This window comes from Xenopus laevis, chromosome 4S, assembly GCF_017654675.1.
Source record: "Xenopus laevis strain J_2021 chromosome 4S, Xenopus_laevis_v10.1, whole genome shotgun sequence".
In the NCBI taxonomy this organism is placed as follows: Eukaryota; Metazoa; Chordata; class Amphibia; order Anura; family Pipidae; genus Xenopus; species Xenopus laevis.
The window spans coordinates 21771438-21904338 of NC_054378.1; the positions used below are offsets into that span (position 1 = coordinate 21771438).

The following is a 132901-nucleotide window of genomic DNA, read 5'->3' on the forward strand; positions in this document are numbered from 1 at the left end:
TCTAGTCTCCATCTACTCAATTTTGCTCCAGTCCCTCCTGCTTCTCTGGAGATTGTCGTGTGACTCCTGATTTAAGTAGGGGTCCTTCAGGCTGATCCTGAAGAGGTTCTTCAAGGCCAAAACATAAGAGAGAAAGGTAGAGACTTAAATCATCCTCTGGCAGTTGAATGCACTTCCATATGTTGTTGTGATGCTGATTCTTTTAATGACTTTAAGAGGGACTTGGATGATTTCTTTGACAAGCAAAATATCCAAGGCTATTGTGATACTAAAATCTATAGTTTATATAGATATTATAGAGTATAGAGTATTTATAGTTTCGATGAGTGTTAGTAGGTATATGCCCTGGGTTCATTCGGAGGGGTTGAACTTTATGAACTTTGGTCTTTTTTCAACCCAACTTAACTATGTAACTATGTAAATAAGCATAAAAAACCACTAAAACAAAACAAGGCCAGTTCCAGAGTTGCACTGAGTGGCTCCATCTATGATAGAGTAGACTGGAAGCCAGTCATTTATCCCCTTTAATCATTCATGGAATACTATATCCTTTGAAACCTCCTGGTACATGTAGGTTCCATCCTACAGATTTTATTTTTGGGTTTGCTTCCCCTTTAACTAAGCACTGGCGCAGCACTAAGATCTAGTTCTGACTGTGCAGCTGGAAATGATGGCAGGTTTACAAATAAGGAGCAATTAAACAAATGACTATTTACCAAGGCGCCAAGGACACACATTGTATCACGGTTCAGGATCTGATGAATGTGACACGTCAGAAAGACTTGTTCTGGAGCCGGTGCAGCAAGCGCAAGCTCAGGGGCCCATTCATTTCCCTCCCCGGTGTCAATGAGCCGCGCTGTTAAGTACAACTCCCATTTACTGATTGCCACACTCGCAGATTTCCATCACAGTCATAAATGGTGATGTTCAATGTCCGGCTCAGTGCACCAGCGGCCCCTCCATCAATCGGCTTAATGTTATAATCAGTATGTGTGTAGAAGCTCAGAAGCAGGAAAAACAACACTGGATCTTCGGCAGCGACAGAGCCACTGATATATGTGTTTACATGGAGTCTCTGTCATTGGCTGTACAGAGAGATCCCATAAAATTATGGCAGCATAGTTCTTCTCCTATACTAAGCACAATTCAGCAGGAACAGCCCCTAACTTTGCTCATAGCCTGTACAGAGAGATCCCATAAAACTATAGCAGCATAGGCAGGGCCGCCATTAGAAATCAAGGGGTCCTGTACAACAAAATTTTTGGGCCCCGCCTGACCCAGCCCCCAAGCCCCGCCCCAGATCCCGCCCAATCTACATCACAGCTAAAAGACCACACAGACATCAGCGCTAAAAAAGGTAACCCCCCCACACAAGTTATAAAAAGCTATTGGTGGCCAGGGCCCCCCTATAAGTTAAAAAAAAAACATTGGCGCCAGGGCCCCTCTCACAAGTTAAAAAAAATTGGGGCCCCAAAGAATATTTTTAAAAAAAACATTGGTGGCAGGAGCCTATAGAGTATTAAAATAATACATTGGTGGCCAGGGGATTAAAAAAAAAAACACACACACATTGGTGTTCAGATGAATTGAACTCGTGGCTTCAGGACTTCAATTTCGGCTGTTTTCATGACTTTGGGTCTTTTTACCCATTCGTGGCTTCGGTTATTTTCGTGGCTTTGTGTCTTTTCACTACTTCAGGACTTCGGCTTTTCGGCAGTTCTGCATTTGAGATTTCGGCTTTTCGGCGCATTCAGAATGATTTCGGAAGGATGCGGCATGGCTTCGGGATTCGATGCTGTCAAGGGGGCCCAGCTCTTTCAAAAGTTCAGCACTGCCAGCTTCAGGCCCGGGCCCGGTACACTAGTACCCCCTGTACCCCCCTGATGGCGGCCCTAAACATAGGTATTCCCATGTACTAAGCACAATTCAGCAGGAACAGCCCTAAGTTTGCTTATAGCCTGTGCAGAAAGATCCCATAACACTATGGCAGCGTATGTATTCTCCTGTACTAAGCAGCAGGAACAGCCCCCTATTGGGAAATTGGGAAGTTGTATCAGGAGTCAGAGGCAGCAGTGCAAAAAAGAGAAAGGGACAGACACAATGGCATTTACACAGAACTAAAAACTCAGTGAGAATGAGGAATAAATGGATATTGGGGAAGTTGCTTATAATAAGGTTTCCTTTTATTTGGCAAAATCTTATTGTTGGGTTTAAATCGCCTTTAAAAACCTCACCCTGTCTTCTGGTACTGTGAAGGTTAAAGAAGTTCTGCTGAATAAAATCCACTCCTTGATATTTGTTTTGAGGGTTTCCCCTTTATTCATTTCCCTACAGAAATAGGGATTGGTAGCACTAGATAGGTACCTAATATACTGTATATGGTCAGTTTAGGAGGGACACGGGGCTAGAGAAGGTATAGGGGCCCTGTTAGGGATAATTAAACCAATTTAGTTTGAAGTATAAGCTTCAGATATTTAAATGAATTGAAATGCAATTAAAATCCAATATCTCTTTCCTTTCAGCCAGAATCTGCTGGAAATCATGGAATGGGTAAGTTTCTCTATTATAAAGAAGACAAAAGGAACTAATTTTATAATCTCCCTCGCCCCCAAAATAATTCTGTAGAACTTTAAGACCCCGGAATAATTCACAAGAGTCATTTTCTACACTAAAGAATTTTGAGTTTTCCTTCTCATTAATAATAATTGTTGAACAATTGCTGTTTGAACAAGAGCTTTGTTCCATCCTTCTCTTCCCAACTGCCCTGTTACCCCCCCCACGCACACTTGGCCGTTGGTAATTATCGAAACAGAGACTAATGACTTTGATGAAAAAGAAATTAAGCAGAAATTGTTTTGGGGCATAAATGAAATAATGAGACATTCACAATTCTCTATCTCTGAGACTTGCTCTGTCTGCTCTGCACAACTCTCTATCTTTGTCTTCACTCTATGGTCTTCTAATTACTGGAATTGGTTATTTAATCCACATCCACCACTGATTTCATTGGCCAGATCTCAATTCATTCATGTTCAGCTCTAAGAGCACCAAGCAAGATCTCCAGCCTCCCATAATCTAGAATCAAGTTTCAGTTGTCTGAAACCTGTCTAAATCTATACTTCTAGACCAAGAATCAACTCAGTTCTCAACTCTCTCTTATCAAGTTATTGCCTATTATGTATCATTCCCCTCATTCAAATTCAGGTCTCAGCTCCACCATTCTCTCCCAACACAAGAGAATGGTTGTTCTCAAGCTCAGCTCACATTTCAATCAGTGGCCAGATCTCATCTTATTCATGTTCACCAACCAAGATCTCCCATTATCCAGAGTAAGCTCCCATTATCCAGAGTAAATTTTTGGTTTTCTAGACCATTTCTAAATCTACTTTTCTAGAATCAACTTTCTCTTTTTCACCTTAGCCCTTAATTCATTTTGGAGCAGGCACTCAATAAAGGCAAACTTCCACCAGGCAAATAGTTCAAAGTGAAGAAGGTTTATTGTGTCCACAGCCTTACGCGTTTCGTGTCATAAACACTTAATCATAGGCCTATGACCCATAGGCGGTGCACCTGGGCCTCTTCCCTTTTGTGGTGAGTAATCACTTTACAATTGGAGACCCTAATATTTAAAACTTATCCTTAATTCATATTCACAAGATTGGAAGTTCCCACCCCTCATACAAACATGGGTCTTAGCTCCACCATTCTCAAGTTCAATTTTCTTCCATCAAGTTGCTGTTCTCAAGCTCAGCTCAAAATTCAGTGACCAGATCTCTAATCATTCATATTTACCAACCAAGATCTCTAGCCTCAGTTCTCCTTATCCAAAATCAACTTTTGATTCACAGGAAAATCTCTGAATCTACTTCTCTAGACCAAGAATGAACTCTGTTTTATCAACTAAGCCCCTAATTCCTATTCACAAAGTCAGATGTCCCCACCCCTCATCCAAATTCAGGTCTCAGCCCCACTATTCTCAAGTTCAACTCTCTGCTTTCAGGTTGCGATTTTCAAGCTCAGTTCACAATTCAGTGGGCAGATCTCAATGCATTCATGTTCACCAACCAAGATCTCCAGCCTCAGCTCTCATTATCCACAATCAGCATGTGGATGGTTTTCTAGAACACCTCTGAATTTACTTTTCTAGACCAAGTATCAACTCAGTTCCCAACTCTCCCTTATCAACTAAGCCCCTTATTTCCTATTCACAAGATCAGATGTCCCCACCCTTCATACCATCACAGGTCTCAGCTACACCATTCTCAAGTTCCACTCTCTGCCATCAGGTTGATGTTCTCAAGCTCAGCTCAAAATTCAGTGGCCAGATCTCAACTCATTTGTGTTCATCAACCAAGATCTCCCAGCCTCAGCTCTCATTATCCAGAATCAACTTTTGGTTTTCGAGATCTACGTACGAAATCTACTTTTCGAGACCAAGAATCACTCAAAACCTAGTTATAATTATAGCTTATCAACTAAGTAGCAATTTCCTTTTCACAAGGTGAGATGTCCATGCTCCACACACAAATACAGTTCTTCACTCCTCAGCCAACCTCAAGTTCAACTCTCGGCTCTTGGGTTGACGTTCTCCAACTCAGCTTTCCATTTAGCAGTCAGATCAAAATCAAGCATCAAATCAAATCTCAAGCTCAGTTCTACATAACAAACTGCTCCCATTGTGCAATGATGGAAATTCACATTTCTCCAGTTTTCTGATCAAATTATTCATCCTGTGAAAAGAAACAAAATTTAGAGTAAGATAAAATAAAAAGTAAAGAAACTTAAAGGGGTGGTTCACTTTTAAGATAACTTTTAGTTAGAATGGCCAATTCTAAACAGCTTTTTAATGATTTTTTATAGTTTTGTAATTAATTGCCTTTTTCTTCTGACTCTTTGAAGCATTCAAATGGGCATCGCTGACCCTTTCTAAAAGCAAATGCTGTAAGGTTAGAAATGTATTGTTATTGCGATTTTTTATTACTCATCTTTATATTCAGGCCCACTCCTATTCATATCCCAGTCTCTTATGCAAATCAATGCATGGTTGCTAGGGTAATTTGGACCCTAGCTACCATATTGCGTAACATACATATTAAAGCGCTGCTGAATAAAAATCTAAATAACTCAAAAACCTTAATTAATAAAAAATGAAATCCAATTGCAAATTGATTCAGAATACAACTCTCTATATCATACTAAAAGTTATCTCAAAGGCCAACAACCCCTTTAAGTAATGTATCAAATTTGTTTTATTCGGAGTACCGAGATGTCTCTATAATTAGAATTAATTAATTAAAAGGAATGTTCCAAATCTCCATGAATACAGAGAGGAGGCAGGTAAATTCTCTTGGAGAGCAGCACCGTTATTGTCAGAACTACAGTAAATAGTCCACTTTGCGTTTATGGAAGTGTTGGCATTGAAAATTTCTGAATAACTCTTTGTACTATACTATAAAAAAGTAACTATTGTAAACAGCCTTGAGTCGAGAGGCTGTGCGGTGGGGGGGAAGGAAATTAAAAAAAAATACATTGGAACAATTAAAAAGTGAACCTTGATAATGAAACAGCCTTGGATTACACTTCATTTATCATGGCTAATGGATGTCATCGTGACCTCAATCAAGCATTTTTGTTTTTTCCGCTTTTCAGAACAAAAGTCGGGGGGGGCGGAATTTAAAAAATTCCCTTCAATAAAGAAAAAGTTATTTAAATTGTAACTTTGCAAAATGATCATAATTACATTAGAAGAGAAGGTCAAAATTGTCCAACACAAAGAGCGTGCTGCACAGGCAGACGTATTAGGACGAAGGGAAAATCAGTTTTTTACTGCCCCCAGGAACGGTCCACCAAAGCCACAGAAGGTCACCAACTTTTTTATTTGTCTCAAACAAAACTCTGCGTCTGTACCGGGTGGGTCCGTAGAGGCGTCGCTGACCCCATCAACTCCATTAAAAGTTTTTCATCCCTTTACTTTCCACTGCTGCTTTGTCGTGTTCCTTTAGATTCTGACACCTGACTCCCAACTAAGTGACCAATGAGGGTTGTGGCTGTACTGGCAGATGCAGTTGACAGTTTCAAGAAAGGGACGGATAAATTCTTTAGCAGTTGAGAAAATAGGGATATTAATATTTTTAGGGCCACCGTCAGCAATCACATACCCCATACTGTTAAGTTCAAAGAGCCCTCCCCCCAGGGGCCCCAATTATTAGTCCATTGGTCACCTGGGTCCCTGAATAGAGAGACCTGTATCGCCTGGGGCCCTAATGGAAAAAAGTAATTTTATGTCACCCACAATCTGTTCTCAACCTGATACTCCCAAATCCTCCCAAACCCTGGCCGTTCTCCACTAGTCCTGCCCCCTTAAATTACACTTTCCATTCTTTATCGGTTCCCTCTGCCACAGGACCCCTGACTGCAACACCCCTCTATGCCCCTTTATACTCCTTGTACCATTGGCCTTTTGCATGCCATGGCATGACACACAGTGGCCCCTATGCATTTCATGACACACATTTGGCCCCTATGCATTTCATGACACACAGTGGCCCCTATGCATTTCATGACACACAGTGGCCCCTATGCATTTCATGACACACAGTGGCCCCTATGCATTTCATGACACACAGTGGCCCCTATGCATTTCATGACACACAGTGGCCCCTATGCATTTCATGACACACAGTGGCCCTATGCATTTCATGACACACTGTGGCTCTTATGCAATTCATGACACACTGTGACCCCTATGCATTTCATGACATACTGTGGCTCCTCAGCATTTCACGAAACACTGCGGCCCTAAAAATTTCATGACATACTGTGGCCCCTAAGGATTTCATGATACATGGTAGCGCTTAAGGTTGCCATCTGTTCTCGAATAAAATACCTACACTTTTATCTTTTTTTCCTATTAATAACATTGAGATCAACCATTATTTTTACCGGCAAGCCCGGTAAAATACTGGCCAGGTAACAACACTATTTATGAGAAACACAGTGATAGCCCCAAGCCCCTCACAGACATTATCATCAATGATCCCCTGGCCTCCTTAGTTAGAATGAGACAAGTCCCCCCAAGAGGGGGCAACTGGGGCTGGGATTATGTCACTGTGCATGGGCTCCCAGGGGCCTAGGCCTGGCTGGGCAATAGGATTAATCAGACTAAGACTGACCCTGCCCAATCAGACCCTCTGTATATATATATATATATATATATATATATATATATATATATATATATATATATATAAGTTCAGAAAGTACCTGCACTTTAACCCTCTCAGTTCGTAGTGGGTGCCCGGTCAAACGGTATTAAACACAGAAAGGATATGTAATTACAGAAAGGATATGTAATTACATTCACGAACTTGCACTAATTTGATTGGTAATGATGTCATGTACACGCCCACATTTTAAGTATTTAAATGTTTTCACTATCACTCTCACACATCCTTGATAAAGGCCCAGATGTGGGCCGAAACGTTGGACACGAGAGTGACTATTCAAATAAATATTCACGTTTGATTGAACAAACTGGAGTGCTGGTCCATCTTGAAAAGTTATATATATATATATATATATATATATATATATATTTATATACTGAAAGTACAGGTCAATTTCTGCTACATCTTCAGGGCCCGGCACTTTTTTTCAGCTATAGTGGCCCAGGTGCATCTTGCTGAACTGGCGCAGAAAAGCAATGTTTGAAACAAGACAAATGTGATCTTCCGCCACTTCCTATAAATGAACATTTTATAACTTCCGTCAAAACCTGATTATACCCCAAAATTATTGTTCTGTTCCAAAAAGAAATAAAAGGAAGCGGCAAATTACGTGGCAGTGTTTGATAAATTGCACCCCATCTCCCTCCATCCCCCCATTCCCAAAGCCTTTTCTGACATTTGCGGTTTTTCATTTGGCTGCTCAGAAATAGTTATAAATTATGTATTTCCCCTTTTTCTTTTACTATTTCAAAATTAATCGACTCTACCTGCCCCCCCCCTAGTTAAACTGCACCAGCCCAGAGCTCCAAACAATATAAGAACTTATATCTATGAAAAGCAGAAAAGGGCTCAGAGTGGGGGATTCAAAATGTTGTTCCCATGAAATCACTACTAATTATGTACATACACCTTCTTGTACATGGAATACCTATGCTGCCATAGTTGTATGGGATCTCTCTGTACAGGCTATGAGCAAACTTAGAGGCTGTTCCTGCTGAATTGTGCTTAGTACAGGGGAATACCTATGCTGCCATAGGTTTATGTAGGGTTGCCACATTTTCTGAAACATTTTACTGGCCGGTGGGGGGGGGCGGGCACAAAAGGGGGTGTCCGCGACTCGAAAGGGAGTGGAGCCACACACTGTGATGTAAAAGGGGGCAGAGCAACATGTGCAATGGCCAGAAGGCTAAAAGAAAGGTAAGTTCTGAGTGAATTGGGGACCGGCCAAGGGCTCTTTTTAGGGGGTATTACAAATTACCGGCAACTAAATTTGTAATACCGGCCCCGGCCTTGGCGGGTGTTTTACCGGCTAGGCCGGTAACATACCGGCCAGGTGGCAACCCTAGTTTTATGTGATCTCTCTGTACAGACTATGACCAAACTTAGGGGCTGTTCCTGCTGAATTGTGCTTAGTACAGAGGAATATCACTGCAAGGACACTGCTACACTGCAAAACAGACAAAGAATTTAAAATGGAAGGTGAAACAATGGAACTTTAAGCAAAACTGAAACTGCAGATTGACACAGTAAAGCCTTTATAGAAATAAGGGGGCAGCAATAAATGCAGTATATACAGTCTACATAGGGGATATATATAGTTATATTTCTATGAAGGATATAGCTGCCTATAACCAAATTCTACAAAGTGACATTAAATAAACTCAAACAAAGCATCGTCCCACTCAAATAGACACCCTCCCCCACAATTCTCTCTCATTCTGTGTCCCTTTCCCTGAGCCAGAAACCATGTGAATTCTGGCAGCCATTGAGATTTAATTATCGGGTGAGCAAAAAGGGGAAGGGACCGGCACTTCATGCGCCGAGGTAAAAAAAAATCCTCTCCAGAAATGATGGGAAACAATAAATCTGTTAATTAGCTAATTAATATTCAATTGGGGTCAGTGGGTTGAAGAGAAGTCGCTCGGGAAGCCCAAGAAATGTTCTTCCCTTACAATGTTCTGTCCGGGCAGCTTCATTATCTTCTGAGAACACTCGGCTCTTATCGGAGCGGCAGATGCGAGGGGAAACAATGAGGGGGCGATTATCGCGCTCCTGCAGCAAGTCTGAATGCGACGTTGCGCGCGGTGAAGGAAGAAATTCTGGAGCGTTTAGTGTAATTGATATGCAGTTTTCTGCTACATTGTTTCAAGCTGTTTGTTTGCTCTGCCGGCGTTTAAAGCACCGAAGCATCGGAAGATTCATTTCCATTGGCTGATCCTGCACCCCCCCCCCCTGTATATATTTTCTGACAACTTGTTAATGCGACGATTTTCCCTGCGCAATATACGTACATTTTTATAAATGTTAGAAGCAAAATAATGAGAATATCTTTCTTATTTATCAACGTTAGTCTTCCCTGTACTAAGCACAGTTTAGTAGGAACCACATCTCCACTTAACTGGCCTTCAGGCTGGGCCCCCTTAGCTCATAACAAGGTTACAGATATATAGAAACATTGTGGTAACAGTCATCCTGCTATAGTTCCAGGGGTACCCAGGGCACAAATAAGAACTCACCCCAAATCTCCCCCTAACTGGCCTTCAGGCTGGGCCCCTTACCTTGCATTCTCCCTAAATTTCCCACAAATTAAACTCCTTCTGGTCACCCCAACCACTGCTTCAGGTGCCCCAGTTTTCCAACTGCTCTAATGAAACATTTAATGTGTGTGGTACCTTTAAATACAGTGCATTGCTTTAAACGACTGAAAGTAAACTACAAAAGCTTTATTTAATCTTACATATCCCAAATGGAAGACAAACATTTTTTGGGGGATCATTTTTCCCCCTGTCGGTGGGACGTGACTCCATACACAGATACAAAGTGAAAAAGTCCTTGCAATCTACTGACAGACTTTAAAAGGAAATTGTATCATTTTGCTTTGTTACATAAAAGGAGACTTAATACTTTCTTTTTTCTTTCTATTGAAAACACAAACGCAGCTCCTGCAATTTGGAGATACTCAGAATGAACCACTAATTGCGGGGGTGGGGGATGTTTGGCATGATATTTACGCTGACACTCAGTGAATAATTTGCATACAGAATGCTTTATTTTGGCAATCTATTAAAGAGTGAAACGGTATTTTTGGCTTATCGCAGCAGTGCAGGATGTGGGCGACTGCCCCGTCTCGTTACATTCCGTTGATGCAGAACAATTTTAAACATGGCACGGGCTGGTATGACATTTAAAGGTGCCTCTGCTTAATTATGTTGCAGGGAATATTGGATCTCTTTATTCTAAGGGGACGCGCCCGCACTGTCAGAGTCTGAAATGGAAATGATTGGCTTCTGTCCTGATCCACAAACAGAGCCACAAACTGGGAGGAGGGTTCCAATCCAATGGGCACTGAACTATAATTCTCATCCACCCTTTTTGCAGCTGTTACTATACTACAACTATACACTCCTCTGAAAACTGTTGGAGGCTGCCGGGAGTTTTAGTTTAACATCAGTTAGAACCTGCAAACTATATAATATCAATGCATTTGTTACATGCATAGAGCATTAATGGAAATCCATAATGTTTCTCTCTGATCTCCCTTTCCTCTATTTTTTTTTTAAATAAGGACACGGTGAGCTCTGTATAAATAAACCCATCCTTTCCCTTAGCTGCAGTCTTTCTTTGCCTTGGAGATAAGGAACATTTAATTACACAGAGGTCTTATCCGTAAACTGGTAATGCTTTACTATTTACTTCACCTCATACAGCAAAACCTGAAGGAGAATTCACAGCCCAAAAGATGGACAAACAGTAAGTGATATCCCTGAGATATTTCTGGGAAACGACATGCCAGTGAGTACTGCTCCATTATCATTGTTTAAAAAGCTCCATATGAGACTTTGGTTGAGACTAGAATACTCTGATGGAAGATTACAGGGGAGCAGCAGGGAGTCTGCAACTCAAGCAGTGGGTGGCAGTAGAACACTCTGATGGAATCTTACAGGAGAGCAGCAGGAAGTCTGTAACTCAAGCAGTGAGTAGGACTAGAAAACTCTGATGAAAGCTTACAGGGGAGCACTCTGATGGAAGCTTATAGGCGCAATAACTTCAAGTACTTCAACTTTGAAGTAAGTGGGCATTGAACCCAAGGGAGAATTAACAGCCCAAAAGATGTACAAACAGTAAATTATATCACCAAGTTCTCTCTGGGAAATAGCATGCCAGTGAGTACTGCTCCATAAACATTGTTTCAAAAGCTCCAAATTGGAATTTGGGTGAGACAAGAACAGTCTGATGGCAGCTTACCAGGGAGGGCCAGGGAGCCTGTATAAGCAGTAACTTCAAGTACTTCAAATTTAAAGTAAATGGGGGTTGAACCAACCAGAGGGAGAATTAACAGCCCCAAAGATACAAAAACAGTTAATGATATCACCAAGATCTCTCTGGGAAATAGCATGTCAGTGAGTACTGCTCCATAAACATTGTTTCAAAAGCTCCAAATTGGAATTTGGGTGAGACTAGAATAGTCTGATGGCAGCTCACCAGGGAAGGCCAGGGAGTCTGTATAAGCAGTAACTTCAAGTACTTCAACTTTAAAGTAAATGGGGGTTTAACCAACCAGAGGGAGAATTAACAGCCCCAAAGATGCACAAACAGTTAATGATATCACCAAGATCTCTCTGGGAAATAGCATGCCAGTGAGTACTGCTCCATAAATATTGTTTCAAATGCTCCAAATTGGAATTTGGGTGAAACTAGAATAGTCTGAAGGCAGTTTACCAGGGAGGGCCAGGGAGCCTGTAATTTAAGAAGTGGATGGGACTAGAACAGGGCAGTCCAACTGGCGGCCCACGGCCCCCCTTCTGTGGCCCCCCACCTACCTGCTGTGTTTGTTTACCATATGTAAATTTTAAAAGGTATCACTAACTGGCACCTGCATTGTTTAAACCTCAAATTCAGACTAATCCCCTGTATTGGTCACACCTGTGCTCTCCGTGCATTGTTCACACTTGTGACACCTCTATTGTTCACACCCCTAAAGCCTGTACTGTTCACACATGAGACCCAGACTGAAACTGCCCACATTGTTCACCTTATTCAAAATGCTAATGTGGCACCAGCACTGTGTCACTGTATGTAGTATATATTACAATGATAGCTTTCCCTGTCTCCTGCTGTTTTCTGCCTTCCCTCCCTGTGTGTGCCTATCTCTGCTTGCCCAGTGCTGCCTGTGTGTGTCATTCTCTGCTTGCCAAGTGCTGTCTGTGTGTGCCATTCTCTGCTTGCCCAGTGCTGCCAGTGTGTGCCATTCTCTGCTTGCCCAGTGCTGCCTGTATGTGCCATTCTCTGCTTGCCCAGTGCTGCTTGTGTGTGCCATTCTCTACTTGCCCAGTGCTGCTTGCAGGCACAGACTGGCAATCTGTGGGTTCTGGCAAATGCCAGAGGGGCTGCTATAAGGTGCAATAGAAAGTCAGTATTTAGTGGGTTGGTGGGGGCTGTTTGGATTTCTGTGTATCTGAAATGGAAGGGCCTATTTTAATTCTCAGTCCGGACCTGGCTGCTTGGGTGTGCCATTCTCTGCATGCCCAGTGCTGCTTGTGTGTGCCATTCTCTGCTTGCCCAGTGCTGCTTGTGTGTGCCATTCTCTGCTTGCCCTACGCTACCTGTGGGATCTAAGCCTGTTAGGGGTTTCTTCTTGGGGTTTGTTAGCATTTGGAGATGGTTGTTAGGGGCCCCTAAGGTGTTTAATCAAAGTTGGACAGCACTGGACTAGAACACTCTTATGGAAGGTTACAGTGACGTAACTAGAGGGGGCGGGCCCTGGCGCGGGACGCGCCCCCCACCGTACACCCGGAACCGTCTGCCGTAAACCCAGAACCGCCGGGAATCGTGGAGCATGAGCTGCCGAGGGGGGGCCCTGAGGGGGTGCGGGCCCTGGCCCAATCACACCCCCTGCTCTCCCGGTAGTTACGCCACTGGAACGTTACAGGGGAGGGACAGGAAGTCTGTAACTGAAGCAGTGGGTGGGACTAGATGTCTCTGATGGAAGTTTACAGATATGGTTCTTATGCTACAGAAGAGGGCACTTCTAACTGAAGGGTGGGTCAGACTAGAGCAACAGAATTGCACCTTTCAGCACAGAAAATGGGCAAGGAATTGTTAAATCAAGAATTGCAATTCTGACATGGTAAACTGTTTCCTTTCACTTGGGCTATTGTGAGTCAAAACCCCAAAAAAAGGCTCAAGCTCTTTTACAAAGTCAGTCATTATCTGTAGACATTTCTCAGTAGAGAACCCTGAACTCAGTTTCCAGTTTGTTATTCAAACACCAGTTGCTAAGTGACTCAATACAGGGAAGATTGTACAGTAAAATCCATTTTGTACCTGGAATGTCCCACAAAGCGGCGGCTCTCAGCGCATAACAGTAACTTGGTTTTATTTTAGGGGCACAGGAAAGCCATTGTGCAACTGAACTCTGTAAGTGGCTCTTGACATGCGGAACAGCTCCTCCACTTTATCATTTATGAGAGATGCATTGTTCTGGCAACAAAGGGTGAAACGGCTTCCAATTAAATATAAAAAACACAAATGAGACAAAAAGCTGTATTTCTGATACTATTTACATCTTCAAGGGGTGGGATGGGGGCTGCAGCTGATGTACTGCCTGGCTATTAGCTCTGTGACAGGGTCGTATTGTGTGACAAGTTTCACAATGTGCAATCCAACAAATCAGAGCTTATATTGTTATCCTCTGAGCAGCGCAGGATCCACCGTCTCTTTGTGTTTGATAAAAGAAGCAATTTCTCCTTCACAAGTGCACTGGTTGTGGGGCAAGAGTCGAAATACTGTAATAAATCATTTAAAGGAACAAAGAACTGTAAAATATGCCTGCTAAATTACATGGCAATCCAATGGTAAGTCTGGGGACAGACTGAGAGCAAACTTAGGGGCTGTTCCTGCTGAATTGTGCTTAGTACAGGGGGAATTTTTCTTGCATCCTAATAAGGATAAGAAGAAAAATTAAACATATTCATAGCCAACAAGGGTCGGGAGGGTTGAGAGCAGAGGGAAAAGAGGACACGGATCCTTCCAGGTCACCACTAGTTAACCCTATTGTCTCCATAAAATCCTACTATTGTTATCATGACTACAATTGCTAACCCAGGCTCTTGTTACCTTTACCTGTTGCTCTGTGGACCCTCCTCTATGTTTGGGGCCCAATGCAGTCACCCCCATTTGAACTATTTAAAGAGGGTCATTATTGCTCCTTATTGTAACAATCAGATCACAAACCTGCCTGCGGCAGGAGACAAATGGTAGGGCTGTATCATACCCGTAATGAAGCTAATGGCAATGTAAAGGGAAATAATATCCAGAATGACTGAGACATGGAGATGATTGAAGGGTAATGCACCATTGCCATGGAAACACATGGGGATGTGGGGTGGAAAAAACTAAAGACAGACTGTTCTATGGAAATGTTTCTCAAGTTTCCCTGCATGTTTCCATATCAAAGTCTGCCCTAGCAAAGTTCTACATGCAGCTTCTGCCTTGCACTAAACTGCCATTGTCTCCTGCCACATAACAGAGATACTGAGTGTGTGGCAACGTTCTTGCAAATAAACCAACAGTGCCATGTTCTTATGACTGGATCTGATGTCACTGGGATCTTGGTCATAGCAGACCATGGCACTGAAAGGGTTAAACAATTTTGTGAGTTTAACAATAATAAATGTAGCACATTCCAAATGGAACCAGTACGGCCCATACACTATTGTTCAAAGATAAACCCAATAGGCACTTTGTGTGCATTGGCTTAATTAACCCCCCACCCCGGCTATAAATTCTAAGACTAAATATTCTATTATGGCCTGAAACTTGTAACTGGTCTACTGTGTGGCCCTTTATCTCCTAATCTCACTTATTGTTGGCCTTCATCACTTCCCTTCTTGTGCTGATTCATTTCCTACTCTCACCTTTCAGTTCTTTATGGGCCCAGAAATCACCTGCAAGGAATGACCTTCTCACAGACGAAAAGCGACAATGCAATTTCCCTTATCATTTAAAACCCCTCAGTGACTTCTAATATCCTTATCATTTACAGTAGGGGGTAATACTCAGAGTGATACTCAGAGTTCCCTGTATAACTCAGCCTGCAGCCTTGTGCCTTTATATGGTCACAGAACCCCTCAGTCACTTCTTATATCCTTATCATTTACAGTAGGGGTACATTATCCCTTATAATACATGAGTGATACTCAGAGTTCCCTGTATAACTCAGCCTGCAGCCTTGTGCCTTTTTATGGTCACATAACCCCCCAGTGATTTCTAATATCCTTATCATTTACAGTAGGGGTACATTATCCCTTAAAATACATGAGTGATACTCAGAGTTCAGGGGTCAGTTTATACCTCCGACAGACATCCAGGACAGTGGGGAGGTGCAGGGAGTTCTGCGGGAGTGAGCTGTTAATTCACACTTTCTTTCTCACTTTAATGGTCCCTGTCTGCATATAAATATCTGTATGTCTTCATTTTTCCCATTTACTCTCACTTCTGTCTCTCTTGTCATTTTAATTCAGTATGAGTCCTGTCTCTGCCGCTCAGGGATTTTATTTCTTCTCTTTTTTGCATGTGATTCAATGTGCAGGATGGGAAATAATGAGGACTGGCAAATGCAGTTGGGGAGAACAGACAAGAAGGAGTAAAAGAAATACACTCATTTGCTCTCATTTCCCTACAGAAATAGGGATTGGTAACACTAAATAGGTCCCTAATATATAGGGACAGAGACAAGAGGAAAGTGTTTGAGGGGTTACTTATTGCTCCAATTTTTCTGTTAAGGTTTTATGAGTAGAAAATCCCCAGTTGCTAGTGAAGGTTTGTGGTGCACCTGTACGGCACCTCAGGGAAACACAAAGACCCATAGATATCTGGAAATAGCTGTGTATAAGTACAGCCAACCCTGCTGAATAATGAGAGTTGTATCTGCGGAATGGAGTCCAATAATGGGATGATTGAAAGCTCAGCAGAATCATGGAGCAAAACTTTCAGTGTAAGAATGAAATATAGGGAGAAATGTCAGAGTAAAGGGCATTTGCAGCTGCTCTGGCACCACCTACAGGCCTTTATAAGAATGGTAATTTCGGATTTGGAGGTAGACTTTCCTACCTGTGCTAAAAGGCCCATTTCGTTTGCTCATAGTTTGTACAGAGAGATAACATAAAAATATGGCAGCATACTGTAGGTATTCCCTTGTACTAAGCACAATTCAGCAGGGACAGCCTCCCAACGCTGTCTCTTTTGGATGATACATGTTATATGTGGGTTACAGTGAAACAGAGTTGCAATTAAAAGATAAATCTCCATTATTTGCTGAACGATAAGGAACCCTCTCCTTAAATAAAGAGAAAGTATAATCCAGGGTGCCATATAGGAGGTGCCCATAGGCCTGGCACTGAGATGTGTATGTGCTGGGTGCTTTCTCCTGCTGAAAGAATAACAGTGATTATCATAAAGCCAATTGTCATTCCGCCGCTTCAGAGTCATTCCCATTAAAGATAAAGGCCATTTTAATTAGATGAAGTATCCAATTACTGTAATTACATTTCTTCTACATTCCCATCATGCCGATGACCCTTTTAAGAAGGGGTTGCAGGAATAATTAGTTCCTCCGTATTAAGCGGAAGGTATGGGATAATATTTATCCCCGGGAGGCAGAGTACGGAGCATCTATATCACCCCTGGGAGAGCCGGCAACGGGCCTGGTAGTGCCATGAATATTTATAGGGGTTCCTGTGTTGAGTGAGTGGCCAGGGGTTGAAGCCAGGGGTAACAGGAACGGTACATGCAGAGCAGAGATTATGGACATGCAGCGCTTCTCTGATTCTGTCCCTTTCTCTAAGTTGTTATATTTTCTATGGCTTTTAATTAGTAAAGCTTTGCACTTGAATTCCATATGGCAGCACAGTGTTTTAGTATTAATGCATTGTGCATTGCATCACCAGAGTTTGGGTATGATTTAAACCTTGGAGGGGATGATAACTTACCAGCAAGTCAGGTATATTCATAGAATGAAGTTTTCCATAAAGCAAGCAATATAACCCTTGCACCCAGCATGGCCTAATTCTATGTGCCAGGGTTCCAGTTCTACCTCCGTATAACGCACAAACTAGAAGTGGCAGGTTTCATGATTTAGAATATAGAGAGAGAGAGAGAGATAAATATATATATATAATATTATGTACAATACTATTTTATTATATAGAAGTTGATATTATGCATTTTCCTAGCTACAGGCCTGTATCTTTACAACTTCCCCTTGATGAGATCAGTGCCATCTACTGGCTGGCTTTAGTATTACAGGCATGTAATATCTCATTGCCCAGCAAGGGTCCCTGGGTAGGGAGAGCCCCAACATGTAGGCTATCTAGCTGAGAATGAACTAAAACTAAGACTGTTGATGGGGTGCAGGGAGTTGCAGACACTTTGGGGCAAATTCGCCAGCGATGGCTTCTCGCACATCGCAACACTTCGCCAGCCGTAGATTCGCCTGGACAACGCTATTTCACGAAGATCCGAAGTTGCGCACAGGTTACTGAATGTCAGCGAAATTACACTCAGCAGTTCGAAGTTACGCTAGTGTTGGCTAATTAGCATACGGCGTGCAATTAAAGTACAATGGCCGTTTATGCTGTAGCAAATACATTACACTACACAAGGCCAGGGAACCTTAATAAAATTATATAAAAGTTGTTATAATGCCCTACACATGTGCCCACAGTATAGTTTAGGTGCCATATGTTAGCAAATGTTGGGGGGAAGGAGGATACCCGAAAAAAAATTTACGATCTTTTTCAGTCTATCACCCTTTAAATAGGAAAAAACGCCAGTGTTTTTTGGGACTTAGAAAAATGTTCAACTTTTTTTTGAGGAACTCCTATCTACTCTATTGCACTTCGCCTGGTCTGAGGTGGCAAAGGCAAGTCTGGCGATAGAGGTATGGGTCAGTAAAGTCACGTCGCCCTTTAGTGAATCTGCCCCTTCATCTCCAGTGCCCGTAGACTTGCACTTTATTAGTGATTACCAGCTTCCTAGTAATGATCCCTGCCTTGGTTTTCTCTATTAATCAGGGCGATGTAACAGAGCCTCTCAGGGAGTTGTGATTGTGGCACATTAGATAATAGGACCTATTAACCTGCTTACATTGCTCTTGGTATTGTTTCCCCTATAATAAAGTGAGATTATGGCATTCATAGCCTGTGACAGAGACTCAAGAGTCAGAACTAGTAGCTAAGCATTTATTCAGAATTGATGTAAAATAGACGGATGCATGGCTCATTTACGGACACAAGTTGTCATGATTTTTACCACCTAAAATTATAGTTTAATAGTAGGAGCCCCCCAACAGAGCCTGGCAGGAGATACTGGGAGTTGTAAGGAAATTTGTATTAAAGGGGATGTCTGGTTACACCAAATGATATGGATGTGAACTGGTGACATCTGCTGGATGGAAGGGGGAATTGCAAGAGAGATGTGTGATAAAGGGGAAGTAATAATACTGTATAATAGGTAATTATTTGGGGACAGGGGCAACCTGTCCCCAAATAAATGTTGTGGCAAAAGCATTACTATCAGCAGCCTTGTCTGTTCTCAGTTGCTAAAAGGGCATCCAACTCATCTGTCAGTACAGCTGCTTCAATGTGAGAATTCCACTATTTTGCATGTGGGTCGTTAGCCAAGTGACATATCCTTAACCCAGAGACGAAAAATTCACCAGACACTCAACAGTAAGTGAAGCGGGGCGGACCCCTGCGTGTTTATTCAAGTCTTCTGATGACTGATGAAGGGGCCCGCCCCCGAAACGTTACATCACAAGACTTGAATAAACACGCATGGGTCCGCCCCGCTTCACTTGCTGTTGAAAGTCTGGTGAATTTTTCGTCTCTATGTATATTGGAGAGGTGCCGACCTCTTTTCCGGACACCACGCTATTTGACTGGAGAGGCTGGGGAATCAGGAATCCTTTTTGTGATATCCTTAACCCAACCATAGTTCCTGCATAGCCAAAACCAGGTGTTACTCCAACCAGAACCGAACAAGGACAGTTACCCAGCAGCGTAGAAACCCTGAAATTCCAGATTCTGAAAAATCTTCAAAGGGGCTGGTGCCAACTGCAACTTACCTGGCCCAGCTCACCCAACCCTCTCGAGCGCGCGCGCGCCTGCGCAGGGACCAGCTCTTCCCGCCAATCAAGCGCATATGCAGGCTGCGGGTTTTCCCGGGACCCCCCGCAACTGCGGGGTCTGCTTCTTCTATAGTTACACCACTGCAGTTACCCCTTAGTAGAAACCAAGCTCAGGGATCCCAAGTGACTGCAGTAGAGATTTAGGGGTACATGTTACTCTGAGTCAGGTCTGGACTGGGAGTCACAATAGGCCCTGGCATTCCAAGTACAGAGAGGCCCACTCAGCTCCCCACCAGCCCACTAAATAGTGACTTTCTATGACATCTTATGGCAGCCCCTCTGGCATCTGCCCTGCCAGAACCCACAGATTGCCAGTCCAGGCCTGCTCTGAGTGGTGCCAGTGTGAGTCTGACCCTCTTTCCATTCCCTTTCATTTCTTTTCATTCATATGTAGCTGTCCAACTGCTGAAGTCTTGGGTTATATATACTGACACTGGGACAGTATAGGAAGGGTTACTGCCTGCTCTGCTCTCATTTCCCTACAGAAATAGGGATGGACAACAATTTGCACTTAAGATACAGTATACTGTATATTTTTCAATTATAACTCTGCCTCACTGAGTTACTGAGTTACATCACTGGTAGCCGAGCAGATATAAATGCCCTTATTACACCAGTTTCCCCCACTCCCCCCCCCCCCACCGCTGAAAGGGACAGAAAGGCAATGCAGGAGCAGGTGGCAGTGATGAGTCCTGTTATTTTTCCCTTGTCCAGTGATTAACCAATGAGAATCCGTGTTACATGACCCCCCTTTCTCTGACTCTGTGTCAGCAGATGTCATTGGCCCCGGCTCTAGAGATGCAGCAGCCGGAGCTGCCAGTGATGCTCTTCTCTCCTGTCTCACATCTTCCTCCGTAGCTGCAGACAAAATGGCCATGTCCACTGTCCAGAAGGTGGTTCTGTTCTCCTGCCTGGTTCTGTGTGTGTCTCTGCTGCTGCCCAGAGCCTACATAGCCAGAGGGAAGCAAGCTGCGCAGGAGGGTAAGCGCTCCCCCCCACCCCCACCCCCCCATGTGCAACAACAACACCGGCATTTGGGGCTTCTCCATCACCAGCTGCCTCTTCCCCCCTCTCACCGCCGGCCTTGTGTGGCACTTAGCTGATAATGGACAGCAGGACAAGGTCTCTCTTCTGCACCGATAGTGATACAGATTGTTACAATGTATCAGTGAGATTTGCTGAGAGTGGCTGTTATACAATACATAGCACTGGGGCTGTACAATATATAGCATAGGGGTTAATTTGGCAGGTCAATGGGAAGCCTTGTTTAAAGTGTGCCCCTCCAGGTGATATAATCTCCCAGCATCCTCCCCCAGCCAAAGCATGCTGGAAGTTGTAGTTCAACCTCAACTAAAGGGCACATCCCTGTGAAGTATAAACTGTATTTTTTTTCCATGAGGTTTTTTCCATTGAAGAAAACCTGAGCGACAGTTTAAACACTCGTGTAAACGGAGCCAAATTGTCCCTTTCAGGATAAAGTTACGGCTCACTAATTATTCATATTCTGGTGGCGCTGCCTGGGTCTCCTTTTCCTTATCTTCTTGTTCATCATCTACTTCTTTCTTTCTGTCATTTTCTCTGAATAGAATCGACAGGCTTTAATGTATTTTTAAAGACCGAATGTCGGAATGGGTCTCCAAGGGCGCACCCTCCTATACATTGTATAGCATGGTATAAGGGATAATGGACCCCCTACTGTAAGTGATAAGGATATTAGAACTCACTGAGGGGTTCTGTGACCATATAAAGGCACAAGGCTGCAGGCCGAGTTATACAGGGAACTCTGAGTATATAACTTATGTATTATAAGGGATAATGTACCCCCTACTGTAAATGATAAGGATATTAGAAGTCACTGAGGGGTTCTGTGACCATATAAAGGCACAAGGCTGCAGACTGAGTTATACAGGGAACTCTAAGTATATAACTCATGTATTATAAGGGATAATGTACCCCCTACTGTAAATGATAAGGATATTAGAAGTCACTGAGGGGTTCTGTGACCATATAAAGGCACAAGGCTGCAGACTGAGTTATACAGGGAACTCTAAGTATATAACTCATGTATTATAAGGGATAATGTACCCCCTACTGTAAATAATAAGGATATTAGAAGTCACTGAGGGGTTCTGTGACCATATAAAGGCACAAGGCTGCAGACTGAGTTATACAGGGAACTCTAAGTATATAAGTCATGTATTATAAGGGATAATGTACCCCCTACTGTAAATGATAAGGATATTAGAAGTCACTGAGGGGTTCTGTGACCATATAAAGGCACAAGGCTGCAGACTGAGTTATACAGGGAACTCTAAGTATATAACTCATGTATTATAAGGGATAATGTACCCCCTACTGTAAATGATAAGGATATTAGAAATCACTGAGGGGTTATTTGACCATATAAAGGCACAAGGCTGCAGGCTGAGTTATACAGGGAACTCTGAGTATCACTCATGTATTACATGGGATAATGTACCCCCTAATGTAAATGATAAGGATATTAGCAGTCACTTAGGGGTTCTGTGACTATATAAAGGCACAAGGCTGCAAGATTTGGAGGTAGACAGGGGTTCTGTAAACCCAGAGGCAGGCCTGGCCGGCCGGATGCCCTAGGCGGTTCAGCAGGCTAACTCGCCCCCATCTCATTCTCGCACGCATGCACTGCTGCAGCGCTCTCTCATACACATTTGCGGCTACGGTTCACTCATGAACTAAAGCGTATGCGCAGCTGCATCACTCTCACGCGTATGTGTTGCAGCAGTGTTCATGGGCGCAAGAGTTCGTTCCGGTCTAGGGGTAGGCAGAAGAGGTAGCTGCCCAGCACCCCCAATTGTTGCACCCTAGGCATCTGCCTCTTCTGCCTACCCCTAGTTCCGGCCCTGCTGTGACCATATAAAAGTACAGAGTTGCAGACTGAGCTACACTGGTCAGGGAACTTGTTTCTAAAAGAAAATAATTTGGAATATTTGTTGCAGGGAACACTGGGCTCTTCCAGTCTCCAGGGCAAAACTCGAAACCCACAGATGGCCGACCCGGTGGCGCTCACTTCCCCAGATCTCATATGGCAGAAGCCATGTCGAAGGCAAAGGGAGGCACAGGTGGAGGAGGAGGGGGCACCAGACCAAGCCTCGTGGGGCAGATTATTCCAATCTATGGATTTGGGATTCTTCTTTATATCCTTTATATCCTATTTAAGGTGAGGATCTCAGCACCTCCAGTGGGGGGCATGTGGCACAGCTAATGAGAGTTATGCCAAAACAAGGATAATGTTTTTCTCAGCAAAATAATTATTTTTATGGCCCCCAGGTCACGGAGAATTATATTTAGAATTTCTTTCACTTTCTTTCAAGCGTTTATTTAGTTTAATGAATAGTTTGGGCCCAGCTGGACCCTGTAAACTGCAAGGCTGAAACTGTTCTTGTGCTTGTGCTGAGCATTCTAGGCTGATGTAGTTGTACATTAGTTATGGAGAAACAGACGCCGGGACAGACGCAATGAAGTTATAACCTGCAAGCAGTGCATTGTGGTTACAATGGCAGAAATCTGCATTATGTACATGTCTATGGTGCTAAAGGGCAAATAAGTCTCACGTTAGGTTAAGTGAGCACTGTGTCCCTTGCATTGAGGCAGAAGATTGCTCTGCTATTGCTCATGTGCTGCAGCCTTTCTCCTTCCCATATATTTATTTTTCCTATTCTGCAGCTTTCATCAAAAGGGAAAAATACTAAATTGGAAATCAGTACTCAGCCTGTTGCCAATGGAAACCTGAAGAGGAAAATCAGTGAGTATTGGCCGTGTCAAACTGGTACAGAGGGGGTCTCCCATTGGGCTCAGGTGTCTAGTGCTCCTCACATTTCCCCTTCAGCCTTTCCCCATAACTGATCCCTTCCATTCCGTTTATCAGCTTAGTCGCTCTTCTCTGTACTTTCTCTATACTTTCTCTATTTCATTACTGTCCCCCTTATATATTTATATATAGTGGCCATATCCCCCTTAACTGTCTCTTCTCCAGTGTAACCAATCCCAGCTTACCTTTTCCCATAACTGATTCCTTCCTTTCCCTTTATCAGCTTAGTCGCTCTTCTCTGTACTTTCTCTATTTCATTACTGCCCCATATATATTTATATATAGTAATCATATCCCCTTTAACTGATTCTTCTCCACTGTGAACGAAACCCGCCCTTACCCTGTTATATTAAAATTTAGAGTGTGGGTGTTCCCTTATCAATGAGCTGCTCGGAGCACAAGATACAGTTTTTGCACATTCATTTCAAATTACTGTTGCTCATGAAATCCTGCAAATGAATTTCCATCATGACTTTATGATAAACACATAAAAGAGACGTCTCCAATGAGATAACATGTGGTTTTGTTGCATTTAATAAAGATGCCACTGCCTGTAATTACTTTTACGGAGATTGCAGTTTAGAAGAAATAGTTGTCTGTTCTAAATTGCAGGCTGCATCATAAGAAGTAAATTATATTTTGCTGTATTTATATTGCAACAGAAAATGTAAGAAAATAAGTCAAATGTTCTATAAATAGATTATTAATAGACCATATGTATATATAGCACAGTAGAGCAGAGCAGACAGGGAAATCAGAGCAGACAGTAACCCTTCCAACACATTCCTCTTGTCTCTGTCTTGTCTCTGTCCCTATATATTAGGTACCTATCTAGTGCTACCAATCCCTATTTCTGTAGGGAAATGAGAGCAGAGCAGGCACTAACCCTTCCAACACTTTCCTATTGTCTCTGTCTTATATATCTAGTAAGAACATCTTATCTTTGCACTATTTAGTCCTAATAAGCCTTTGGTAGTTTACTGGCCCATCTTTAGCTCAAAGGTTCTGGGGGGTGGGGTTATAATAATTAACCTGCTGTTGTATTTTACAAAAATAATATCCAGCATTTATTTATTTGAAGATGACTACGAGCTCATCCAACTGCAAGATAAACTAAAGGAAACGGAGGAAGCAATGGAAAAGATTATCTCCCGCTTGGGGCCCAACTGTGAAAGGTGTAGTAATATTTTATTAAAGCAATTATCCATAAATCTCTTTCTGCATTATGTAAATAGGAGAAAAAACTGTATTGTATTTTTGTTTCAAACTGTGAGGATCTGCAATGCCCAGAATTCTAAGGTAATATCAAATATGAAGAATATTCCTCAGTCCATCTCTACCTACTATACCTGACTATTATCCCACTGTTACTATAGGCACCATCTCTGCCTACTATACCTGCTATCCCACAGCCACACTCCCTTCCCAGAGACTATTATCCCACTGTTACTATAGGCACCATCTCTCCCTACTATACCTGCTATCCCACAGTCACACTCCCTTCCCAGAGACTATTCTCCCACTGTTACTATAGGCACCATCTCTCCCTACTTTACCTGCTATCCAACAGCCATACTCCCTTCCCAGAGACTATTATCCCACTGTTACTATAGGCACCATCTCTCCCTTCTATACCTGCTATCCCACAGTCACACTCCCTTCCCAGAGACTATTCTCCCACTGTTACTATAGGCACCATCTCTCCCTACTTTACCTGCTATCCAACAGCCATACTCCCTTCCCAGAGACTATTATCCCACTGTTACTATAGGCACCATCTCTCCCTACTATACCTGCTATCCCACAGTCACACTTCCTTCCCAGAGACTATTATCCCACTGTTACTATAGGCACCATCTCTCCCTACTACCGGTATACCTGCTTATATATATATATTTGTATGGAAGTTATTATCCAGTTTTTTCCTGTTTCAGCGCTGACAACATGAGCTCTGATGAAGAAATTCATCTGCTTCAACGCCTAAAGGAGATCACCAGGGTGATGAAGGAGGGTAAAACCTTGGATGGAATTTCTCCTGAAAAGGAAGCAGAAGAAGCTCCGTACATGGAAGACTGGGAGGGTAGGGGAAGAATGAACATCCCACTCTTTATATTGATTAGTGATAGATACTTCTATATGAAAAGGGGCCAGGAAATTATATTTATATGGAGGAATAAGTAATTTTAAATCATTAGATCTTAAGGAAAATGCCTCCAAGTCACAATAGGGCAGATGTTTTTGGTTCTCCCTTGCAATGTAAAACGTATTCATCTCCTTCTTAACATTGTAACACTCACTTTGTTATAGTTCTGCAGACTATTCTACTGCTTATTGGCTATGCTTATGTTGTAACAGGTTACCCAGAAGAGACCTATCCTGTTTATGACCCTTCTGACTACAAACGGACCCAACAGACTATACTCGTTGATTGCTCTCTGCTGAACCAACCATCAGCCGAACAGATTGCAGAGCAGATGGGATTTAATGAAGATGATGATCAAGGAGATTCTGCTGAGAATGTGGGCAAGGAACCTTGTGTAGAGTGTGATGAACAAGCTCATGTGACCGTCTCAGCCGAAAACAAAGTTGATGGAATTGGGGAGAACCTTGAAGAGGATGAAGATGAGGAGGAGGATGATCCAGAAGTCATAGCAGAAAATGCTGGGTTTGTATCAGACAGCTGCAACGAAGAAGAGGATTCCAAAGAAACATTTATGAACTCAAGAGATGAAAATGAATCATTGGGAGACACACTTGGGTCCAATCAAGACAGAATGGGAACTTTAAGGAAAAGGAACACAAAGGGCATTGAGTATTGATTGCTATGTAGTCCCTTCATGGGCTAAGGTTTGAGATGCCTGCTGAACTGTATCAAGACATGCCCAGGTTGGTGATAATATGGAAATATCCACAATCTGCCTGGTTATCATGGTCCAACTACCCATGTTCTTGGGCTCTTAGGAAGCATGCCTGGCCAACTTTGAAAAAGTGACAGAGAAATAATGATTCAATGACTGGACCCATGCCTATGTGAATGGGCTGGGCTCTTTAAGCCCAGTGTCATCATTACAGCTGTCTTGTTGTGCAGTCTAAAGAGGAGCGGTCTACTCAAGCCATGCATTGATCAAGGAATGTTCCAGATGAATTGGGGAAGGGACACCATGTCACTATTTAATGCTATCATGTATTTGATTTTATTAGGGTCACTAATGGGTACATTCACATGGGGAGCAGTTTCACTAAACTGTAGTTATGTCATGAAAAAAGGAACTACTCCTTGTTCTGTCTGTCTCCATAAAACAACTCAGAGCTTCATGATTCTTCTTCTTCTTTTTAAAGTAGCAAAATGTTTAGCAGGAGTCGTACTTCCCTTTATACGCAAAACAGGAACTCCATTCTTTTTTCTGGACATGGCTTCTCCTCTGTGTTCTTTAGGCTAGATGTGCCCCAAATCAAATATACTATGCTTATAATTTGAGCTTTAGATATAGATTCAGAGTTTTTGAACCATGTGTAAATAGTTAATTCTAACCAACTTTGATGTCACCTTTGATGTTTTTGCCCAAGAAAAAAATAGTTGGTAGAGTGGTAGGATAGGTGGATGATTGGGTGGGGAATGGTTGCTTGGTGGTGTTTTATTTTGCAATGCCCATAAATTGAGGGTTCTTATTAGTCTATTCTGTAATGTAAACTTGCAGTTTAACCCTAATCCTGGTCCTAACGCTAACTCTTATAACCCTAAACATAGTTCGAGCACAAACCATAATAACCCTAACCATAGTCCTAACCCTACCTAATAACTCTAACCCTAGTCCTAACCCTAATTACCCTAACCCTAATCACCCTAACCCTAGTCCTAACCCTAATAACCCTAACCCTAGTCTTAACCCTAACCATAATAACCCTAACCCTAGTTCTAACCCTAACACTAATAACCCTAGCACTAACCCTCAGAGATATCTGTGATATCAAAGTAGCAGAGTTGGCTGAAGGGCCTTAGAGGGGTCCATTTTTCCCCACCCAAATTTCCCTTTAGGGATTTATTTACAATGAGGCAAATCATTAGAAAATAATTTAATTTCTGTTTCTTATATTTTTTCACTCCCCCAACCTATATCTCTTTTTTCATTTTGTTCTGATGGGCTTTGTTCTTGCAGGCGTTTCAGCTTTTTATTTTGCTTCTTTCTGATGGAAAAAAAGTCCAGTATCACAGACAATAACAAATAAAGATTAAAGGGGGCGTTAAAGCCATTTCCATATGAGCCATTTGTGTGATGTGATGCCGTAAATACTATTTTGCTACCAATTTGTTGTATCATGCCCAACACTCATTCATGAACCTCTACTCGGTGCAGCAGATCATACAAAGCTGTTGGAAATAACTCGACAGGTTTATCTATCAACTTCACTACATATATAATATGATCCAGTTCATGGGGTTGATCTTTAGAGATCTCCTTGTGAATGACCAATGAATGACTGGGCTTGTGTATGAAGGCTTGGTGCAGCAATAGGCTGGTTGAGCCTCTTCATCCAAAATAGGGTCTTATCTTCTGTACAAACATCCAATCATATTCAAAAATCAAATGTACCATTTAGTTCAAGTTCCCTCTATAGTGAGACCACAAGACTCCTTTAGGTCGACAACATTGCTACAGGGCTCTGTAGGATTCTTCCTTATGATTCTTCCTTGAGGGTCCTTGAGATCCCAACCATCCCTACTGGCTTACAATGCCCTTCGGGGTCAAGGGCTCCCCTTAGATCATGATATTATTATTATTCAACCATCATGCCAACGAGGAGAGCAGATAATGGTCCAGACTTCATCCTAAGTGACCCTCAAGCTGGACTTCCAGCAAATACAGATTCTACTTAAACATCACCCTAATTTGCCCTCAGGCTAGGCCTCCAAGATCCTGCTTTGAAGATCAATCCCACTACCCATTCAGCATACGGACAGTCTTGTGGTCAAGTATTTCCAGGATAGCCATGGTGGGTATCTCATTGGTTAAAAAGTCTTGAGTGTGGGGAGGTCAAAATGGTTCTTTATTCTGTGAGAAGTCTCCTAATCCCAAATTGTGTCCTCAGGGAAGGTCTACTCATACACATACATGCATACAGAGCCAGGAAATACGGACATTGGAATCCAGACAAATTTAATATACAATATGGTTCTAAGATATCCATCCCCCTTATACAGATGTGAAAGACAATTTATAATTTAACAAAATAAAGAGAGAAAGAAGCCTCACAATGGCGGCCCCTCCCCCATTCCGAAGGGTTAACCATGGGTTTAGCCTACATCTAAAAATTAGGAAACAGTACGTTGACCACAATATCTGCAATGACTTGGGTTAATAACTACAATTTTACATTTAAAAAAAAAAAATAGGGGTGACGGATTCATTGAAAAGGGCAGATTCTTCCTTTCCGACCACAAAAAAGTGCCATAAATGGATCCCCGGAGCCGACAACGCTATAAAAACATGGAGACGCCTTGTGCTTCGCTCAACGCTTTAGTTAGTCGACTCACAATCTGTTAGCGCTAAAGGACCATTGGTTCATATTCGCTTGGTAATGGGGTGAGAAGGCAAATATTTCATGCACTTAGGTACAAAAGAAGCACTAGGGTTAGATCAGTAACTGTGCCCTCTAGAGGCCCAACACACACAGTTCATTTTAGTGTCTTGAAACGACTCTTCGGCATTCACAGGTGTGTCTCACCTCAAACCCCGCAACCCGACCCCCTTTACCTCCCCCATAAAAATAATTACAAAAATAAAATTGCAATTTCCACCTTTGCAGAAAGAAGCAAAATACCCCAGTGCAGCCTCCGCCCGCAGGGAGGTCCTGGTTCATTTAAACCAACAAAAAAAAGGGGGAGGGGGGAAATAACGTTTTTCTGGAAATAAAAATAAATCAGCTTTCTGTAAACTAAAAACCAACTTCCATTCTTGACCAATGGCAAAGAATATAGAAAGTACGGGGGCTGTGTTTGTCCAAAATCAATAAGCGACCCCCAAAAAGAGTTCTTGGTGACTGGTTATTTGGCTGGATCCTCGCCCCTCACTCGCAGGCCAGTTTGCTATCGAAGCTGGACAGGGCTATGGCGAACGCTTGTAACGCACACATGGGGTAGTTATAGTCCATTGTAAACACGTCTTCTGCCACGCGCCCGAACTGCATCACAATATAATCCGCTGTGGGACGGGGGAGAAAAACAAACAAAAGTCATTCATTTGTGCTTAAGGAAAGTAGTTTGCACTGCTGGTTCTGACTCCTGAAACAACATAGCAGGAGAAAGCTGATTAGCTGATCTGTGTTCTGCTACATTGTTTTAAGAGTCAGAATCAGAAAAAAAGACAGAGAGACACAGCTGCATTAGCAATTACATATCATACTGATAAGGAGCAGGGAGTTTTTAAAAGGACATACGGTCATTGTCGTGTATGATTTGGAAATTCTTCACGGATGCCTGCGTGACCCGGCCGTGGAAATTCAACACGTATGACTGCGTGTCGTCGTTCCAGACGGGTGTTTTGTTGTGCAATTCTATAACGCTCTCCGTGTTCTTGTTCTGCCACCGAGAGAGCAAAGTCTCATGTTCCTGCAAAGCGAAATGGGAGGAAAGAAACAGATATAATGTAACAATTTGTATCAGAGGGTTTCCTATAGGATAGTGGGGAGGAAAGGAGATAGCATAGAAAAGGTGTTCTTTACTGTAAGGACAAACATGTTATGGAACTCCCTACCAAGAAAGGGGGAATGAGTGATTCATTGGTGGGGTGGAAATGAGATTTCACCATCAGCATAGAAAGGGGTTCTTTACTGTAAGGACAATCAGGTTATGGGATTCCCTACCAAGACAAGGGGAATGAGTGATTCATTGGTAAAATTTGGAAGCATATGCAGAGAAGCTGCCACTGATTTCTCCCCAGTTTCTGATCTGTTGTACCAGTTTATTTAATATGAGATTCTTGGATGATTCAGTAATTCAGTGACTCCTGTGATATGCAGTTCTGCTCCTTCCACCACTGCATATGTCATCTGTCTCCCGAATTAATGACTGTAATTAGTGACTCCTCCCACTCACTCTTACAGGAATAATAAGCCGAGTCTATAAGAAAATTATGTTCCATTTCATTTGCTTTTATAGTGAACTTAAATAAAACTCAAAATTGCTGAATTGCGCTTAGTACAGGGAATCTGTCTGCTGACATAGTTTTATGGTATCTCTCTGTACAGGCTATGAGCAAACTTAGGGGCTGTTCCTGCTGAATTGTGCATAGTACATAGGAATCCCTATGCTGCCATAGTTTTATGGGATCTCTCTGCATAATGAACATCACCATTTATGACTGCTATGGAAATCTGCGACTGTGACAGTGTGACAATCAACAAATGGGAGTTGTACTTAACAGTGGAATACTTATGCTGCCATAGTTTTATGGGATCTTTCTGTACAGTCTATGAGCAAACTTAGGGGGCTTTTCCTGCTGAATTGTGGTTATTGGATGGCTCCAAATAATGCTGGCTAAATTGGTGGACAAGCAGATGACACAGAAATCTTGCATTTATTTTTAGTGATTTGGGAGACAAAAGCACCTTGTGTCAGAGTAGAACTTACATTCCGTGGCCTGATAGACACTCGCTCATGATCCATATTCATCCCAGGAATGATCACACTCATCTTTCGGGGCCCTTTGAATCCTAAGACGTTTGTCTCCTAAAAGTCATTTAGAAGAATGAAAAAAATCAGCCAAATAAGTAAAAGGCTTTTATCCGTAAAATCTGTATTTGGTTTGACCACTGGGCGTCGCTGTTGCTCAACTGCACTGCCCAGTCTGTATTCCTCTCAGTGTCTGGTCTGTGCCGGGATACAGAACTGCATTCACTGATTATGGGGTTACCCCCTACTTTATAATAGATGTTTCCCTTGTTTATTCATGCAGTAACGTCTTGAATCTCTTATATTAGCTTTATCAGTGGGGTAAAGCCTATACCCCAAGCTGGGCAAGCTCCTTTAGCCTATCCATGTCCACAAGCCTAATCAAGATATAACTCTACATTGTTCTGGAGGTCAGTCCCTGCTCCATGCTGTCCATTATCACAATCGGTGAGTTCAGCCTATCGCAGGAATATCAATCACTGCCTGAAAGTGAGCCTGCTCTGCTGAATAGATAGGCTTTAGAGTAATGCTCAAAAACATCAGTAATAATTGGATCAGATCACCAGAGCGGTGACCCGTTATGAAAAGCAGAGCAGTTATTGATAGGGTTGCCACCTGTGCGCTATTTTACCTGGCAGGTAAAAATTAAGCTTGATCAATGTTATTAATAGGAGAAATGCATAATATTAAATATTTTTTTCAAGAAAAGGTGGCAACCCTAGTTATTGGATATCTTACATAGCAGATGGCAGCGAGCTCCTGACGCAGATTGCTGGCCTCTAAACTTGAGGTGGTTTTGCCCGGATTCATCCCATTATCATAAACAGTAAACTTTGTGCCCATCAAGTTTGATCTGCAAAGTAAAGAAATTAGAAATTAGAATGACATAAGGGCCTGGGAGTTGGCGGCTGCTGCAGCTGCCCGATGTAAAGGGATTGTATCACAATGGTGCAGTTAAGCAGGAATAGTCTGGGCAGGGCTGCAATGGGAATGTTGTGGCCCAGAATAATAATTATTTTTTCAGCAACGAGGGCCCCTAAGTATCAGTGACCCCTTGTGATTGTTCCACCAATCAGCTACAAGACAATGATTTCCTATAGAAAAAACAGTCTGTAACAGTACAGGACCCTGCACTATGATTGGATGGGAGCGCCCAGTGTGTGGTCCGGAGGAAAACTCCATCTTTGCGCACAGGGACAATGGTTCTGGCAGGGAAATTAGGTCATGTGACTGGGGAGATTAGAGGCCAACAAAAGCCTGGGCCCCTTGGGAGACATCCTGGTCCCCTGCTGAGCCAATCAGGTGCTGCTTTTCACTGACGTTTTGTTCCAGGTACCAGACAGTTAATTGGTTCCTGGCAGTTGCTGGGCACTGTCCTCATTTAATTAAATCCTTATTTATTGATGGAGGAAATTAATTATTCATGGGCAGAATATCTGTGTCTGTCAGGCACTTCTCTAGTCTTCCTGCTCTGTCTGACACACCCAGGGCCCCAAGCTCCAGGCACCAGTCTCCCCTCCTCAACTGAAATGGGGGTCTCAAGTGGAGGCAACATTTGTGCATAAATCAGATTTCTGACTGCAGTTTATCCTTCAGAGGTGGTGCTGTTCCATTGCTGTGTATGGAAGTGATTGGCTTGGACAACAGGTGAAAAGGGGTACTCTAAGTGACTCAGGTATCATTGATCATCTCCCAGAAACTGGAGACCCCACATTTTACACATGCCTTGTGCCCCCCCCATGCTAGACCCACCTGAGTTTGCCAATAAAGCTCTCCCCTCCGCGGGAAAGGTCCGTCGGGTCTATGGAAATGAGGTAATTGGATGTTTTGCTTTTCTTTCTCTTCCTCCCGGCCAATAGGAAAACCTGAAACACATTTGCCATCAGAAGGTGTTATCTCCCAGCATGCACAGCAACTCCTTCCACTGTGAAATAAATGGGGGAACAAACATGTTTCCACCTTTTTACCATCCTCCCTTTCCAGATGGAGGTAATAGGTGGGGTACATCCCTCGGTCCATCCCTTTCTTGTCCCTAGTGATCCTGCATTTGATGGTCACTCCCTGAGGAGCCGGCCGCATGGAGAACTCCTCTAGGTCTTCCACATCGATGGAGGGTTCATTGGTGGGAGGGCTCGGAGCAGACACTGTTTCCTGTGGGGAAGGCAGAAAAATTAGGAAATTATGTCTATCAGGGAAGCCCCCCATGAACCTTCTGGGGAACCTCTGACAAGCTCCTTTATAGAGACTCCCAGAGAATATCTAACCTTCCCCTATACTAAGCCCAGTTCAGCAGGAACAGCCCCCTAAGTTTGCTCATAGAAAACTAGATATTAGTGGGTGCTACAGCAAACTATTTTTCAGGCCCCCAAAATGTTTAGTGGATGACTTGTTTTAACAATATTTATTGAAACTGTATATGAATTAAGGCCTCATAGGGCCCCTATACCTTCTGGGCCCCCTGCAGCTGCAGGGTCTGCTTCCTCTGTAGTTACACCCCTGCTCATTAGGGATGTAGCGAACTGCCGTTTATGTGTTCGCGAATGCCGTTCGCGAACACCGGCAAAAAATGCGAACAGTTCGCGAACAGTTCGCGAACTTCGAACACCCGCAAAATCGTTCGATTGGAACGGTCGAAGGATTTTAATCGTTCGATCGAACGATTTTCATTCGAATCGAACGATCGAAGCCATTCTATCGAATGATTTCATTCAATCGAATGGCTTCGATCGTTCGATTCGAACGAAAATCCTTCGATTTTAGCGGTCGAAGGAATCGAATGGTCGAATGGTCGAACGATTTTTGTTCGAATCGAACGCGAACTCATATTGGCGAACGTCGCGCGACGTTCGCGAACATTCGGCAGACGCGAACAGTCGAAGTTCGCGCGAACTAGTTCGCCGGCGACCAGTTCGCTACATCCCTACTGCTCATAACATGTACAGAGAGATCCCATAAAATGATGGCAGCATAGGTATTCCCCTGTACTAAGCACAATTCATCAGTACAACCCCATACGTTTTCTCATAGTCTGTACAGAGAGATCCCATAATGCAATGGCAACATAGGTATTCCCCTGTACAAAGCTCTATTCAGCAGGAACAGTCCCCTAAGTTTGCTCATAGCCTGTACAGAGAGATCCCATAAAACTATGGCAGCATAGGTATTCCCCTGTACTAAGCACAATTCAGCAGGAACAGCCCCTTATTTTGTTCATAGTCTGTACAGAGAGATCCCATAAAATTATGGCAGCATAGGTATTCCCTGTACTAAGCACAATTCAGCAAGAACAGTAATGTTGCTTGCTCATAGCCTGTATAGTTTCCAGTTTGTGTTTTATAGTGAAGTAAAGTGATCAGATGGAGATAAATGGAATGTATTCAGGTGGTACATAAGAGAAGGTCTGAGTTCTTTCCAGGCAGGAGACATAACAATAGCAGAGAGGGAGAGAGGGATTTGGCAGCCGTGTTTTGGGGCCATAAAAAAGGGCTATTGGGAAGGAGCCGCAGATGGATGTAACGGATCGGCCAATGGTCAGAATAAGCACTTTTCACAGAGTATTTGGTCTCCTGCCCAGAAAGTATATAAACGTCGCTACTAGAACAGCAGTGTGTGTCAGCCAGGGGAGAGGAAAGCAATTTACTTCTCATTACATTTGGCCATTCTATTGAGCTCGGGAGCAAATTAAATCTCACGGCACATCCAGTTCGCAGAGTCAGTCAGAACTGAGCTCTGGGTGGAGGCGACACGAGAGAAGGGTTCAGCTTTGGGGCAGAAATGTACAAACCTGTATCAACAATGTCCGACCCAATGAAATGTCCCCCTGTGTGATTGAACTGAAGCCCACGGCAACTATGTGCATTGAGCCACCAGGTGGCGCTGCAGAAACTAAGCTTGAAACTAGCGCATCCAGTCAAGAAACTTAACCCAAGTCACAGGTGGGGGTTAAATTAGAATGAGGGCCCCTCCCCATAGGTGATACACACCCACATGCCTCGCTCCTCCAAAAGAGGATAAAAACTCTCTGTTAAAATCCTTGTATAATGGCACTGCTGCAAACCTAAGAATATTTTACATTGCCTCCATAGACTTGTTAAGGTCTGAATGTGACCTGAAGCAGTCATGATGAAAGCAGAACAGAGAGACCTTAGTGCTGTGCTTATTTTATTATTAACATATATTTACAGAGCACCAACATATTGTGCAGCGCTGTGTTCCACTCATACTATGGATTTATTACATTGATCATCATGAAAATGGGTATTGGCTGCTATTATCAGCTGGATACGAAAAAGCACACCGGCACACAGGATTTGAAGCTGCAGGGCAAGCCCTTGCAATTTTTTAATGCAGTGCAGGTGCAACGTTTCGGGGTCACGCCCCTTTGTCAAGCTTGACAAAGGGGCGTGACCCCGAAACGTTGCACCTGCACTGCATTAAAAAATTGCAAGGGCTTGCCCTGCAGCTTCAAATCCTGTGTGCCGGTGTGCTTTTTCGTATCCATTTGAGAGGTTTGCCGATTCCTTTATCACCGGGCACCAGGTACCACTATATTGGACGTCTGTCGTGGGTGTGCGATTTCCTCTACAGCTACCTGCTATTATCAGCTGCCAGGGCCACCGTCAGTAATCATGGGGCCCCATTCTACCAAATCAGCAGTACCCCACTGTGGGGGTACCCAATTACCTTATGGGATTTCTTGCTTGTTGCAGACCCGGGCCGAGTACTGCTGTTGAGCTGTGAAGAACTTGAGCTATCTTCATCTTCTTCATCCTCCTCCTCATCAAAGTTCATGCTGCTTGAGATCCCTGGTAGAAAGGGCAGGAGGCACAAGGGTTACCCACCAGTCTCTTGTAAACTGTAGTTAAACGGCCTAATTGCTGCCAGTCGCCTCCCTCTCTCATCTAAATCTTTACCTATGTCAGGCTGTCTCCTAGCTAAATCAGTGACAGGCATCTCCAGACAGCAGTGATGTAATCCAAACCTTTCAGATGAATTTTAATTGGCCCTGCCAGACTATTCCTCTGACCAGGAGTGTTCATTTAGAATCCTTGCCATAAAGCAAGACAGAACCGCTGTACCCAGGAAGGGAGTAGATTCAGTCACATGAGTATTTACAATCTCTTGAATAGGCGCAGGCACCACTCCGGAACACCAAAATCAATCAGTCAGTAGAATCCAGGAGCCCAAATTTTGAATAGTACAAAAAGTCTTTATTTTACAGAAAAACTACAAAAAATTCTAAAAAAAAAAAAATTGCCAAAACTATGACTCAATAGGGGTTTTCCTTATGCCAAATGAATGGACTCAATGGCCTTTTATTCACAAAAAAAAATTTGTGTCGGTGAAGCAAAATGTAATGCAAAATTTTAGTGAAGATTTGTGAAAGTTTTGGCCACTTGGAAATGCACCAAGTTCTCTTCCCTACTGTAGATGTCACAGACCAACAGAAAGGGAGTCTGAGTAGCTTGATAGATATACTTTATTGACCTTAGCTGCCCCACCCCTGGAGATGTCATGGACTGACAGAAAGGGAGTCTGGCCAGCTTGATCGACTTACCCTTTTTCTGCATGGTGATCCTCAGGTCATGTTTGCCCTGCTGCCCACCAGCCATGCTCTCGGCAGCCTCCTCTTCGTGGCTCGTCTGTCCCACTGTAAGAATCTGCACTTGGCTCCCAGGACTCGATGCTTCATCTTGAAAAGCCGATGGCCCATCGATGCCTATGGGGGGGGGTGATACTCAGGAAAGTTAAAACAGCCGAATATCTCAAAATCAGGAAAGTGTCCAATCAGGAGAGGAGGAAGGGGCTTGGTGTGCTTAAAGCTAAATTGATTTTCTTTCTGATCAAAGCATAGATTGTAAGCTCTTGAGGTCAGGGGTGTCATTCTCTCTTTAGTAATGTGGTTTATTTTATTTTTTTATACACTTTATTGCTCTGTATACTGAGAGTTATTACTGAAAGACATTTCAGGGGCGGGGCCAGGCCTGTACTGGGAGTCAAAATAGGCCCTGTCATTCCAAGTACTCAGAGGCCCAAACAGCCTCCTACCAGCCCACTATATGGTAACTTTCTATGGAGCCAGAACCCGAAGATTGCCAGTCCAGTCCTGGGCGGGGCTGAATATCCACAATGTTACAAAGTATCAAATAGATTCTCATAACAATGTGACAGTATAAAGGAATTAATTTCCCATGATGAAGACAAGCCCAGTGTAAAAGTTTGAATGAAGCTTTTTTTTTCTGCGTATAACAAGACTATGGGGTTGTTAAGAGGTCCCTGACCCTAGTAACCAAATTGCCAGAATAAAAATAATACAAATGTAGCTTTGTTATCAGTCTGCGGAGACCCCATTCACAGGACAGTTTACACATTCTATTTCAGTCTAGGGGAAAGCTGCTTTGTTCCCGGAGGGGCAGAAGGGTTTAAAGATAAGAGTCATCCAAAAACAAACAATAAGATGGATATAGGACAGGAGCAGGAGAGGAGGTGAGGTGCAAAAATGTTTTTTTTTTCTCTGAAAAAAAGGTGCTTGCGAGGGGACATGATTATACTTTACAAGTACATTAGAGGACATTATAGACAAATAGCAGGGGACATTTTTACCCATAAAGTGGATCACCGTACCAGAGGCCACCCCTTCAGACTAGAAGAAAAGAACTTTCATTTGAAGCAACGTAGGGGGTTCTTCACAGTCAGGACAGTGAGGTTGTGGAATGCACTGCCGGGTGATGTTGTGATGCTGATTCTGTTAATGCCTTTAAGAATGGCTTGGATGATTTCTTGGATATACATAATATCATAGGCTATTGTGATACTAAATTCTATAGTTAGTATAGGTATGGGTATATAGAATTTATGTGAAAGAAGGAGGGGTGTGTTTATGGATGCTGGGTTTTCATTTGGAGGGGTTGGGCTTGATGGACTTTGTCTTTTTTCAACCTGATTTAACTATGTAACTATGTAATATTGTAGATATTTCTGTCTATACACATATATAGAGAGAGACAGAGGGTTATTAGAGACAGAGAGATGAGTGTAGGGGGTAACTCAGCAGAATGAGAAGGGAAAGGGTAAAAGAGGAGAGTGAGGCCATGGATAGGTGGGGGATACAATGGAGCAGCAGGGCAAGGAACTGTAGGGGTTAATGTGCTTTGTAGCAAATGCACTGGGAGAATGATTGTAGGCAAAGCCCACAGCCAAACTGTACCCATAAGATTCAATAATGAATGTAGTTACACAGCTATACATTCATTCATAGTCTTTATAACTCACACATACAGTCTGTCAGACCTCCTTAACACAGTTGCTATTACACACATTAACATTAACAGTTAATTTTAGACACACATACACACACACACATATAAAATGGCATTGCCACACAAATATACACTGGCTTTCATACTCTAAGCTTAACACAACAGATACAGTCATCTGCCCTGAGAAAGAAGCTGCTTCATCATGAGGAGATTCTCTACTCTGATTCTCTCATTCCACACACAGTTGAGAAACAGGAAGCATCTCAGAGAGGGAAGGGAATATGGAACGCATTTTAGGACATCATCAGGAGAACACACGCTCCTGCATGCGCTCTCGTAAAGAAGTAGCATGTAGACCCTCTCTACTCACTTATCTGAAGAAACTCCAGTCACACCTCCATGCTGCCCACATTTGCTGTTACTATCTCCCCCCTAATGGCTCATTCTTCAACCCTCCCAAGCATCCTTGATAAAGGCCCCAATGTGGGCCGAAACGTTTGATGCACAGTGATGTTAAAAGAAAACACTATTGATTGATGAAATTGGTGTGCTGGTCAATCCTGAACAACTATACATAATTTATTGACCAAGAACCCACAAAGCAGTTGATGTGGACAGAGTGCAGGTACCTTCAGAAATATATATATATATATATATATATATATATATATATATATATATATATATATATAGTAACAAATACTTAATAAAGTCACATCTTTGCTGGACAGGATACATATCAGTTACTGTTGCGAATTATGATTCTTTAAAGGTAAGCATTTTATGATGTACAATAAATACAGCATTTGAAACTTTCAAATATCCAGAAAAAGGAAGCGCTATAGGATACCGGTTAATAGAAGAGCAGACAGGCGATGGGAAGAGACTGTGCCGTAATGTAGTGTAATGGCGTCTCCGTATCCTTCATACATTTAGTATCTCAGTGGAGCTGTGCAGAGGCGCATCGATTGACACCGGGAACGTTGTGGTGCCGAACCTTCAGTGCTTACGGAACATCGCTTTTCTGGCAAGGATGTAGTGAAGTACGTGGCTTCAGGCTGCAGATGGCGCTCAGGCTAGCGTCACCAGAACGGAGGCATTGTTAAGGAGCCCACACATAGCAACCATTAACCCTGTAATAAAGCAACAAAGTAGCAGTAGTCTCAACATTCTTAAGTGCTCTTCAAAGGGGGACAATCAGTGTGTCACTGCAATGTATAGAATGATCTGTATAGTGTTGATCCTTTACTAGATGGAGAAATGGATTGACTGCCATGAAGAGGAAGGTGGAGATGTAGCAGTAGACAAGAGACCAGATTAGGGGAAGGACAGACACAGCAGAGAGGGAGAAAGGGGGCACAAACTAGGTCCCATAGGTCTGCCCCTTGGTCATGCCCCTAAATAGAGGCCATTGGTGGATGCCTGTGGTGGAACACCTAGTGGTATTATTGTATGACCACAAAATAAAAATTCTTATTATTATGACGTGTGTAGAGAGTCGGGTCACTCTCCGATACTCATAAGGAGTCTAAGTCATCTGGCCACTGGCCAGTGCAAGTTATCTGGACCGGAGCCCAATACAGTTTTGCAACTGGTGCACACTGGAGAAGTAGGCAAGGTCAGCCACCTAGGGAGACAAATAATTGTAGGAGTTTGTGACACTTCGCCCTTCCAATGGTGCGTGTATCACTTTCTGGTGGTGTTGCCAGTATGAACAGGTAAACCGTTTGCCAAGGCATTGTGAATGGGGTAGGTGTCACACTGGTCCGTAGCAGGGTATTAGTTACATGTTAATATTTCAGGTTCATAATCGGGATTACCCTTGCTGTGAACCGCCACTGAGGTTGTCGGGGCTAGTAGGGACCCTTGTAGTGCCTGGAACAGAAAGGTGTAGTGGGGAAAGAAAAGCTGGACAGAGGTAGTCAACCATCTCCAGGATCTATTACAGTTCAGCAGTGTATTCTGCCCAGAAGGCCGGGTACAAATAAAAGTGAGTCAAAAGGCCATTTCTTTTAGAAAAATGGAGCATAGGAGATTAGTTCATTGAGCCCACAAGTGCTGAGGGTGTCCAGACAGTGAATCCATTTCAGTTCGGATTGCAGCAGCAGGCGTTCTTGGTCACCCCCCGAGGGGGAGTGCGAACACAGTCAATGACCATGCTTCTTAAGGATGCCAGTGTGTGATTGTATTCCACGTGTTGTGCAACTGGGGTGTCACCACTTCCTTTTCCAAGTGCAGCTGATGGTGGATCTGTGGTTTGCCATCCTATCTCTGAAGTGAGTGATGGTTTTCCCCACATATATCAGTCCACAGGGACATTTAATAATGTAAAGATGAATTTTGAGGTGCAGGTCAGCCTGTGTTTGATGACTATCTGATTCCCAGAGTGTGGATGGGAAAATGTGGGCCCTGTCAGTAGTTGTCTGCAGGTGGTGCAGTCCGTGCATCGGTAACAGCCGAGCTTGGAGTTAGGTAGCCACGAAGAAGTTGTGGGGAGTTGATAACAGTGCGTGGGATCCGTGTTCACTAACTGGTCCCTCGGGTTTCTGCCCCTTCTGTAGGCAACCGTGGTGGTAGTTTGAAAGGAGGTGGAAGGGTTCTGTCTTTCTGTACAATAGACCAATGGTTGTGAATTGCTTTAGTGAAGGATTTAGTGGAAGGAGAATACTTGGTGAGGAAAGTGAGTCTGTCTTCTTTTTCTTTTTCTACTGTGTGGGTACTGTGGGTCGAGCTCAGTAGTTCAGCCTGCGTGAAGCATGTGGCTTCTGGCGGCTGTCGAGAAGCTCATGTAGGGGGTAACCCCGTTGGAGAAAGCGATCTGTGAGTTCATCCAATTGAGTGTCGAGTAGTGTTGAATTCGTGTTGTTTCGTACTGTGCAGATCATTTGGGAATACGGTATGCTCTTGAGGAGATGTAGTGGGTGGCAAGACGTATGATTGAGCAAGATATTCCTGTCAGTGATATTGCGATAAATGGTGGTTGTGAGCTGGGTGTCTTGTTTCAATAGTAGGATGTCAAAAAATGGGATTTCATCGATGTGTGCTGTGAATTTGATTGGAGTTGGAAGTGCATTCAGACCGTCGACCATCATGGTGAACTGGTCTTTGGAGCCAGTCCAAATGACAAGTTGGTCAACAATGAAGCGTCAGATTTTATAAATATGCGTTCCATACTGGGGTACAAACCAGTGGAGTCTGTCAGTGGAGGGTAATCCCGATTATGAACCCGAAATATCAACATGTGACTAATTCCCTGCTATGGACCAGTGTGACACCTAATCCATCCACAATGCCTTGGCAAATGGTGTACCCATCCATACTGGCAGCGCCCCCAGAAAGTGGTACTCACACCATTGGAAGGGCGAAGTGTCGCAAACCCTACAATTATTTGTCTCCCTAGGTGGCTGACCTTGCCTACTTCTCCAGTGTGCACCAGTTGCGAAACTTTATTGGGCGGCTCCGGTCCAGATAACTTGCACTGGTCAGGTGACAGACTCCTAATGATTATAGGAGAGTTTTTGTGGTCATACAGTAATATCACTAGGTGTTCCACCACAGGCATCCACCAAAAGACTCTATTTAGGGGCATAACCAAGGGGCAGACCTATGGGACCTAGTTTGTGCCCCCTTTCTCCCTCTCTGCTGTGTCTGTCCTTCCCCTAATCTGGTCTCTTGTCTACTGCTACACCTCCACCTTCCTCTTCACGACAGTCAATCCATTTCTCCATCTAGTAAAGGATCAACACTATACAGATCATTCTATACATTGCAGTGACACTCTGATTGTCCCCCTTTGAAGAGCACTTACGAATGTTGAGACTACTGCTACTTTGTTGCTTTATTACACGGTTAATGGTTACTATGTGTGGGCTCCTTAACAACGCCTCCGTCTGGGTGACGCTAGCCTGAGCTCCATCTGCAGCCTGAAGCCACGGACTTCACTACATTCTGGCCAGAAAAGCGCTGTTCCGTCAGCACTGAAGGTTCGGCACCACAGCGTTCCCGGTGTCAATCGATGCGCCTCTGCACAGCTCCACTGAGATACTATACGTATGAAGGATACGGAGACGCCATTACAATACATTACGGCACAGTCTCTTTGCTGCTCTAATATTAACCGGTATCCTATTGCAAGTGATGGAAAAGCATTGGCCGAACTATAACACAGACACATTTTATATTCCTTTCTTAGAGGTGGGGCAAAAGAGCTTTTAAATGAAGTCCCAGAATATCTTCACACCCCTCATGAACCCCCCTGCTGTGTATGAGGGGGCCCCCTGGTAGCGGCAGGTCTGTGTTTAACATGAGAGGGGCATTTACTGTATCCTCAGTTCTGTTGATACAAAGTTACACAGTCCAGCACCCACTCCTACACCTCAGCAAAGCTCACATCTGCACCTGCTCCCATGTCCCATCCACACAATGTTCCACGGACTCTTACACGTCTGTCTGACAGCTCAGTGGAAACCTCTTTCTCCCTGTCGTAAATCTCACCCCAGTTCCACGAATCCCCCCACTCTGTTCCAAGGAAAGTGAAGTCCCTGCCTAAACCCCTTTGTTACTTATGAATGAGAGAGGCAGGTATTTTCCTATAACCTTTCTGCTCCCCTGAGAAGAATTCAGCAGCTGCCGCCCCCACATCACCTCACCTGAGATGCAAACATGCAGCCACCTGGGCTATTAACCCCCTGATGACCAGAGCTCATGCTTGTCCCTCCTGTATGTCACTAATACATAAGGCAATGCCACAAACACATTTCACAATCCCATCAACTTTATCAACTTACCTTTAAATTAACTGTTAGTAATATGTAGAAACTAATATTCTGAAACAATTTGCCATTGGTCTTCATTTTTTTATTATATGTGTTTTTTTTTAATTATTTCACATTTTTGCTCAGCCGCTCTCCAGTTTATAAGTTCACCAGCTATCTGGTTTCTAGGATCCAAACCTAGCAACCTGAAACTGGTTTGAATTAGAGACTAGAATACTAATATGAGAAGGTTTAAATAAAAAGATAAGTAAAGAAAAAAACAAACAATATTAAAACAGTAGCAGCACAGAGCCATAGTTAATGGAATTCCAGGGTCAGTGAACCCCCCCCCCCCTCCCATCTGAAAGCAAAGGAGTCGGAAAAAGAAGACAAATAATTCAAAAACTATTTAAAATAAAAAAATGAAGACCAATTGAAAAGTTGATTGGCCATTCTATAACATACTAAGTGTTGAAGGCGAACCACCCTTTTAATGCACTTATATCACATATAAGAAAACCCTTTACTTTTACGTTGGAGAAAGTAAATATATTTAAAGAAATTGACCAGTAGAGGGTGAGTATGCAAATGAGGGTTCAGTTTTCTTATTCAGTCAAATGCAGAAGTGTCGGATTCACTACATTGTATTTGGATCCTCCACAGAGAAATCCCCACGCTCAGATGTGAGGCTTCTCTGGACAAATCAGACTGAGGGAAGAATTGACTTGGGAGAGAAGTTTCATTAAATGCAACCGAGATTCCCTCCAGCAGATCAGACTCCCATGGTCGCAGAACCCCTCAGTGACTTCTAATATGCATGAGTGATACATGATATGTATGAGTGATACTCAGAGTTCCCTGTATAACTCAGCCTGCAGCCTTGTGCCTTTATATGGTCACAGAACCCCTTAGTGACTTCTTATATCCTTATCATGTACAGTAGGGGGTACATTATTCCTTATACATGAGCAATACTCAGAGTTCCCTGTATAACTCAGCCTGCAGCTTTGTGCCTTTATATGGTCACATAACCCTCAGTGACTTATAATATCCTTATCATTTACAGTGGGGGGTACATCCCTTATAATACATGAGTGATACTCAGAGTTCCCTGTATAACTCAGCCTGCAGCTTTGTGCCTTTATAAGGTCACAGAACTCTTTAGTGACTTCTAATATCCTTATCATTTCCAGTAGGGGGTAGTCAGAAAAGCACTTGCTGTACTTTTTGCACTTTCTGCAACCAGTTTATGAAAAACAGTCTTGAACTAGTTATGTATGTGGTTATAGAACGCGCTTTGCTCATATCTTCCTTCCCCCAGAATTCCTTTAATGACACATTGTTGCTATTATGGGATGGGGGTGAAACAAGGAGACACTAATCATGCTGCAATCACGAAATACTTGACATGCAAGGACACGTTTGCTTCCCATGCAGTACAAAACTCTTGCAGCTTCGCATGTTTCCATAGGTGTCCAATAAAGGAAGAATATTTGCTTCCAAAATCTTTTTGGGTGGGGATGAAACTTAAAATATATATTGATAATTTATCCTCTGGTCAAAAAGCTGATCAGACCCTTCAGATCACTGATATTTAAAGATAGATAAAAAAAAAAACAAATGCAAAAAGTATTGTAGAAATGATACCTATATTGGCTAACAATAAAAATACATTGCAAGCTTTCGGAGCACCAAGGCCCCTTCGTCAGGCAAAATGCAAGCTAGAAAGGCACAGCATATTTTATGTTAGATCAGCTTTCATTGGTATTTTGCCTGACGAAGGGGCCTTGGTGCTCCAAAAGCTTGCAATGTATTTTTACTGTTAGCCAATATAGGCATCACTTCTACAATACTTTTTGTATTTGTTTGTTTTTTTTATTTGTTATTTTTGCTACTGGCTAACACGGTACCACAGTTTATGTTTTGTGATATTTAAAGGGGATTGTGCCCATTTATGGGTTGGTCACATGCTGGGGGAGGAGCTACCATTCATCTATTGAGTGCGGAAGGATGAACATGCAAAGCTGCTTAAAAATGATATTTGGAGGGTGGGGCGTGCAGCTAACCTTTCTGCTTTGCCTTTTTCTCCTTCCTGGCACTGCCATTTGGGCAGCCTGCACTCCCTGCAGACTTGGCGTTTTTATTTGGCCTCGGAGCTTGCGTTTCTGTTACTACCTGTGCGTCCACTTGCTCCGCCTCCTGCACTGCTCGTTTAAGAAGCGTAGGGACGTGGCATAGAGAGAGAGAGAGAGATAGAACACACAGTAAAGTTACAAAACAAGCAGAATTGTGATACTTTACATTTTTATTATTTAAAGGCACAGTGCTTCAGGTGCCTTAGCCTTAAAGGGACACTGACATCACAGTTACACCCCTTTTGGGGGGGAGGGTAAAATCTTCACTTTTCATTACTTATATGGGGAGGGAATTTCCTGGTACTTCTTTAACTCTTTATACTTCCTTCCTGGCGAAAACAGAACAGTTCCCCTTAATTGCCATCACCTTAACCTTTTTACTGGGGCGAGTCTCAGATGTGTACAGCTTCAGCCAATCACAAGCCTGTATGAATGTTTAGCAGGATGACACAGGCCCAGTCTGTGATGTGTTACAGTCAAGCAGAGACAGCCTGCAGCAGCATTGCTCCCAATGGCATGTGTAACTCCCACTCATCCCAACTACGGGGGACAAAGGAAGAAATTCCCAGGCAGGGGCTGAAAGGATAAAAGTAAGGGGAATGGGGCTAAGATAATGAATGTGAGGTGGCCAAGAATTTTAAAATTTGGGTGGACATGAGTATGGGTTACCCCCTTGGACATATAAGGGAAGAAGACCATCAACGGGGCCTCTTGGAGGGGAAAAAGGGGGGTACACGTGAATATCATATTTTAAACTAAACTGCATAAAATAAAAATTATGAAGTTCAAGTCCCTGAAAAAACACAGTTTATTTCAATCTTTTTTTCCTTTTCAGATTTGCACCCCTCCCCCTTCCGCCCCCCAGAGAGAGTTTTCACCTAATTACTGTGGCTAAAAATAAAAGGCATAGTTGGAACATTTTGTATTTATTAACAATTGCTGAATCTCATTTCCCAGCAACAACATTCATCTCAGTGAACAAAAGGTGTTACAGCACCAATGTGCCCCCCCTCCCTGTCATACTCTGGTTTCTACTACAGCGAAACTCATAATTCATATAATAATTCTATATATATATATATATATATATATATATATATATATATATATATATATATATATATATATATATATATAGTGAATAAAGTACCCCCTTTTGTAAAATATAGGGATATTATAAGTTACCGAGGAGTTTCATGACCATATAAAAACACGAGGCCGAAGGCCGAGTGTTTTTATACAGGTCATGAAACTCCGAGGTAACTTCTAATATCCTCATATTTTACAACTGGGGGTACTTTATTTATTATAATACACAAATTTCAATGAGTCATGTGACAGAAATGACATCAGAACTCTCTGTTTATAACTGATGACATCAGAACTCACCGTTTATAAGGATATAATTTACAGGATATTCATGGCTTTTGTGTATTATATATATATATAGTGCAACTGTAACATATACCCCCCTCCCCCAAACAGGATGCAAAGGAAAGCACTTAAGGTAAGAAACGTAACAATCAATTCGCAGTGGGGAAGCGAAAAACTCAACAAAAGCTCCGTAAATTGGAAAAAATAGGGATTGTCTTTTGATTTAAAAATAGAGGTTGCTAGGAAACCAAAAATTCCAAAAAATCAAGAGGGCAAAAACTGAAAAAACAATAAGTTTAATAGTGTTCTTATGTGACAAAATCATGGTGTTCTACCAAGTACCTACAGTATTCTTTACCGGAACATTCCTTTTCTCTATATTTGTATTTATAGATAGTGGGAAAATGCATTTACAGACACAAGAGCTGACAGCAAACTTAATGCAGTAGTTACTGCATTGCCTTAATATTTATGGTTTTATATTAAAGATTGCTTGTCCTTTAAACTCGCCAGTTCCCGCTGTACAGAAGTGCAATGACTGCTGCCACAGGGGCTGCCCAAGATCCTTATATTGCCAAAAAGCTGTGGAATTGCTGTTTTCAGCACATACAGGCTGCTCCCGGCTGTCATTCTTCAATAAAATGCAGTGTCTCAGAATGGGCTCTTTGTTCCAGAGCTGAGCTCCATAATTCAACATTTATATAAAGTTTTCCTTTTGAGAAATGGTTCATTTTATTCTGCCATCAAACAGGCTGCTCCGCTCAGTGTCACTGGTCAGTAACCTCAGCCTCGACAAACACAGCGAGTGGGTGGCACGACTTCAGTCTTCTAAGGGAAACTTGCACAATTATTAATGAAGACTTCAGCGTAAAGAACTCCCTGTAATCAGAAGCTGACATTCTAGCTATCTATATAACAGAGCATTTTATCCCAGTGGCTCCACAGATCCTATCTAATCCCTATTGTCAGCAGTAGTCCTGGCCTGCTTTATGGCAGCTGAGATTCTAGCTATCTGTATAACAGAGCATTCTGTCCCAGTGGCTGCACAGATCGTATCTGATCCCCATTGTAAGCAGCAGTCCTGTCCTGCTTTATGGCTGAGATTCTAGCTCTTTGTATAACAGATCCTACAAGATATGAGGGGTACTGGGGGCAGCAGTTGCACAAAATTGATTTAAATACCATGAAATTTGACATTCCTATTCACCCCTCTTTAGAAACTAAAACATAATCAGTAAAGTTTATTTGGTCATTAAAGCAGATTAGTCATTCCATTTCCAAGGCAAAGCAAAGATTCAGAATATAAACAGTCCGAGGGATGCGGTCACCTCTAAGTTTACTTAAAGACCTATCCTATATCAGAACCCTCTAAAATGGAAAACGCCCAAGTGCATTACCCAAGTTTGTGCCATTAATATCTATTGAACAATGGCTAATCATATCCAGTGTTTGCTTGATGAGTTCATTATTTTGTCACAGGGCCAGAAACTAATATTACTGCAAAAATGGAATCTAACAACCTACACCATGGTACTGCACCCCCTTCCGACAGCTGGTCTACATACCCTATTTTATAACTGCAACAATCAATCATAGCTGTCAAAGGCTTCCCTTGGCCATATCAGTACTGTGAAGCCTATCTAACAATCTGTGCAGGCTTCCTTTCTCTCAGGCTCTGATGTCTCTAGGTTTAGGCAGCCAAGTGAAGTGCTCTCAAGATCCTCTGTCACAGATATACAGATAAAGCGCCTATTTTCTCAGTTCCCCCCAACCCCAGGAATGCAGCCTGAAAAGCTGATGGAGTTAAAATGTAGGTAAATAAAGAATATCGTCCCTTTAAGAACACATTCTTGAAAGCTGATTACATTCGGCCTCATCTTGGTTACATTTCTCGCTAAAGAATGGGCAGCTTCTCCCAGCGATGAGCCTCCGAGTAGTGATGGGCCAATTTATCCGCCAGTCACAAATTTGCGCCGAATTCCTGCGATTCACCGGTGGCGAATACATTTGCTAAACCGTCTGAAAAATTTGCCGCCAAAAAAAATGGACGCCTGCGGGAAATTCGCAAATAATTCGGCAAAGCCAAATGCCACAGATTTGCCCATCACTACCTCCAAGAAGAAACGCGTTCTTTATATGCGCTGACACATGACAGGAGCGGAATTGCTTCACGTTGCCAGGAATTTTTTTTGCCAGCAGTTCCACTTCACTTCTGTTTTATTGCAAACATTTCAGCAAATCTGTGATTAATTGTTTTGTTTGCAGCTCCAAGTTGTAAATGTCAACTCGCAGTAACAGGAGACGTTAATGTAGGGGAAGAGTGTTACAATTGTGCAGTTCTCCTCTGCTACTACTCCTCTGTTTCATCTATAAACCCTCTATAGCTTTCTAAACAAAACTACTTTGAATATTCGCAAGATTTGTGCTGTACACCTTACCTACCAAGCTGGGCAGGTTCCCTTTTGGCGACCTTTTTTACCCAGGGAACAAATAAGAACTCACCCCAACTTTCCCCCTAACTGGTCTTCAGGCTGGGCCCCCTTAGCTCATAACGTTACAGATATATAGAAACATTGGGATAACAGTCACCCTGCTATAGTTCCAGGCAGTAGCGATCCTAGAGGGGGGCGGGCCCTGGTGCGTGATGTGCAACCGGGCCCCACCCCCCTCCGTACGGCCGCATTTGTCCGCATTTGTTAGTGGCGCACGGACTGCCGGGGGGCCCTGAGGGGGTGTGGCCCCTGGCCCGCTCACACCCCCTGCTCCCCCGGTAGTTCCGCCACTGGTTCCAGGGGTACCCAGGGCACAAATAACCACTCACCCAAAATCTCCCCCTAACTGGCTTTCAGTCTGGCTCCCCTTAGCTCATAAAATGGTTACAGATATATAGAAACATTGGGGTAACAGTTGCATTGGTGCAGTTCCATTACATCTATTTTACTAATTTCTTTGTCACAGACCATTAGTTCCCACATAGAATGTGAAAGAAAAAGGAAATTTTGGAATCCCAACTATTTCATTAACTTCCTCTCTGTATAATTATTGAGGAAAACCTGTAATTTCACTATATAGTGTGAGAGATAAAGTTAAAGGAAAAAGAGAAAAAGAATTCAGGGCAGTGATCGAATGAATCAGGGAAGGTCAGGGAGGAGGTGTCGCATCTCCCACATAGAGAGTGAGTTGAGTTATTGAATTACATGAACAAAAAATCAGCTGCAAATTTCATTAACATTCAATAACCAGTGTTACAGTTCCGCTGCTCCCTGACTTTTCTCTCGTCAGCCCGATTATATCCGTTATTCCATTAACGCCATTCCCAAACTGACAGAGCCGGTACATTATTGTTGTTTTCAATGGTTGGGCTTATATTGGGCACCTCCAGCTTTTGAGCCCCTCTAGTTCAATCTGATCCTGTCCAAGCTTGATTTGAACATTGAGATAAATAACAGGATTGGACTGCTGGTCTTCCTCATTGAAGAGCAAGTGACAGTGAGAGCCAATAAAAAGCAATGGATGGCATGATACTATTTTTTAATGATCTATTAGCAAAATGCACCCACATTTAATTTTATTTTTTCCCACTGTATCTTTTTTTGTATAATTTTAAACGAAAAAAACAGCTGTGACTTTGTAACTACAAAACTGCCAAGTATGGACACCAACTTAAACCAACCGAATAGTGTCATTAATTTTAACAAGGCATTTTTATAAAGGAACCGGCAATTTATCTGGAGAAGTAGGAGGCCCCCTTCCTAAAAACACGGCGCATTCCGGGGGAACTCATTATTATACCAAAGTGAAGGACTAATAAGCACCCCCATCCCTGGGTTAATTGATAGCAAATCAAGGACAGGTTTAACTGTGATGTTGCCAGATTTAAAGGAACAGTACAGCTTTAATGAGAAGGAGAAGAGAAGGATAATTGAGATCAGAATTCTGTCTCTCTTCTTACCCTCTCCCCATATGCCATTTGCCCACATACCCCAACATTCCCTTTGTCTTGATTTAATTTAGAGATAAGCTAAATTAAATTAATTTGCTGCCCACCTCTCTCTGTAATATTCCACCTGATGTGGGCAGGGGGTGGGGCAACTTACCATGGTAGATTGTGCTGCTGTTGCTGCTGTTATAGGATTCCACTAGCGGCGCCTGCTCTTCCGACTGCTTCATTCTGCGCCCGCGGGTTCTGCTGTCAACATTTGATTGGACCATGAGAGGTTCCTGGCGCTTCTTCTTTTGTTTCTGCTCCAGTAACGCCCGCTGTTGGGGGGGGTACAGGTGCATTTAATTTAACAGTTTGCCATAGTCACAAACCCTAACCCTTTAGGGTTAGTTCACACAAGGAGATTCGAGGAGATTCGGCAAGATTTTGTCGACTAGTGACTAATCGGCTCTTCCAATGGGTGACAATCTCCCCGAACTGACTCTGCGTGTCTTCCCATCCGCTATAATGAAAAGTCGCCTGCACTAAAGCACATGCGGCGCTTCGTTTTCCGAAGTCCGAAGTTTCCTCGTAAGGCAACTTCTGAAAACGCAGCGTCGCGTGGGCTTTAGTTTGGGGAGAAGAAGTCTTGAAGAAGAGGCGATTAGTTGCCAGGTGACAAAATCTCCCCAAATCTCCAAAACTAACCCTTAGAAAGTACAGTAATTATAGATAGCAATATCCATCTGGCTGTTTATGTTCTCTGCACTGTTGGTTCTGACTCTTGAAACAATGTAGCCCAAGCCAGCTAATGAAAAGACTGGGTTTAAAACCAGCTTCAGCTATATTGTTTCAGGAGTCAGAATCAGAGAAGAGGAAGAAAAAGAGACAAACAAGAGCAATGTTATTGCCTGTAGAACAAGAGACTCACCTGCCTATCGAGCTTCTGTTGCCTCAAACTGCTGCTCTCATCATCTAAAACACTGGGGGTGAGAGAGAAATAAAACACAGTTAATTAAATAGAAGAGAGAAGGAGATACAGTGGGAACATTGTAGCAGCCACTTACCCATCTGCAATTGGTTTGAATAGAGAGAAAGGGGAGGGAGTTGCTATCCTGAACTTTTTATTTGATTTTCATTATTTTGTACTTCTATTAATACACTTGGCTTTTCTCATATAAATCACCCACATCTGACCCTTCATCACAAGTCTTTAAAAGAGCCAGACACCTATTGTTGCCACGCTCCCCAGTGAAGCCACATCCACTGACCACCATCCATGGCACTAAATTGCTTAATGATCATGAATTGTCTGTGAATCACTGGAAAGTTATTGGCTCTCTCTTGGCTCCTCCCCTCTTGTAATGGATGATGATGATGATGATGATGATGATGATGATGATGAAAACGAAGAAGATATGCTAGCCAAGCAGTTAAGAAAGTTCACAAGTATAATGTGAGATCCCTGTGTCCATGCCCCAGACCTTCAGCAAGAGGTGATAACCACAAGAGCTAGCACTCATGGGATGCCACGTAGTCATATAAAGCTAAATATTTTATCTATGATAATAATATTCTTAGTCTTATGTGTTGCACTTGGTTATAGAGTGTGTAACAGAGATATACAATGCATGATGTTTTCTATGCATCTGTTATGTAAATAAAATATTTTTATTTTATTTTGCCTGAATTGTGGGATTTCATGAGTCTCATCTCATCTAATTTCTTTTCTCCCTTTGTCTTCCCATTTGTCTCTCTCCTTCTGTCTCTCATGCCCTCTCCTTTCCTGTTCTCCCCCAACTGTTTGGCCTAACTCTCCCATATACTCCCTCTTCTCCCCTTATATCTTTCTCATCTCCATTTGTCTCTCTACTCCCTAACCCCCGTTCCCTTCTCTCCTTCTGTCTCTCATTCCCTCTCTTTTCCTATCCTCTCCCGACTGTTTAGCCTTACTCTCCCCCCTCTTCTCTACCATTTCTCATCCCCATTTGTCTCTCTTCTCCATAACTTCTCTTGGTCAGTATATCTCCCACAGGAGAACAGCCTAAGAGGGTTACAGTGGGCAATAGTAGATTATTTCTGGTCCCACAAAAAATCTAATTTAGAACTGCCCATGATGTACCAGTACAGGGACCTTGAGTGCTAATTGGGTTTTTACACTGGTGTCTGGGGTTGGGCGGCTCATAAGATTAGAGCAAATCAAGCAATCTGATCCTTTCAGAAATAAAAGGCACATTAATTATAAGAACATTGTGTGGCTTTCAGTGGCTTTTAAGGTTGATGCAGCACCCCGTCCCAATTTCCTCCTGTTATTGAATTTATTTGTGGTTTAATTGTACATTAGACAATCTGGGCACCAATCGGAGGCAGCGAGTCCCTTTTCTGAAATACACTGTGTCTGCGAAATAACAGAGATAAAAACAGCATTTGGAACATCTCAAATCCAATAATAAAGGGAATCTATTAAATGGCTCAGCCTGTTTTATGGTCTGGTGCTTGCAGAACAGTGCTGATTTTCTTGTGGTGTCCTTTTCATAGACCTGTATTATGGAATAAAACTGGCACTTCTGTGATTATAAGAAGGGGGCAGGGCTGCTCCTTTGAAGAATTTTACCCAGATCTAAGGATTTTTAAACCCAAGGAGGACATTTTTTTTTTGAATGTTGGAATTGTTTTTCATTCATCCCATTGCCGACTTTCTAAGGTTATTGGAATCAACTGCATAACATGTTCACTATTCTATATTAACGACAATTCCGTATATCCTTATGTATAAATACATATATATATATATATAGATATATCTATCTATCTATCTATATATATATATATATATATATATATATATATATATATATATATATATATATATATATAATAAAAGGCCCCAATGTGGGCCGAAATGTTGGAAATGCATTGTGAATAATATATATATATATATATATATATATATATATATATATATATATGCAGCTTAGGAACCGAAACGTAGGATTTATTAAACCTTCACTTTTGCTTCATACCACTGTTGTATTGTCAAAATTCCTAGGAGTGCCGTTGCTGCATTTTTACTATATATTTTTGACTGGCACCCAGGGTATACATGGACATGTGGTCGTGCTCTCCTTATGACTTTATATATATATATATATATATATATATATATATATATATATATATATATATATATATATATATATATATATATATATAGTTCCCCAAAATCACAGCACTCACGATACATAGATTCACCTTGCCTGGGTGCACGCAACGGTATCAAGTATACAATCCTCCAATGAAGCAGCCACACTCACAGGGCTTATCCAAAAGTATAAATGCTTTTATTTAGGAACTGACGTTTCGGCAGCAACTCAGCCTCAGCTTTGACAAAGGCTGAGTTGCAGCTAAACAAAAGCATTTATCCTTTTGGATAAACCCTGTGAGTGTGGCTGCTTCATTGGAGGATTATATATATATATATATATATATATATATATATATATATATATATATATTTTCTGTGTTCCCAGCATCCTTTACTGACAATGTCCTCTCATCTGGTGGTGGCAGAAAGACAAATATTACTACAAAAGGAGCAATTTTTTTTGTTTTTCCATTCGCCTTTTCTTGGCAGTTGTACAGTAATGCTATTGAATGTGGCAGCTGCACGCATGAACCTATTCCAGGAGCCAGAATTAATGGAGGCGTTTTGGAAGCGGAGTCGGATTCCACCCGGCACTTGGCATTGGGACACACAACTATATAAACACTCGCAGTCAGACAGGGATAAATAGTAGATTATTTCCATTGTGCGCACAAATCAGCTCTCATCCTTTCCTTGGCTTCACCGGATCCCAAGTTCCCAATTTTCAGGTCTTTTTTAATGGTATGGGTGGGATTCTGTCCTTCACTTCCCTCTGCAGTAGGAACTTGGGGGGAGGAAATGATACCAACCCACTAATGATAGGTCACTCTGAACTGTGTCTGATTGGTCAGAATTTAGTATCATGAGCTGCACACTGGACCCCAGTGATTACCTTGCGACACCTACACCAGCACCCTACTGTGTTCTGGCCTTGTTAGTTTGCAGGGGTGCAACTAAGCACCTATAAGTGTCATTTTTACAGTTGCCTTACCCCTTCCACAGATAGTACACTCTAACCTCCATGCCTCATATTACTACAGGTTTGGGACCTGTTATCCAGAATGCTCGGGACCCTGGGTCTTCCGGATAACAGATCCTTCTGTAATTTGAATCTCCATACCTTAAATATACCTTGAAAACCTGTAAACATGAAATAAACCAAATAGGCTGGTTCTATTTCCAATAAGGATTAATTATATCTTAGCTGGGATCAAGTACAAGCTACTGTTTTATTATTACAGAGAAAAAAGGAAATCATTTTTAAAAATTTGGATTATTTGATTATAATAGAGTCTATGCCTTTCCGTAATTCAGGGCTTTCTGGATAATGGGTTTCCAGATAACGGATCCATACCTGTACTAGAGGCCTAATGTCTGGGCCTCTGTCCGTGTCTCTATCCATTTATTCCTGTATATATAGTTTATATAAATTCTAAGGGGAAAAAATGTATTTGTGCACATAAGCCCCTCTAAGATGCCTTGATCCCAGTGCAGGCACAAACCCAGTAACCCCACTACACCTTTACAGAGAACTCAATGTGATATGTGCCTCCTAATTATGGAATCTTTATGGTGATCCTCCCTCCTAACTGCCCATAAATCATTTGCAGTTGGGAAATCTCATTCTGGAGCTGAAGGGCCACAGTTCAAGGGTCCAACAATTATACATTGATCCATCTTTCCTTGACTCTTAAAACTCCAGCAATTGGGAGACTTAGGTCAACATCAGGAGGTCCCCTCTGCTTTTTACATTGCACCCTATCTAACAATCCCAAGCATTGCAATTCAAACAACCCTGAGTAACGGAACCAACTTTACATTCTTGCTCAAGTCTCACTATTCTTCCATTTTTCCTGTTGACCGAATGAGAGAATGAAAGCTCATATGGAAATCTGTTTATTGGGGAACGAGCTCCCCGGAAGAGCAACAGGATTTGTTCTGCCACTTGGCAAGGAAACCTCAGGCCTCAATGGTTCTTTCAGGATAAGAGTGAATACAAGAGGCCATACATGTCTCATTCTGCATTCATTTCCCACATCTGTTCCGGAGAAGGAAGAGGCAAATCCTGGTACGAAGGAAATCTACATAAGGCACTAACCCAAAACTGCCCGGCCGTCAGGCCTATAGACGAGTAGTGTTTGGCTACACCTGCTCATTATAGCAAAGACACAATGGCCACACTCTGTATTCCACCACTGCTTCCTCTACCCTTGCCAGTTACATACATCTTCCTCTTACTAATAAAATATAACTTGTGCTTTGGAAAGCAGGGGGTGGAATATGAGATAGGCATTCTATTGATTTGGCTCGTTTGCATTCAGTTCCAGAGGAACACAGCTGCTTCTGTTGTCTGTGACCCAAGAAGATGTGGAAAGATATTTTTCCTCTCCATAGCAACATTACTTTCTCTGACACCCCCAAAGGCCTCACTTTGACTTCTTGTCTGAATGAGGCTGAAAATAACATGAATCCATTGACTTGACTTTTGAAAAACCTTGATGTTGGGCGGCAGAATGAGCAATACAAACTTGGGGGGGGTAACGATGACCAAGGGAACCATAAATACATGAGACTCTTTCCTCCTACAGAAGCTCCTGAGCCAAACTGTAGACCAACCAAACACTGTGTCACTACCTCTTGGGAACTCTATTACTCTCTTGCAGTGTCGGACTGGGACCCCAGGAGCCCACTAAAAAATCCTTAGGCCAGGGGACCACTAAAAAGCATGAAGGCCCCCTGCATGTTGCAACTTGACTTCAGTAATAAGGATACATTGATATGTTATCAGTTACTATTTAGCTGAAGGTCTCGATGATCAAATATATTATATTAATTATATTAATCCCCTGTAACCCATTTATACCTCCTGTCCTTGTCTCATCTTCCCACTGGCACCATCACTGTTCAACGTGTTCTATTAAAAAGGACATCACACAGTTACAGATAGACAGATAGATATGTAGACAAATGGAAAGACAGACAGATGGATATATAGATGCCTGATAGATATAGACAGACAGACAAATTAATTTGATTCATTAATGGATGACATAAACAGACAGCTCAATAGATATATGATAGATTGATAGATAGATAGATAGATAGATAGATAGATAGATAGATAGATAGATAGATAGATAGATAGACCGGGTGACCAACAGGCTAATAATCCGTTGTCTGTCTAGCCCAGAAAGCATGCTGGGAACTGTGGTGCACCTATTCGTGTTGAACACATTCACATCAAAGTACATTCATGGGGGGGGTCAAATTCATTATACTGTGCAAATAGAGCCCCGGTTCTCTAAAATGGAGTGTTGCATGTTGCAGGTAACAAAATGGCACTGTGGTACCTGCGCTCTCCAAGGGGTTAAGCGCAGGCAGACTTGCAAGAACAAGAGAAATTAAGGGAAAGAAATGGATTGTCACAGGGCGAGCTGGGAAGTTGTGGGATTCTCTCCCTGATGCAGTTGGTTGATACATTAGATAGGAACAAGGAAGGTCCGGATACAGGGTTACTGATTTATATTGGTACAATGTTTATACAGGGAGTTGGAGTGGGCAACACTTGGGCATCTCCAGTACAGCATGGGAAAGCAAAGGGCAGCAGGGAGTAGTAAAACCTGCATCTGACACTGATGTGTCCAGTTCTTATTTAAAGGTGAAGTTACCCTTGTATTTATTAGTCACATAAACAGCTTTGAGTTGGTCAGTGACCCAAGACAATCTTTCCAGAACCCCCTATTTAAGTTTTGCATCTCCGAACAGTTTGGAAAGTGCTCTGCAACTAAAGTGTTACATATAAGCGCTCATCAGCTGAATCAGCACATAGCTTTCCTACACGTGAGTGACAAGCGCCAACTCGTTAACACAAACACATAATGACTGATGTTTCAATGATTATCGTAAATCACGTCAGTCGCACAACAGCCAATTATCCGCATGTTACTACACAATTCATTATCCTGATAAAGCCCATCACTGGGTGGGGTTCCATGTCCACTTACCAGTGTGAAAGGTAAAGAATCACCGGCACAACGTGGGTATTTCTAGCATTTCGTTTATTGCAGATGCCCCAAAACGTTGCATTATCTAAGGGATAATGTACCCCCTACTGTAATTGATAAGGATATTAGAATTCACTGATGGGTTATGTGACATATAAAGGCACAAGGCCAGAGGCGCAACTAGATATTACTGGGCCCCACAGCAAATAATTTTTCAGGCCCCTGAAATATAGAGGTTGACTTGTTTTACCAATATTTATTGAAACTGTATATGAATTAGGGCCTCATGGGGCCCCTATACCTCCTGGGCTCCCTTGCAACCGCAGGGTCTGCTTCCTCTATAGTTACACCCCTGCACAAGGCTGTGTTATACAGGAAACTCTGAGTATCAGACATGCATTATAAGGGATAATGTACCCCCTACTAGAAGTCATTGATGGGTTCTGTGACCACCATATAAAGGCACAAGGCCCAGACTGATTTACATAGTTAGGTAAAACAATTATATTGCTATAAGTAATAATGTAACTACCTGGACATTGCCTAGTTTGTTGGCACAATAAACCACTTTCACTGGATTCAGAGTGCTGCAGCGTGTTTTTCTTTGAGTTATACCTGGATCTGTTCAGTGACTGACAGTCCAGTTTCCAGAGCACATTAAAGGATTGATTGCCCCCAGCCATTCAGTGCAGGACAGTGTGCGTAACACAGATTTAATGACACAATATAGCGCTGCATTAATGGATGATTGTATCACACGCAGACTGGACTGGAATAAAAGTAAAAACTATTTTCTTGCCCAGGGCAAATGTGGAACTTTAAATAAACCAAGAAAGCAGCAGTCAGTGCTTTGTTTGTCCTTTAAACCCACACACCTGATATCCTTCGGCACAGGCAGAACATTACATAGGGGATGATGTGGCTTCACACTGTGACACTTTAATACTCCGATCACCTCGGCTAATACAGTGATTTCCTTTTTATTTCTGTTACCAGTAGCGATTGTTTTATCTAATGTTCCTTTCATTTAGGAAACTGTTCAGACTCAGTGCATTAAATGAGCCATTAACCGACGACATTTACACTAATAAAATCCCAACAGACCATAAGCGGCATTTATTGCGGCAAGATTTTCTCTCTTTTGCCTTTTGTCTTCCCGTATCTATTGGTGGGTAAACAAAACGCAATAAAGCCTGCAGCGCAGACAGATTGAATGAAAGTTACAGAGTTTCACTGATTTCTAGAAGTTTCGCTGGTTTTACACATGATTATAACCTGTAGCCAATCAGAACATTGGAATATTCCCAGAACTAGGCTAACCTGTAGCCAATCAGGTCAATAGACCAATCCCTGCAGGGGTAAACTACTCTGTAGCAAATCATGGTGCTGTACAATTTTAGCACTTTAACACCTAGCAGCCAATCAGAATAACCACAGGGCAAAATTAACCTGAACCCAAGTACTGGAACATTCTCAGGACTAGACCAATTAGTCAATCAGAACATTCCCAGGATTAAGAGGTCATACATACAGAGATCTGCTGATCAATATCCGGCTGATCCGATCAGATCACAGCAAGGAGAATATGGTCAGTTGGATCGAGGACAGCATTGACAACCCAATGCAGTCCTCAATCCAACGGGATTTTTAAATCTGCCTGATCAACATCTGGGCAATTTTCGGCCAGATACCGATCGGGGAAGCCCATCGAAGGGCCCCATACACTGCCCAATAAGATGACAACTTACTCTGTCTGCAGCTTATACAGACCCATGTATGTATATTATGACCAGCCTTAGCCAGAGTATTAGAATATTCACAAGACTTGACCATGCTGTAGACAATTAAAGTATGGCAACCAGTGTCGCACTGGGGTGTTTGAAGCCCACTGGTGCTGCAATCCCAAAGGCCCTCCATATCACCTCAAGGGCCGATTATCCAGATATCCATAACACTTCTCTCTACCGTTCTGCATAGTGTACCACTTATCACATTATCAGACAAAAGGGGGTGGACTGAAGATCATCTAGGTGAGTGGGTCTGGGTCGGCAGGGCCCATGAGGCTGGGGGCCACTGTTTTTTTTCCTAGTGTCCCGCCAACCCAGTCGGACCCTGAAGGAAACACTTTGAGGGCTAAACCAGTTTGTAGCCCATCAGAACCTTAGAACATTCTCAGCACTGGAACAGCTTGCAGCCAATTAGAACATTAAAATGTTTACATGACTGTACCTGCTGTCGCCAATCAGAGCATAAGATCACAGCAACTCAACTTCAGCAAAAGTCCATTTTTGGGAACCTTTCCATTTAACAACCTTGCATTGTCCACATACAGCATCCTATGACTGCCTGAGGGACATTCAGATTTCTGAGTACAAAAAACCCTCCCAACCACGTTCCATCCCTTTCTCCTTCCTTTTGTGCCAACGTGGAAAAAAAAATATCCCTCTCCTGCCCACGCACCGGCTTTGTAAATGTCTCGGCGTCGGCAGCTGCGTCATCCATATTTGGCTTTCTTTTTTGTACTTTTTTTTTCATTTTAGGGTCAAATTTGGAAGAGAGGTTACAATGTGGAAGGAGATGTGCAATCAGTGACCCCAGACAACTGAACTACAACTCCCAGCACTCTGTGTGGAAGGATACATCATAATAATAAAGTCTTTTGTGCATTTACCCAGGAGTCTTTCTGAGATCAGCGCCCCCTACAGACAAACAAATACACCTACCACCTGAGAATAAGGAATACATGGATCTTGGGGAGTTACGCAGACCTTTCATAAGGCCTGGCCAAATATACTTTTTTGATGAAGTTCCCCTTCAATGCTTTTTTTCTGTTTCTCTTTTTTTCTCTCATTTTTATTCCTCCCCTTCTAAATCAATTAATGAAGAATCTATAATCTGTACAGACTGAGGCGGGGTCTATGCAGAAGTGAAGATAAAGGGAAAGGTGGTTGAATATTTCCAGGCTCTGGAGATGAGCTGCCCCTTTAAGCAGCGGACCCTTGAAGCACTAGGCAGAGGGTTCGGGAGAAGTGACGCAAGCTGGGTGACAAGGAGCCCTGGTAACTTATAGCAACTGACAGCCAATTACAGGGCCCCTGAGCCGTTGTGCTGCCATGGAGATCGCAGCTTGGAGCCAACAGAGAAAGCTGATAAATAAACAGACCAAACAGGGACATCTGGGGCCCTATTCCTGGCTGTATCCTTTAAATTCAGTACAAAGTAGTAGTAGCTCACGCACACCTGTTCTGTGTAGATAATTCCAATTTCCTTGGTGCACAGTGATAGAGGTAACCGGCAACCTCAAATCTGATACTAAGAAAAGGCACACTGGCACACAAGCTGTGAATGCAGGTGAACACCTTGCAAAGATTTATTACCGGAAGTGCAACGTTTCGGGGCAAGCCCCTTTGTCAAGCATGACAAAGGGGCTTGCCCCGAAACGTTGCACTTCCGGTAATAAATCTTTGCAAGGTGTTCACCTGCATTCACAGCTTGTGTGCCAGTGTGCCTTTTCTTAGTCCTTTAAATTCAGGCCAGATACTGATTCAGCAGCCGACGTGGTTACTGAGCAATTCACTTCATTCCACAGACTGCAGCAGCAATTCCAATTAATTACTGATCGACTGTTGCCTGTTATAATGGGAAAGGTGGCGGAGAGAGACCCACATCCAAGAGGGGCCCCCTTTTAACGTAGACCCTTGTAAGGGGCCCATACTCACAACATTGACCACAAAGTGGGTTTTTTATGTGTGGCTCAGGTGAGCAGGTACCTATGTACAGAGCTGCATGATATTGCCATAGCAACCAACTGATCGTCATGCACTCATTCCCTCAATCAGCTTCAGGAGACTCATTAGTGGGACAGAGCAGACTGCGGGCCCAATTACACAATTTACATTCCCCCCATACACACCAAGTGTTGGAGTAACGATGGTTCCTCCAATCTAATGTCACCTTTCTGAATCAGGTGTTCCAAGTGCAATGGAGCTCATGGCACCAGGTTGTTGTATGTTATTCTGATAGATATGTGGCATTCTCCATCTCAATCTCCACAATCTCTATCTCGCCCTACTGTCTCCATCTTGCCCTGCTGTCTCCATCTTGCCTCGCTGTCTCAATCTTGTCCTGCTGTCTCCATCTTGTCCTACTGTCTCCATCCTGCCCTACTGTCTCCATCCTGCCCTACTGTCTCCATCTTGTCCTACTGTCTCCATCTTGCCCTACTGTCACCATCTTGCCCTGCTGTCTCCATCTTGCCCTACTGTCTCCATCTTGTCCTACAGTCTCCATCTTATCCTGCTGTCTCCATCTTCCCTTTATGTCTTCATCTTGCCATACTGTCTCCATCTTGCTCTGCTGTTTCCATTTTGCTCAACTGTCTCCATCTTGTCCTGCTGCCTCAGTCTTGCCCGACTGTCTCCATCTTGTCCTACTGTCTATACTTTGCCCACGGTTTCCATATTGCCCTACTGTCTCCATCTTATTTTACTTTCTTCAACTTTCCCAACCATTGGGTCCCTGCACCCATCGCACCCTATAACCATGTTGCCTCACTGTCTCCATCGAGCTTTAACATCACCATATGGCCCTAATTTACCAGATATCCCCTTGCTAACTACCATTGGTGCTCTGCAGGCACCCACCATGAATAGAGTATAAGATAGTTCCCACTGCTTGCACCTCCTACAGCTACTTCTCCTTCACTATAAATAAGGCAAGGTTTCATAAATGCCAGGAGTTGATTACTATCACAATAGTTTATATGTACAGTGTGTATTTGAATAATTAGGGCTCAGGCCCAGTTTGGAATTATCTGAAGAATGTATGTGGTGGGGGTACAGTAACTGAAAAACTTCAACAACAATTTATAAGTTTGGCTCCTAATGTATAGAGAAACCCAAGCACATCATAACTTTAGCTTTTGGCTGCCAGTAACAGTCACCCTGCTATAGTTCCAGGGGTACCCAGGGCACAAATAAGCACTCACCTCAAAATCTCCCCCTAACTGGCCTTCAGACTGGGCCCCCTTAGCTAATAACAAGGTTACAGATATATAGAAACATTGGGGTTTACAGTCACCCTGCTATAGTTCCAGGGGTACCCAGGGCACAAATAAGCACTCACCCCAAATCCAGGGGCGATCCTGGGCATTTTGCTGCCTGAGGCAGCCTTCCTTTTGCCACCCCCACCCCTCCCCACGGCACTTACCTTTTTAGCACCGGAGGGGGTCCGGGGTGATCAACGTCGCTAGTGCAGAGAGCGCAATTGCATTCTCTGCACTAGAGGAGCTGAATTTCCGGATTGAAAAATGTAAATTCGGCTCTTAGTTACCAGGAGCGGCAACCTGGCAACCAGGGGGGCGCTGCCACCTGAGGCCAGTGTCTCAACTCTCCTCATTGGTGGAGCGCCCCTGCCCAAAACTTCACCTAATTGGCCTTCAGGTTTGACCCCCTTCGCTCATAATAAGGTTACAGATATCTAGACACATTGGGGAAACAGTCACCCTGCTTTAGTTCCAGGGGTACCCAGGGCACAAATAAGCACTCACCCCAAATTTTCCCCTAACTGGCCTTCAGACTTGACCCCCTTAGCTCATAATAAGGTTACAGATATCTAGACACATTGGGGTAACAGTCACCCTGCTATAGTTCCAGGGGTACCCAGGGCACAAATAAGCACTCACCCCAAAATCTCCTCCTAACTGGCCTTCAGACTGGGCCCCCTTAGCTCATAATAAGGTTACAGATATATAGACACATTGGGGAACAGTCACCCTGCAATAGTTCCAGGGGTACCCAGGGCACAAATAAGCACTCACCCCAAATCTTTCCCTAACTGACCTTCAGGCTGGGCTCCCTTAGCTCATAACAAGGTTACAGATATATAGAAACATTGGGGTAACAGTTACTGCTATAGAGGTGTACCCAGAGCAGAACTTTACCCATTTGGGCTGCCCCCCCATCATAACCATCATCAGAGCTGTAGTAATTTGGGAGGTTCTGCTTTAGGGCAACGTGTTCCAATTTACCTGTAAGGGATCCAGTCTGACTGGTGCTTAGAAGTCATCGTTCCCGAAAAGCAGAGGTTGCTCCTCAGTACGAAGGGCCCCGAGACAAGAAGTGAACCTGTTCAGACCCCATACAGACATTGGGCATCTAGTCAGCAGCATCCTCTGGAAGGCAGGGAGCACCCAGGCTCACCAGCAAGGGTGAGAAGTTGAGATTTGGGGGTCCTGGGATTGAAATGAGGGTGATTATCCCAGTAATGCACTCATAACCCCGGTTTTGCTGATAGCCATAGAAGGGGATGGTGGAGGCTGGTGCAGGGTGCATGAGCTTGAAGGTTGGTGCTTTAGGTTCTCCTCACCCAGACTGAGCCCTCCTGGAGCCTCTCAGCACAGTCCTGTTGCACCATGGAGCCCCCACAATCTTCCGCTGCTCAATAGTGATGATGCCAAGAGCAGCCCCCAGCACTGCCCGGCCCACTGCAGCCTCAGCATCTGAAGGCAATGAGTAGCCAGTGTTCATTTAATATCCATCTCTACTCTTTCCCTGCAAAGCAGCTCCGTTCTCCAGCCTCCAGCTCCATATCAGCAGCAGAAGTGGTACAGCCCCCCTGTGATCTCATCTGCCAGTCACCAGGCTGCACACAAAACCCGAGCCGGACCACTCAGGCCTCCCCAGCAACCGGCTCATTACTGCTGGCAGCACAAGGAAACATTATACACAGAGATTACTTGCCCTTTAACCCATTCAATGTCAGGGGCATCCTCAAAGAAAAGAGTTACAATGTATCACAGGAGACCTTCCTCTCTTCCTGCTGCCCCTTCCCTTGAACAAGCTGTGACACTAACCACAAGAGCTAGCAAACGATGTCAGGGATATCTAATATGTGGCCCATCAATAATTTCTGGACTACAATTCCCAGCATGCCCTCGCAGCCTTAAACTGATGAGTATAACAAAGTAGGGTGTAATTTGATCCTTGGTTCTGATCTGTTGTTGTTTTTTTTTTAAATTCATCACAATCCCAGTTTCCATGGATACTCGCTCCTCTTAAGCCGATAATTGGGGTTCAGAGAGGACGGCTCCTCTTCAAGATACAAACCTGGTGCTTCTAATTATTGTTTCACTCACTGGAGACATCAAAGGAGCTTGCACTCGTTATTTTGTATCACAGGACTGCGGAAGCGAGGATTCAGGAACTTGAAGATACAGGGCGGGAAGATACAGCAAATTTCATCCTGGGAGTAAATGGGGTAACTCATAACAGAGTGACCTGATACTTTTCTGGTTGCTGGGTCAGTGACAACGTTACTTTTTTCCTGAGCTTTCTCACATTTCTCCACCAACACTGCTGTCCTGTGTTTCCCCTTTACTATTTCAGTCATCAAACATGTCTCTACCTCCAGCACCCACTGCCCTCTCATCCAATCAAATGATGATGATTCAGGGCAGGAGGGCATCACAATAGCCCTTGGGGTGAATACAGCTTAAGGACACATTATATTGTATAACTCATCCCTCCACAACTGAGGACTAAACTGAACCCTAATATGTGTATTCAAATAGATTCTGCTACTTTCAGGAGTCAGAACCAACAGTGCATAGATTATAAACAACAAGCCTCATTTTACTTTCCAGGGTAAACGTTGCTGACATCTTCCCCTGAATATTTAAGAAAATCATTGTTTTCCGGCTTCAGAAGCCATTTTCATATCTCTGATCACTGCCAGTTCTGACTGTTAGCACCCCGGCCTGACACATTTACTTAATTAAGCCACAAAACTGCTGTCATTTTCTGTTCTTTATTCAACTGAGCAAATAGGCTTCCCATCTCATCCCATTAATACTGGCCTAGTGGCCTTCTATGCTGCAGACTGTGCTGATTTCTAAGCAGCCATGCAACCTGCACCTGAAATGACAATAACTTAGCCGGGTGAGACTGGGGAGCGCGGGTGCTGACAGGGAACACACTAAGCGCCAACTACAGCCTCCATACAGGTAACAGCACCCTACGACTTATATTTCTCAGGGAATATTACACAGAAGGTGGACATGAAATGTTGTTGTTTCATTTGTAGGTTCAGGCAACTGTCACACTGTGAAGCCCCAATACACCGTCCATTTATATCCTTCTGTAATTCCCACTATGACCCTACACATCCCCGGGGCCACAAAACAGACCTGCTAAAAGGGCCCCACGAGTCTCGTATGGATTCACAATGATAAGATAGTCAGTGACCCTTCCAACACTTTCCTCTTGTCTCTGCCTCTCTATAGGTCGGTTTTTATGTGTGTTTTACATCGTTCCACTTGCTGAAGAAGGATTCAGGATTTAGTTCCACTCTCTCTCCCAGTGCTACAGCAGGAATGTTCAATGTGAAACGTAATGAGTGAAAATAAAAAAATAAATATTTCTGTGTTTATTGGCCAGGTTGAGACAAACAGGAGAATTTTGAGTTTTCACACCTAAGAAGGGGGCGTGGCCTAACATCATGGGGGGACTATGCATCTTTAGATTTAAATTTTTTTTCTCATTTTGGTTCTGTACATTACCACAATGAATTTTAAATGAAACAACTCAAATGCAGTTGAACTGCAGACATTCAGTTTAATTCAGTGGCTTGAACAAAAAGATTGCATAAAAACGTGAGGAACTAAAGCCTGTTTTTAACACAATCACTTCATTTCAGGGGTTGGAAAAATTAAAAAACTGAAAATAAAATGTTAATTTCTAATACTTGGTTGAAAACCCTGTGCTGGCAATGACAGCTGAAGTCTTGAACTCGTGGACATCACCAGATTCTGGGTTTCCTACTTTTTAATGCTCTGCCAGGCCTTTACTGCAGCAACTTTCAGTTGCTGTTTGTTTGTGGGCCTTTCTGTCCGAAGTTTAGTCTTCAACAAGTGAAATGCAGCTCAATTGGGTTCAGATCAGGTGACTGACTTGGCCATTCAAGAATATTCTGCTTCTTTGCTTTAATAAACTCCTGGGTTGCTTTGGCTGTATGTTTTGGGTCATTGTCCATCTGTATTATGAAACACCTCCCACTCAATTTGAGCAGACAGTATGTCTCTGAACACCTCTGAATTAGGGTTGCCACCTGGCTGGTATTTTATTTATATAAAAATGATGGTGGGTCCCAATGTAATTAATAGGGAAAATAGATAAATATATAGGAAGGCTGGTATTTTTTTTCCAGAAAAGGTGGAAATCCTACTCAAAATTAATTTGGCTGCTTCTGTCCTGTGTCACATCATGGATAAACACTAGTGTCCCAGTGCCACTGGTAGCCATGTACACCCAAGCCATCACACTGCCTCCCAAATGTTTTATAGATGATGTAGTATGCTTTGGATCATGAGCTGTTCCACACCTTCTTCATAGTTTTTTCTTGCCATCATTCTGGTAGAGGTTGATCTTGGTTTCATCTGTCCAAAGAATGTTTTTTCAGAACTGTACTGGCTTTTAGATGTTTTTAGCAAAGTCCAATCTAAACTTTCTATTCTTGATGCTTATGAGTGGCTTGTACCTTGCAGTGCACCCTCTGTATTTACTTTCATGCAGTCTTCTCTTTATGGTAGACTTGGACATCGGTACACTTACCTCCTGGAGAGTGTTGTTCACTTGTTTGGCTGTTGTGAAGTGGTTTCTCTTCACCATGGAAATGATTCTGCGGTCATCCACCGCTATTGTCTTCCGTGGACGTCCAGGTCTTTTTGCGTTGCTGAGTTCACCAGTGCTTTCTTTCTCCGGAAGTACCAAACTGTAGATGTTGTCACTCCTAATAGCGTAGCAATTTCTCGGATGGGTTTTTCTGTTTTTGCAGCTTAAGGATGGCTTGTTTCACCTGCATGGAGAGCTCCTATGACCGCATGTTGTCTGTTCACAGCAAAATCTTCCACATACAAGCACCCCCCCCCCAAATAAACTCCATGGCTTTTATCTACTTCATTGATAGTGAAATAACAAAGGAATTGCCCACACCTGCCCATGAAATAGCCTTTGAGTCAATTGTCCAATTACTTTTAAACCCCTGAAATGAAGTGATTGTGTTAAAAAAAGGTTTTAGTGCCTCACATGTTTATGCAATCTTTTTCAACCCGTCTGCAGTTCAACTGCATCTGAGTTGTTTAATTTAAAATTCATTGTGGTAATGTACGGAACCAAAATTAGAAAAAAGTTGTCTCTGTCCAAAGATTTATTGACCTAACTGTAAGCGATGGAGGGATAAAAGGGGTTATGTACTTGGTGCGTCGCCATGGCTACAGAACAGGCCCTCACTAACTTCTCCCCAGCAACGGCCGGGAGACAATTCAGCCACAAATACCTAATGATTAATCTCAGAACCCTGCCGACGGCCCTCTCAGGCTTTTAATAAACCGTTGATTTTCTTTCCTATTGTCTGATTTCATGGCAGAGAGATAATGGCCTATTGGCTGGAGGTAAGTAAGTGGCCAGTAATCAAATCTCAGGATGTCGCTGACGCAAGGGGCTGGGTGTCGGGGATACAGATGGCAATGGGCCCTTAAAGTGGAATTTCTTCAATCAACACCATTTAACCATTGACCGTGTTCCAGAGATCCCTTTAAAGGGGAACCTTATCCCTGAGTTTTCTCCTTTGTGCGGAATAATGAGGTTGAAAGTACTTTCTTTTAGACCCAGTTGCAACTCTTTCATTATTTAGAGCTACCGTGGGAAGAGGAGAATGTAGGTAATATAATTTTGAGTTGCAGTTTCCCCTTCACTAAATAATGAACTCCTCCTTATCCGGAATCTGGAAACACAGGTAGCAATGGGAAAGTAGTGGCTAATTTGTACAAAGCTCATTCATTTTGGTGCAAAAGAACCATTGCCTGGGGGTGACGGGTAGGAATCCTGAGACTCAAACAGATTCAAATACCTGATTTGTGGTCCAAAGGGGGGGGGGAGTTTATAGGGGAATGAGCGCAGTTTATGAGGGTAATTGGCGTGCATGGTTCTGACATGGCCTGGCTATTTATAGACAAGCAATTGTTCCCCTACGGCTTTAAAAGGGGCACAAAAATTTCCCGGTCAAATCTATGTTTTTGGTCCTTTTTATATACCTCCCAACATTTTAGAAATAGAAAGAGGGACAAAAAGATCTTCTGCGGAGCACGGCCAAAATTATTTTGACCATGTCCATTTTTGTGGCCACACCCCCTAGTTACCATGTTCATTTTACAAAATTTGGCAGGTTATGAAAGAACACATTATTACAGTTTTGCTAATGAAGGTGAATTGCCCTTTAAGCTGCAAGTCACAGTTTCCCCAAGAGACCTGCTTATCCTAAATTGTTACAAGTGTTTCTTTGCTTATCTTAAATTGTTACAATAGTTTCTTTGCTTATCTTAAATTGTTACAATTGTTTTGTTGCTTATCTTAAATGGTCACAGTTGTTTATTTGCTTATCTTATATTGTTACAAATGTATCTAAGTTCAGCTGCCATGTATTCTGGGCTCTCTGCCAAAAGCCAATTAAGTTAGAAACGTTGTATCTTTCATGGTTGTTCAGTGCAGGAGATCAAAGAGAAAGTCGGGAAATTTGAGTAAAAATCCTGTAAAAAATGGAACAGTTGGGAGATATGTATTTATATTGTTACCTGTATTCATACCTGTATTCATATATCTCCTTCCTCCCTGCCTTTTCCCTTCCCACCTAACTGCAGCCCCGGAATGAGCAACAGAGAGAGAGCCGCGGCCAAGCGTGACCGAATCACAGAAATTACACCTTGAGAAACTGGACCTGAATGATTTCCCCTTCTTTTAACAAGAAATAATCTGCCTTCCCAATGGGTGAGGCTGTGGCACCTCATTTCATGAGTCAAATCATTTATTTTGGATCATTCGCTCCGAGATCGTCTTGGGAAAACGCTCCGATGTGTTATCTCCATCTAACACCGGCTCTGCCTGCGCTCCACTTTCTAAAATGAGCAGGGGAGCCCCAGGAGATATAGGGGGCCTCGTGAGGCCCTAATTAATGAGCAATTTCAACATATATTGATAAAATAGCACAACCTCATGGATATGTTGGGGGCCCTAAATTTAATTTACTGTGGGGCCCAGTAACATCAAGTTACACCACTGTTACAGGGACTATATACACAGAGAAGTTATTTACATGCAGTGTGTTTGGCCTTCCCTGATTCAGTTATACCATGTGACACAATTATATAGCAGTCCCTGCACCCATGGAGCTTACTATCTTGAGTTCCGAATGCACTAAGGAGCCAATGGATCTGTCTATTTGTTCTGGAGAGTATGACAAAAGCCACATGGGAAGAACATACAAATTGCACCCAGGCTGGAATCGAACCCGGGACACAGTGCTGCATAAGAAGGTTTAGAGATGTTCTGAGAGCGACACACAGTGAAAGAGAGATGTTCCCTGTTAATAAGAGAGATGTTCCTTATGCCAAATGGTCATTGAAAGTTGAAAAAAAAAGGGTCTCAGTACCGGCCAGAGAGAACAGAGGCTCCCTGAAAAATATAATTATATTCCCTCTCTGCATGGGAAACTGCTTACCCCCCTATAATGGTGGTAGGTGGGGGTGTCCCTTGGACGCCTTCACATGTATATTTGGCACTGACCCCTCCTAACATGCCAGCAAGGGCACTTCCAGCGCCAGATTCGCTGGGCGGGCGCCCCTAGGCCGTGCGCTCCGCGCGGTCCTAGCGCCCACCTGCACTACCACACGCTGGCGCAAAAGCGCCAGCGTGCGAGTGCCGGAGCACTGGGAAGCACAGGCGGCTGGGCGGCATGCCGTCCCCAAATCCAGGCCCAGGCCCAGGCCTCGCCACAAATCCAGGCCTGGGCCCTTCAGGAAATTGATAATGGTTGCAATACAACAATGCCAGAAAGATCACTACAGAAAATACACATTAATCTAACTGTAACGTTGCATTAACTCCAGACATGCCAGTAAGATCACTGCAGATGGATTCAACCATGCAATGCAAAAATGGCAGAAAGATCATTACAGAAAATACACATTAATCTAACTGTAACATTGCATTAACCCCAGACATGCCAGTAAGATCGTTACCAATATCTTTAAGTAAAATTAATCTCCAGTTCCTCTGGGGGCAGGAGTGGAGTGTTCCTGGGTACAAAGATAAGATGAGAGGAAGGGGAAAAAACATTTTCATTTACTGGGGAAGTATATTATGGGCTGCTGTGGAACTGTTAATAAGGAGTCTGGCACTTGGCATATGGTGCAGGAGGAGACGTTATTGGAAAGGAAATAGGTCTCTGCTTATATCAACATTTAGGTATCTCAGTTTATGGTTACAATGCAAAAGCTTTGCACCTTGCAGTGACCCTCCTTACCTGTTAATAAGGAGTCTGGCACTTGGCATATGGTGCAGGAGGAGACGTTATTGGAAAGGAAATAGGTCTCTGCTTATATCAACATTTAGGTATCTCAGTTTATGGTTACAATGCAAAAGCTTTGCACCTTGCAGTGACCCTCCTTACCCACAATGCATTGTAGTAACATCAGTAAGGGGGAGCTGCAAATACAATGTGTTTTGGGGCGGCCAATAAAAGGATCCCCATAGCAAAGAGTGACATGATGTCACTAAATGTTCCCACACACAGGGCAAGTTTAAAAAGCCTATGCAGACAATTTGCCCCAAGGAATTGTGCCGTAGCTAGGGGAGAGTGGCAAGAGTCACACTTTTTTTTGTTATATTTTATTACTCATGGGTGGGATATAGCTCGCCCTCTAAGCCAGTGATCCCCAACCAGTAGCTTGTGAGCAACATGTTGCTTTCCAACCCTTTGGATGTTGCTCCCAGTGGCCTCAAAGCAGGTGCTTATTTTTGAATTCCAGGCTTGGAGGCAAGTTTTGGTTTCATAAAAACCAGGTTGACAATCTATATAGGGGCTACTATATGGCCAATAACAGCCCTTATTTGGCACCCTAGGAACATTTTTCATGCTAGTGTTGCTCCCCAATGCCATATACTTCTGAATTTTGCTCACTGGTTCTAAAGGTTGGGGATCCCTGGTCTAAACCAATTGCTGATTCGGTACAGAGCAGAACATCGCTATCTAGTGGCTGATATAGAGACACCACTCCATTTATAAAGAGAAGGAAATTCAGAAAGGGAAGGATGATCCCAGCAGCTTGTTACTTGTTATCAACTTTACTTTAATATACAAACTGTACTGTCTATGGGAATCAATATGGCATCTCCTACCCATATATAGGCATGTGGCTAGAGTGCAATGGGCACTTGGCACTAACAGTGGTAGTGAGAGAGAAAGCAAGTGGGGGAGTAGGGGTGAACTATTAGGGCTCCAGCTCTATAAAACTGTCCCATTGTGCCCTTTATTTATCTAATGTAAATGAATATAAAAAAGTTGTTAAAATAGAAGAGAATTCACCAATGAGAATGCTACTCAAATTATAGATGCAACAGACCTGTAACTGCACTTATGCTTCTGGACTACAGCTCCCAGCATGCTTAGTCTTCAATAAGGTTGTTTCAAAGAACAAACACATTACTCTGCCAGTCTGCAAGGAAGGAACCCCTGCCATAAGATTGAGGCGCCACTAGGTGGTGGCAGAGTTCTAACTTGTCTCATCCCTCCAGTAGCGGTTTCTATAGTAACAGGATGATATTCCATGTCCATAACTCTCCAATGGCCTCAAATGATGCATTAAGAAACACAACTGCCCTGCTCCTGCTGCTATAAAAAAGCCAGCTAATTAATTTTAGTGCCCCCCTAAATATCCAGAGGTTCTCGGTTTTACCAATATATATTGAAATGGCATGTTACTTAGGGCCTCATGGGGCCCCTGTACCTCCTGGGCCCCCTTGCAGCTGCATGGTCTGCTTTCTCTGTAGGTTACGCCCCTGACTGTGCGTGATGCAGTGCATCGGCACAAAAGCTGCCAGTTCCCAATCATGAAACTGACAGTCATAAATTATAGAGAAGAAGCCGAGGCGGAGGTATCGCTGCCTTGGATGCTGCCGAATAACAATGAAGTTGCATTTGCTGTTTTATTGAGGAACACCGGGGGCGTAACTGCAGAAGCAGACCCAAGAGGTAAAGGGGCTCCATGAGGTCCTAATTAATGAGCAAATTCAACATCTACTTATGCCACTAAGAAACTGGGTGTAACAGAGCATTCTGTCCCAGTGGTTGCACAGATTCTATCTAATACCCATTGGAAGCAGCAGTCCTGTCCTGCTTTATGGCTGCTGAGATTCTAGCTATCTGTATAACAGATTATTTGAAATAAGAAGTAACCACTTGGCACTAATAGGAAGAATGTAAAAATAAAACAAAGATGCTTAGAAATGGATATTTTTAGAAAAAAAACAATCCCTCTAAACATATTCTAATTCCATCTGAACACAACAGGGGAGCTTCCCCAACCATTCCATGTGCAGCTGTGACCCACTCAGGGGAAAGAGAAAGTTGATGTTTAAAGTAGAAAAGGAAAAACTAATTTTCAGTGTAATTTTCCTTGCGCCAGTCTTTCCGTGGTGCTGTTATACAAACTGCAAGTGTATTTCTTTAATTTTGTTTCTACCTCCAAATGTGAACTACTGTATACATATACTTCAGTCCCAGGATATAAAGATTTAAAAATGGATATTTCTTAACTGAGCCTCCTGAAATATATTTTGTTTTGGCAACAAAACCCACAACAAGGACAAGAGCTCTCATGGGTGGGGGGATGTCCTCGGACCAACAGTAGGAGTTAGTAGGGCAAGATGGAGACAGTGGGACAAAATTGAGACAGTAGGGAAAGATGGAGATAGTAGGGCAAGATGGAGACAGTAGGGCAAGATGAAGACAACAAGACAAAATGGAGACAGTAGGAAAAGGTGGAGGTAGTAGAACAAGAAGTATACAGTTGGGCAAGAAGGAGACAGCAGGGCATGATGAAGAGGGTAGGTCAAGTTGGAAACAGTAGGGAAAGATGGAGACAGTAGGGCAAGATGGAGACAGTAGGACAAGATGGAGACAGTAGGACAAGATGGAGACAGTAGGGCAAGATGGAGACAGTAGGGCAAGATGACGAGAGCAAGACAAGATGGAGACAGAAAGGCAAGGTGAGGACAGTACTGCAAGATGGAGATAGTAGGACAAGATGAGGACAGTAGGACAAGATGGAGACCGTTCGACAAGATAAGGACAGTAGGACAGGAGGGAGACAGTAGGACAAGAAGGAGTAAGTAGGGCAAGATAAAGACAGTAAGGCAAGATGGAAACAGTAGGACAATATGGAGACAGTAGGGCAAAATGGAGACAGTATGGCAAGATGGAGATAGTAGGGCAAGATGGAGACAGCGGGACAAAATTGAGACAGTAGGGAAAGATGGAGATAATAGGGCAAGATGAAGACAGTAGGGCAATATGAGGATAGTAGGGCAAGATGAAGATAGTATGGCAAGATGGAGACAGTAGGACATGATGGAAACATTAGGGCAATATGGAGATAGTAGAGCAAGATAGAGACAGTAGATCAAGATGAGGACAACAAGACAAAATGGAGACAGTAGGACAAGGTGGAGGTAGTAGAACAAGAAGTATACAGTAGGGCCAGATTCAGACAGCAGGGCAAGATGGAGACAGTAGGACAAGATGGAGAAAGTAAGGCAAGATGGAGACAGTAAGACAAGATAGAGACAGTAGGACGAGATGGAGACCGTAGGACAAGATGGAGACAATAGGACAAGATGGAGATGGTAGGACAAGATGGAGACAGTAAAACAACATGGAGACAGTAAAATAAGACAACAATACAAGATACAGACAGTAGGGCAAGGTGGAGGCAGTAGGACAAAAAGGAGACAGTAGGGTAAGACGAGGACAGTAGGGCAAGATGAAGATAGTAGGGCAAGATGGAGACAGTAGGGCAAGATGGAGAAAGTATGACAAGATGGAGACAGTAAGACAAGGTAGAGACAGTAGGACGAGATGGAGACCGTAGGACAAGATGGAGACAGTAGGACGAGATGGAGATAGTAGGACAAGATGGAGACAGTAATACAACATGGAGACAGTAGGATAAGACAACAAGACAAGATACAGACAGTAGGACAAGGTGGAGGCAGTAGGACAAAAAGGAGACAGTAGGGTAAGATGAGGACAGTAGGGCAAGATGAAGATAGTAGGGCAAGAAGGAGACAGTAGGACAAGATGGAGACAGTAGGACAAGATAGAGTAATGAAGTATGTGAGGTGTGTGCCCCATTTGTCCATACTCTCACTATTTCTTTGCTGTTTAAATTTCCCTGGCATTTGCCACTATATTGATGCTCATCATATGAGAGTGGGAGAACACCGGCAATATAGTAATAATCTCTAATTCTGCCATGTTTCCTTAGCAACAAATTGCAGGGCAGGTTAAAAGCATAAAAAGTAGGGATGCACTGAATCCACTATTTTGGATTTGGCTGAACCCCCGAATCCTTCAAAAAAGATTTGCCCCGAATACCGAACAGAATCTGAATACTAATTTGCATATGCAAATAAGAGATGGGAAGGGGAAAACATTTTTTACTTCCTTGTTTTGAGACAAAAACTCATGCGTTTTCCCTCCCCAACCCTAATTTGCATATGCAAATTAGGGTTGGGGAGGGAAAACGCATGAGTTTTGCATATGCAAATTAGGATTCAGATTCGGTTTGGCCAGGCAGAAGGATCCTGGATTTGGTGCATCCCTAATAAAAAGACATTTCACCTTTATTTATTTTTTTACATTTAAAAGACACTGGGGTTAACAGCTGATTTCACACAAAATGGGGTAAAACTTTTAGTGAATGTCACATGCCAGGGGCTGAAAGAATGAAAGATATCAAGATATGATACGTGAGGGGAATTCATCCAATAATCCCCTGGATCACCCCAAATTTCTTGAGCGCCATCTGGTGCCTGAGTGGTGTAGTCATAGCGAATAGGATTATGGCTGCTGATGCCATTTACATATATTTTCAAGAGATAATAATGCCCAACCTGTGAGTAACACATCTCCTGGCTTTGCAGCTCATTCACTTCTGTTATTATACTGATAAATGGCTATTTCAGCATTCATTACTATATTTTGGATATACAACTTGCCTATTTGTGTTTCTTCTTTGCAGTAAAGACGCAGCACTAATAAAGTTACTGCCTGTTTATAGAGATTGGAGGCCAACTAAATTACCATAAGCTTTGGTGTAAAGGATCTTGTGTCCCCACAAACAATTCAAACATCAAAGTGGTCAATTATTATTTTTTGTTAAAACAATTTGATGTTAGAAGTATAATCTGCCCCCTCAGCCCTCCATTTATTTATTATTGCATTGCCTACTCACAAGAGGGCGTTATTCACTTGCTCTTTAAAGAAGTGCTTTTACTCCCCCAATCCTCCGTCTTCTCTCCCCTTTTATATTACTCCTCTCCCTAACCCCCTTTTCCTTCTTCTCTCTTCTTCTGTCTCTCCTACCCTCTCCTTTCCTTTTCTCCCCCAACTGTTTGGCCTTACTTTCCCCCATCCTCCCTCTTCTCTCCCCTTCTATATTTGTCCTCTCCATTTGTCTCTCTACTCCCTAACTCACTTTCCCTTCTCTCCTTTAGTCTCTCATCCCCTCTCCTTTGCTTTTCTCCCCAACTGTTTGGCCTTACTCTCCCCCACCCTCCCTCTTATCTCCCCTTCTATATTTTCCTCCCCATTTGTCTCTCTACTCCCTAACCCCTTTCCCTTCCCCTCTCTCCTTCTGTCTCTTATCCCCTCTCCTTTCCTTTTCTCCCTTAACTGTTTGGCCTTACTCCCCCCCATCCTCCCTCTTCTCTCCCCTTCTATATTTATCTTCCCCATTTGTCTCTCTACTCCCTAACCCCCTTTCCCTTCCCCTCTCTCATTTTGTCTCTTATCACCTCTCCATTCATTTTCTTCCCCAACTATTTGGCCTTACTCTCCCCCACCCTCCCTCTTATCTCCCCTTCTATATTTATCTTCCTCATTTGTCTCTCTACTCCCTAACCCCCTTTCCCTTCCCCTCTCTCCCTTTGTCTCTTATCCCCTCTCCTTTCATTTTCTCCCCCAACTGTTTGACCTTACTCTCCCCCACCCTCCCTCTTTTCTCCCATTCTATATTTCTCCTCCCCATTTGTCTCTCTACTCCCTAACTCCCTTTCCCTTCTCTCCTTTTGTCTCTCATCCCTTCTCCTTTGCTTTTCTCCCAAACTCTTTGGCCTTACTCTCCCCCATCCTCCCTCTTCTCTCCCCTTCTATATTTATCTTCCCCATTTGTCTCTCTACTCCCTAACCCCCTTTCCCTTCCCCTCTCTCCTTCTGTCTCTCATCCCCTTTCCTTTTCTATTCTCCCCCAAATGTTTTGCCTTACTCTCCCCCATCCTCCCTCTTCTTTCCCCTTCTATTCTTCTTATCTCCTCTCCTTTACTCTCTGATACATACATATATAATCCTTGGTAAAATGAGCAAACATAATTTGAATATGAGACTCATTACAATCCATGGAACAGTACAAAGGATGGAGTACATCTACCACATTAATTACATTAATTGGTGTTTCCTATTTACAAGGTCCTGCTGTGTTCTCTTTTATAAACCCTGTTGAAAAATAACAGAACAATCTGGTGTGTCCTAAAAATGAAAGTGTGTACATTAAGCTCAATAAATTGCAACCACAGTGTATTGTGGGGGCATTTTCTGCCAGGGGAGAGCCCAAATCAAATGAATAAATACAACACAGTTCTATCTGTGGCACAGTCAGAATGGGTATGTAACTCAGTCCATTGAGCCCAACTGATGGCAGAAAATCCCTTTTCCAAAGTGCAAATGGTACACTAAAATATGATGTGTGCCTGTATAGAACAAAACTAGCTCACTTCTGTACTAGCAACTTCCTTATAACCAAATGAACCTGCTTAGCCTATTTGGGCTCTGCGCTCAGAGGAATAGGTGGTAGAAAACAGAACAGAAAATGTACAAATTCAAATAAAAACATAATCGCTTTACCATCTGCCAACAAGAACAATAAAGTTTAATTTCACCTATATTGGTAAGGACTTTGACAGTATCAGATCTTGGGTGGAAAGTGTGTATTGTATTACCATTTCTAATGTATTTAAGTGAAATACCCTGCTTTTAGAGGATCCAAGTGGAGAGGCTTCAACTGCCAATAATAATTTTTATGTGATAGTTAAATATCTAGCCCCAAGACAGATGTTTCCCCATGTGCAATAAAATCAATCCATGGCAATCTGTGCTGGGGTATAATTAATATCACTGTGATTTCAATAATCCTGTTACATAACCATATGTCCACCCTAGGTTGCAAGAGACATTCCTCTGCCGTTACGGCTATAGAAAAAGCCTAAGTGGATCAGTCAAATTAGATTTATCTCCATTCACCAGACAGCCATGCACACAGCAGCTTGCTATAAGGGGTGCAAAGATAATAACATGTGATTTTAACTACAATTAACCCCAAAGGGTCCTCATGCTTAGGGGTTCAAACCTGAAACCAGCCCTGCAGAGAAATAGATTGGCTGCTTCTCCGTTAATGAAAGTTATATTGCATTTTGCTTTTTAAACTATTTTGTCTTTGTGTATCAGCTGCCTGTACAGTTTTATTCAAATTATCTGCTTTAGGGCTTTCAACAAATACTCAAATTAGCATAAAGTAAACAAATAAAAAATGAAAATGATGACAGCGTGGTATAACTCTGTATTTTAAATATATATTGAAATATATTGCTTTAATCAGGGGGGGTTGAAGCTTTTGCTGACAAGACGCAGCTCGTGGATATAAGTGAGATGATTACTCGAGCAGCATAACAATTACCCCATGTGGTACAGAAAGATTCAGTTATCAGAACAAGTGACTCATTGCAATACAGTAAAGAACAGCATCGTCCTCCTCCTTCTCTCGTCTTTACACAAGGCCTGTCATTTCCCTTGGGAAGCATACATCCCCATACACCTTTCGCAATCTATTTTAATAGCAATATGGGTGGAAAGATAAGAGTCCATAAACCATGCTTCTGATTATTTCTCCAGCCATTACATCTCCTTGTTGTTTCTGCTCCTGCTGACCACCCTGCTTGGACTTCGATATACTCTTGCCACTTAACCTTGCTATTTCTTATTGAACTGCAAGTGCCCCATTCAGTTGTGTTTTCTGGAGCCTGAACAGGACATAGAGAAACATTGGCATTAATAACTGCAATTGATTCGCAAACTGAAATGCAACCAGTTCCAGGCTCCTCTCCTTATACAGGAAAGAGCACAAGAGCTGACCATGAGCTCGCAGATTCTCTGAGAGAAAATAAAAAGCCTATTGAATACATTATCATAATCCTGCCACACTGAACCCATCAGTGGCACATCACCTTTCAGCTACAAAGGGAACGGAGAGAGCATTGCCATGATACACTCGTGCATTGGGATAATTAAACTGCAAAGCTCAGAAGCTTAACACAATCACACAGTAACTATCTACTGGAGTAAATCATACATGTACCTGTCACTTTGCTAAATAAAAGAAATACCAATCCTGTACTGCCCTAGAAAAATATTATAACATGTATGTAACTGTAAGCATGGGTACATATACCCTCATACTGCACTGTCTAAATAAAAAGTATGGCCATAACAACTAATATGTTCTTGATTTTTGACACCATTTAAGTCTATTTATTGAAAATTTTAAATCATTGACAGGGACGATCCTGGTCATTTTGCTGCCTGAGCCGACCTTCCATGGCGCACTCGAGGGGTCCAGGGCGGTCCACTTCGCTAGTGCAGAGAGTGCAATTGCCTAATTGAAGAGCCAAATATCCGGGTTGAAAAGCAGAAATTCGATTCATAGTTACCAGGAGCGGCATTGGTGGAGCGCCCCTGATCATTGATAAGCATGAATTTGGATGAAATTTATCATCTAACCAGTACCTTGGGCCTACAGCTCACTGTCACATACAACAGATTAACAAATCATCGAATTCAATTTATTCTCTTTAAAAAATGTAGCAGATTCCCTGGCGCCCGAGGGCAGCATGTGATATAAACTGGCACCGGCTCAGTCGGGTCTCTACTGGGCTGAGTTTCCCTTTACAAAATGAATAGGAAAATTGTTTTGAACCCTCAGTCTTTACCCATAATCCATCTCTGTGAGGGAAGCGTTGGGTGGGGTAAGGTGGGATATTACCCATAATCCCTGGATTTCGAGGAAGCGTTGGGTGCTCATCATACTCATATCTCCCTACAATATGGGGGTACAATACAAGGCCAATTTTCAAGTGGCCCTCTAAATTAAAGAGGAAGTGCACCATAAAACAATTTTACTCACAACTCAATCACTTAACGAACTGCTTCTTATGCAATTGCGCAGAACCTTTCCCAGACTATTCTCATTTAACTGAATTAAGAGACAGGAATACCCTGATAGACATATGTATACTGAAACAAGGCACTAATTGTTGCTTTGAGTAATGGTTATGAATATGGAGTGTGTATTTTCCCACAGAAATGCATGTCACAGGATACTTTGGGTCTACTGAAAGCTAGGATGGTACTTAAACTGCACTTTTTTTTTAACCAACTTTTTAATTGGTCTTCTTTTTTATAGTTCTGACACTATTCATGCCTCTCCTATTGATATTCCAGTCTCTCATTTAAATCACTACATGGTTGCTAGGGGAATGTGGACCCTAGTAATGAGGCTGCTGAAGCTGCAAACTGGAGAGCTGCTGAATAAAAAGCTAAATAAAAAATTAAAACCAATTGCATTTTGTCTCCAAAAAAACCCACAAATAATAAAAAATAAAAAGCAATTGCAAATTGTCTCCGAATATCACTCTCTACATCATACTAACAGTTAATTTAAAGGTAAACAACCCCTTTAAAAAGTCACTTTCCATGTCAGACATTGGATTTTAAATTTAGCTACTTTAGCAGAAGGGTTTGTCCTAAAAATAAATCATCTGAGTTAAGCTTTAGTATGATGTAGTGAGTGATATTCAGAGACAATTTGCAATTGTTTTTTATTTTTTATTATTTGTGGTTTTTGAGATATTTAGCTTTTTTTCAGCAGCTCTGCAGTTTGCAGTTTCAGCAATCTGGTAGAACAGGGCCTAAATAGAAAGATAAGTAATACAAAGCTGCAAAAACAATAAATGTGTAGCCTTACAGAGCATTTCTTTTTTTCATGGGGTCAGTGACCCATATTTGAAAGCTGAAAAGGTTCAGAAGAAAAGGGCAAATAATTAAAAAAAACTATAAAGAATAAATGAACACTAATTGAAAAGTTGCTTAGAATTCTATAATCAGAGCCGGGCCAACCCGGCCAGACGCCCTAGGCAGCCTGGCGGGCCAAGGGGCCGGCTCTGCGCGCGCTCGACTGCGCATGCGCTCCAGTGCGCGAAAGTGCGCTATAGTGCGCATGCGCAAAATGTGCGCGCGCATGCGCAGAAGCGCATTTACGCCAGCGCCAGTCGAGTAGAAACGGGACTGGACACGGGGTAGGCGACAGAGCAGGTACATGCCTGGCGCCCCCTCAGCTTTGCGCCCTAAGCACGTGCCTACTCTGCCTACCCCTAGTTCCGGCCCTGTCTATAATATACTAAAAGCTAACTTAAAGGTGAACCATTCCTTTAAGAATATTCTTTGATCAAGACCAAAATGTTGGCTGCTAATCAAGTGATGTTTAACAAAGTTTTTAGCGCTGCAATGTGACTTTTCTAAATCAGTCCATGAATAAGAACATTTCTATAGAAATAGACACAGATACATTGCATCTACGACCGACACTGTCTAATTCTACATCACACAGCAAGACAAAGGAATCACTAAGGGTGAATGAAATGGTTCTGCTACCTGGTTAGTGCGGGATCCGGGACGCTTGTGGATTTCCTATTGAAAGAAATAATAGTCAGTAACTGGATCAGATACAAACAACTGGCAAAAAATGTTTCTTAAAGATGATTGAATGAATTCACTGATAGCTAGGCAACAAAGCAAGGGATTAACCCTGTTGAATGTGTCACTATGAAGAAGAACTTGAAATGAATGGGCAGGCTATGACTGAGCAAACTTCAGCTGTTCCTGCTGAATTGTGCTTACTACATAGGAATACCAATACTACCATAGTTTTATGGGATCTCTCTGTACAGGATATGAACAAACTTAGAGGACTGTTCTTGCTGAATTGTGCTTAGTACAGGGGGATACCCATGCTGCCATAGTTCTATGGTATCTCTATATTCAGGCTATGAGCAAACTTAGGGGGCTGTTCCTGCTGAATTGTGCCATAGTTTTAAGGGGGGCAGGGCAAGAACATTCTGACATCAGGTTACAGGGGGGAGGGGCAGCGAGTCCGTATTTCAAGCAGTGGGTGGGGCTGGCTACACAATAATTATTATTGGTGTTATTTTTCAACTATTCATTTTACCTGAAACTAACCACTTTGATGTACTATATGTCTGCCTGGCACCCTGAGTGTAAGTATTATAAGCAGTGAATTCTTTCAGCAAGAGATTCTCTTTCGCTGCCAGAGCAGAGTCTCTCATGTATATTCTGTTGTGATCCCTGCGCCTCTGTCTTTAATAAACAAGAACCAGATTTGCTGGGAAACATCTATCCCTCCTAGGTATAAGCAAAATTTCCACCTCCATTATCACCTTCCATGTCAACAACAGTAATAGAGAAAAGTAACAGCCGGACTCTGAACACAGGATTGACTGGTCTCACCAGATTCACCATTACACTGATATAGGAGTAAGAGAACAAAGTACTTGACTATATTCCTCCTGTTAGCCCAGATAATGTGGAGTGTGGCTGTGGGATAGCAGGTATAGTAGGGAGAGAAAGTGCCTAGTAGCAGTGGGATAATAGTCTCTGGGAAGGGAGTGTGACTGTGCTATAGCAGGTATAGTAGGGAGAGATGGTGCCTATAGTAACAGTGGGATAATAGTCTCTGGGAAGGGAGTGTGGCTGTGGAATAGCAGGTATAGTAGGAAGAGATGGTGTCTATAGTAACAGTGGGATAATAGTCTCTGGGAAGGGAGTGTGACTGTGAAATAGCAGGTATAGTAGGGAGAGATGGTGTCTATAGTAACAGTGGATAATAGTCTCTGGGAAGGGAGTGTGACTGTGGGATAGCAGATATAGTAGGGAGAGATGGTGCCTGTAGTAACAGTGGGATAATAGTATCTGGGAAGGGAGTGTGACTGTGGGATAGCAGGTATAGTAGTGAGAGATGGTGCCTATAGTAACAGTGGATAATAGTCTCTGGGAATGGAGTGTGACTGTGGGATAGCAGGTATAGTAGGGAGAGATGGTGTCTATAGTAACAGTGGATAATAGTCTCTGGGAAGGGAGTGTGACTGTGCTATAGCAGGTATAGTAGGGAGAGATGGTGCCTATAGTAACAGTGGGATAATAGTCTCTGGAATGGGAGTGTGGCTGTGGCATAGCAGGTATAGTAGGGAGAGATGGTGCCTATAGTAACAGTGGGATAATAGTCTCTGGGAAGGGAGTGTGACTGTGGGATGGCAGGTATAGTAGGGAGAGATGGTGCCTATAGTAACAGTGGGATAATAGTCTCTGGGAAGGGACTGTGACTGTCGGATAGCAGGTATAGTAGGGAGAGATTGTGCCTATAGTAACAGTGAGATAATAGTCTCTGAGAAGGAAATGTGACTGTGGGATAGCAGGTATAGTAGGGAGAGATGGTGCCTATGTAACAGTGGGATAATAGTCTCTGGAAGGGAGTGTGCTGTGGGATAGCAGTATAGTAGGAGAATGGTGCCTATAGTAACAGTGGGATAATAGTCTCTGAGAAGGAATGTGACTGTGGGGGGGGGGGGGGGGGGGGGGGGGGGGGGGGGGGGGGGGGGGGGGGGGGGGGGGGGGGGGGGGGGGGGGGGGGGGGGGGGGGGGGGGGGGGGGGGGGGGGGGGGGGGGGGGGGGGGGGGGGGGGGGGGGGGGGGGGGGGGGGGGGGGGGGGGGGGGGGGGGGGGGGGGGGGGGGGGGGGGGGGGGGGGGGGGGGGGGGGGGGGGGGGGGGGGGGGGGGGGGGGGGGGGGGGGGGGGGGGGGGGGGGGGGGAGAATGTCCTGCTGAATTGTGCCATAAGTTTTAAGCTCTGGCAGGGCAGCATTCTTGATATCAGTTACTAGGGAGTGCAGCCCAGTCCGTATTTCAAGAGTTGTGGCTGGCTACACAGATAATGAGATGATTGGTGTTATTTAAAACTATTCGATTTATACACGAACGAAACACTTGTCGATGTAATAGTCTGCTGGCACCTGAGTGAAAGTATTATAACAGTGAAATTCTTCTGCAAGAGATTTGCTTCGCTGCAAGCAGGTTCATATGGAATTCTGTTAGTAATCCCTGGCCTGCTAGTCTTTAAGGTAAACATGAGAACAGTTTGCTGGAAACATTACCCCCTAGTAAAGCAAATATCCACCTCCTTATGACTTCCATGTAAACAGAATAGAGAAAAGTAACAGCCGGACTCTGGACACAGGATTGACTTGGTCTCACAGATTCACCATTACAATATATAGGATAAGATAGAACAAAGTATTGCTATAAAATTCCTCCTGTTAGTCCCAATAATGTGATGTGGCTGTGGGATAGCAGTTAGTAGGAGAGAAATGCCTAGTAAGCAGTGGGATAATAGTCTCTGGAAGGGAGTGTGACTGTGCTATAGCAGGTATAGTAGGGAGAATGGTGCTATAGTAACAGTGGGATAATAGTCTCTGGGAAGGGAGTGTGGCTGTGGAATAGCAGGTATAGTAGGAAGAGATGGTGTCTATAGTAACAGTGGATAAAGTCTCTGGGAAGAGTGTGACTGTGAAATAGCAGGTATAGTAGGGAGAGAGGTGTTATAGTAACAGTGGATAATAGTCTCTGGAAGGAGTGTACTGTGATAGCAGTATAGTAGGGAGAGACACTTATCAGATCATTATTGTACATGAGCTCGTGGCCTTTACTGAATACACAAAATTGTTCCCATCACCATCTGCTCAGTTGCTCCTAAATGGCAGCAGCTGATTGGCTGAGAGAAATCACGTTCTGGAATTGCTGGGATTGGACAGGACACAGACAGTTACACCTCTGCTCGATGAGAAGCTCTGGGTGCAATGTGTTGAACGATTAGTGTAGTTATGTAAATCATCCATACTCCACTGTGACTGAAACTGATTTGCTTGCAACATGGATATCAATAGGACTTCTGTCATAGGACTACAAATCCCATGATCCTCAGCTAGTGAGCTGTCACAGGCCATCACATGCAGATCTGAATGTTCCTTATGCAGGCCCTGAGAAGAAGATATACAGCAACAGCAGACCGCTGAAGCCCCAGATATATCCCCTCACCTTGTATGGATACCCATTATTCAAAGAATTGCCAACACTGGGTACCAGGATGCCACAGCACCCCAGGCATATGGGTGATACACAGCTAACAAGTATTATATAAGCATCCCTCATAACCAATCATTTCAAGCTCATGGCAAAAATATTAATCCCCCACCCCTGCCAAAAAAAACCTGTTGCGTCCCCCAAAAGCTCTTAACCATTTCCTCTCGGTGGGAATTTCTAGGGGGTCTGAGCCTGAAACTCCAATGGGAAGTCTGCACCCTAATGGATCTCATTTTATTCTCTCTCTCTCTCTATAGAATATATATATATATATATCATTGATCAGCTATATAGACACTGGTCAGTATTGGGCACCCTTGGCAGATATAAGGAGGGCAAAACCCTGCAGATATGATGGTAAAAACACCCATTTCAATTAAAAACAAAAACACTGTCATCCTTTTCATTATATAGAAATAAAAAACCCAGTTTCTGGGCTGAACTATCACTGCACATCCCCCTACAGGGCTACCATTCCCAGGGTTCCTTATTAGCAGCGTATGCTGGGAGTTGTAGTTCAGTAGACACAGAGGAGCTGTCTTCTTTAACTATAACATAGCTGGGGGGGTTGTAAATGGCACTGTACCTGTCGTAACTCCACCGGCTGTAGGACATTGTTCTGTTGGTGCTGACCCCCTCCATCCTGCATGTGATGGTAGAACCCCAGCTGCTGCAGATCCTCTTGCCTGGGCTCCAGTGGATCAAATTAGGAGACTGGCACCACCTGATCAGTTAGTGCGATCCCTAGGAAAGGCTCAGCTGCTTTTCTTGGGGGGCTCCCAATCTAAAGAATGTACCATTCAGCCTGTGAGAGGAGGGGGTTTCCTCTTGCCACTGTATAGCTCCTGCAAGGCTTGATGTGCAGAGAGAGGTGACAGCTGTGCGTGTGAGTGGCAGCGGCTGCTGCTGAATATGGGAATCAGCTCCTTCCTTCTTATTAATTCACTCTCCCCTGCACCCAATAGGCTCATCCCTGGGTCCCTTTGAAACCTGTTCCTTCTGAGATGCACAAATAATGGAATGCTCTGGGTATCCACACACACATACATACACACACACACACACACACACACATATATATATATATAATACACAAAAGCCATGAATATCTTGTAAATTATATCCTTATAAACGGTGAGTTCTGATGTCATCAGTTATAAACGGTGAGTTCTGATGTCATTTCTGTCACATGACTCACTGAAACTTGTGTATTATAATAAATAAAGTACCCCCAGTTGCAAAATATGAGGATATTATAAGTTACCTCGGAGTTCCATGACCTGTATAAAAACACTCGGCCTTCGGCCTCGTGTTTTTATATGGTCATGAAACTCCTCGGTAACTTATAATATCCTTATATTTTACAAAAGGGGGTACTTTATTCACTATATATATATATATATATATATATATATATATATATATATATATATATGTATACAGTATATATAGATATATGTATATATACACACACAAGTGCCACCTGCACCCCTCTTATATGCCCAAACAGAGCTAATTGCTGCACTCACAACCCAATGCAATGTACACAGTGTAACTATCTATCCACCCTCTTACATTGTGCTGGAGTTGGATCTATTCAATGTGCTACTTCTGGAGGAGGGGTATAGTCCTGCCTCTTGAACAGGGACTTCAGCATATTCCTCCTTTCAAAATTCCAAATAAAAAAAGCTCTCATACTGTACTGTCTAAGGCAAACAATATGGCACCTTCCTCCTCCCATATGTATATTTACAAATATACAGAGAAGGAATGTTCTGCGCACACAATAAGATATACCATCATACTGTACTGTCTAAGGGAAACAATATGGCACCTTCCTCCTCCCATATATAAATACAAATATACAGGAATCTTCTGGGCACACAATAAGCTATACCCTCATACTGTACTGTCTAAAGGAAACACTATGGCACCTCCTACCCATGTAGGGTTCTCATGTATGTATTTAATCTGTACAAAAGAAAAAAATATGGTGGCGCATACCCCCAATCTCTGTTTACCATAAAACCGTATTAAGTTCAAGTTATAAATCTATAGTTGTTGTCTATATCTTTTGTGTCCAAGAGACCAAGAGATCTTTTGTCCCAAACAAATTATGACCAATTTAATACTTTAGCCCAAAGAGATAAATATAGAGAAAGATATAGATAGTGACTCAGAGACAAAGAGACACATAGAGAAGGAGGGAGAGAGTGACACAGAAAGAGACATAGAGGGAGAGTGCAGCGGTTGGAAGTGGAATAAACAATAAATACATAATTAAATATCTTGACCACACTGAAATTCATAGATTGGGCTGTGGGTTCCAGACCTGACACTGTGGGCTTGTTTGTTTTTCATCATGTATAAATGTTTAGCAGGAGGGCTGCCATTAGTGAGACTGATACAGTAACAGTGCAGGTGAGTCCAGCTGATTACATTGTTACCATAACAGCGTCTCTGTCCTCAGGTAATCCCTGCACCTCCGCCTTTCAATCCGCTCCTCTCATTGATACATTGTAGTAAAGGGTTACTTCATTATATTCACCCCCTAGTACCCACTCCCGGCATGTGCCCGTCTTTCAGAGGCTGCAGGGAGTTGTATTTCAACACCAACAGAGGGTGAGCCCTGGGTTATCTAAATAAGGATATGAGGGCTGCACAATGGCAGCACCAACTGCCTATGGGACTACTGGGTGCAGTTGTGTCAGGATGTCTGGAAGTATAAGTGTAAGTGTGACTCAGGAGTCACAACCAAGAGCTGTGGCCTCCCCAAAGGTACAAGAGCTACAGAGTGTAGCACCATAGGATTCAGCGGCAGTGAATCTCCCACCCCAGGGACTCTGTCTGCTAATTTCTAACACATTCAGGGAAGGGCCTATAACACTGGGATTGTGTGTATAGTAAGGGGAGATGCAAACCTGCAAACAGGTATAGCACCTCCCCCTGATCGTATCAGCTTGCCTTACTATACACACTATCCTACACTTCCCTGGCCGCCATCTCTTATTATACTCACTGAAGTGGCTCAGATGAATCAAGTTACTCAGCAAATCCAGTTGATTTATATAGGTATGAGACCTGTTATCCAGAATGCTCGGGACCTTGGGTTTTCCGAATAATGGATCTTTCCGTTATTTGGATCTCCATACTACTAGAAAACCATGTAAACATGAAATAAACCCAATAGGTTTGTTTTGCTTCCAATAAGGATTAATTTTATCTTTAAAAAGTTACTGTTTTATTATAACACAGAAAAAGGAAATAATCTTTTAATTTCTTTAATTCAGATTTTACTAGATAACGGGTTTCCGGATATCGTAACCTGTACTGAAAAGGTGGTTTTGTTTGCCCTGCTGCCTTTAAGTCTTCTTACGCCTCCCACTTTCCTATCTCAATCAGTTACAGGTATCTCCAGCCAAGGGGGCCTGGGAGGGAAGGGGTGCGGGGTAAGTGCAGTGCGCCGAACTTAAACTACATATTGGCCCCCGTTATTCATAATCACTTGGAATTGGTTATTCTGTAACTTAAACTGGCTGTTCATTCCCAATGTAAGTTCAATATATGGGCATTTTTATATAAAGGTCGTGGAGTGCTCTGATTGGCTATAGGTTGGTCTAGTCCTGTTTATGTTCTGGCTAAATATTGATCTAGTCCTGTGATGATTCTGATGCTCCAATTGGTTACAGGTTGGTGTGACAATTCTAAAGCTCCGATTTGCTCCAACTTGAACAAATAAAGGGGCTCAGTATCGTGGGTGGAATTTCCAGGCACCACACAGACTAATACATGGTATAGCAAAGCCGCCCTGCCAGCTGATTCCTACATATGTGCCCTGGGAGATCTCCCTAAAGTCTGTGCCGCTCCTTCTGCCCATTGGTGACTGATTTCTGCAACTGCTTCTTCCTGTGCCTCTGATTTATCAGCCAGCCGTACATATGACTCACAAGTCATTCAGACCCTTTGGCTATTGATGGTCAAGCAGGGCCAATTTCGTCATTGTCTCAAGTTCTGTTTCCATGGCAACAGCTGTGTTCCTGGTTAGAGAACCACCTCTCCGATCGCTCCAGGGCCCCACTTGCCCCCCCTTTCATCGCCTTAATAACTTTTTGCTGTGTCACTAATTCATTCCCATCAGGCACTTTTAGCTTCCAGCTCCAGTCTACCACCTTCTAGCTCTGATTCCTGGGGGGGGGGGGCGATGGAATGTGGAAATGACCCAGTATATTCTTCATTTTCCTAAATAAATTATTTCTCATCAAACAAATATATGAACTGATGGTAAAATATAACTATTATGTTATAAAATGAATATGTAAAAACCGCCTTTTAAATTAGTTTTTTTTAAGGACCCCCATGGCAGCTGCTGCCATTCCATTGGCCCATCCCTGATATATACACCGAATGCATCACTCTAAAGGTGCCCATAGGAGTTAAGATTTTTAAAACATGTTTTCGTTATCGTGGGATCAAGATTATCCTGAAATGATTGACGATTTGTCCTTCAACTAAAAAAAGATAATTTAAAGGGATATTGTCTAGTTGCAGCTAGGGAAACAATGGCTAGCTGTCTGCTTAGCCCTGCAAACAGTTGGACAATGGATACATGGATTTTCTGACCGATGGACGAGAAATCATTAGATACACAATCAGGGTCTGACTGGGGGGCCCTGGGGTCCACTAGGGCTGTTGTCTCAGGGGCCCCCTCCAACCCACACCCATACTACAAAACCCCCTCTGGGCCCCAAAAAAGTGACTAAGGTAACAAAAACCTTAGTCACTTTCATTCAGACCCCAGAAGCATTGGGCCATGGTTCAAACATATTTCCTGAGATGGAATGGAATGATGACGGTTACTGTGTTATTTTGATAGGAAATGACAAGTGGATATATTGTATTGTGTTTGTGTCTCTTTTATCTGCTAAAGGAAAAGGTTTATATCATTAAACTGCAGAGACACTTCATTTTAAGGTTAAGGTGCACTCCCCCCCTCCCCCAATGCCCCATGCCGGAACCCCTGAGTCCCTCAATCTAGCACTATTTGTGTATTCAAGTTTTTGCCTAATTACACCCTGGTGTGACGCTTCCTACTGAAATCCTCAGCTTGGATCTGCACAGATACAACCCAAAAGCAAAAGTACTGACACCTAAACAGTGACATCTATAGATTCTGGCACCATAGGAAGACCCTTTCCAACTCCAGTTTTACTGTACCCAAGATTTCCGAAGCAACAAGGGCAACTGTGTTCTCCAAAATATGTAACCTAGTGACTATGTGTCTAAATGGGCTGCTTGAGATAACCATGGCAATGCCAAATAATTTCAGAGCTGAGCCACAACAAAGCCGGTGCCATAATATCCCTGTGCAGAAATAACGGTTCTGGATGGGGGTGCCAAGAGCAGACTGTGGCTTATTTGCCCATAAAAGGGCCCTCTACTGACCACCAAATTAAAATGGTTTATAAAAGTAGTAATTAATATGGCAGCTCTGAGCACTAAAATATGAAACCTCCTCTATTTTTCAAAACTCCTTTCACGAACCTGCTGAGCTCCTGTTATAGTGGCACACAGTGGCTTCAACTCCCACTGCTCTGCAGCATAACACTAAAATGTTTCTTCATTCTTTCAGTAAACTCAGCGCCTATGACTGTGGTGCCGCTAAGGATACTGGGATATGTAGTTCAGGAGTTCAGGAGCAGATAGAACCTCTGTGCAATAAACCTGCCCCCACACCATAATTTCTTGTTGGTGAATAAAAGGTTCTCCACTAACTAACAGACATAATTATTCCTGGGGAAATGAGTGCTTGGAAACAAGGGGTGGTGGGGGCGAGGATAAAATAAACAGAACATTCTGGTTCTTCCAGGGCCCCAATGTCAGATCATTTAATGAAAATCAATGGGACAAGCTGTGATGGGCCTTTCATTTGAACTGGCGCTAGTTGCTAATTGGCACCACTTGAATTTTCCATTGACCAGTAACAAGCAGGATGATATTATTAGCTTTTTTAATTAAACATTTGTTAGCAAATTAGAGAAATCAGCAATCAATATATACTTCTAACAAACAAGGAAAAGTTGTGCTCACCACAAATTTTTTAAAAACCATTAGGTGGGGGTGTAATGAGGCTGTGACCACAAAATACATGTAGACAAATACAATATATGCATATATATTGCAATATATGGACAAACAATCCCTGTTTTGTTTAAAGGGTAAGGCATTTTTCAGTAGCAGTATGTACAAAATGTTTCTGTCTTAAATATATTGATAATGGGTTGAGTGCAGAGGACTCTTGTATTTGTCTATATATGTTTTGTGATCACAGCCTCATTGCACCCCCGCCTAATGGTTTTAAAAAATTCGTGGTGAGCACAACTTTCCCTTGTTTGTTATAGTTTATACAGGAGCAGTGACCAGCTCCAAGTTGTAGATCCCACCCTTCCCAGCTATAGTCAGGTGATCCCACTGGTGTCTAATAAAAGGGCAAACAAGTTTGGGAGTTTTAGGGCTCTTACTCACTGGCGTTCTGACCTGCGCTCCCCTGCGTTCCGTTTTTTGACGTTCAGCCGCAGGGGAGCGCAGGAATAGACGCATGTCATTATTTCAAATGGGGCTGTACTCACTCAGGTGCGTGTAGGCGCCGAACGCAGGTTGAGACGCAACATGCTGCATTTTTCCTGCGTTCGGCGCCTACACGCGCCTGAGTGAGTACAGCCCCATTTGAAATAATGACATGCGTCTATTCCTGCGCTCCCCTGCGGCTGAACGCCAAAAAACGGAACGCAGGGGAGCACAGGTCAGAACGCCAGTGAGTAAGAGCCCTTACTTTGAAAGCAGCTAGTAAGTTGCAGGTAAAACTTTGTAAAATGTATAATGAAGCAATAGAATTCTTAATGAATCAGATGAAAAGTGAGCGTAGGACTGGCCAGATATGGGATGACTTTGACGTAGTTGGCCAGCTTAAAAATATTGCAATATATGGACAAACAATCCCTGTTTTGCTTAAAGGGTAAGGCATTTTTCAGTAGCTGTATGCACAAAATGTCTCTGTCTTAAAGGGATACTGTCCTGGGAAAAAAAAAAAATTTCAAAATGAATCAGTTAATAGTGCTGCTCCAGCTGAATTCTGCACTGAAATCTATTTCTCTAAAGAGCAAACAGATTTTTTTATATTCAATTTTGAAATCTGACATGGGTCTAGACATTTTGTCAATTTCCCAGCTGCACCTGGTCATGTGACTTGTGCTCTGATAAACTTCAATCACTCTTTACTGGTGTACTACAAGTTGGAGTGATATCACCCCCTCCCTTCCCCCCCCCCCCCAGCAGCCAAACAAAAGAACAATGGGAAGGTAACCAGATAGCAGCTCCCTAACACAAGATAACAGCTGCTTGGTAGATCTAAGAACAACACTCAATAGTAAAAACCCATGTCCCACTGAGACACATTCAGTTACATTGAGAAGGAAAAACAGCAGCCTGCCAGAAAGCATTTCTCTCCTAAAGTGCAGGCACAAGTCACATGACCAGGGGCAGCTGGGAAATTGACAAAATGTCTAGACCCATGTCAGATTTCAAAATTGAATGTAAAAAAATCTATTTACTCTTTTGAGAAATGGATTTCATTGCAAAATTCTGCTGGAGCAGCACTATTAACTGATTCATTTTGAAAATGGAGAATTCCTATCATACTTACCGTAATTCTCTTTTCCTGGAGTTCCTCCATGGCAGCAACTAATGGGTTAATTCCCCTATCCCGAGAATGGACAGGCTTAACAAGCAATAATTACAATCCTTTAAGAACCCACCCCAGCCTCCTGTGCGTTGTCTTTGTTTAAAGTCCTAAGGGTGGGGAGCGCGTGCTGCCATGGAGGAACTCCAGGAAAAGAGAATTACGGTAAGTATGATAGGAATTCTCCATTTTCCTGGGTTCCCCATGGCAGCAACTAATGGGAAATAAAAAGCTATGGGGGGGAATAAACACATAACACCATCTGCATTATAAAAGTTTACTGTTGAGTATCTAAACCAAGAACAGTTGAGGCAAAGAGAACAGCATCTTCAGTATTAACTTCCAACTTGTAATGTCTCAGGAAGGTTCTGGCTGAACGCCAACTGGCTGTCTTACAGATGATGTCAGTAGGAACCTTCTTCTCTGCTGCCCAGGATGTAGACACTGCCCTCACTGAATGCGCTGTGATACCCACAGGAATTTCCAGCTTCTGCTCAACATAGGCTCTCTTAATTACTGAAACTAGCCATCTGGCTAGTGTAGCTTTTGTAGCCGCATGACCCTTCCTTATGCCGGCTGGAATCACAAAGAGATTGTCTGATTTCCTCCAAACAGCAGATCTATCCAAATATATCTTCAAGCTTCTTACTGGATCTAGAAGGTGGATAGAATCTGAATCATTGCCTTCAATATTTGAAAAAGCTGGTAAAACAACCTCTCTCTTGAGATGAAACTGAGAAACCACCTTAGGAAGTACTGAAGGAAGTGGTCTCAAAATAGCTCTTTCTATATCACAAATTGTGAAGGGAGGATTAGCTGCCAAGGCAAATAGATCTGACACCCTGCTAGCCGAGGCCAGAGCCACAAGGAAAACCGTCTTGAGAGTTACAAAATAGTCCGAGACTTGTTCTAAAGGTTCAAATGGAGCCTTTGCTAGCCCCTGCAACACTAAAGGCAGACTCCAAGGGGCGGACAACTTCCTATTTGGAGGTCTTAACTTTAAAACAGCCTTGAGGAATTGAATTATTAATTCATTCTTAGCCCAATGAGTATTTGTAAGGGCTGTAAGAGCAGAAATCTGCACTTTTAGTGCACTCAAGCTCAACCCTTTTTCAAATCCAGTCTGAAGAAAAGATAATATGCTGGTGACTGATGGGGAAAATGGATCCATAGATTCCTTTGCAGAGAATTGAATAAATTTCTCCCAGATACGATGATACGTAGTATTAGTAGAGGATTTCCTGGATTTTAAGAGCATAGAGACCACAGGCGGAGAAATTCCCTCTTTCAATAGTCTTGACCGTTCAATTTCCACGCCATTAAATTCAGGCTCTGAGGGTCTGGATGCAGAATGGCTCCTTGTCTTAACAGACCTATCTGAACTGGGAGTTTCAGGGGAGGACGCATTGCTAAACTTAAAAGGAGAGGAAACCATGGTCTCCTCGGCCAATATGGAATGATGGCAATAACCTTGACCTTCTCCTGACAAACCTTCTTCAATACTGCCTGTATTAAAGGAATTGGTGGAAAGACATAACCCAACTTGAAATCCCATGGTATCGATAGAGCATCCGAACCCATCGCTCTGTGGTGAGGTTTCCAGGAGTAAAAGTGGGGAACCTTGGCATTCCATGGAGAAGCCATGATGTCCACCCCTGGTTTTCCCAGTTTTGAAGTTATCCAACAAAATACTTCCTGGTCCAGTTCCCACTCGTGACGATCCGCAAATCTTCTGCTGAGCCAATCTGCTTGATAATTCTGAACTCCTGGAAGATAGACTGCTGTCAAACTCCTGACATGAGTCTCTGCCCACTGCATGATCAATGCAGTCTCCTCTAATAACTGTTGACTCCTGGTTCCTCCTTGCTTTCTTACATAGGCTACTGCCGTAGAATTGTCTATCCTCAGTTTCACATCCTTGTCCTGCAGGTGATCTTGGAAGGTCAGAAGAGCATTCCTCGCTGCTCTCAGTTCCAGAATATTGGACGAGCTTTCTATCCTGCCCGAGTTCCATCTGCCTTGTATATTGAATTGTAGATAATGCGCACCCCATCCTACCGTGCTTGCATCCGTGGTCAGCAGGATCCAAACTGGCTCCTTGATGGGTAAACCTATCTCGAGATTGTCTGTCACGAGCCACCACTCTAACTCTTCCTTGAGTCTCCTTGGAATCCTGATCCTTTGGCTCATCGAGCAACGGTTCCAACACTGTAGGAAGTGAAACTGAATGGCTCTGGTATGCCATCGACCCCATTTCATCATCTGAAAGGTTGATGACAGAAGACCTAAAAGGCGAAGCCACTGCCTTGCTGACAAACACCCCTGTGTAAGGGCTTCCTCCACTGTTAGTTGAATCTTCACTAATTTCTCCTTGGGAAGAGAAACTAGATCTCTCTGCGTGTCTAGGTGAGCCCCCAAGTAAATTAATTGCTGAGAAGGGACTAGGTTGCTCTTTTGAAAATTCACCAGCCAGCCGAACTGCTGCAACGTCCGAAGCACTTGACCCGATATGGCCAGTAATTGCTCCTGAGAGGAAGCTAGGAGAAGCAGGTCGTCCAAGTAATGGTAGATTCTGATATTCTGTTCCCTTAAAAAAGCCACCAGTGCCACCAGAACCTTTGAAAACACTCTGGGGGAGGTCGATAGACCGAAAGGTAGACATGTGAATTGGAAATGACCCTGCAGAGTTGAGAATCTCAAAAGCCTGTGATGATGCTGGGCAATAGGGATGTGTAAATACGCATCTAGAAGATCGATGGACATCATCCAATCCCCCAAGCGTAGAGCTTGAATTATCGTTGACAAAGACTCCATCTTGAAATGTTGAGGATTTATGCAACTGTTGAGCTCCTTTAGATCCAAGATTGGTCTGTATTCTCCTGAGGCCTTTGGAATGAGAAAGAGAGGTGAATAAAAACCTTGAAATTTCTCTTCTTCTGGCACTAGTTGAATCGCCTTCTGGTAGAGGAGTTTCTGCACATAAAGATGAATAGCCTGAGCCTTTGCTGGATCTGAAGGGATAGCTGAAGGGACATAATGCGGGGTTGGAGGTCTTCGGTTGAATTCTATTGAATACCCCCTGCTTATCACCGTGCAAACCCAGTTGTCTCGAATTGTTCCAGTCCAAACCCCAGCAATCTTTTTAATCGACCTCCTACCTTCTGGGGTTGGACTGGCGGACCTTCAGAAAAACTTGGTGTTCTTCTCTCCCCGAAAGGAAGCAGGCATTCTTCCCCTATCCGACCTAACTGAGGTTTGACCTCCTTTCCAAGCTCGAGATCTTCCATATTCTCTTCCAGGTCTATAGTTCTTCTGATCATTAGAAAACAGGTTTTCTCTAAAGATCTTCTGTTTGAAGAAAAATAAGAACGTCTAGGTCTACTTTCCTGTGGTAAAAACATGCTTTTACCCCCCGACACCTTCTTTATAACTTCCTCAAGCTTTTGTCCAAAGAGCTTCTGTCCCGAAAAGGGAAAAATGCATAAATTATATTTAGAATTGTTGTCCGCCTGCCATGGACGGAGCCATAAGGCACGCCGAGCTGAAACCGACAAGGCAATATTTCTAGCTGAAAGTCGTATGAGGTCTAAGGAAGCCTCCGCCATGAAGTCTGATCCCAACTTGAGTTCCACCAAAGCATCTATAATCTTCTCTCGACTGACTCTACTCTTCAGAGCTTCTTCAATATTTGAAATCCAGGATCTAAAGGCCCTGGACAAAGAGGATAAGGCTATGGCTGGCTTGAGAGCCGAGCCAGAGGCCAAGTATGCCTTCTTCAAATCATTATCCATCCTTCTCTCCATTGGATCTCGAAAACTAGTGGCATCTTCTACAGGGAGCGTTGACTTCCTGGCTAACCGCGCCAAGGCTGCATCCACTACTGGTGGAGAATCCCAATCTTTTGAATCCTCTGAAGAAAATGGATAAAGTTTTTACAATCTGTTCTTAATTGACGTTTTCTTCTCCATCCTGCTCCACTCTGAGGCTATTAATTCCTTAACCTCTTCAAAGATAGGAAAATAATTATTCCTCTTGGGCTTTGACATGAACAACTTCTTGGAAGTAGAAGCTTCTTCCTTCTCCTTCTCCTCCTCACACTTCAATGCTTCCTTAATGGCTCTTACTAAAGGATCCACCATCTTGAAGTCAAATAGATGCGCAGCATCTTCCTCTGATTCTGCCTCAGACAAGACCAGATACTCATCTGTCTCCGACCCTGAATTCTCCTCACTTCCTTCTTTTTCCTGAGACCTAGTTCTAGGTCTTTTTCTTGATCTTAAGGATGAAGAAGCCTGCACAGCAGACAACATACCCTCTGAGACTGCTTTTTTAATCATGCCCAAAACATCCGAAGTCTCCTGGGAGGTTTCTCCAGCCACTTCCGTGAGGCAACTTCGACATAAATATTTATCCTTTAGAGCCCTATTAGGGCATGCTTTGCATCTGGGTCTCTCCTCTTCCCTTGCTCCACTTTACCTCTAATGTCTCCCCCATACTGTCGATTGAAGGTGAGGGGTGGGGGGACCCTCTGACAGGCAGAGCGCCAAGCGGTTACCTTTGCAGAGGCTTCACATGTGTGGAAAAGGGCCAACCATGACCCAGGTGAGAGCAAAGAAAAAAAGCCTATCCAAACCAGCGGACAGAAAAAAAAAAGACAACGCACAGGAGGCTGGGGTGGGTTCTTAAAGGATTGTAATTATTGCTTGTTAAGCCTGTCCATTCTCGGGATAGGGGAATTAACCCATTAGTTGCTGCCATGGAGGAACTCCAGGAAAAAAAACATTTTTCCCATGACAATATCCCTTTAAATATATTGATAATGGGTTGAGTGCAGAGGACCTCTTGTATTTGTCTATATGAATTTTATATACTTTGTTTGACAGTGATTAGAGGCACAGAACAAGTGGCTTTAAGATTAGGACAATGGGTTAGCACCCAGGTGGAGACAGTAGGGCAAGATAGAGACAGTAGGGCAAGACAGAGACAGTAGATCAATACGGAGATGGTAGGGCAAGACGGAGACAGTAGGACAAATTGGAGAAAGTAGGACAAGATGAAGACAGTAGGACAAGATGGAGCCAGTAGGGCAAGATAGAGACAGTAGGGCAAGACAGAGAAAGTAGATCAATACGGAGATGGTAGGGCAAGATGGAGACAGTAGGACAAATTGGAGAAAGTAGGACAAGATGGAGCCAGTAGGGCAAGATAGAGACAGTAGGGCAAATAGAGACAATAGGGCAAGATGGAGACAGTGTGGCAAGATGGAGACAGTGTGGCAAGATGGAGACAGCGTGGCAAGATGGAGACAGCAGATCAATATAGAGACAGCAGGACAAGATGGAGAAAGTAGGGTAAAATGGAAACAGTATGGCAAGATGGAGACAGTAGGGCAAGATGTAGACAGTAAGAAAAAATGATGAAAGTAGGACAAGATGGACGCAGTAGGACAAGATGGATACAGTAGTGTAAGATGGACACAGTAGGACAAGATGGAGACATAAGGGCAAGATTGAGACAGTAGGGTAAGATGGAGAAAGTAGGGCAAGATAGAGACAGTAGGGCAAAATAGAGACTGTATGGCAAGATGGAGCCAGTAGGGCAAGATGGAGACAGTAGGGTAAGATGGAGACAGTAGGGTAAGATGGAGACAGTAGGGTAAGATGGAGACAGTATGGCAAGATGGAGACAGTAGGGTAAGATGGACACAGTATGGCAAGATGGAGACAGTAGGGCAAGATGGAGACAGTAGGAAAAAGTGATGAAAGTAGGACAAGATGGACGCAGTAGGACAAGATGGATACAGTAGTGTAAGATGGACACAGTAGGGCAAGATGGAGACAGAAGGGCAAGATGAAGACAGTAGGGTAGGATAGAGAAAGTAGGGCAAGATGGAGACAGTAGGGCAAAATAGAGACAGTATGGCAAGATGGAGCCAGTAGGGCAAGATGGAGACAGTAGGGTAAGATGGAGACAGTAGGGTAAGATGGAGACAGTAGGGCAAGATGGAGACAGAAGGGCAAGATGTAGACAGAAGGGCCAGATGGAGACAGTAGGTAAAGATGGAGACAGTAGGACAAGATGGTAATAGTAGGACAAAATGGAGACAGTAGGACAAGATAGAGACAGTAGGGCAAGATGGAGAGACTAGAATCTAAGCTCTGTGGTTAGGAATTTTATATACTTCATTAGGCTTTTTTACCAGTGATTAGAGGCACAGGACAAGTGACTTTATAATGATGGAAACAATTAGGACAATGCTCAGTTAGCAACCAGGTGGAGACAATAGGGCAAGATAGAGACAGTAGGACAAGATAGAGAGAGTTGGGCAAGATATAAACAGAAGATCAATATAGAGACAGCAGATCAATATAGAGACAGTAGGTTAATATGGAAACAGTAGGACAAAATGGAGAAAGTAGGGCAAGATGGAAACAGTATGGCAAGATGGAGAAGAAGGACAAGATGGAAACAGTAGGGCAAGATGGAGACAGTAGATCAATATGGAGACTGTAGGACAAAATGGAGAAAGTAGGGCAAGGTGGAGACAGTAGGGCAAGCTGAAGACAGTAGGGCAAGATGGAGACAGTAGGGTAAGCAGGGCCGGACTGGCAGTAAAAAGCAGCCCGGGCAAAAACATCAAAGCAGCCCACGTGTAAAGTTATGATCATCTTGTACACATCCACTCATTTATTGGGATAAAACTGCAAAGAATTATGTGCATAAAGGGCTGCCTTTCTCACTTAAGTGTAATACATGTAAAATATGTTAAATATTCTGCAGCCTTGTGTCTTTATATGGTACAGAACCCCTTCTAATATCCTTATTATACTGTAGGGTATCTGTTACTATAGGCACCATCTCTCCCTACTATACCTGCTATCCCACAGTCACACTCCCTTCCCAGAGACTATTATCCACTGTTACTATAGGCACAATTTCTCCCTGTTATAGAGAAAAATGCAGGCTTCTGTCATGGCCTTTCTCCTCCAGTAACTCTCCCCAAACTCAATGTGGCACATTCCCCCTAGCTGATTTTCACATGCCCAGGGGAACATCATGCCAGTCCCTCACCTAGGTACCTGAAGGCCCCACAAAGCTTGTTCCCATAGTGCTTTTTGCTCTCCCTCCATCCTGGCCATTGCTACCAGGGAGGCCAGGATGTGTCCTGGGTGAAGGTGGACAGCCCCTAGTAGGATCTGCGGAAACGGGGGCCTCACTGTGCAGTTGTAAAAAGCCTGAGCTAAGCAGCATCTGTTAGCCTCCCCCCCACACTTAACTAAAACCTGCTCCTTTGCTGTTATTTCACATTTTATTTTTTTCTCTGGCCTAGGACAGTAAAGTTATTTTGTTCCCATAGATTTAACTGACAGATGGCACTGGCATACTAGCAGAACCTTTCTCAATCACATCCAGCTTTGAATTGACTACAGAGAAATCAATATTATCTGTACAGGCACAGAATTGTTCTATTAACTTAATGCAACTGCCATTTTATTTCATTAATAACAAGCAATATAAGGTTAAATAAGCATTGATTTAACAAGATGTACCACTGTAAATAAAGTTATTGGTTGCACCTCCCAATAGAATCTTTGGCTGGATCCCCAGACTGAACTTATGTGGCTTTTATTATTGTGCTCTGATTTCCCCAATAGAACTGACTGTACAATGGAAATGATTCTATGCATAGCTTTATTACTAAAACTGGATTTAATGTACATGGTTACAGTTAAAATAGAAGGTAATGCCAGACACTGGTTGCTCTTCAGATAAGAAATATAAATACTGTGGGGCCTTACACCAACGTGTACTCCATTCTGAGCTGCTGGGACTCACACAGCACGGCAGCAGCAGCAGCAGTGTGAGACCAGAGAGGAGTGGGAGGGGCAGAGCCATGAGAGAGATTGGATGGCGCAGCGGTCCTAGAGCCCATCGGCTGAATTGAAAGAGCTTCTGCGCAATCAATGCTGTTTTCCAGGTGAGGAGCGGCCCACTTAAATAAAATATAGAGCGGCCCCTAGGGCAAATGCCCGAAGAGACAGATTCTCAGTCCGGGCCTGAGGGTAAGATAGAGACAGTAGGGCAAGTGTAATAAAAATACCTTCTCCTGGTGGTCTAGTGGGGGGACGGCAGGGACGCCTGCCACCCCCTCGACGGGGACGCCCGTCGCGCCGCTCCATTCTTCCTGTGCCGGCTCCTGTGCGCGCGCGCGCATGCATGCGCACTTCTGATTTAAAGGCGCATGCGCGCTGACGTAATGATGTCAGCGCGAGAGGCGCCAAATTCAAAAGTATTAAAGGGGCGTTCCCATAGTTAGCATTGCCCGTGATAGGATTTGTTCCTGGTGCTTTAGCTGTTGCTATTCTGTGTAAATCTGTTCCTGATTATCTGTTTTGACCCTTGCTTGCCTGTTTGACTATTCTGATCTCTGGAACCTGACTCTTGCCTGAAATCGATCTTGACTCTGCTAAATCCTCCTGTTTGACGTTCCGGTTTGACCTCTGCCTGTTATTGACTCCGATTCTGCCTCAACCCATCTGATTGATCCCCTGGTTTTGACCCTTTGCCTTCCTGACGATTCTGTTATCCGCTTGCCTCGATCCAGCCTGTCTGACCATCCGCTTGCCTTGTCCTTTTGTACCGTGACCTTCGGCCTAAAGACTCTGCTAACAGCCGTGCCCCTTTGCCAGCCAGAACATCTCGCCTTGCACCCCTCGTTAAGTCCAGGTGGCACCCAAGTAAGCTGAGGGCTCCTCCCGAAGCCCAACGGTGGTCACACTACTGGTGAAGCCGAGCCGAGACCAGGGTGCTTGGCATTTGTTCTGGTATCGGGTGCCGGCCGTGACAGCAAGATGGAGAAAGTAGGGCAAGATGGAGAGACTAGAATCTAAGCTCTGTGGTTAGGAATTTTATATACTTCATTAGGCTTTTTTACCAGTGATTAGAGGCACAGGACAAGTGACTTTATAATGATGGAAACAATTAGGACAATGCTCAGTTAGCAACCAGGTGGAGACAATAGGGCAAGATAGAGACAGTAGGACAAGATAGAGAGAGTTGGGCAAGATATAAACAGAAGATCAATATAGAGACAGCAGATCAATATAGAGACAGTAGGTTAATATGGAAACAGTAGGACAAAATGGAGAAAGTAGGGCAAGATGGAAACAGTATGGCAAGAAGGAGAAGAAGGACAAGATGGAAACAGTAGGGCAAGATGGAGACAGTAGATCAATATGGAGACTGTAGGACAAAATGGAGAAAGTAGGGCAAGGTGGAGACAGTAGGGCAAGCTGAAGACAGTAGGGCAAGATGGAGACAGTAGGGTAAGATAGAGACAGTAGGGCAAGTGTAATAAAAATACCTTCTCCTGGTGGTCTAGTGGGGGGACGGCAGGGACGCCTGCCACCCCCTCGACGGGGACGCCCGTCGCGCCGCTCCGTTCTTCCTGTGCCGGCTCCTGTGCACGCGCGCGCATGCATGCGCACTTCTGATTTAAAGGTGCATGCGCGCTGACGTAATGATGTCAGCGCGAGAGGCGCCAAATTCAAAAGTATTAAAGGGGCGTTCCCATAGTTAGCATTGCCCGTGATAGGATTTGTTCCTGGTGCTTTAGCTGTTGCTATTCTGTGTGAATCTGTTCCTGATTATCTGTTTTGACCCTTGCCTGCCTGTTTGACTATTCTGATCTCTGGAACCTGACTCTTGCCTGAAATCGATCTTGACTCTGCTAAATCCTCCTGTTTGACGTTCCGGTTTGACCTCTGCCTGTTATTGACTCCGATTCTGCCTCAACCCATCTGATTGATCCCCTGGTTTTGACCCTTTGCCTTCCTGACGATTCTGTTATCCGCTTGCCTCGATCCAGCCTGTCTGACCATCCGCTTGCCTTGTCCTTTTGTACCGTGACCTTCGGCCTAAAGACTCTGCTAACAGCCGTGCCCCTTTGCCAGCCAGAACATCTCGCCTTGCACCCCTCGTTAAGTCCAGGTGGCACCCAAGTAAGCTGAGGGCTCCTCTCGAAGCCCAACGGTGGTCACACTACTGGTGAAGCCGAGCCGAGACCAGGGTGCTTGGCATTTGTTCTGGTATCGGGTGCCGGCCGTGACAGCAAGATGGAGAAAGTAGGGCAAGATGGAGACAGTAGGTTAAGTTGGAGACAGTAGGGCAAGAAAGAGACAATAGGGCAAGATGTACCTGTAGATGGTAGGACAAGATAGAGACAGTAGGACAAAACTGAGAAAGTAGGGCAAGATGGAGACAGTAGGATAGGATGGAGACGACAAGATGCAGACAGTAGGACCAGTTAGAAACAGTAGGACAAGATGGAGACAGTAGGGCTAGATGGAGACAGTAGGGCAAGCTGGAGACAGTAGGGCAAGATGGAGACAGTAGGGTAAGATAGAGACAGTAGGGCAAGATGGAGACTGTAGGTTAAGATGGAGACAGTAGAACAAAACTGAGAAAGTAGGGCAAGATGGAGACAGTAGGATAGGATGGAGACAAGATGCAGACAGTAGGACGAGTTAGAAACAGTAGGACAAGATGGAGACAGTAGGGCAAGATGGAGACAGTAAGGCATGGAGACAGTAGGGCAAGATGGAGAAAGTAGGGCAAGATGGAGACAGTAGGGCAGGATGGAGACAGTAGGTTAAGATGGAGACAGTAGGGCAAGATGGAGACAGTAGGATAAGATGGAGATAGTACGGCAAGATGGAGACAGTAGGGCAAGATAGAGACAGTAGGGCAAGATGTAGACGGTAGGACAAGATGGAGACAGTAGGACAAAATTGATAAAGTAGGGCAAGATGGAGACAGTAGAGGAAGATGGAGACTGTAGGATAGGATGGAGACAAGACAAGATGCAGACAGTAGGACAAAATGGAGATAGTAGGGCAAGGTGGAGACTTTTGATATTTTTATATTGATGCCCAACCTGCAGCCTATCAGTTGGTGTAAAAGGATTTTGAGGGATACAGAGAGTTATAGTACAAAAAGAACTTGGCCATAGGCTGAATAATTATAATGTATATATAGGTGTGTGTGTGTGTCCCAGCACCCCTATACTGTAGGTGCCCAGAGTTCTGCTGTGCTACAAGCAGCTGCTCCAATGCAAAAAAATGACAGTGTGTTAACTGGGGCTGATGAACCACAAACAGTTGGTGTCAGTTTACTCCATTAGAGCTAATTGCTGTTCATAAAAGGGAATAAGCGTCATGTGTTTTGTCACGTCACTGGTTACTAACAAACAAAGTAAATTAGCCCACTAGGGTCAGGGATGCAGGTGCATGATAGGTAATGAAAGGATCAGACTAATTGCATTTCTCAGAGGCATCAATATTCCTGTTATAGCATCACCCCTTCAGCCTGTGTACCGTTCTCATTTGTTTTTAACAGCACACAGCTCCTGCAATAACATATATAAAGGGACATTAATATACTATCTGATCCCCATTGGAAGCAGCAGTCCTGTCCTGCTTTATGGCAGCTGAGATTCTAGCTATTTATATAACAGAGCATTCTGTTCCAGTGGCTGTACAGATCCTATCTGATCCCCATCGGAAGCAGCAGCCCTTCCATGCTTTACGGCAGCTAAGATTCTAGCCACCTGTATAACAGAGCATTCAGTCCCAGTGGCTGCACATATCCTATCTGATCCCCATTGGAAGCAGCAGTCCTGCCCTGCTTTATGGTAGCTGAGATTCTATCTGTATAACAGCAATAAGCTGTTCATATTTGCTAGAAAACTATGGCGCCTCTGTACCAGGGAACAAGTGTGAGTTAATGATTAACTTTCGCATTATTGCAGGGCAGTGGAGTTTTACAAGTCTCCAGGCTAATGGGACTGTGTATAAAAATGATCCCGGAAATGGCCGGTGTGTGAATGTGAGAAGGACCATGTATTGTAAGCTCCACTGGGGCACGGACTGATATTTGTTATGTACAGCACTGTGGAATATGATAGTGATACTATATGAGGAACTGACTGCAGCACAGGCTAAGACTAAGTCCAACATTTTTTAAAGTATACTAATACTAAAAAGTTGCAGGTTGAGTGTGTGGCTCTAATAAATAATGGAAATAATGTGGCTACAAAGGATACAGAAAAGGCAAATGTGCTAAATCGGTTATTTTCTTCAGTGTATACAATAGAAGAATCAGAATTTCAAGACCCACCTGATAAGAGCACAAATGGCTCAGCTCATTCCTATGATTAAAGAGGGATCTTCGACTGGCAATTATAGGCCATTAACCATGATTACTTCAATGTTTTGCTGAAGGCACAAGCCAATCAGAAAGCTTTATACAGGTAACACAGGGGTTAAACTGTGTGTTACATACTCAGCGTTACACCCTCAGCCCAACGCACCCTGTTATGATTTTTTGTTATATAAATGAAATAAACACTACTGGAATAAACAGAATTGGTTCTTTTTTTAAAAAAGGAAAAAATTATTTAATTAAGAGAAAGGACAGAAAGTCCTGCAGACAATTCTACGGTTCTATTTATTGGGAATATTTGGCAAATCCTTGTTGTAACTGGGTCTTTTGGTAGATGTGATACAAGTCCTCAGTTTGTTAAAGCTGGTTCTGTCCTCGACCATCTGACAGCATCATCATCATGCCCTCGGCCTCAGATCTTTCACCATCATTCTGTGACTTACGTTGCTCCACTGACATTTGTCTTTAAAAAGAGAGATCAGCTCTTCGGCTAAATTTAAATTCTGCAGCAAACTTTCAGTTTTGTGAGATTTCAACTATGTAATAAAACTTCAGTGTTGAGACAAAAATTTAAAAGGTTTCATTTCTGGGGGTTTTTGTTTGTAGTTTGGTGGTGACAACAATTTAGTGGTAAAATTTCAGTATTGTGACAAATTTTAAATCATTGGCAGAATTACAGTGTTGTGACAAATTTTAAGTCAGCGACAAATTTTAAATCAATGGCAAAATTTTAGAGTTATTACAAAGTCTAAATCAGTGGCAAAATGTCAGTAGTGTGACACATTCTAAATGAGTGGTAAAATTTAAATATTGTGGCAAATTTTAAATCAGTGGCAAAATTTCAGTATTTTTGGCAAATTTTAAATCAGTGGCAATATTTCTGTATTGTGACACATTCTAAATGAGTGGCAACATTTAAATATTGTGACAAATTTCAATTCAGCTGTAAAACTTCAGTATTGTAAATATATTCCGCACTGTGACAAATTTTAAACCAATGACAAAATTTCAGCATTGTGACAAATTTTAAATTAATGGCAAACGTCAGTATTGTGACATTTTTAAATCAGTGGCTAAATTTCAGTATTCTAACAAATTTTAAATAAATGGCAAAATTTCAGCATTGTGAAAAATTTTAAATCAATGGCAAAATGTTAGTATTGTGACATATTTTAAATTAATGTCAGCATTTCAGTATTGTGCCAGTTTTGAGTAGATTTCAGTTCAGAAAAAAATTCTCTATTTTTATGGTCAATTCAGTGGAAACGTTACAGACAATTTCTAATCTACTCTATTCAAAATTCAGTTTTGTGATGATTTAAATTCAGTAGCAAAATGTAAGTTTTTGTCACAATTTCAACTGAGTGACCAATTAAAATGATGCGCCAACATTTCTGTTTAGGTGAAGCCCATCAAGTGATTCTGTAATGCGTGTCGACTGGCCGATTCCTTCATGTTCTCCCTGAGAGCGCACAGTGGCTCTCTGAAAAATGTTAAGGGTGTGGGCGGAGCTAATGGGCGTGGAATGACGTTTAAAAAGGCAATTCTCATTGAATATATAAAAAGGAAGTGATTACTGGTTATTAAAAGCCTCAGTCCATGGGTTAGGACCCTCCAGGATTCTGTTGATCACTGACAATGGCGACTGCATAGCTACAGGGATTGTGGGGAGTGCCGATCACGCAAAATGGGGGGGTGTCAAGACACACCCTCATTCCCAGTCTCAGGTGGGATGATCCATGGCATGAATCTTGGCACAACTGCACCGAGGCGTCTCTGGCTAAGGCTGTCCTGGTGGCACGAATGGAAGAGATGAAATACAATCAGGTACAAGATACAGACTGGCACTTCTTCTAGACAATTACACAGTGGCACCCCTTCTTGTCCTTTTCTCTCCTAGTCGGCTCTGGTGATGGGGGGCATTCCTGTTCCTGAAATTTCCTTTAATGAAAAAATGCAGAAATTACTTTATAATCATACTGTACTGTATAAGGGAATCAATATGGCACCTCCTACCCATATGTATAAATACAAATATACAGAGAAGGAATGTTCTGGGCACACAATAAGCTATACCCTCATACTGTACTTGTCGAAGGGAATCAATATGGCACCTCCCTTCCCCCATATGTGCGTTTGGTGTGCTGTGTGGAGTGTGATAATCCCCAGGTCCCTGTGGGTCTCGGGGTAGTTAGTGGGTGAGTACCCAATCCCATTTCCCTTAAGTTTTGTTTGTTCATTCCCCCCCACACACACTTTTTTCCCACCATGTTTGGTGATACTTTCGTTTTCTTTTTTACTTTTGTGATTCAACTTATTTCCCTGGAAAATGGGGAAAATATTTAATGCAAACCCTGCCAGTAAGCGAGGTTCCCTTTTAAGAAGTAGAAAAAGGTTTGTGGAGTGTGATTACACTTTACAAGTACATTAGAGGACATTATAGAAAAATAGCAGGGGACCTTTTTACCCATAAAGAGGATCACCGTACCAGAGGCCACCCCTTCAGACTAGAAGAAAAGAACTTTCATTTGAAGCAACGTAGGTTCTTCACAGTGATTGATTTTGTTTTTTTCAATCCGATTTAACTATGTAAGTATGTACCCGAAGACAGAGCAAAAAGAGCAGCTAGAGGAAAAACAGAGAAGCCAATACAAGTAAAGAGCCCATTCCTTGTCTGCAGGAGAAGTAGAAGAAGTGGCAAAGAGTCAACCGATGATGGATCGAAACGCTGGAGTAGCCGTGGGGACCTGCAGTGATAAGACGAAAGATCCTAACCCACAAGTGATGGACGTCTCGGTGGTGAGCAAACCTCGCCAAACTTCGAGTCAGATGGCGGAATGGAGGACATAGCCAGCAGGATCTCTGGAGGTGGCAGAAAGCAGGCTGGAGAAACATCTCCAAGTCTGACCCTGAAGACTGCAGGAACGAAAGTGGTGAGTGGCATAATAGCTGCTGGGAACACCGACTCTGTGGGGGAAAAGGGGGCCCACAGATCGATAGAGACACAAACGGGGAAGAATTTTAGCGCTAAATTAAATGCTGATTACAGGTCAGCTATGCAAAAGGAAAAAAGGGAGGACAAGGTCATGATAAAAATGTGATATTGCAAAAAGAGAATGTTACTAATTCTTCAACTGAAAAGATGAAAAATGACTAATGTTTTCATTTCCCTTACAGAACAGGTTGAAAATGCTTCATTGTTTAATTATGCAAATGTGTCAACTGAAGTAGGAAATGTTTCTTTACCTAATGTGGTGAATCCTTTAACTGAGAAAGCTTTTTCTAGAAATGCTTCTATACAACCAGTTAATGTCATTGATACTACAAAAACTGGGTATACAGAAAAAACACAGCGAGGTTGTTAATTTCTCAGTGAAGGAGTCAATGTGTGGGGTCAGGAGACTTAGACTGTACATATCTTCTGGACTGTACATCCAGAAGATATTTTAATCTGGTTGAAAAGACAGTGCACATCATTATCACCCGTGGTTGAAATTTACCATGAGGAAGGATTTTGGGTAGGAGGATAAAAAGTGCAAGTTAAAGGGATAATATCATGGGAAAACATGTTTTTTTCAAAACGCATCAGTTAATAGTGCTACTCCAAAGAAAAAACATGTTTTCCTACGACAGTATCCCTTTAAGCTGAAGTCAGAAGGATATTTACAGAGACATCTGCCCACATCATTTTGTATTGGTAAAGACAGAGGAGTTTGTTATTATGTCAGCCCAGGTTATGCTTCAAATGTGGAGCAAGAATGCATTTAGCCAGGAAAAGTAGTGGGGAAAAATGTGCCTTTTGCGGAGGAGTAGGGCATATGAGTAAAGATTGTGATCAACAAATTAAATGTAATCTGTGTCATGCCTATAGGAATTGCCCAGAGGCCTGGAGAAACATAAAAAATCTTGCCCCAACATAGTAGAACAGTTAGAGGAAAACATGGAGGAAAGTGTCCCACAAGAGGGACAAGTGGGGGAGCAGGTGGAAGAAGTAACACAAAATGGAGTCAGTTCAGAAAAGGAAAATGGAAGAAGGTGAGGAGGGAAAACAAGAGAGGAGAGGCAAAAAAATATTGATGTGCTGTTTGGAAGATGTTTAATATTAGACATTCTGTTTGAAGGAAGACTAATCAGATTGATAAATGTGTATGGGCCACAAATTATTTCTGAAAGGATGTCACTAATGGAAGATATTAAACCTTTCCTCTTCACATCCATCCCAATTATTTTTGCCTGTAATTTTAACCAGGTACTGGGAGAAGGAGCTAGACCGGGACAATAAAATAAGTATGAAAGATTATTTTTCAGGAAACTTATTATAGAAGTCGGTTTGGAAGATTTAGCTACACAAAATAACAGAAAAAGTTGCCATACATACAAATGTGGACAGAGGAGTAGCAGGATATTATTTTTGTAAAAAAAGGAGAGTCTATTTCAGACTTCAGAGAAATAGGCGTAGAATTTTCTGACCATTTGGGCCTACATTTTCATTATGGTGCAGTAGGAGGTTTTGACAAAGGCCTTTGGAGGCTAGGTAAAGAGATTCTAGAAAAAGAACAGATGAAAGCTGAGTTTAAGTATTTTTTTGAATTACAAAAAGCAAAAATAGATTTTTATGATTCTGTTGCGGAATGGTGGGACGCGGCTAAGGATTCTATCCAGACTTTTTCAATTGTGTCTCTTTTAAGAAAGGGGGGCTAAAGAAAAAGTCAAGCTTTAAGAAGGAAACTTGAGATCTGTATTTCAAAAGGGGAGGGGGTAGAAAAAGTAAACCAAATTAAGTACCTGTTGAGGCAGCATCAGTACAACTAGTTTAAGTCCCTGGTTCTAGAGAGGGATTATGGGACTTCTTGTTTCCCTGACCCTTGCCAGAATTGTAAGGTTAAGAAGAAACTGGTTGAAGGCTTTTTCAATCTTCAGGGTGATTTAAAAGTATCAAGGGAGGGCATCCTGGAGGCTGTGAGGGCTTACTATGCTGACCTCTAAAAAGAAAAAGTTTTGGAAGGGAAAAAGTCTCAAGATTTCCTAAGGGCAACCCCAGTGTAATAGAGTGTAAATTCTGACTTTTCCCCATTGGTATCAGAGATAACATTGGAGGAAGTGAGACAGGCAATTGATAAACAACAGAAAAAGAAGGTTCCGGGGCCAGATGGTTTGACAGCAGAGTTTTACATCACTTTCAAGGAAGATCTGGTCCCGTGTTTAACCCAAGTCTTTAATGCCTGCCTGTCAGAAAGACATCTAGCAACATTTATGCAGTACTCCTCTCTGGTTCTGATATGAAAGGGGAAGGATTTGAGGCACATTGGGAATTGGAGGCCAATTGCCCTTCTCAATTGTGATAGGAAGATTCTGGCATGGGTGCTTGCACAAAGGTTGGATGAGGTGGCTGGCTCTCTCTTTTTTTTGGGATCAGTTCATTAAGAGAAGCACAAGAAAGATGAAAAGCTTGGAGATCGGGTAAATATTTTCTATCCTTATATCAGGCAATAGCCTTTGATAAAGTCAATCATAAGTATCTATGGGCCATTTTGCTTAGATATGGCATTCTGAAAGAATATATTACTTGGATTAAAATTTTGTACGAAGGGGTGAAGAGCTTCCCACTGATTAATGGTTGGAAAGGCGGAGAGTTTTTGGTGAAGGCTGACATGAGAAAGGGATGTCCTCTAAGTCCGCTCCTGTATGTTTTTTCCTTGGATCCTTTACTGAAGAGACTGCAGGATAGCGGGCTTGGGGGGGATCGCTTTTTCGTTGGGCAGATCCTTTACATCTATTGCCAACACGGATGATGTCACTCTAGTAATATCAAAACTTGAGGAGGAGGGATAGGTTTTGGAGTGTATCAGAAGCTATTCTGAGGCCTCAGCGTCTCAGTTCAACCAGGAAAAGTCAGAAGCTTTTTGGACTAGATGAGGAACTAAGCTTTAAGCTTGAGAAATTTCCAGTGGTTCCAGGCTTAGTTAGAATACTGGGGATAAAATTTGGAAAGGGTGATCTTGTCAAGGTAAATGGGGAAGAAAAATTGAATGCTGGTCAGGTGTAAGTTCAGCAATGGAAAGATTGTCCAGAGGAAGAGCTGGAATCAAATTATTAATGGATAAAAGTTTACCAAAGAAGTTTTGGGATATAGCTTGGCTGTCACTTCAAAACAAGTTATATGTAACAGGTAATTTAAAATACCTGAATGTACTAGATAGGAATTGTCCTTGGGGTTGTGGAATAGAAGAATCACAAGAGCACTTTCTATTAGATTGCAAAGTATCACTTTCCCTAAGGGAAAGAGTGGCAGATCAAGTTAAATCTAATAAAAAAAATTTAAACTTCTCAGAATTTGCTTATGGCATCATTAAGAATCATAGATCAACCGGTAAGGACAAAATGGTCTTCTATATCATCCTGGCTGTGATACGTTATCACTTATGGCATATAGAATGGCATATGGCATATAGAATGGAATATAGAATATTTATGTGTAGAAACAGTGACTGAAACAATATGTAGAGACATTACTTTTATTTAAACAAGAGAATGTGAATCTTCAGAATCATACAAAAAGTTGTGAGACTATTAATTTCTATGTAAAGTTTATTAATTGTTGTTTCCTTGTCTATAATCACTGAAGATGTATAATTGTTTATATTTATTGTAAACCTCCCATATGTATAAATACAAATATACAGAGATGGAATGTTCTGGGCACACAATAAGCTATACCCTCATACTGTACTGTCTAAAGGAATCAATATGGCACCTCCTCCCATATGTATAAATACAAATATACAGAGAAGGAATGTTCTGGGCACACTAAAAATAATGAAAAGTTCTTTTAACTGTAACCAAGATTCTATCATTTACCATGATATTGGCCACTGTCTCCCTGGATCTTAAGAATGAGACATTCTCTTCAGATCTTTGTCTATAGCCCATGTCTGTAACTTTACGGAATATTTAGTAAAAATTAAATAAGTCTGGATACTTGAAATACTTTCCCATAAAGAGCTGGTTCCCTTTAAGTATATTTTAGAATGGCCATACTAAGCAAAGTTTCAACTGATCTTCATATTTCCCTTTTTGTAGTTATTGAATGATTTGCCTTCTTCTTCTGACTTCTTGCAGCTTCCAAATAGGGGTCACTGACCCCCTCAATTAAACAAATGCTCTGTAAGGCTACAAATGTATTGTTATTGCTACTTTCCTCATCGTTCTATTCAGGCCTCTTCCCTCGTTCAAATTGGTTCTAAATTACCTTAGCAACCAGATGGCTGAAATTGCAAATTGGAGAGCTGCTGAATAAAAAGCTAAATAACTCAAAAATAACAAATAATAGAAAAATGAAAACCAATTACAAATTGTCTCAGAATATCCCTCTCAACATCATACTAAGAGTTAATTTAAAGGTGAACAACCCCTTTAAAGCTGCCTGGTTACATAGTTTAAAGATCGTGCCACTCACCTTACAACTCTAACAAGTTCATGAAAAGCTTGGTCTACATTCATTCTAATTTTTGCTGAAGCCTCTATGTATGTGACTTTTAGCTGCCGCGCCAACTGCTGCCCCTCCTCCTGCGTTACCTGTAACGAACCAACATCAGATTTGTTTTTAGGAAAATTTTAAAAAATACTTCAGCCCTTTTTTTTCTCTAGTCACTAAATACTTTTTTCCTGTTGTTCCTGCTGAATTGTGCTTAGTACAGGGGAATACCTATGCTGCCATAGTTTTATTGGATCTCTCTGTACAGACTATGAGCAAACATAGGGGGCTGTTCCTGCTGAATTGTGCTAAGTACAGGAGAATACCTATATGCTGCTTTAGTTTTATGGGATATCTCTGTACAGGCTATGAGCAAACTTAGGGGCTGTTCCTGCTGAATTGTACTTAGTACAGGGGAACATTATTAGGACATGTGTAGCCTGTAACATGTTTCGTGCCAACTGTGCACTTAGGCTAACATGTCCTAATTACTAATACTTTTGCTACTGGAATATCTATTCTGTCCATTTTATGCACTCACAACCAACACTTGCTCTGTCATTCCCATCCTTGTACCTTCCCCCTCCCAATCTATTTACCTGCCTCTGGTGCTCCAAGTCAGCCTTGTTACCGACCAGAATCATGGGAAATTCATCCCGGTCCTTTACCCGCAGGATCTGTCTTTGGAATTTATAGATTTCTTCAAAACTACAAAAAAAAACACAGATGGGGATATAACATTAGAAATAGAATGAAAATATATTTTTACCTTCCTATTGTCCTTTCACTTACAGAGACTGTGAATATCGCATCCTCACTCCCCTCAATCCTGCACCCGAATATTTCCTCCCCTGCGCCCTAATCATACCCTCACTCTTGAACCCTAATATTCCCTCCCCTCTCCCCTAATATTCCCACACTCACTCTTGCACCCTAATATTCCTACCCCTCTCACTCTTGAACCCTAATATTCCCATGCCCTCTCCTGCACCCTAATATTCCCTCCCCTCTCTCCTGCACCCTAATATTTCTTCCCCTCTCTCCTGCACCCTAATATTACCTCCCCTCTCTCTTGCACCCTAGTATTCCTTCCCTGTTTCATTCATGCACCTTAATATTCTCATGCCCTCTCCTGTACCTTAATATTCCCTCCCCTCTCTCCTGCACCCTAATATTCCTTACCCTCTCTTCTGCACCCTAATATTCCCTCCCTTCTCTCTTGCACCCTAGTATTCCCTACCTGTCTCACTCACGCACCCTATGATTTCCTCCCTGCCTCACTCATGCACCCTAATATTCCCTCCCTGTCACTCATACACCATGAATGTTACATCCAGAGAACCTGTGGCAGAACCAGGAAGCAGAATGTAAAAGAATAATGAGGCCCAATGTGTCTCACCTTCCCCTGTCTGTGACCGAAAATACAAGCAGGAACCCCTCTCCTGTCCTCATGTACTGCTCCCTCATTGCCCCAAACTCCTCCTGCCCCGCCGTGTCCAGAACTGGAAGAAACCCAAGGAATCAGTAAATATGCCATCATCCTCTCCAAACCCACACCTGTCCCCCAAAAGTCACTTGTACTTATACACACGGGAGGGAGCTGCCATACTCACTATCCAATCGTGCTGCTCTGTAGTCTATGACACATTGCTTGGTGTACGAATCTTCAATCGTTGGGTCGTAATCCGTCACAAAGTAGGACTGAAGAATAAAGGGGACAAAAATGCTGTGTGAGTTGGGTTTGTGGGAAAACACAGCTGGTGTATCTTGTTGTAGTCAGACAAGAGCTACACACAAACAGCACAAATTAACAGCGGGTGTAAGTTACAGAAGCAGCCACTAGAGGTCACTGTCACCTCTGAGAATTAGTCACATGCACAGCGACATGGCAGCTTCAAATTAATAACAACTGTAGAAATTACTATATTGCACTGTGGCACCAAAACAGATACCCAACACCTGCGGGACTGAGTGCCAGCCTGTGTGCCCAGCTTGCTGTGAGGGATATGGTTTGTACCTGCAAAGGGAACTCGTCTCCCCCCAATAACACAAACACGAGAAATGACGTCCAATGGTTTAACGATGGCAGACAATTATAAAATAAATGAGCCAAAACAGGCCATTTCCCCATTAGATGCATTTTTTTCACAATCACAGTCAGGGCTGCACTGCGATTTCTCCCTCAGTATAAAGAAACCACATGGCCCCTCCCACCAGCTCCTCTTCATTCATCTGCCCCTCATAGGAAAAGGAAGTGTCACAATGTGCAACATTTACTCTGGTGGAATCTGGTATTACTAATGTATTATAAGGGATAATGTACCCCCCTACTTTTAAATGATAAGGATATTAGAAGTTACTGAGGGGTTCTGCGACCATATATAGGCACAAGGCTGCAGGCTGAGTTATACAGGGAACTCTGAGTATCACTCATGTATTATAAGGGATAATTTACCCCCTTCGGTAAATGATAAGGATATTAGAAGTCACTGAGTGGTTCTGCAACCATATAAAGGCACAAGGCTGCAGGCTGAGTTATACAGGGAACTCTGGGTATCACTCATGTATTATATGGGATAATGTACCCCCTACTGTAAATGATAAGGATATTAGAAGTCACTGAGGGGTTCTGTGACCATATAAAGACACAAGGTTGCAGGCTGAGTTATACATGGAACTCTGAGTATCGCTCGTGTATTAGAAATGATTTTTACAGGGTAAAATTCCAGTATAAATGAGAAGGGGAAGAGAAAATGTGAATAAATGAGAGAATGTTTTGATACAATGTAACAAGTTGCCATTCAGCCAACATTGAATCAATATACACTTCCCTCCCTGTTTGTTCTGATCCCCTGTGTGTAGACACAGAGTCGCTGAATGGTCGGTTTGTTCCACAATCCTCCCCCCCCTGCCTGGTACACGAGTGGATCGGCCCGGACAATGGGAACAACAAGCTCCCTCTGCTATCGGCCAAGAACAATCTCTGTACAAAGAATGGAAAATGTGCGTCAGCTTCTGTGCCAGAGCCAACAACGAGAAACTGCCTGACGGGGGTCAGATGATTCCATCAAACCTTATTCCATTTCCAACATCATTGCTTTTCTGCTGCTGTTTAAGGAAAGAATTAGCTATTGGTAACAGGTAGAAAGTGGTACTACGGGTGGCTCATTTATCTCTAGAATGAGCTTTTCATGCCTGATAGATTTAACCCATCATGCCAATGAACTGTTTGCATATGGTACTCCTGGGTCTATCTGCTTTCCTTCAGTCATGTGATTCTACACCTGGGCCTATATACTTTCCTTCCATTGGGGAATTATACACCTGGCTCTATCTACTTTCCTTCCATGGGGAATTATACACCTGGGTCTATCTACTTTCCTTCCATTGGGGAATCCTACACCTGGGCCTATCTGCTTTCCTTCCATTGGGGAATTCTATGCCTGGGCCTATCTGCTTTTCTTCAGTCAAAGCATTCTACAACTGGATGTTCTCTTACCTCTTTACGTCTGATAATTATTGTAATTCTACTGTATAAACCTCAAATATCCCATAACTGGAGAAAGGTGGCATTAAATACAAGGTGATGGCACATATGGGCATAACCTTAACTGGGGTATTTTAGCCTGTGGAGAAGCACCTAAAACCATCACTGCCGCCTCCTGTTGACCTGAATGGGAACCATGTGACAGCACCACTACTGTGTGCGCTATTAAAGTGAATAAGCCCTGCGTGTTACATATATAAGTGGCCCTAGGTTAAATATTTATCCAATAGTGTCCTTCTCTTCACAATCATAATACCCCCTGGTAATAAGTCACCAGACTATAAAGGCCATAATAAACCCACTTAATATAAAACAGCAGGAGGGACTGCGCAGGGCTGCAGAGAATGGAGGGAGGAGTGTGACTATACAAATAATGGACACTTGGCAAAGACTCCTAATGACACCTGACTAAGCTCAATACTTTGCCAACGTCTGCATTTCTGCACCGACTGAGTAAATACCTGGGCCCACAGCTGCCCTCCCAATATCCCTGCCCCCCACCTACAAACTGCCCTTCATTCTGTTGACCATTCTGCTGGCCAGATTTTTAAAAGATCAGATCCTGATCGTGAGACCACGATCTTCTCGGAACGATCGTACGAATTTACCATCAACTAAAAAGACCAATTTGCCAGGAAAACAAAGGGGAGCTGCCTGCTTGGCCCTGCAAACATAGATAGATTGCACTGGGACCGACAAAGATTTTTTGACCTGGCTGATCAATTTCAGACAGATGTCGGCCGAAAAATCGTAAGATGTACGATCGTTCGAATCCCCCTAACCGCACGATAATGTCGAAGGATTGGTCGGACTTCCCTAAAATTGGTCGTACGGCAAGAAGAATCGTCGCATCTATGGGGAGCTTAACCATTATGGAGTCAGCCAATCCACCCCCCTAACTTAATCAGTTGCAGGCATCTCCTACCAGCAGTGCTACACCTGTGAACCAAGGGTAAGCAACAGATTGCAATGTTTAGTTAGTAGATTGTAACGGTACGTTCTTCCCCCCGATGTCTGCAGACAGTTGGGGGGCTCTGCCAATGAGTTTCAGACATGGCGATTAAAATAGGGAGAGTATAAATAGCAAAGCCTGGGAATAAAGTGGAGTTATATTTCCAGTTTCTGTTGCGCTGGGAAGATTAACATTCCAGTGTCTAATTAAAGCACCTACGTCTGAGCCGCACTGTGGGGGGATTCTGCCTACAAAGACCCTCGCAAATGGCAGACGACTCGCTGGTGCAACAGCTGTTTGCCTGTCCTGACACTCATTGCTGCCTCCTCCATCTAATATTAGTAATGTGTCGCTAACTAACCATCAGCCACAAGGGATCAACCATAAAGCAGGGCAGGACTGCTGCTACCAGTGGAGATAAGATAGGATCTGTGCAGCCACTGGGACCAGGACCGCCATTACAGCGCCGAAGCCACGCCAAATCTTCCCTCGTCCCGAACTTTGGAAGAGCCGAAGTCCTGAAGAGCCAAACAGCCAAAGTCCCGAACAGCCGAAGTTGAAGTTCCGAAGCCAAGAAGAGACCATAAGTCATGAAAGGAGCCGTTCTTGAAGTCCCGAAGCCGAGAAAAGACCCGAAGTCACGAAAGGAGCCAAACTTGAAGTCCTGAAGCCATGAGTTCAGTTCTACTAATACCAATGTGTGATTACCCCTGGCCACCAATGTATTATTTTAATACTCTATAGGCCCCTGCCACCAATGTTTTTTCAAAAAATATTCTCTGGGGCACAAGTGTTTCTTTTTAACTTGTAAGGGGGGCCCTGGCACCAATGTTTTTTTTTAAAAAAAAACTTTTATGGGGGGCCTGGTGCCAATGTTTTTTTCAAAAAGAAAAACTTTTATGGGGGGCCCTGGCGCCAATGTTTTTTCAAAAAGAAAAACATTTATGGGGGGCCCTGGCACCAATGTTTTTTTAACTTACAGGGGGGCCCCGATCACCCCCTATATAAGTTGTAGGAGGACCCTGACCAGCAATTTAAAGAAAAACTTTTATGGGGGGCTGGCAACACAGTTTTTTTACTTATAAGAGGGCCCTAACCAACAATGGTTTTTTATAAATCGTGTGGGGGGGTTACTGTTTTTAGCGCTGATGTCTGTTTGGTCTTTCAACTGTGGTGTGGAGTGGGCGGGATCTGGGTTGGGGCTTGGGGTAGAGTTGGCGGGGCCCAGGGGGGCCCGAAAAGTTTGTTGTATGGGTGCCATAAAGCAGGGCAGGACTGCTGCTTACAATGGGGATCAGATTATCTGGGCAGCCAATGGGACAGAATGCTTTGTTATAAACATAGCTAGAATCTCAGCTGCCATAAAGCAGGACAGGACTGTTGCTTCCAATGGGAATCGTATAGGATCTGTGCAGCCGCTAGGACAGAATGCTCTGTTATACAGATAGTAAGAATATCAGCCATAAAGCAGGGCAGGACTGCTGCTTAACATGGGAGTCCTGGTTTGAGTCTGGGACACTAGCACAAGCCCCACTGACAGATCCTGATGTCACTGCATTTGAGTCATTGCATTGGCAGCCGTCGCATTTCTCTCGCTTGGCCCAGATGACTTCACATAACGATCGCTCCTGTAATGCAGCCAAGGGTAGGAAGTTACTGTGACTCACCCCATTGCCAGTAAGAAATACCTTTCCCTTTATCCCGGGGGGATGCAGTTATCACAATGACATCAGCCTGCAGGGATTCTAGAGTTTCCAGGGGCCACAGGAGATTTAATAACTGGGGTGGGGGAGACATCTGCAGGTGAAATGATTGAGCTTCTTCCTTAATTAAAGAGGCAGACAGATTTAATTATCGGAGCAGTTTGAGAGTGAAATGTTAACTAGACAAGATCATCTAGGAATCCAGTTTGTAATTGGGTCTGGAACAGGTCGATAAAGTAAAGGGAAAATTTACCCTTTCCTGGTCTTGTTCTCATTTAGGGTGCTCACCTGCAGGCAGAGAAGTGAAGCTTGGGACCCCCCTCAATGATAGAACTGGGAGAGACCCATACACAGTTTGGGAACCAGTGCCCTGATACAGAAATATAAATTTAAAGGGAGACTCCACCTAAAAACCTGGAATTTTCCCAAAATATAACTGTTATTCAAAGCGTTGTCTGTCTGTCCCTTTGTGCTCTCTGGTTCCGACTCCTTAAACAATGTAGGAGAGGTTGGTTCTACTCCAGCTTTCAAAATAGGCTGGTTTCTGCTACACTGGGTCAGGAGTCAGAACCAACAGTACAGAGAATAGTAACAGCCTGAGGTTACTGCTTTGCACTTAAGTTTTCTTTATCATGAACAAAGATGTTTGTGGGTGTAGTTCCCCTTTATTTAGAATACAGAAGTTACAAGAGGCACGTGCCCCTCTCTGCCGCCGTTTCCTTTCCAGTAAAAGAGTTTCAGAGGGGGGTAGCGGCCCAGCCCGGCCCATCAATATTGGGGCCCAATAAATAGGGACTCCACCTAAAACGTGGGGCTATTTAAAGCACAGTCTGTCCTTGTCTGCTCTTTGGTTCAGACTGCTGAAGCAATGTAACAGAAGTCTGTCCTATAAGCTGCTACACTGGTTCAGGAGTCAGAACCGACAGTACAGAGAACACTAACAGCCTAAGGTTACTGCTTTGCATTGACATTTTCTTTGAAGAAGTTTGTGGGTGGAGTTTTCCTTTATTTAGAATAGAGAAGCTATGTGTGGCTTGTGCCCAACTCTGCCAATGTTTCCTTTCAAGTTTCGGTGGGTAGTGAACCAGCCTGACCCATCGTGTCTTGCTGACCACACGGGGCGAGACCTCACCTTGTGCAGAAATAAACAGGCAGTGCCACCTTCCCACATCTAACGGCACCCGCCACTTTCACTTTCTTATGGCAAATCTGCCCACACACACCTGCTCCCCTGAGATGATTAAAGGGGAAGCTAAACTAAACTAGTCTCTACCTATTGAACCCATCCATATTTATCTTTTTACAACTGAAAGAAAATGCCCAGCGGGCACAGCCAGAAATGCCCCCATAGAACAGGGCAATAACCAATCAGAATGACACTGGGTGCCCGATATATATATCCTCCCCACAGTAAAGTTCCCTCTGTTCTTCACTTCTCGTTTTCGGGGACAGAACAACAGAGTAACCGGGTGGCGGATCAGACAAGAGCAAATAAATCTCAATATTGACGCAAGTCGTGGGAAGAACAAAGTGTGACACAGTTGTGCGCCCAGTGTCACCGCTGGCCAGATGTTAAATCCGCACAGAACACAATACACAGGACTGCCAGGGTGGTACTGATTTTCCAACTGCCATGAGACATTGCCAGCTGGTAACCCAGGGTGTGGCTATGGGGACTATGCAGTTTATAAAGGGGGTAGCTAACAGGCCTTCTTCTTCATAAGCCACAGCCTCATCATCATTCCCTTGCCCTCCAATATGGCAACAAATGGGTTAAAGTATTTAGTGTAATTGTAACACCCTTCATTGGGTGACTGGGTGCAGCCACCTTTATTTAATAATATCACCAGGTCCATACTGTGATGAAATGGGGAGGGTTCATGCTCCTACTGTGATGTCATGGGGAGGGTTCATGCTCATACAGTGACGTCATGGGGAGGGTTAATGTTCATACTGTGATGTCATGGGGAGGGTTCATGCTCATACTGTGATGTCATGGGGAGGGTTCATGTTCCCAGTGTGATGTCATGGGGAGGGTTCATGTTCCTACTGTGATATCATGGGGAGGGTTCAATCACATTCAATCACATCCACAAGTCTATTCAATCATCATAAACGTCTCATCATTTTAGGGCAAAAAAATATGATTTTCTTCCTTTCCTTGTACTCGTAAAGTGATTATAGGAGATTATTCCTTGAGAGCTGTGTGTGTAACATGAGACTTGCTATTAACATTCAGTTGCTATGGAGCAGGAACCAGCAGTTGGGCAGTGAAACAGAGATCATTAAACACTGGAGCGTTTCGACTACAGAGCCTTTGTACCGCTCCTTACGTCATATTTACATTATACGTCTCCCCAGGCTGCAGCCATTAACCCTTCGGGAGTGTATCAAGTTACTGCACTGACTGACAAGCAAGAACAGCCTTTCTTTCCCAGTCCTGCAGGAACAGCAGCTGTCAGAGGAGAAAACCCAGCTCTTCATTTCCTCTCCCTAGAAATTATGCAGAGCTCCCAGCAAACCCAACAGCACATGCAAGACCCTCCCACCCCCAAGCCCTAGTCTGGCCTTTATTAACCCGTCACACACCCCAGCTCCCCTTCTAGGGAAATGTTCTCCCTAAATGCACAGGGTTTGGATCCAGATTCCACAGCCTCTCCAGTTCACTGGCTCCAGTCCCATGACGAGACTCATTAAAGCTGCACTTGGCCCTCTGGGTCCAAAACGCAACTCTCTTCTTAGAAATGTTTATAAACCCATGGAGCAGCGCCAGTTCTGTTCCAGCTACAAATAAGCAGCAGCCTCAATACCTTCCTCCTCCTCTCACCGAGTTCCTTCACAGACACATTGCTATTGTCTGTCACTGTCTGTTTATGTCTCTGCTCTGCTGGTTCTGACTCCTGAAACGCAGGAGCCATCTAATTAACAGACCTTGGAGAGAATTGATCTCTACTACATTGTGTCAAGAGTCAGAACCAAAGAAAAGAAAGGGGCAGACACATTAATCTTAGTGCAGGGCTGAAGAACAGGAGTTAAACAACAAATAACAATGATTAAGAGAATAAAGAGGACGCAGCCATAGCTCTCTTATAAAACGGGGTCAGAGAGGATCATGGGAAGCACTGTCATCAGGCACCATATATTATGGAGTAGGTGATGATGTAGAAAGATGCTTTATGTCCCCTTTAAAGGAAAGTGCAGTAAATGTAACAGTTTGGGGAAATGAGACTTTGTATCACTCCAAGAGAGAGAAGGTTTCAGGAAATACAGGAAACTTCGCCCTTGGTTATAGTTGGGAACAGGGGGAGACAATGACCAACTCCCTTTGCCTCTTCTCTAGCCAATCACATCTTCCTGCTGACTTACCTCCACTGACACCCCAAATCCAGTGATGCCCTAACAACCAAATAATAGAATATCCCTTAGGGGGCACATTTATATAATTGTTACTGCTTCTCTTTCCACTAAGGCCTGTCTACTAAGGCCTTCCAGTGTCATCATCCAGTCTGACATACAGCTCACTGTCTGGTTGCTATGGTTGGTAGGGATCATAGCAACAGAGAGAAAATAGCTGAATTCCCCTACGTGCAATTCAGTAGGAACAGAGAGCCCATAAAACTATGGAAGCAATTCCCCTGCCCTAAGCACAATTCAGCAGGAACAGTCCCTAAGTTTGCTCATAGCCAGTACAGAGAGACACCTTGAAACTATCGCAGCAAAGGTATTCCCTTGTACTAAGCACAATTCAGCAGGAACAGACCTCTAAATTTGCTCATAGCCTGTACAGAGAGATCCCATAAAACTATGACAGCATAGGTATTCCCCTGTACTAAGCACAATTAAGCAGGAACAGACCTCTAAGTTTGCTCATAGCCTGTACAGAGAGATCCCATAAAACTATTTCAGCATAGGAATTCCCTGTAATAAGCACATTTCAGCAGTAACAGCCCCCTATGTTTGCTCATAGTCTGTACAGAGAGATACCATGAAAGTATGAGCTGAACATTTGTGGTGTGTTGGTCTTTAATCAGCTGTAACATTCGCACTGGCAGTAGTTAGAGATAAAGTAAAAAACCTTTAAAATATAGTGACTTTTACCTTCAAAAAAGATGGAAAAGACCAAAAGAAGGGGGTGTGGAGGGGGGGGAAATAAAACTTTCAAGTAAATTCAGGTATTTGCAGCACTGATGGGAAGTGATGCCACAGGTTAGTATCACCCAGAATAGCAAGAAAAATCTTCACACAAACACCTACACCAACTGCAACAAACTCCCCTCGGGAGCCAAATCTCTCACTAATAATTAAACTCACAGAATGGCCCAGAGAGGGAGGGGCAGTGACTAACCTGAGAGGCACCCGGTGGGAAACTGAGTTACTGATCAGCTGCTAAAGGGGATATAAACTAAAACATTACATTCTGCATGATATCCCTTCATTCCTTATTTATAGTTCTGTGTAACTGTCATTGTGTCTGTTCCTTTCTCTGCACTGCTGCCTCTGACTCCTGATACAACTTCCCAATATCCATTCATTCCTCATTCTCACTGGGTTTATAGTTCTGTGTAACTGTCATTGTGTCTGTCCCTTTCTCCTCTCTGCACTGCTGCCTCTGACTCCTGATACAACTTCCCAATATCCATTCATTCCTCATTCTCACTGGGTTTATAGTTCTGTGTAGCTGTCATTGTGTCTGTCCCTTTCTCTTCTCTGCACTGCTGCCTCTGACTCCTGATACAACTTCCCAATATCCATTCATTCCTCATTCTCACTCGGTTTATAGTTCTGTGTAACTGTCATTGTGTCTGTCACTTTCTCTGCACTGCTGCCTCTGACTCCTGATACAACTTCTCAATATCCATTCATTCCTCATTCTCACTGGGTTTATAGTTCTGTGTAACTGTCATTGTGTCTGTCTCTTTCTCTGCACTGCTGCCTCTGACTCACGCTTGAACACGGTATATGCCCTCGGGCAGTGCCCGGTACCCACCTGGATAAACTGGATGGTAAGCGCTGATTTCCCGACCCCGCCACCTCCCACGACCACCAGCCGGTACTTCTCCTGCCCGGCCCCGGCCATCCCGGGGAGAGAAGACCACAGGGCAGACTCTGCCCCCCAATGAGCGCCCAGATCGCTCGCACCAAAAGCGACGAATGGCGTCACAGCCAGGGGCGGCCTCTCCAGTATGATAATACAGTCCCCACCTCCCTACTAATCAGCTCTCCGGATTTCTGTTGAGGGGCGGAGTCAAGCTTCACTCCACGGCGAGGGGTGGGGTTAAACGATTGAAATGAAGAATAATGGGCGCGCCCCTCTGTAATATTCTAATAAATCCCTCATATTTCGCTGGAGATGGGCCTTGCTGCTTTATAAAGCGCTGTGCTGGGTCGGTTTTGTTGTCCATTCTGGTGCTGAACATCATTGGGGGGGGATGGTTGATGGTTCCAGTTGAGTAGAAAAGGTTTCTCTGGGGGGGTGCCTCTTGTCTAAATGCCAAATCTCCCGTCTAAGACTGAAACCCCCTATTTGTTGTATTTTGACTCAATTACATCTGTACTGATAACGTCATTGCTGGTCTTATGGTGACGTCACTAGTGATGATTGGGTGGCAGATGTATAATTGCTGTCACACAGGGGTCCTCACTCAGGTAGTTTCAGTTGATCCCCCTCAACTTTGCACAGCGGCCCCCCTCAAGCTCAGTCTCCAGTCTCTGCACACAGGTTTAGTGGGCAAGTCACTAGGGGGCCCTATCCTGAGTATGGCCCTTCTGCAACAATGAGAATGTATAGGAATATGCTGAAATTGGAATCTATTTTCAAATGTGTCTCTTGGTATTATTGGGGGGGCTTTGGCTCTTCCGCAGCCTCAGGCTCAGACTGGGCCGGTGGTACAACAGGAAAAAACCTGGTTGGCCCCAGCCCTTATGGGCCCCCTTACTCCCTGCTGGGAACTCTGGTCACTTTGCATGAACTGCCCCATTATAGAAGCAAAGTAAAGAACTTAAAGGCATGTGTGGCCCCTGGAGGGGGCTCCTGAGGCGATAGACCCTGTAAGCATAGACACCCAGTCTCACCCAGTTGAGCCTCCTGCCCTGTGGGCTGATAATGAGGCCGATATATTTTGCATTAACCAGATGGCTCAAAAGCCTTTAATTGATATATTTATTTATATAAAGACCTGTTCCTGCAGAATAATTCACTTACGGCTCATGCCGCCCGGAACAGGCGCCCACGGTTATTCAGCTTGGCATTAGCGCAATCCCCCATCATTTTCCAGCATCCCTTGCAGCAGACACTCTACTTCAAAATAACCGTATTTGTTATAATGTAGGCAGGGCATTCCAAATTATGAGGGGCCCCTGATTCTCTTCTTGTACAGGAATGTAACTGGATGAAACACCCCCCCAAACTTACAGTACACAGGGACCCTCTCTGCACCCAGATGAAAAAGTCCCACAGCACTCACACGCGCAAACTGCACTCTCATCTCTGAAAAGGAAAGAGGGTTTAGGGCCTCCCCCTTTCATACACCCCACCAGCAGGGGAAGCCCCAAACTTAGAGATTTCATTTTAATCAAGAGTTTTCTGCCCCCCTGGCGAATGCTGGGACTTTTTAAATCAGGGTTATATAGAATTGTGAGTCCCTATATATATATATATATATATATATATATATATATATATATATATATATATATATATATATATATATATATATATATATATATATAGCAAACAAAAAACCACACACACAGGACTTATGAAGTGCAAAAAAATAAAGAAATTGTGAGAGTGTGTGTGTGTGTGTGTGTGTGGTGTGTGTGTGTGTGTGTGTGTGTGTGTGTAAAGTAGCCCAATTTGCCCTGTTGTACTGAAACTCAAAATGATAACTGACAGTAGCACCCAACAACTAAACTTCTTCCCCTACTGCCCCAATTTAACGAGTCTGTAATCTTCAAGTCCCCTACAGTCTCCAACCTGTCCTACTGTCTCCATCGTGTGTGTCTCCATCTTGTCCTACTGTCTCCATCTTGCCCTACTGTCTCCATTATGTCCCACTGTCTCCATCTTGTCCTACTGTCCTCATCTTGTCCTACTGTCCTCATCTTGCCCTAATGTCTTCTTCTTGCCCTACTGTCTCCATCTTGTTCTACTGTCCTCATCTTTCCCTACTGTCTCCATCTTGTCCTCCTGTCTCCATCTTGCCCTACTGTCTCTATCTTGTCCTATTGGCTCCAACTTGTCCTAATGTATCCATCTTGCCCTACTGTCTCCATCTTGCCCTTCTCTCTCCAACTTGTCCTACTGGCTCCATCTTGTTCTACTGTCCTCATCTTGTACTCAAACTCAAAATGATTACTCACAGTAGCACCCCAACAACTAAACTTCTTCCCCTACTGCCCCAATGTAACGAGTCTGTAATCTTCAATTCCCCTACAGTCTCCAACCTGTCCTACTGTCTCCATCATGTGTGTCTCCATCTTATCCTACTGTCTCCATCTTGCCCTACTGTCTCCATCTTGCCTTACTGTCTCCATCTTGCCCTACTGTTCTCATCTTGCCCTACTGTCTCCATCTTGCCATACTGTCTTTATCTTGTCCTACTGCCTCCATCTTGCCCTACTGTCTCCAACTTGTCCTACTGTCTCCATTTTGCCCTACTGTCTCCTACTGTCTCCATCTTGCACTACAGTCTCCATCTTGCCTACTGTCTCCAAATTGCCCTAATGTCTCCATCTTGCCGTACTGTCCTCATCTTCTTCTACTGTATCTATCTTACCCTACTTTCTCCAACTTGTGCTACTGTCTCCATCTTGCCTACTGTCTCCAACTTGCCCTACTGGTTTGATCTTGCCCTCATGTCCTCATCTTGTCCTACTGTCTCCATCTAGCCCTACTGTCCTCATCTTGCCCTACTGTCTTCATCTTGCCATACTGTCTCCATCTTGTCCCACTGTCTCCATCTTGTCTCTCTGTCTCCATCTTGCCCTATTGCCTCCAACTTGTCCTACTGTCTCTATCTTGCCCTACTGTCTCCATCTTGTCCTACTGTCTCCTTCTTGCCCTACTGTCCTCATCTTGCCCTACTGTCTCCATCTTGCCCTACTGTCTCCATCTTGCCCTACTCTCTCCAATTTGTCCTACTGTCTCCATCTTGCCTTACTCTCCTCATCTTGCCATACTCTCTCCATCTTGCCCTACTGTCTCCATCTTGCCCTAGTGTCCTCATCTTGCCCTACTGTGTCCATCTTGCCCTTCTGTCTCCAACTTGTCCTACTGTCTCCATCTTGCCCTACTGTCTCCATTTGTCCAACAGTCTCCATCTTGCCCTACAGTCTCCATCTTGCCTACTGTCTCCAACTTGCCCTAATGTCTCCATCTTGCCGTACTGTCCTCATCTTCTTCTACTGTCTCCATCTTGCCCTACTGACTCCATCTCCATCAGCACATGTTATTTACTGGGCTACTTACAGAAGCATGTAAGCCAGGGGTCAGCAACCTTTACTATCAAAAGAGCCATTTTGCCCCTCTCCCACTAAAGAAAAATAGTCTGGAGCCGCAAAACACAGCTTATAAACTTTTTTAACCTTTTTTTAATTTTAACTGTTACAGCAACAGAATACAACAAACAGAACTGCATTGTGTATATGCAGGGCTACTTTGAAATAAATTAAACACTGAATAGCCCTATTAAATGCCAGTGTTCTCATCTGTTTAATGTGACTTCTGTTTCTGAAGCTCCATGCTGATCGTCTCTCTCGTCTTGAGTGTGTGACCGCGGTAAGGTCCATGAGGAATCATCTTGCTGTGGCTCAGTCTTGCCACTCCTGGGACGTCTATACAGCCCTCGCACGTGCTGGCGGCTTCTTGAGTGTGCTTACCACGGTCGCACACTCAAGAAGCCACCAGCAGGTGCGAGGGCTGTAAATACGACCTGACAGGCAAAGCCGCAAGACTGAGCCGAAGCAAGCAGGATGAAGAGCCGCATGAGGCTCTAGAGCCGCAGGTTCCCTACCCCTGATGTAAGCAATATTATTATATGATCTGATCCAGACTAGGTCTAATTTGTTCTAAGGAGACTGAAATCATTGTTATTTATTTAAAAATCCCCAAATCCCCCAACTGATGATATTAGTTTCACTGGAACTTTTCACTTTTCATTTCTGTGTCTCAACTGAATCTACTGACACTGACATACATAATTCTACTGAAATACTCTGTATAACCCCAAAATATACATCTTATATGAGTAACCTTATGAGCTAAGGGGGCCCAGCCTGAAGACCAGTTAGGGGGAGATTTGAGATGAGTGTTTATTTGTGCCCTAGGGACCCCTGGAACTATAGCAAGGTGACTGTTACCCCAATGTTTCTATATATCTGTAACCTTGTTATGAGCTAAGGGGGCCCAGCCTGAAGGCCAGTGAGAGGGAGATTTGGGGTGAGTGCTTATTTGTGCCCTGGGTACCCCTGGAACTATAGCAGGGTGACTGTTACCCCAATGTTTCTATATATCTGTAACCTTGTTTTGAGCTAAGGGGGCCCAGCCTGAAGACCAGTTAGGGGGAGATTTGGGGGTGAGTGCTTATTTGTGCCCTGGGTACCCCTGGAATTATAGCAGGGTGACTGTTGCCCAAATGTTTCTATATATCTGAAACACACGTTCTTAAAATCAGAAATTCACCTTTAATGTAGAGGGTTTGGTGGTGCTATAACCCCACTGATGTTATTATCCTAAAAGAAATGTACGAGTACAGCACCACTGGTTTGAGAGGCCTGTGACTCATTAGCTAGGGAAGTGGAAAATAACTGTCTATAGTTCATGTGTGTATTTAGAGACCTGGGATTGTAAGATCCGTCAGAGGAGGGTAATTATTTGATGACAGTTTCCCTTTAAGCAGGTGTCCGCTATGCAGTTTGTCACAACATTAAGGATCATCAGAGATATTCAGGTCCATGAGTCCATGATCATGAGTGGGGGCTGAAAGATTTGTGTTTAGTGACAGAATCCACTAAGCTCAGCGTGTGCTTCTTTAACTTTCCCCCAAACAGCAGTTTCTGATCTCAGGGGAAGATTTCCATCACATCTGGGAACCTTATGTTTCACTGTAGCACGAGTGGGAAGTGTTTCTGTGGGGGTCCTGCTAGCCCTGCAACAATAGAACTTGTACATCATATACAGTATGAAAGAAAATCCCCTTGTAATTCACCCAGTGGGGTTCCTGACTAATGTACAATATCAATATATGTGTGAGATACAGATCATTATCTCCAAGGTTTGGGGGTGCAGGAGTATAGAGGGTCCAGTGATAATGAAGTTGAAAAGTGAGAGGTTGAGACTGAGTGACTTTGGGACAAGAATGTAGAGTTGTAGTTAAACAAGAGCTGGGTAGGTGGAAGTTGAACTGATATAAAGGGATCATTGAGAGAATGAACAGTTTTAGTTACAAAGACCTCGGTGTGAACCGGGAATCAGTGTCCCCCACTAATGCATAAATATCAATCATTCTCTCCCCCCCTCTGCACTATGATCTCAGCAGAGTGATGTCATCGCTGATCCAAACTGCAAAGCACCATCTGTTCCCCCTTTCAGAGGAGATAATGGGCAGAAAGTGATTTCACTCCATTCCTCATGTCACATCTCTCCCCTCGGATTCTATCCTGTCCTGGGTTTTACTCTCCAAAGTGTTACTTCAGTTCCTATGGTAACCAACGGAAACCATAGAGGGTACTAGAGTATTATGGGACCTGCTGCATTGTAACACAAGCATGGGATCTGCTTGTAACAACCATAAAGTGCAAGCTCTGCAGGCAGGGACAGAATTGGCTGCCACTCCAGCTGGAGGGTATTCCATGTGCTGCCCAATCAAACGGCTCTGGTGTGTGGCCCTTACGGGGGACCTGAATCTGCAGTGAGTCAGTTACTGGGCCACATTAAGGGGGATTTAACCATGATGAGTAGAATGACAAGGAGTTACAGAGATGTGTAAGGGTGCTGGGAGTTCTGTCCAAAATGAATTCCCTGGAACTTCGTTAGTTCTCTCTTTTCATCAGGAATAGGAACCTCGTACTGCAGTCCAATGCTCAGAGTAAAACATTCCTTTACAATCTCGGACTGGGGTAACTGGGGTCCACCACTGCACCTCACTCAATGAGCCCTGCACCCTACACATAAGCCACCTACTGCTGCCACCGCCCCTCATAGCCTTTGACACCCACCCCTCACCATGCTCACAGATTTGCATGGCTAATTTTTAAAAATATGGGTGCTAAGGGGACATTAACATGGGGACATTAGCTCAGTGCCAACATTCTTAGGCTCTTTGTAACACATTTTATCCCTAGACATGCCGGTAAGATCACTGCAGAAAATAGATTATGATGAGCACATTAACCCTAGACTTGCTAGGAAGATCACTGCACAAAATGGATTCTGCGTACATTATCCCTATACATGCCGGTAAGAACAGTGAAAAAATTAGGGTTGCGCCAAATCCAAGATTCGGTTCGGGATTCTGCCTTTTTCAGCAGGATTCGGATTTGGCGAATCCTTGTGCCTGAATCCGAATCCTAATTTGCATATGAAAATTAGGGCCAGGTAGGGAAATCACATGACTTTTCATCACAAAAGAAGAATTTTTTTCTACTTTTTACTTTCCTGCCCCTAATTTGCATATGCAAATTCAGATTCGGTTCGGTATTCGCCCAAATCTTTCACCAAGGATTCGGGGATATGGTCAAATCCCAAAAAGTCGTTTTTGTGCATCCCTATAAAAAATTGGATTAAGACCAGATTAACCCTAAACATGCTAAGAAGATCACTTATGACCACGTTACCCCTAGACATGCCAATAAGATCACAGTAGAAATTGAATTATGAGCACATTAACCCTAGACATACCAGTAAGATAACTACAGAAAATAAATGGCTTTTGAGTTCATCCATCTTTGTTTTTCTTCAGCTGCTTTATTGAGTCTACAAGTGAGTGGCCACTGAGGCACTGTGAGGGGGTCCAGCAGGGAATGGGTTGGGCCCTCAGGTGCTTTATTGTCGGGATGGAAGCAAGCAGGCTCTCCGTGACTGGGGCTCAACAGGATCAGGGCTCACTGGGATATTTCCTGGCACCCAGTGGGCCAGTCTGACCCTGCCACCAGTTGCCACTATTTAATTTGCTACTCTGAGGAGAAGCAATATGGCAGCTTCTTTGCCTAGAAATAAAATATAGATTTGCATTTGGATGTGCAGAATAAGCAACAATAAGTTACAAACAAATGACAAACTGGGGGGGGGGGGCTGAGTGTAAATACATTGAGAAAGGGCCCAGTTGTTCTGCAAAGAAATGTCTTTTTACTGGCACTTGTGTAACTTAGGCAACTTCCTTCCTGCTGCTGCCATACCGCATGACTGGGAGTTGAACCGTGCAACACGGCCTTGGCAAACACAGACAGACACGGATCATTGTGAGTTGAAAGGCTGCAGGTTTCTGTTTCCTCCACATCCCAAGCGATGCCTTATAATAAAACAATGCTTTGTGTGGGGGGGGAGCAGAAAGCACAGCAAACACAGGGCAAACAAAACCACATCCGTGTGTATAAAGCACTGAGCAAGTCTGTCTGTGTAATACTCAGGGAGGAAAAGCAAATATTGGACAAAGTGAAATACGGGATCATTGAAGCTTGTTCTGTTCCCATCGGGGAAATCGGGGAGCAAAGAGAATTAGCAATTAGGGCCCCTTTATAAGCCTGGGGCCACCTGTTACATGGGCTAAATACAAAGAGTAAGCCCCCCAGCTCAAATTAAACCCTTAGGGGGCTGCAAGAGATGGGTCATTGATCATACGTGTAACATTATGTGTGTGATGTCATAATCATTAGGCAGAATCAAGTAACCCTGTCCTGTCTCCAGTTGGGGGGGTCTGTGGTTTAAAGCGCCAGTAATGCAAATCTAATTGCTGAGCCTCAAACAGCCCCAGGGAGCGACTGACTAAGCAGCGTTCATACACCTGGCGCAGTTCCAGTTGCTCTTGCTGAATGGCAGCAACAGGGGGGAAAATTCCTTCTACAACATTTATACCCGCCCTGTACATGTACTGACTAATATATTGATCATTCTTGTGCCTCCCCTGGTCCCCATTGTGTCTGTGTTATTGCCCTAACCCCCCCCAGCCCTAACGTTCCATCTGAATATCTGCCCCTGACTGTAACTGTCATCTGCAGTTCTGCTGTGTATCAGCTTGTGAGATAGTGATGATAATGTCCATTAGTGCAGGGAAATCCCTTCCATCCAGGAGAAAGGACTCGGCCCCTCAGCTCCATTTTTTCTACTTTTCTAATTTGGTTCAAATTCTCGGCTGGTTCCTAAATTTCAAAATATTAAATATTCCCTCCTGGAAATCTTGTCATATAAACAGGGGGTCCCAGGAATGTGATTTCCATAGAGACTAAGTTATATAAAATTTCATCAAATGGTATATAGCTACTATACCTGCTACTAGCCCACTGTTACTATAGGCACTATCTCTTCCTATTATACCTGTTATCCCACAGTCACACTCCCTTCCAGAGACTATTATCCCACTGTTACTATAGGCACCATCTCTCCCTACTATACCTGCTATCCCACAGTCACACTCCCTTCCCAGAGACTATTATCCCACTGTTACTATAGGCACCATTTCTTCTCCCTACTATACCTGCTATCCCACAGCCACAGTCCCTTTCCAGGGATTATTCTCCCACTATTACTATAGGCACCATCTCTCCTACTATACCCACAGTCACACTCCCTTCCCAGAGACTATTATCCCACTGTTACTATAGGCACCATCTCTCCCTACTATACCTGCTGTCCCATAGTCACACTCCCTTCCCAGAGACTATTCTCCCACTGTTACTATAGGCACCATCTCTCCCTACTATACCTGCTGTCCCATAGTCACACTCCCTTCCCAGAGACTATTCTCCCACTGTTACTATAGGCACCATCTCTCCCTACTATACCTGCTGTCCCATAGTCACACTCCCTTCCCAGAGACTATTCTCCCACTGTTACTATAGGCACCATCTCTCCCTACTATACCTGCTGTCCCACAATCACACTCCCTTCCCAGAGACTATTCTCCCACTGTTACTATAGGCACCATCTCTCCCTACTATACCTGCTATCCCACAGTCACACTCCCTTCCCAGAGACTATTCTCCCACTGTTACTATAGGCACCATCTCGTCCTACTATACCGTTATCACACAGTCACACTCCCCTCGCAATTCTATTCAATAATAATTTTACATTAGGGATCAATGAGCTCTGGCTTTTAGTTC

At 43.3% G+C, this 132901-nt stretch overlaps 3 protein-coding genes across 9 annotated transcripts; 1 reads left to right on the forward strand and 2 right to left on the reverse strand.

Annotated features, from left to right (window-relative positions):
* The first annotated feature begins 10388 nt into the window (after positions 1 to 10388).
* ric3.S (RIC3 acetylcholine receptor chaperone S homeolog) lies at positions 10389 to 26576 on the forward strand. Of its 2 annotated transcripts, none has more exons than XM_041591122.1 (6): positions 10389 to 10976; positions 22392 to 22612; positions 23119 to 23197; positions 24345 to 24438; positions 25198 to 25343; positions 25619 to 26576. In XM_041591122.1, exons 1-6 carry the CDS (start codon positions 10904 to 10906, stop codon positions 26080 to 26082), a joined length of 1077 nt encoding a protein of 358 aa, XP_041447056.1. In that variant the 5' UTR covers positions 10389 to 10903; the 3' UTR covers positions 26083 to 26576.
* Positions 26577 to 28286: 1710 nt separating this feature from the next.
* On the reverse strand, positions 28287 to 85943 carry tub.S (TUB bipartite transcription factor S homeolog). 5 transcript variants are annotated; one of them, XM_041591316.1, is made up of 13 exons: positions 85536 to 85834; positions 81394 to 81429; positions 51308 to 51359; positions 50552 to 50714; positions 45012 to 45149; positions 36490 to 36651; positions 35616 to 35737; positions 32892 to 33083; positions 32685 to 32797; positions 31671 to 31785; positions 30891 to 30989; positions 29699 to 29870; positions 28403 to 29463 (listed from the first exon to the last, which is right to left on the reverse strand). In XM_041591316.1, the coding sequence occupies exons 1-13, from the start codon at positions 85589 to 85591 to the stop codon at positions 29330 to 29332; spliced, it is 1554 nt and encodes a 517-aa protein (XP_041447250.1). In that variant the 5' UTR covers positions 85592 to 85834; the 3' UTR covers positions 28403 to 29329.
* Positions 85944 to 105109: 19166 nt separating this feature from the next.
* rras2.S (RAS related 2 S homeolog) lies at positions 105110 to 123733 on the reverse strand. Of its 2 annotated transcripts, XM_018259592.2 has the most exons (6): positions 123570 to 123733; positions 113994 to 114081; positions 113780 to 113882; positions 112980 to 113088; positions 112363 to 112481; positions 105110 to 106847 (listed from the first exon to the last, which is right to left on the reverse strand). In XM_018259592.2, exons 1-6 carry the CDS (start codon positions 123657 to 123659, stop codon positions 106760 to 106762), a joined length of 597 nt encoding a protein of 198 aa, XP_018115081.1. In that variant the 5' UTR covers positions 123660 to 123733; the 3' UTR covers positions 105110 to 106759.
* Between the last annotated feature and the right edge of the window lie 9168 nt (positions 123734 to 132901).

Coding starts and splice junctions, on each gene's coding strand:
- ric3.S (XM_041591122.1), top strand. CDS start 10,904: ATGCTTTACTATTTACTTCACCTCATACAGCAAAACCTGAAGGAGAAT. Junction 22,613..23,118: donor TCCTTTATATCCTATTTAAG/GTGAGGATCTCA, acceptor CCTATTCTGCAG/CTTTCATCAAAAGGGAAAAA. Junction 24,439..25,197: donor TTGGGGCCCAACTGTGAAAG/GTGTAGTAATAT, acceptor TTCCTGTTTCAG/CGCTGACAACATGAGCTCTG.
- rras2.S (XM_018259592.2), bottom strand. CDS start 123,659: ATGGCCGGGGCCGGGCAGGAGAAGTACCGGCTGGTGGTCGTGGGAGGT. Junction 114,082..123,569: donor TTACCATCCAGTTTATCCAG/GTGGGTACCGGG, acceptor TTTATTCTTCAG/TCCTACTTTGTGACGGATTA. Junction 106,848..112,362: donor GAACTTGTTAGAGTTGTAAG/GTGAGTGGCACG, acceptor TTTTCATTAAAG/GAAATTTCAGGAACAGGAAT.
- tub.S (XM_041591316.1), bottom strand. CDS start 85,591: ATGGAGGGGGTCAGCACCAACAGAACAATGTCCTACAGCCGGTGGAGT. Junction 31,786..32,684: donor AGCTTTATTGGCAAACTCAG/GTGGGTCTAGCA, acceptor TTTACTTTGCAG/ATCAAACTTGATGGGCACAA. Junction 29,871..30,890: donor TGTCTATCAGGCCACGGAAT/GTAAGTTCTACT, acceptor TTCGCTTTGCAG/GAACATGAGACTTTGCTCTC.